At 49.6% G+C, this 143,668-nt stretch overlaps 1 protein-coding gene across 1 annotated transcript; it reads right to left on the bottom strand.

The window, feature by feature from the left end:
• Nucleotides 1–60,197: 60,197 nt before the first annotated feature.
• VWA5B1 (von Willebrand factor A domain containing 5B1) lies at nucleotides 60,198–131,989 on the bottom strand. Its single transcript, XM_030537853.1, has 22 exons — nucleotides 131,855–131,989; nucleotides 118,608–118,784; nucleotides 117,687–117,848; nucleotides 116,898–117,117; nucleotides 115,893–116,035; nucleotides 115,296–115,427; nucleotides 114,676–114,800; nucleotides 103,412–103,588; nucleotides 95,434–95,544; nucleotides 93,528–93,730; nucleotides 91,105–91,219; nucleotides 86,471–86,656; nucleotides 84,917–85,112; nucleotides 83,450–83,643; nucleotides 79,059–79,281; nucleotides 76,688–77,005; nucleotides 72,975–73,112; nucleotides 71,726–71,860; nucleotides 66,470–66,544; nucleotides 65,683–65,752; nucleotides 63,972–64,095; nucleotides 60,198–63,430 (listed from the first exon to the last, which is right to left on the bottom strand). Exons 2-22 carry the CDS (start codon nucleotides 118,744–118,746, stop codon nucleotides 62,663–62,665), a joined length of 3,954 nt encoding a protein of 1,317 aa, XP_030393713.1. The 5' UTR covers nucleotides 118,747–118,784; nucleotides 131,855–131,989; the 3' UTR covers nucleotides 60,198–62,662.
• Between the last annotated feature and the right edge of the window lie 11,679 nt (nucleotides 131,990–143,668).

Below are 143,668 nucleotides of genomic sequence, written 5' to 3'. Positions count from 1 at the left end.
TCAGTCATAGGATATGCTCCTGGTCACTAGGGCAAATAAGCCACCATGCACAATGTATATGGCCTGATTCTGCTTCCATTGAAGAGCATGGCAAAACTCTCATTGATTTCAAAGGGAGCAGGACAGAGCCCTAGTATAAATGCCATTTACATGGTATTTTCCCTAGTGGGGCTGCTTCATTATCTGAGAAGTAAAGTCCTTTCAGCTACTCCATGGATCTATTGGCCATCCCCTGAGCAGTACGTGAGTATGTGATTACATTGCAGGAAAGCTAGTTATAGGGACCCAGTTAATTTGGAAATAACATTGTCTGAAAATGTACCTACTCTTACAAATAACAACTAAGACCCTAGCTATTCTGGTTTCGGGGGGGATGTTTTTGCACCAGTGTAATCACACAGGTGTAAACACCCAATATAATAATATCAATTTGCAACGATTAACACAAGATAAGGTATGTGTGAAAGAAATGTGACACGTTCCATGTTCTGTACTATGCTCCTGTCCTCTTTGGACAGATCTGTGAGAATATAGAAAAGGCACTTTTCAAAGGGCTTCTTTTAAAAAACTGGAACTCTCTGTTTTTCTTTTCCCTTTGCTTGCTCTCTGCTGCACAAAAAGAGCCTGGTAGGTGAGTGGTTTTGTTTTCTCATGTTCAATATGATGACTATTTTTAACCCTCTTGAAATATCTGGAATATGAATTCTGGTTTTGTTGGAAGACTTGCGGCGGTGGTGGGTGTCCTTGGAGGACATATGTTGTTGTTTCTCACCTTAATTGAGGGGAGGGGAAGGTAGATGAATCTTTGACAGTGGCTTCTTTTCTCCAAAATGCTAATGATTTTAAGTTAAAAAAAATGTTAGCAGAAAGAAAAGCTTTAAGCAGGCTGACTAAATCCCCTCTAGGCTCACCTCACTTACTGAGCTTTCTCTTTACTGTTAAGACATTGTCATTTCTCTAGCCTTTCTACAGTCTTCCAGGCTAGACAGGACCTAAAGATCTTGTGTAAAAACCAGACCTAACTCCCCCTTTTCCTTACACATCGTAAAGGAAGGCACAGGACAGGCTAACCTTTAGAACCCCACAGATCACAGCATTTCTCATGTTCTCACTTAGCATTATTTTGCTAATTTTCCCACCCCCATTTCACAGATGGCGAAACCAAGGTTAAGTGATTTGGCTCAGGCCACAGTGAGGAGTAAGTGGCAGAGCTGAGATTAGAACTCAGGAGTCTACAGAGTCCAGTCCCTTGCTCAGTCTATTAGGGAACACTGCCTATTATAGGTGAACGCTCGTTATAAAAAGACATTGGTTATGGTCTCTTACCCTCATTACTGGCCACGGTCCCCCCCTTCCCCATTCCACCTCTTTGTGGCTACCTTTTCCAGACCAAAGTTCCCTCTCTTCCCTTTCTCCATAGGGTAGGGAGATGGGAGAGATGCAGGGTGGCTGACCTGCACCTGCACAACATATCATCCAGTCTCTCTTATTTGAGTCCAGTCTCATCACACTATGAGGAGGGGACATTGGGTCCAGGGGTGAATGGAGAAAGATCAGAAGTGACATGTGAAAGAGACAGTGAGGAATGGAAAAAGAACAACGGTGATGGGGAAAGGACACTGGAACCAAGAGACAGCGATCAGGAGCAAGAGGGGGGAAATCCTGGAAGCAGTGGAGATGAATTGAGACTGATACTGGGAGAAATATGGAGAGATTGGGAAGAAGGAACAATACTGAGTGAGCACTGAAGAGGAGAGAATACGTGTTGCACTGGAATAAGATTGGGAGTGACAAGGGTTGAAGGAAGGGTGTGGTTAAGGATCCTGGACAATTGAGAAGAAATCCTCTGGCTACCGTGAGCAGGACACAGCATGGTTCATAAAGGCAATTCTCTCCAGCGGGTTTTGATTATATCTGTTTCCTCTGAGTGGAATTTCCTTTGTGACGATCGGTAATTGTAGGCTGCTGAGCGTGCTAATAGGCTCGGATGTGTAATGCCCAGTGGGTTGAATGATGATGTCCTGATATTGATAAATACTGTGAAACAAGACAAAAGCTTTTAGTGAAATGGAATTCTCTCTCTCTGTTACAACAGGGCATGTTCACAACCAGGAATATTTAGGGGATCACTTGTGAAGGGCAGTGACAAATTTGTATGGCTGAAGGGAGTCTAGCAGCATCTCCGTGAAGCTCAGACTTAGGTTAAGACGTGCAAACAATAATGTTACCTCAAACAAAATACAGGTTACAACTAAAAGGCTGCAAATAACACCCATTACAGTGTCATCCATTCACATTGCTGAACACCCAAAATATACTCAACTCTGTATGTGCGCCACAAACTCCCTTGGATTTCTAGCATATGAACAGCCACAAGACACAACCAATCACTAAGGCCAGTAGCATGGCAATCAAAGTGGGGAGACTGTGGGAGAAGCTATGGGGAGGGCAGGAAACATTTACATGATGGGGGAGGGCCCAGGGGGTATAGGGTGTCCCTGCCCCAAAATTTTGAAATAGCAGATAGAATTTCCCATATTTTAGAGGATTTCAGGCCAAGATTTAGACAAAACAAAACAGGAAGCCTACACAACTAGAATATTACAAAGTGACCTATCGAGGCCAAATTCCATCCTATTAAACACCAACTATGCATCAAAACCCTAAGCCCCAAACTAACAGATGGGACTCAGATGGTGGGGATTGCCTTGCCCCCAGTTCTCCTCCTTACCGGTCTACCTGTCTGTTTCTGCCTCAGATGACCGAAGGAACATTATTACTAGCAGTCCAGTGAGCTCCTCAGCCAGAGCCGTAACAAGAAATTTGTGCACCCCAGGGCAAGGGCCGACTCCAGGGGTCTTTGGCGGCAGGTCCCTGAGTCCCTGTCGGAGGGAAGGACTTGCTGCCGAATTGCTGCTTCCGCTTCATTCATTCTTCAAAGGCAATTCGGATGGCAGGTCCTTCCCTCCGACAGGGACTCAGGGACCCCGCCGCCGAATTGCCGCAGAAGCAGCAGCAGCTTTAGAGCTGCTGCTTGAAGCACCACCGATCGCGGTAGAGGCTGCAACCCCTCAGCTTTGTGTGCCCAAGGCAAGTACCTCACTCACCTCGCCCTTGTTACGGCACTGTCCCTCAGCCAGCTCTTTGGAAACTCTTGGATGCAAGTTCTCTGGACCTGCTTGATTTAAAAATGTCTAACTTTAATAGCTGTTGTTTAACACCATTGCATAGATATTAGGGGAAAGGAGTGTTATCACCATATGATGAGACTGTATTTGAGGAAACACAGATGACAGAACAGAAATATTTATTAAATGCTTCTACCTTATTATTGTTAATTCTACTAATTCCATTTAGTGATGGACCAATATCATTGTCCAGATTGCTTTTGTTCCTAATATATCTATAGGTTTCTACTTGTGTCCTTTTGCTTCTCCTATCAGTTTTCTTCAATTCCTTACATGTGATTTATATTCATTACTATCAGCATTCCCATTCTTCCATTTGTTCTATATTATTTTTTACAGCTGCTTTCACTTCCCCTCTAAACCAGGCTAGTTTTTTAACCAGCGCAGTCTTCTTTCTTTATTGTGTGATTGTGGCTTTTTGAGCATCTAGTAAGTTCTTAAACAATTCCCAATTGTCATTCACATTTTTTTCTGATTAATTTTTTCCTCCCAGGTGATTTGGCTCATAATTGTTTTCAGCTTTGTGTAATTGGCCATTTTAAAGGACCAAGTATATATATATTACTGGTCTGGACTTATTCGGCTTGCACATTATAAATGTGACCAAGTCACAATCATTTGTACCTAAGTTAGCATTCCTTTTTAGTTCTGTGACCAGTTTCTCTTTATCTGTTAGGAACAAGGTCTATTATAGAATTCCCCCAGGTTGGGTACCGGCACTTCTTGTGTTAGGAAATTGTCATCTATAATGTTAAGACATTCCAAGGACGTTTTAGTACGGCAACATTTGACCTCCAGCATGTATCACTCAAATTTATATCACCCATGTTCATGCAGCTTTTTCCCCCTACACAGTTATAGACAGGTGCATAAGGAGACCGTTATCCTGTTCCTTCATGTGATTTGGTGGTCTGCAGCAGACTCCGAACTAACACCCCAGTCTTGTGCTTTAGTAATACATTGATCCAAAAGCATTCAAGATCATTTTGCTTCTGAGTTATCAGTGATTCGGAAAAAGAATGTGGCCATTTTTGACAGAGTTCCCCTCCCCCCACGCCCTTTTGCCCACTAGTCTTTCCGAAATAGATTATAACGTTTTTTAACGATTTTAACGTTCCATTGGGCGATCATCCCACCAGGCTCCAGTAATGCCAACTAGAGCGAATTTTATGCACAGAATGAGCCATTCCAGTTCCTCTTGTTTATAACCCAGGCTCCTAGCCTGGGTGTGTAGGGCACTAAAAAAGTATAGTCTCCGCATGTCCCTTTGGTGTCCTCAATCAATTGGTTTCTAGACATCTTGCTTTTGTGATTGACGTGAGTGCTCAGATCTTCCCTATTCTTATTCTCCCCTTTTTGCTATTAGTTTAACCCCATCTTGACGACTCTAGCGAGATTGGTGTCCTCCTCTACTTGAGGTGGGACAGATACATCCTGGTACTTATGTATCTAACTTTGTGTTCTAAATTGGATTCAACCAACCCTGGATCTTAAGAACTCTTGTGTTAGGGTAGGGGTTGGAAATATAAACCGAGAAATGCTTCCTTATACCCAGGGCATTTTTTGCAGGTGTGTCAGGCCCTGGCCAACCTCGTATTGTGGGTAATTAACAACCTGCCTTCCTCAATTCTGTGCACTACGTGCTCATGCTGATAGGTGTTTTCTAGAACTCCCACGATGGATAGAAAAAAAATTCTCTTTGTTTGCATGAGTTATATAGGTATTTGTATTTCCGATACAGAAGATCTCTTCCCACAAACCATCATCTGCATTTAGAACCAAATTCTCACTGAAGCCTGTAGCACCGATACATGCTGATAAATTTATTGGATTCTTTTTTGTCTTTTTCATTTTTGCTGTCTGCCTTTATGCTAGTGCGTTGTTGTCTGGGATGGGCATCCATGAAATGCCACAAGGAAAACTTTTCCTGTTAGGGATTCCGGTTCTGGTCCCATCCTGGAAATACAAGTAGAACAAGGATGGCAGAGTCTGGGCCAAGTTAGTTCAGTGTTTCTAGCTGAATTAACAGATAGGACTAGAATCAGACGTGCCAGTCCTCTCATGAGAGCCTCTTGAGACTTCTGCCCCGGTTTGGCAGAGACTAGAGCAGGGATGGCCAACCTGGGGCTCCGGAGCCAGATGCAACTCTTTAGAATTTAATATGCGACTCCTTGTCTAGGCACCGACTCTGGGGCTGGAGCTACAGGCACCAACTTTCCAATATGCCGGGGGGTGCTCACTGCTCAACCCCTGGCTCTGCCACAGGCCCTGCCCCCACTTCCCCCTTCCTGCCCCTCCCCTGAGCCTGCTGTGCCCTCGCTCCTCCCCCTCCCACCCAGAGCCTCCTGCATACCACGAAACAGCTGATCGGGAGGTGCGGGGGAAGGAGGGGGAGGCGCTGATCGGCAGGGCTGCCGGTGGGTGGGAGGCCGCTGACATATTACTGTGGCTCTTTGGCAATGTACATTGGTAAATTCTGGCTCCTTCTCAGCTCAGGTTGGCCACCCCTGGACTGGAGCCTTGGATAGTTCAGCGAAGCACCCGAATTATAGACTTCCCTGTAGAATCAAAGCTGAACCCTATAACTAGGCATAGCCTTGTTCTAATCTGGTCAAGGCAGCAGGTGCAAGAGGTGAAAATCTCCTGTCCTGAGCCACTTACAATTACAGGGCCCATCCACACTGCAGCAGGGAGGTGTAGTTCCCAGCTTGGGAAGATGGATGTACATGTGCTAGCTCTGCTCGAGCTTCCACCTAAAACTAGTGATGTGGCCATGGCGACATGAGCATTGCTCGGGCGATGTACCTAGGATGTCAGATAGCTACGGTTGTACTCAGCCTGCTAGCCTGTGCCGCTGCGGCCACATCACTAATACTAATGCACTAGTTCGATCTGAATTAACACGTGTGACCCCTCCTAGCTGCTGCATGGACATAACCATCAAATCTTCTGTCCAGACTCCAGCTCCAGCTTTACCAAGCTGCCATGAGTAAGGGGGCGTTTTGAGCTCACACTGAAATGCCATCTGCCTTTCCAGCACTGCAGTCATCAACATATAACATCTCTGAAACATGTGGGTGTGGTGGTGGGAGGATGCGCAGCACAGACTGGACACACTGCGCTCACCATTCAGTGGCAAACAAATGGAGGAAGGGCTTGGATTCAGCTGGCACGCAGAGCTACAGTGAACTGGTGCCTATTTCATGCTGTCAACTTATTCTCCAGAATCTAAGTTTTCATTTAAAAAACACCCTCGATGTCTCTAGCTGTCATGGTGCTGAAAAGGCCTTGAAAACTTCCTACCTATCTGCTGCTTCTGCAGACTGAAAGAACAGCTCCAAGTCTCGGTGTGAGCTGCCCCCTTCATCTTAGGAGGCGCTCACAGGGATACAGCAATGACAGTGCCGATGTTTAAACGATTCACTGTTTCTCTGCTCAGAGCAGGTAGAAAGAGGGATGAGGATGATACGAAATCGATAGTGAGATGGGTCATTTTGGAGCCACCAGTGAGTGGGCTGGGGAGACCCAACGTTCCACATTCCCAAACTGAGGAGCCTGGCAGAGCCCAACGGGGCATCTGAAGAGCCAAAAGGGGATCCAATCTTAAGAAGCCCAGTGGGACGTATCAGTCTCACCAAGGGGCAGCCAAACCCAAGGAGCTTAGATAGCATGTGCCTGGTCTACTGTGAGTGACATCTCGTGCAGGTGGAGCTTACTTTATGGGTGGAGCTTGTAAGAGGACCACGACCTTTCTTTTTCTGATCCCTTAAGAGAGGTGAACCCAGGCCAAATTTATCCTTTTAACTCCCCTGACGACAGAGGAGATATATCGGTAATGCATTTGGCTCTCCAACACTCACCAAGAAATGCTGCTGCCACCATTAAACAAGAAAACAAAATTGTCCATCTTCATTGCGCTGTGGACTTTCTCCTCATCCCATCCCAAGAGCAGGGGAGGTGTTCTACGGCAGGATCTGCTGCAACCAGCCAGACTTTCTGATTAAGGCGAAATGAATAAATCTGGAGGGTCTGAATGGAAATGCAGTGATGGTGACGCTTTCCCTGTGCCCCCATCCTTTCCCCCGACCCCTTGACTCCAAAGCTGAGCCACCTGTTTGAGGGCTTCTCTTTTCCAACATCTTTGCAGTGGGCCGGAGCCTTCACCCTCCTTTTCTTGGCTCTTTATTCTACAGCCACTAGAGGCCACTGAGGTTCTGTGATCCCAGCTTGATTTATTTTTACAGGACACTTATTTTCTGCACTCTAACCGGTACTGATTGTTACTACCTGGGACTGCTGTCTGCTGCTGGATCTCTGCCCATATTTGTTCCGGCTGCTTGGAGGAACAGGATTTAGTACTTGGTACACTTGAAATGTTTATAGCAAGGTGCTGCATGGACCTGAAATTCTGGGGTCTCCTGCTGTTCATCAGTTTTCTGCCTTTGTTTTAATGGGTTGAGAAAAACAGACCAGAAAGAGCTTCCACGCAGCCTGGACTTTCATATTTGTATGAAGTTTCCGAACACCCTTGCTCCCAACGGTGTTGTCCATAAGCAGAACCCAAATCACTGCCCTAGCACGAAGGAGGAGCTGGAGGACTGGTGATCAGGCTGGGTCAGCCATGCATATCTGCCAGGTGTTGCAGCATTTTGTGTAATGAACAAATTGCACTCATGTGTCTAGCCAAGTCTCAATTGCAGACTCACATCAATATTGGCCCCCAGCACTCTTGACCCACCAAAAAAGAAAAGCTGAAAATCACTCATTACAGCAATGTCAATGCACAGCCTGAGTCCCCAGTTGTACGCAGACTCCACCCATGCCTCATGAACAGCATAGACACTGCCCCAGCGCACACAGCCAGTCACTCAGGCCTGTAGCTGGGCAATCAAAATCTGTGGGGAAGTAGGAAATATTTGCATGAGGATGAGAGCCCTGGAGTTGGGGAGAGACTCTCCCACCCCACTCCCAATTTTGAAATTGTGTCCTCCAGTCAGTTCTACTTGTTTCCTCCCATTATTTTCTTGACACCCCCCCCACCGCACTTCCCAGCTCTGGCTAGGACTAACGGCATAGGTGCCAAACTGCTCTGAGAGAGCCTGTACTCGAGGTATTTCACGGGAAGCAGGCAGTACTAAACATAGTAAAAGAGAGGCGGTTTCCATAATTTGTCCAGCCCACTTACCCAACCAGTGTGACCGCTTACTAGTGGGCAGGGCCGGTGCAAGAATGTTTCACGCCCTAGGCGAAACTTCCACCTTGCGCCCTCCCCTGTCCCTGAGGCGCCCCCCCCCCCACGGCAGCTCCATACCCTCCACCCTGAGGTACCCCCTCCCTCCTCAGCTCACCCATGCTCTGCCTCGACCTTCGACACACCATCACTGTTTCACTTATCCTGCCTCCCAGGCTTGCGGCGCCAATCAGCTTAGGCGCCACAAGCCTGGGAGGTGGGAGAAGTGAAGCAGCCACGGCGTGCTCAGGGAGGAGGCAGGCCAGGGATGAGCTGGGGCAGGGAGTTCCCCTGGAGGCCAACCCCCCTTACTTGCTGCACCCCCCCTTACTTGCTGCAGGCGGCCCTCCCATGCTCCTCTGCCCCAGCTCCCTCTGCCTAAATGCCAGCGGCGACTGGGGCGGCAGAAGATCCGGCCACCGTGGTTGCTGCCGAAGGAAAATGCCGCCCCCCCAAATCCTAGTGCCCTAGGTGACCGCCTAGGTTGACCTACAATGGTTGCACCAGCCCTGCTAGTAGGTGAAGGGCTACTATGGTGCAGAGTGGTCCCAATGATTGCGATGGCATGCTGCACTTGGCTATAAACATTTGCGGGTGTTGGACTCCAGTTTTATAGACCCACCAAGTGGGACCTGTGGAAATAAATATTCAGAGTTTGGAGTGCTTATAGCAGACTCTACAGTGGCGAGACTTATCTGTCACCGATCATTTTATGTTGCTGCTTTGGAGAATGCATTTCCTTTGTTTCTTGGGTTTCATAACTTCCAGAATAGAACACATAAAAAACTTTGGGATTTAAGAGTCCTTTGATACAAGTCATACAAATGGTTGTGCAAGATGTTATACGTTGTAAACAGTTATTAAAATGACTGATAGGCCTTGGACAAAGTAAGGAGAAGGAAAAAGTGAGTAATAATAACAATTATAAAAACAAGACAGTCCATAAATTAAAAAGCTTCATAGGGAGGGAGTAGTATTCCATGAAGAAACTCCGTTTAAACGTATAAATTTCTCACTGCTTTATGGAAAGTCCAAGAGTCCCAGAGAAATGCAGCTGCAGTCACAGAATGTTGCATCCTTTCTACAACAAGTCACAACTGGGCCCCAGTCTATTTAAAGCTCCTCTTGCAGGCTTGCTGGAGTTCAGCCCTTGAGCCCGGTGAAAAGTCTCATTAAACTTTGCAACCTTTTGAAAAGAACCTCATTTTGTCAGAGTTTGAGGTCTGTGAGGAAACCTGAAGCCAGATGAGTTTCTTCGTGTTCCTTGCATGTGCTGAACGTTCTTATGACATTCCTGGCTGCAATCCAGAGCAGTGAGGGGCTGTATCACCGTTGCCCTGCAGTGCTTCACAATGCTTTGGTGCTTCTCCTGGATGCTGGAGGGGCTACTGGGGAATAGTGATTGGTGTATGGTGCTGCTGGAATTCTTGAATCTGAACAATTTTCTTACTGATCAGTGGCCCAGGACAACTGCTAGGAAAGTTTAACTGGTCCTGAAACCCTGTGTGCCTTGTCACAGCAACCTGTTCCGCCCTGACAAGTGATGAAACATCCTTTTAAAAAGGCTGCAATTAACTTGATTTTTTTTCTGTAAAGAGAAAAATCTTTAAACAAATCACACTTCTGACAAAGCCCCTGTTACAAAGTGTGGGTTACATTTTATTGTATTACTTACTTACTTTTAATATTTCATGTGTTCTGCTCCCTTGTTTTGTAAGGGCCTTCCAGCAAGGAAGCAAATGACTACCTGAATATACAGGGAATCAGTGAAACTGACTATACACAGAGTTCTTGTCACAGGCCAAAAGTACTTCAGCTGAGCTAGGAAACAAAAGTCTTTACCAAATTATTTTAGTGATAGAGATTTTGGGTGCTACATCTAACTATAGTAGATCCAAAATTTTCATAGAAGCATAGACGATTAGAGTTGGAAGAGACCTCAGGAGGTATCTAGTCCAACCTCCTGCTCAAAGCAGGACCAACCCCAACTAAATCATCCCAGCCAGGGCTTCATCAAGACAGGCCTTAAAAACCTCTAAGGATGGAGATTCCATCACCTCCCTAGGTAACCCACTCCAGTGCTTTACCACCCTCCTAGTGAAATGGTTTATCCTAATATCCAACCTAGACCTCCCCCACTTCATTGAGACCATTGCCTCCTTATTCGGTCATCAGCCACCAGTCAGAACAGCCGAGCTCCATCCTCTATGGACACCCCCTTCAAGTAGTTGAAGGCTGCTATCAAATCTCCCCTCACTCTTCTCTTCTGCAGACTAAATAAGCCCAGTTCCCTCAGCCTCTCCTCATAAGTCATGTGCTCCAGCCCCCTAATCATTTAGTTGCCCTTACGTTGGACTCTCCAATTTGTCCACATCCTTTCTCTAGTGGGGGGGCCCAAAACTGGATGTAATACTCCAGATGTGGCCTCACCAGTGCCAGATAGAGGGGAATAATCGCTTCCCTCAATCCCAGTAATGCAGCTCAATATGCCGTTGGCTTTCTTGGCAACAAGAGCACACTGCTGACTCATATCCAGCATCTCGTCCTCTGTAATCCCCAGGTCCTTCCTGCAGAACTGGCACTTAGCCAGTCAGTACCCAGCCTGTAGCAGTGCATGGGATTTTTCTTGCCTGCACTTGTTGAACCTCATCAGATTTATTTCAGCCCAATTTGTTTAGGTCATTCTGGACCCTATCCCTACCCTCCAGCATATCTACCTCTTCCCCCTAGCTTACTGTCATCTGCAAACTTGCTGAGGGTGCAATCCATCCCATCATCCAGATCATTAATGAAGATATTGACAAAACCGGCTCCAGGACTGACCCCTGGGGCACACCGCTTGATACCAGCTGCCAACTAGACATCGAGCCATTGATCGCTACCTGTTTGAGCCCGACAATCTAGCCAGATTTCTATCCACCTTATAGTCCATTCATCCAATCCATACTACTTTAACTTGCTAGCAAGAATACTCTGGGAGACCATACCAAAGCTTGTTAAAGTCAAGATATATAACATCCACTGCTTTCCCCATATCCACAGAGTCAGTTATCTCATCATAGAAGGCAATCAGGGTGGTCAGGCATGATTTGCCCTGGGTGAATCCATGTTGACTGTTCCTGATCACCTTCCTCTTCCTCCAAGTGCTTCAAAATGGATTCCTTTAGGACTGCTCATGATTTTTCCAGAGACTGAGATCAGGTTGACCGGTCTGTAGTTCCCTGGATTCTCCTCCTTCCTTTCTTAAAGCTGGGCACTATATTTGCCTTTTCCGTTGTCCAGGACCTCCCCCGTTTGCCATGAATTTTCAAAGATAGTGGTGAATAGCTCTGCAATCACATCAGCCAACTCCCCCAGATGCATTTGGATGCATTGCATCCGGCCCCATGGACTTGTCCAGCTTTTCTAAATAGTCCTTAACCTACTTCACCACTGAGGGCTGCTCACCTCCTCCCCATCCTGGGAGTCCCTCCCAGTCTGGGAGTTGACTTTGTGAAGACTGAGGCAAAAAAAGCATTGAGTACTTCAGCTTTTTCCACATCATCTGGCACTATGTTGCCTTCCCCACTCAGTAAGAGTCCTGTACTTTCACTGACCTTCTCCTTGTTGCTAACATACCTGCAGAAACCCTTCTTGTTACCCTTCACTCCCTTGCTAGCTGCAACTCCAATTGTGCTTTGGCCTTCCTGATGACACCTCTGCATGCTCAAGCAATATTTTTATACTCCTCCCTAGTCATCTCTCCAAGTTTTCACTTCTTGTCAGTTTCCTCTTTGTGTTTAAGCTCACTGAAGATGTCTCTGTTAAGCCAAGCTGGTCGCTGCCATATTTGTTATTCTTTTTGCACATCGGGATGGTTTGCTTCTGCACCCTCAATAAGCCTTCTTTAAAATACAGCCAGCTGTCCTGGACTCCTTTCCCCCTCATATTAGCCTCCCAGGGGATCCTGCCCATCACTTCCCTGAGGAAGTCAAAATCTACTTTTCTGAAGTCCAGGTCTATATTCTACTGCTCTCCTTTCTTTTGTCAGGATCCTGAACTTGACCATCTCATGGTCACTGGTGTCCAGGTTGCTACCCACTTCTACTTCCTCTATCATTCTTCCCTATTTGTGAGCAGCAGGTCAGAGGAGCATGGCCCCTAGTTGGTTCCCTCCAGCACTTGCACCAAGAATTTGTCCCCAACAGTCTCCAAAAACTTCCTGGATTGTCTGTGCTCTGCTGTATTGCTCTCCCTGCAGATGTCAGGTTGATTGACATCCCCCCTGAGAACAAGGGCCTGTGATCTGGAAACTTCTGTTCAAAGACAGCCTCATCTACCTCATTCTCTTTGTCTGGTGGTCTATAGCAGATGCCCACCACAGCATCACCCTTGTTGCTCTTGCCTCTAAACTTAACCCAAAGACTCTTAACAGGCTTTTCTCCAGTTTCATACTGGAGCTCTGAGCAATCATAGCACTCTCTAACATACAATGCAACTCCTCCACCTTTTCTTCCCTACCTGTTCTTCTTGAACAGTTTATATCCTTCCATGGCAGTGCTCCAGTCATGTGAGTTACCCCACCAAGTCTCTGTTATTCCAATCACATCATAGTTCCTTGACTGCCAGGACTTCCAAATCTTCCTGCTTGTTTCCCAAGCTTCTTGCGTTCATGTACAGGCACCTAAGATAACTAGCCGATAGCCCTACTTTCTCAGTATGAATCAAGAGATCTCCCTTGATGCACCCTCCTCCTTGTGTTTCCTCCCGGTATCCCACTTCCCCATGTACATCAGGAATTAGGTTTCTGTCCCCTGGTGCACCTAGTTTAAAGCCCTCCTCACTAGGTTAGCAAGCCTGCCTGTGAAGATGCTCTTCTCTCTCTTTGTTAGGTGGATCCCATCTCTTCCTAACAATCCTTCTTCCTGGAACCACATCCCATGGTCAAAGAATCCAAAGCCCTCTCTCCGACACCACCTGCGCAACCACGCATTTACCTCCACAATTCGATGGTCCCTACCTGGGCCTTTTCCTTCAACAGGGAGGATAGACAAGAACACAACGTGCACTTCAAACTCCCTTATCCTTCTTCCCAGAGCCATGTAGTCTGCAGTGACCCACTCAAGGTCATTCTTGGCAGTATCATCGGTGTCCATGTGGAGAAGTAGGAAGGGATAGTGGTCCGAAGGCTAGATCAGTCTCGGAAGACACTCTGTCACATCCTGAATTCTGACTACAAGCAAACAGCTTCTCGAGTTTCCTGGTTTGGATGGCAGATAGATGACTCCGTCCCTCTTAGGAGGGATTCCCTGACCACCACCATCTGTCTCCTCCTCTTGGGAGTGGTGGTGGTGGGGACTCCCTCCTAAGGTGGTTTTCAGACAGATGTAATTCTTTACAAGCTGCTGGTGTCCCTCTAAAGTCAGCATGTCACCTAAATTGTTAATGTTAGATGAAAAAAATATTGAAGAAAAATAAACATGGAAAGCTTCAATAAATAGTCATATTTTCTCCTCAGCTGTGATTCCATCTCCCAGCAAAGTCTGAATGGCCATTTGAATCCCATGTGTCTGCACTTGTATCTAAAATGGCTCCTACGCCCACATTCAAAATGCGTTACAAAAGCTCCATGAAGTTAATTGAATATTTTCTCCACTTAACTTCACTGAACAGCTGTAGCTCCTCTTATTACAGCTGACTTAAGCATTTGCACGTTATTGGAAATTGCCTGTTAGTGCTATTGCATATAGTCTTACAAGTTCAGTTTAGCTGATTGTATGGGCAGTTGCATCCTGGAGAAATGCTTATTAGGTGCAGTTCTTTGGGAAGATGAGTGTATCTGAGTAAGATTTGTTCACCGTATCATTCACGCTGACTGAAATAATTTCTCACCTGTAGACGTACTGCCTGTAGGCTATACCTATGCAAGAAAATATTACAACCGCAGTAGCGTGGACCTCAAACAGAACAAATTAGGTGGCAGCCTCTGTTAAATCAGGCTATTCTAATGATCATCTTGCTTTTTTCTCTTCTTGGTTCCTTTGTGATTTTTAGCAGCTTACACTCTTGCAGACTTCTGGAGCTGAAATGTAATCCTTCATAGGATTCGATTTTTAAAATCTTTTACCCTTTGAAAACCCTTTTTATCCAGGTCTGAATTGAGAGATGTAAGAGAAGAGAGATATAATCAGAATAGTGATTTCTCCCACACCTCACTTGCTCCTTCCTCTCAGGGATGGTACCTAACCACAGGGCTAGACAGGATTCCTAGTTTTCTATTAGTCCATAGCATTAGTTGCTACCCTCGGTACCCATCAGAGATCACGCCTTTTAAGATGATCAATGGTTCATTAGAAAAAGCAAAAAGACAGATCAATTTACCAGTCAGATCAATGTGGTCTCAGCATCCCAAGCACCCAGCATCATCCCAGCCCTGATCCTTACCATGGAATCAGTTTTGGCACCAGAAATATTAGGCTGGGCCATCATTGAGTAAGTCAGAAAAATACAAGCGGGCAGATTAGAGGAGACAGCTTCTATTTATATATAAATACCTTAGTAATCAGCAGTGACGGGAAGGGAAAATACAAAAGAAATATGTGCCTGTTTAGCAAGATTTTGGTAAAATATTATACAATACATTGCATTTGTATGTATTGTCTCGGAGTCACAGACCATGCAGAAAATAGAGGTTTCCAGGTGACAGCTGAAAAGAGAACTTACAAGATGGGGGACTCTATCCTGAGAAGCAGAGACTGAAAAAGAGTTGTGGCTGACCATGAACTCCCAGTGTGACCCTCTGACCAAAAGAGCTAATGCAATCCTAGGGTGCTTCAGCAGGGGAATCTTGGGTAGGAGTTGAGCGATTGTTTTACTTCTGTGTTTGGCTCTGGTGCGACTGCTGCTGGATACTGTCTCCAGTTCTGGTGCTCACAATTCAAGAAGGATGTTGATAAATGGGAGAGAGTTCAGAGAAGAGCCATGAGAATGATTAAAGAATTAGAAAACCTGCCTTGTAGTGCTAGACTCAAAGAGCTCAATCTATTTCACTTAGCAAAGAGAAGGCAAAGGGGTGACTTGATTACAGTCTGTAGGTAGCTACATGCAGAACAAATATTTATTAATGGACTCTTCAGTCTACCAGAGAATGGCGTATCACAATCCAGTGTCTGGAAGTTGAAGGTTGATGAATTGAGACCAGACTCAAGGTGTAAATTTTTGACAGTGAGGGTAATTTATTGGAATAATTTACCAAAGGTTGTGGTGGATTCTCAGTTGGGTGTTTTTCTAAAAGATCTGCTCTAGGAATTATTGTGGGGGAGGTCTCTGGCCTGGGTTATACAGGAGGTCAGACTAGATGATGACAGTAGTCCTTTCTGGTCTGTGACTCAACATGTTGGAAGGGGGGGAGAGATTTCCAGACAGAAGAAGCAGCACACATGAGAATTGCACCAGTCATGGTGTATCATAGGGAGGGAACAAAGAGCAAGCCTGGGCCATCCTGCTGATCTCGCTGCCCTGAGGAGCCCCCTTGACTCCAGTGGCATTAATGGCATGAGCAAGACTGCCCCTGTGATGGAGGGTTTGCAGGATTGAGACCCCAGACTGGAGCAGTGAAGTGATGCATGGAAAAACGTGACCAGTCATTGAAAGCCTTTAAAGGAATCCACTGTGAGTGCAGTAGAAACCGTAGGAAGGCTACCCGGAGGACAAATGGGCATGAGAGACTGCAGTGACCCACAGGGGCGGCTCCAGGCCCCAGCACACCAAGTGCGTGCTTGGGATGGCATGCCGCGGGGGGCACTCTGCCGGTCGCCGGGAGGGTGGCAGGCAGGGTGCCTTCGGCGGTTTGCCTGCGGCGGGTCTGCTGGTCCCGTGACTTCGCCTGCGGGAGGTCCACCGGAGCCGTGGGACCGGCGACCGGCAGAGCGGCCCTCACGGCATGATGCTGTGCTAGGGGCAGCGAAATGTCTAGAGCCGCTCCTGGTGACCCATATGCAGATCCTCCTAGTCCATGGTGTGAAAGTGGTTCCAGCATCCAGCTAGACCTGTGCAAGGAAGCATGGACACTGAGGGGACAGACCAGCACCTGCAAACAACATTCTCCTGAAACTTGGACCTCCCGGTGAAGTCAATGGGATTTTAGATATGCAGCACCTCCCTGGAAGAAAGCAGCCAAAAGCCTCAAAAGGCACCAGGCCCTGAGGGGAATGTCATTTGTGTGACCCATCCATCCTTACCCTTGTCTGGTGTCCTCATGTGATGTGCTGAACACATAGATACCAAGGAGGTGGTTGCTATAGCAACAGTAACTATGAACTGGATCTGCTCATGGAACTTACCCTGAGCTGTGTGACATTTTAGTAAGTTAAGAATCACAATTTGTACTGATCCAAAGAGACCCCTGCCAATGGACCCGGCTGTGTGGATAAACTTCTCCTGTTTTCCATCTCATCCCCACACCTCTGCCCTGCCCAATCCCTATAGTGACTTCAGCTTACGCCAATAGATCTTGGGGGACTATATTATGCAATTGATTTTTCAGCCAAGCTCCCCATTGACTTGAATGGAGATTTCTGCTTTAGGAAAAAATCAATGCACAGCTTGACCATAGGTCTCCCAGACTTCCTGTTCCATTAGGGCTGGATGATCAGCCTTTTCTTGATCACAAGCCCAGATGGACTGAACACATTTTATTGTTGTCACTCTTCTTTTCTTTGACATCACTTACCTGCCAAGTACATTTTCACTCATGTCACTGGGTGATGTTTTTATGACAGTTAGCACCTAAATGCACTGATGTCGGTCCCCAACCCCATGGCCCCACTCAGCTTCCAATCTCCTGCAGCCATCAGCCCTATGCTCTGACATTCTTGATGTCCCTGTGATGGGTTTGGGCCCTTTGGGGGGTCACCTGATGTTCTGGGGTGCCATTGAGTCAGCCTGTTCTGCCAGCCTGAGTCCCCTTTACCTGGCCTTGCTGGATTAGGTTCACAAGCCTCTTCCAGCCAAACACCCAGGCAGGACTGCACAGACAAACAGATCCACTCTGGAAAGATTCAGCCTTAGGGGATCATCCCAGCACTCTGGTGCCCACTCCCTTTAAGGGGAACAAACCCAAAGGTTTTATGAAATTCGCCCCCTCCCTCAATATGGAGGGAGATATATACAACTTCTTGCCCCCACCCCCCAGTTAGAAATTGCATAAACTGGGTTATATTATAAACAAGAAATAAGTTTATTAACTACCAAAGGGTGAATTTTAAGCGAATACAAGAGATAACAGACAGAACAGAGCAGATTACTGAGCAAATAAAACAAAGTATGCAAGCTAAGCTGAATATACTCGAGAAACAGGTTACAAAATGTAATTTCTTACCCTAAATGTCATTTTAGGCAGGTTGCAAAGTTTTCTGTGGCTCAGAGTTCCAGTTATATTTCTTTTCAGATTGGACCCCTGTCTCAGTCTGGACTCTTCCCCTCCCCCAGCCCCGGCCCCCGCCTTCCCTTCAGGTGGCTTTAGCAGTCTTTCTTCTTGGGCGGAAAGGCCATGGAGAGGAGTTCTGTTTGCCTTCCTCCACACGTTTAAATAGGATTTACATAAGGCGGGAATTCATTGTTTCCCAAACTTGACCCCGCCCCCCTTCCCTTCCAGTGGAAAGTTACAAGCCATCCCAGGTAATGTTTAGTATCAGGTGACAAGATCACCTGACCTAGTAGTGTCATAGTTATGTCCGTGGATGCCTCCCAGATTAGTATCCTCATGGTTTTGTTATTCCTTCCTGATGGCTCATCAAATTTGATGGCCTGTCCTCTGGTGGGTGTCTTCCCAATACACACCCAATTGTAATTGTTAGATAGTCCATATTTGTAACTTTAGATACAGAAATGATACATGCATACAAATTGGATAATCACATTCAATAAAACAGATCCTTTCCAATGGTCCCTTACAAGACCCATCCTGCATAGAATATATCTCAGTTATGTCGTATTCATATCATAAGCATATTTTCATAAAGAATATGGAGTGAAACATCACAGCCCCGTCCCTCTGCACCCATCTTCTAATCATAGCAGCCCCATCCATCAATCCCATGCTGCACCCAATCTCCCCACCATTCTTCAGTGGTTCCACGCTCCTCCCAGTTTGTCAACCCCTCTATTAGCCACGTTGCTGCTCCCAATCCGCATAGCTCTATGCATTGATCCCAAGCATTTCACAGTCTATATGTGTCCCAGGAAGCTGATGTCTAGAGGAGTGGGCCATTCCCCTAGGGCAGTGATGGCTCAAGATACCTGGGTGGATGAGGAGCCCTTTAGAAATTCCCCATTAACAATTGTCTTTCAGTTTTCTTGTCAAAATCTATAAAAGCACAGTCCACGCTGCTTTCAAATGAGAATGCTCTGGTTCTCTGTGGAGCCTGTCTTCCATTTGCTTTCAGGATTAATCGGTAGCGTGTTCAGTGAAGCCAGGGGGCTGTAGCACATTGATGTGTGTTGTGTTTTTTCAAAAGGCCTAATGCTTCTTACAAACATGTTTCATTTTGGTAAAATGGAAAAGGATTTAATGAGGTTTCACTCACCCAGTAGCTTTGCTCTGCAAGTCTTCATCTTAGTGCTGTTCCTCTCCCGCGATCTATTCATTTAGCACTCACCAGGGGATTGCGGACGGAGTTTTAGCCCTTTAAGCACCTTCTTTTTCTGCTAATTGATCTTTTCGGTTCTTGAGTCTAATTACTTAACAGCAGCTCCATGAGAGAGACTCCTTCGGCACCCATTATGGGCTTGTCTCTTGGGGTCTCAGCTCTCAACAACAGGGCAGAGAGCAAGCCTGGGCTGCTGTTACCATCTCTCTGTCCACGGAAACATAGGGTCGGAACCAGGTAGTCTCCAGAGCCTTTGTTCACACCTGGTGGCCTATACACTCATTTTGGGGATGGAGGTGTTGAATTTCACTCTTTTTAAGGTGATTGTGTGACTGGTGCTGCATTGGCTGCCCTGCATGCTGTTCCATCCACCTCTCTGAGGGGCTTGTTCTGCTGGTGTATCTGAGCACCTTCCATGTTTGAATGGCAATACCAAAGACCCTAGTGCACTTCAGGAGTCTCTGGCTCTTCTCTTGATTTGTGTTCTAGAAAATATTGGCATCTCGTCTTTAGCGATGGCACGGGCAGAGGCAATGCAAATGGAACAGACTGGGCAATGTCTGGTGTGAGTTCTCCCTCTTCTGAGCCTGACCTCCAGAGGCTGAGAGTCGGTAACAATCTCTGAGCAAAAACTCCACCCTACCCACCTAAACCACATCGAATGAGGGCTTAGCCCTTCCTTCATCCTGACGTGGGAAAGGTCAGTAGCTTCAAGTCTTCAGCCTCCAGAGAGGCCAACATCTCCAAACTGTTCCTATTCATATGCTTTTTGTGACTCCCAAAGAGACGTTCTAAGGACATGCAGGCACATCACCCCTTGTTCCTGTTGCCTATGGCACATACGGTGGAGCAAATAGTGGTGCCTTGAGAAGACTGCTGCTGGAAGAAGCAGTGCAGGGCTGTAGGGTATCTCCGTCCACATCCAACCTTATCCAGAGATGGTGCTTTGGGAGCTGGAGACCCAGGGACAAGTTCAACCCAGAGGTCAGTGAAGTTGCACCCACTTGTCCCAGGGTTGAGTTTCGCTCTGTTTCTTTCGGCCTCACTTCCATTATTTAACCTAGTTACTTTCATTCACCATTAAACTGCTGGCCGTGAGCTAGCACTGCATCCAGCCCCTTGGACTCTGAGCTGGAGTTTCATCCAGTGACCAAAAATTAGTTCCAGGAAGCTACTCGCCCTAAATGCTGGGAGTTGAGTGGGAAGCAGCTATGGGTCCCAAGCCAAGCAATTCCCTACTCAGGATCTCCTGAGCTTTACTCATCTCAGTTAGGTTTGCACATAGTAGCTACAACTGCCTCTATGATCTTCCTGCTACAGCATCTTCCCTTGGTCTGCACTGAGAGCCTGGTAGAGGAATGTGCAATTAATCTTCATTTAGTCTAACATGTCAAGTGACTGATTTTCTCAATCATGGCAACAGCTTCTTTTCTTTGCCTTGAAGTGATTTGGAAGGAAATTGTTGGCAGTTTACATCCAGAGGCTGCAGGTTGTCCCTTTTATTTTTAATACCAGTAAGGTGACTAGATGTCCTGATTTTATAGGGACAGTCCTGATATTTGGAACTTTGTCTTATACAGGTGCCTATTACCCCCCGACACCCATCCTGATTTTTCACACTTCCTGTCTGGTCACCCTAAATACCAGTCATCTTAGGGTGGAAGCTGCTGATTCCAAGTATGGTCAGATATTTTCCTTTTTAAGTAGAGCTCTGGGTGTCTTGTCCAAGCAGAGGGTTGAATCAGAAGGAATTGTATAAATCTCTTCCCTTATACTGTGCTCATCACCATGGCATCTGAGAGCAATATAAGAACCTGAACAGGAAGGAGCCAGGAGCTGTTCAGCTATATAAAGGGGCCTGCCAAACAGACTGAGTGTGTCATAGACGCAGGAGCTGTCGGTTGTGCATGCCAGCTGAGCCAGGCACACTCTGGGCATAGCTTATAGATGCCACCTCTGCCCATGGAAAAGTGTCTCCATTGTGCACACAAACATATTTTACCTCTCCCACCATCCATACGCTATACATGTAGAATGGGCCGTGGACACTAGAAACTTCAGAGACGTAAGCAACCGGGATTTGAGGCTTCCGGGCTGTCTGTCTAACACCTTTCCCCACTCCTAGGAGCCTGGTGTCCTCCCTCTTGGGAGTAGACCTCAAAACTAAAATGTGCCAGGTAACCTTCTGTTCCAGTTCCCAGGAACTGCAGCAGAGCTGTTTCAGTTGCCGGCATGTGAATCGCAAGGATTAGGATAGGAAAATAAAGGGAATGTTACAATTAATGAATGCTCTCATGGCGCACATCAGCTGCCCCTGCCCCTCCATCCCTAGGCAGAGCTGGCATCTTTCTTCCTTTCTGATGACAGAAAGCCACATTCTACCCTCAGTTCCGTGTGCGCCAGCACATCCCGCCACAGTCCAGGGGTTCAATGGCCAGATGCGAGGACACAGCTGAACCCACTGTTTTCAATGTGAACAGAGACCGCCTGGTGGGAAAACTGATTTCTCCAATGATTGGCAAGGCCACCTTCCCCAGAAAAAAACATATACAACAACAGCTACATCTGAGCACGGTGTCAACCCTCCCCCTGCCCACACACAGTGGAGAGCTACCCATTCAAGCATACGTGAAACTTGTGCTCAACTTCTAACTCTGCACACCTTGACACATGCTGCCAGGAAAGGCTGGTGAAGTGCAAAAGTGTGTTGGCCCCGAGGGAGATTCTTTAAGAGGCAGCAATGTCAGCGCTGTGCGGTCCCTGCTCCGAGGAGCTTTAGCAGCCCCTAAGACAAGGTGCACTGGGACAGCTGGAGGAAATGAGCTGTGTCACAACCTCACACCGTACCCAGCTGGTTGCAAGTGATCCTGATCGCCAAGTCCCTCATACATCAAAACCAACTGGCTATCTAGCTCTGGGACTCTAGGACATATGCCCAGGCTCAGACCTCTTGTCTGTCGTCCTTTTTAGGGATGTAGGGCACTGCTGCCCTAGACTCTAAACCAGTGTCTGAGCTCTCCTGAGCTCCGCAGTCACTTCCACATGCTGCTGCGGAGCTGCAGGGAGAACATGGCAGGACAGTAAGGGACACAGGCATAGCAAAGGGCTTTCTTAACCATAGTGACTTGACTCTTAAAAGTATCTGATAGTTACTGATATCTGACAAGAAAATTCCTGAGATGCCCCTTCCCCTCCCCTGGGCTGAGATCATCCCTTCTGCAAGTTTGAGGTAGGTCAGCAGCCCCAGTGGGGCAGAGTCCTTCCTGTGCTCGCTCTTCTACAAGACCTTGCGCGTGGCGCTGCTCAGCCCTCCTGCACTGAACAGATTCCTGATCTTAAGCAGAGTCGGTCTCTCTGCCATGTGCTCTTGTGGGATGCTCCAGTCCCCTCCCCTGCATCATACGTGCCCCACCTGCAGGCCCTATGTAGAAAAAACCACTCTTCCATGGGGGTGGGCCCATAGTTGGGTCATTCAAAGTCAAGGGTTGAGCTTGGATTCAAGAGGTTTTCTCAGTGCTAGTCCTCTGGTGAGGTCTCAGGCCCTTTTCCTGGGCAGGGCACTGTCTGGAATACAATACAGCACGCTGCCCTCAGGCCTGTTTACACGCAGGTTCAACACACGCAAAGTGGAGTTCCTAGACAGATTCCCCCTCTGTCATGGGATGCAGAGAGTCGTTGGCTGGTGTGAGCAGGGTGGCTGTGGGCTTTGTGGAAGAAGCAGGCCAATAGGCAGGGTAGAAGAGGGCATGGGCCTGGCAGACTGGGATCAGGAGGTCATTTAGTGCAGAGGGTGTGGCCTGGGAGAAGCCACGAGTGGGAGCAGCCAGGCTAGCATCATTGCTACAGGGAAGAGGGGAAAGGGAGCGAGGAGCAAGCCGAGACCCAGAGCAGAACAGCATTGTTTGTTCAGGGCCCTTTGACAGCAGCAGGACCAATCCGTAGAGTAGGTGATTCCAAGCAGGTTCAGAGCTGAACACGGCCACATCCTGTACATGAGGGCGCACAGCATGCACATGCTAACAGATGCTTGCTAATGCATAGTGCAGATTGCCTCTGGATGTCCCTAGGGCTGGAAGTACTAATTAAAAGGGGGGGGGTATTCCTCCCCAGCTGGAGGGTGGCAGTAGGGGTGCATAGCCAAAGGAACATCCCCATTCCTTAGATTAAATCCCAACCCGGGTATCGCCCTTATTACCCAGAGCTGTAGCTCCCAGCCTTGTGAATGCTAAAGTAATGCAAAATGCATGAGAGAGAATTTCCACATCCCACACTCTTCTGTACTTAATTAAAAGTCATTAACAACGATCTGTACTTGGGACGATCCCCCCTAGGGCTCCATTACTGAAGGGAAACAGGCAATTGAATCCCAGACACTTAGCACTGGTAAGTTACAGGCTGTTCACCAACCTCGCTCACCCCCTCCCAGTGCACCGAGCTGGTTTTGGTTTCAATCCTGTCTTTTCCTAAAGGTCCCTGTACACACAGCCCCTGGGGCTCCAAGCATGCTCTGGAGTGAGCTCTGTGGGCTGGGCTTCTGCTTGACTAGGGCGATTCACTTCCTTTCCCTCCGAGGGGAGCGTGACTTACGCAGGAACCTGCTTACAAGCATGGTCCATCTATTAGAGCCTAGATTTCCAAAGGGCATTGACTTCTCTGGGACTAGAGCTGCCAAGGAAACTCCTCACCCCTCCTGTGCCCTTGCCACCAGCTCCCTACCCTCCACTTCCTTCCCAGGCCCTGAAGGCGCTTCTCTTACAGCCCCTGCGGGAGCTAAACTGCCCTCCTCTCTGGCTGGCTGGAAAACATCTAGCTCCATTCCAGCCTGTTCTTCTGCCCAGAATCATGTATGAACTCTAGGGCAAGGAGTCCCCACTGCCGGCCCCCTCCGTCTCTCTCAGCCTCTTGCCCCACTTAGATCACTGGACTTCCACTGGTGTCATTGTGGACAGAATTTGGCCCTTGATTCCCTTGGGATTCTCTCAATGCTGTTTTGATTGACACCCTATGTAATCCTATTGAAGTTCCTGGGTATAAATCCATGCAGATTTTGGCCTAGATTGATTGATCTAGAATCAAACCCACTTAATAGTTAACGCACCTCCCTCGCCCCCCCCCCCCAACACACATCTCTTCTGGGCCTGCCACCAGTTTTCTGAAACATGGATTCCTGCTGGGATGATCGCCAGATTGGAAACACAGACCTGGATACCTTTTACATTAAAACCAGTTGGCTCAGCACGGTCACTGAGAGCAGCGTGACTTTGGGAGGGAGGGGATTGGAGGAGAGATCAGCTATAATGCATTAGGCATATATTATCTTTGTCATTCTAACTCAGCAGATGGTGAGCTGGCTGGGCAAGGGATGCAGCCACACATTAGACCTGTGCCTGGACATTTGCAGTCACAGTGGTGGATCCTTGTCTGGTCTGAAGCCTGCCCCCGCACATGGAGGTCTCTCTCTGTTTTACTTGCAATCCCAGGGCACATAGATGCATGGATAGTAGCCATTGCCCTAAAGTGGGCCTGCAGTCTCAGCAATGCTTTCAGCTTAATTGGAAACCACTGCATGGTGAAGAGGAATTCTCTGGGTTCCCTCGCTCGTTGTTCTGTTTATTTCTATCTACTTGTTTGACAGGAATCCACTCGCAGGGAGGGGTGGGACTGCAGGTCAGGGTCCTGGAAAACGTGGTGTATGGAACCTCAATGGGCTTCCTGCTTTGTTGACATTCCCTCCTAGCATGTACCTAGAATCTACCCCACCTGCGGGGGACTGGGATCCCTTCTGGACATGGTGGACATGGATAGCCCGGGTCCACCTAGACAGTGGGTCACTGGCAACCCAATGTTGACACACACAGGGGCTGGTGTAGCAAGGCTGTGCTGGGGCAGAGACATGGAGAGCCCCCACCTGCTGATGTTCAGGTCTCCAGTAGGACAGCTAGACACTGCCCATCCACTGGCCTGCATAAAGCTCATCAGCAAGGGACTAGGGGGAGAGAGGCCAAGGATGCTCTCCCTTCAGAACCAGTTGGGAGACTCTAGCTAGCCAGAAGACTGGTCCTTTCCTCTTGCGCCAGGGACAGGAAAAAGTCACTGCCCCCAGTTCCACTCATGCTAACACACTCCAATACTCTATGGTATTCCACTCATAACACACACCAGTACTCTATGGTTCTCCACTCATTATAATACACTTCAGTATGCTATGGTACTCCACTCAGTACTCCACACACTCCAGTACTCTATAATACTTATCCAAGTCACTGCAGTTCCCGATGCAGTGATTGCTGCAGGATTTGTTCACTGCAGAATACTGGAGTATGTTTGTTTTTTCATCAATAGCTGGCACTAAATTCTCCCTCTGTCTCTCTAAGGATGCCAGATGGTTTCTACCTCCATTAACTCATAACCAGAACCTTACCAAACGTGTGCTGTTCCCAGAGGGCAATTAGACCTCCAGGCTGGCTTGCCAAGAACCTGAGCAATGGTAATGACTTGATTTCCATGTGTTTTCAATTAGCGGGATATATTCTCTCCATGCTGCCTGCATCCTGCGTCCCCTCACCACCCCTAGCAGGTTATGTAATCTGTAGGAGAGTTACATAACAATGCAGCAGCAGAGCCAGCAAATTGTTTCCAGGGTGTGGGAGGTGCACCAACTGCCACCCGCCTGGGATGCTAATACCACAGAAGAGAAGCAGGCGGGCACCCACTTCTGCCACAGTGCGGGTGCACTGTCGGTCCAGCCGCGATTCCTTCTTGGGAATGGTTCTGTCAGGGAGATGCTTGGGCTAGATTTGAAACCCCACAGGTTGCTCTATGCCCTGAGCCAGGCTGGCTCACGTTCTTAAATGACTGGGATTATTTCTCTTTATTTGTTGTTGTCGTTGTCTTTTTGTGATGCACTATGGTCTCGTGGTACAGCAAGGGACTAAAAATCAACACTCCTGGGTTCTCCTCTAGACCCTGCCACTGGCTTGTTGTGGGACCTTGGCCAAGTCCCTTCCCCTCTTTTTGCCCTCGGTTTCCCCATCTGTAAAATGAGTGATTATACTGACCCTTTTGTAAGGTGCTTGGTGATCTCTGGATGAAAGAGATGTTTGCTATCATTTCTAATTGTCATTATGGCTGCCCATTCCTGGGGCTTGTGAGGGTTAACCCACAATCCTTATGAAATGTAGCTGTCCAATCAGGATACCGTACTTTCCATCTGGATTAGCACTGGAATTTAAATTGGTCTGGTAACATTGTACTACTGAGAGCAGATTTTTGCCCTATAGTGACTTTAGAACAGGAGGAAAGGTGCAGGGAGTTTGGTAATTTTGTCCCATTCTAGTCCGTGTGAGGATGGGATACACCAGGGCCAACATGTTCCGTTGTAGGTACCTCTGTTTTTGGGTGCCTCCTTCGGGCCTCCTTTTTCAGAGGTGCTGAATATCTGCAGCTGCAATCGAAGCTGAGGGGCAGCTCCTCGCCTCGACGAAAGCAGGCCCAAAGTATATCAATGAAAATCAGAGGCCACTTTTGAGAATTTGGCTTTAGACTGTGAATGTTAGTTCCTGGGACCTTCTTTCCTTCAAGAAAAACATTTGGAACAAATAACACAATTAACTACATTTCTCACTGGACAGTTTGGGGTTTTTAATTTTGGGCTTGGCCATCCTGGAGATTTCTGCAGATTTAGTCCAGGCCATTAAATAAAGCAGGAAAAGAGAAGACTTCCCTCCAGCCCCTGGGTCCAAGTGAATGCTGTTTCCACTGAGTTAGTCTCTGGGGCTAGAAGGTAGGGTGACCAGATGTCCCAATTTTAAAGGGACAGTCCTGATTTTTGGGGCTTTTTTCTTATATAGGCACCTATTATCCCCCACCCCCATCCCAATTTTTTACCCTTGCTATCTGGTCACCCTAGTGGAAGGGGACAGGCTGCTAATCACTGCAGTCCTTTGAAGCCCAGTTCTGCCCTCAATCAATGGGTCAGATCCCCAGCACAGCACCTCTGAAGTCTGTGGAATTATGCTGATTTACACCAGCTGAGGAGCTGACCCAGTGAGTTTCCACAGATGTAACCAAGGGCCAAATTTGGCCCAGTTAGTTTCATCACAAGATCAATTCACGGCGCAAACAAAGTGAGCTGAAGGAGGTGCTAAAGCGTGTCATTACTAGCAGGCCCCGGTTCACTGCTTTGAACTCTGTCATCTCCAGGGCCCCTTTCTGGGGCTGGATGGCAAAAGAATTCTCATCCACTTCTGAAGTCAGGTTAGGGACCGTGTAACTAAAGTAAAGCGGAGGCCAATGTACTGCTGAAGGTGTTGTCTTTCCAAAAGGACACAGACCCCTAGGCACTCACATTAAACCCTCAGCCCTTTTCACAACCACTAGGGCGTTTAACTCTCATGCCCTAGCCACATGCTGACTTAGGTCATTACATTCTGCATCCCTCACTCTGCTTTGCAGCTCCAAGTAAGTAGAACAGATGTTACTCACTCCTTGGCCTGTTGGCTGTTCAGCAGCTGCTGCTTTCCACCGCAGAGGTGTCTGCATATCGCTAGTGTGTGAAATGATTCTTGTGTATGATTTGGAGCTCGTCCGGCTGCAAAGGAAATTTCAGCACACAGAACCAGGCCCATCCTCTGTAATGGGCTTGGGGATGGAGAGCATTGCGTAAATGTAAGGCTATGAGTTGATTATTAGCAATAACAAGAGGCATCTCACTTCTCTTCCATCTTAGCCGGATTAATCGCTGGCAGCGACGCTTGCTGCTTTCACTCCTCATTATTCGTTCACCGTGGAGCGTCGCTTGGGGTCAGGCTTCTGAGGACAGAAGAAGGAAAAAATGAAACAGAGCCCTCCGCTGGGAATTGAGATCAGGAGCAGTTTGGATCAATGCCCCGTGAGCGCTGAGTGGGAGGAGGAGAAGGCGATACTGCCATACCTTATTATACCAAAACAAGGCAAGATGCATGACAGAAGACATACAACAAGAAGAGTTTGCAGTCCCGAGCTAATGGCTCACAGAAAAGGACATAGGAGGTTTTAGATTCTGTTTAAAGATAGATGAAGAGGCAGAGGCCCTAGTCCAGAGAGGTATTTAGACTCCTAACAGCCATTGATTTCAGTGGGAGTCAGGTACCTACGTACGTTTGAGGATCTGAGCCAGAGTCCTCTCATGTTCAAGATGGTGGCTCAGTGGCCAAATCAGTGGCCACCTAGTGCAGTATATTTAGGTCCAAGTGATAAATATTGGGCAAATTGAAGAGAGTCCAGCGGAGGGCAACGAAAACGATCAGGAGGCTGGGGCACATGACTTACAAGGAGAGGCTGAGGGAATTGGGTTTATTTAGTCTACAGAACAGAAGGGTGAGGGGGGATTCGATAGCTCCTTCAACTACCTGAAGAGGGTTCCAAAGAGGATGGAGCTCGACTATTCTCAGTGGTGGCAGATGACAGACCAAGGAGCAATAGTCTCAAGTTGCAGTGGGAGCTGTCTAGGTTGGATATTAGGAAACTAATTTTGCTAAGGTGGTGGTGAAGCACTGGAATGGGTTCCTTAGGGAGGTGGTGGAATTTCCTTCCTTAGAGGTTTTTAAGGTCAGGCTTGACAAAGCCCTGGCTGGGATGATTTAGTTGGTGTTGGTCCTGCTTTGAGAAGGGGATTGGACTAGATGACCTCCTGAGGTCTCTTCCAGCTCTAATCTTCTATGATTCTATTCTATGATTTTAAAAGCTGACAAGTGTCAGATGATCTTCAAGTCTAAAGAGCGATCAGATGAGAAGGAGAGTTCCCGAAAGAATCACCATTCCTTTGAATGGGGCGTGAGGATAAGCTAAGCACATGTGGGGGAGGAGCATATTTATAGCCACGCCACACACTTGGATTAGCATCAGACACCTTAACTGGGAGGCAAAGTTGGATATGCGTTTATTTTGGAAAACAGGTAAAATGGATTGCTCGCCCCACCGCCTGCACTGACTCCAGCCCTGTACTCCTTTTACAAATATTCTTCCGAAGGAACCAAAGTCTACCCTGGCTGCATCAGAGATTCCAATAACATGGCCATATTGTCACTAGCACCTAACTAGAAATATAGGATTTTGAGTCAGCTCTCACCTTAAATTCCAGAGTCCCAATGCGGAGTCTGCGTGGTCAGCCCGTGTGACACTGTCCATTAGGGCAGTGCAGAGCTTTGCATTGCAACCTGTTGGCTGGATGCATTGTACAAATAGAAAATAACACTACTACCTGGGTCCCATGTCCCATAGTGGATTCTTAATATGCTTGCTCCCTGGTGCCTGGGTGACACAGCCCAGACTGGACTCAGAGTGTTCACTCCCTGCTGTATCAGAAATAGAAATACCTGAATTTCTCTGCTCTCTCTTGCATAATTCCTAACAGGGAGATTTAGTGCTTAGAGCAGAGCACAGGGTACATGAAGTCCTGGGTTCTCATTCCCATTTTGCCAATGACTCACAATGTCTCCTTAGGCAAGAGACTTTGGCCAAAGTTTTCAAAATTGGCCTCTGATTTCGGGTGTCCAGTCTGAGGCACCCTGGGCCTAATTTTTTTCAGAGGTTCCGAAGTCAATGGGAGCAATCCAGTGTGTGAAGTCAGGCACTCAAAATCAGAAGCCACTTTAATCACTGTGTGCCTCAGTTTCCCCTCTGTAACAGGGGGCCAAGGACACCTGCCTTTGCACGGCACCTTGGCTCCCTTGATGAAAGGCGCTCTGGGAGTGCAAAGTATTATTCTGACTAAAGATCATCATTTTGCTGCATGACCAGGTGCAGACACAGCCCAAAGATTCCATCTATTTATGCCTCCTTGATGTTTCATTTCTAGTCCTATATTCAGTTCTCCCTCTCCCCCTTCCCCCCCCTCACCACACTGCCTTTCATCCTCATCCCTCAGGCGGCCTGCAGCCAGTTTGGCACTGAACCCGTCTCTATGGAAACCAGCGAAGATTATGAAGCTGCCACAGATCTAATCACACTCCCCCCAAGACTTTAAGAAGCAATTCACTTTCTGGATTTTGTTAACCTGCATTATGGTGACGATGCTTTAAATGGTGCGACAAAAATGGGGAATTAAGTTAACCAACAGAATCACAGAAGGCTAAGCCCTGGGCTCCATTCTGCCCCCGCGGCCTCATTCGCCTCAGTGGAGCTGAATGTGTATAAATAAGTGCAGGCTTTGGTGAACAGGAATGTGAAATGGCAACATCTTGCCAATCCCCTGGGGGGCACTGCAGAGTTGTTCCCAATGGTGTATAGTGAACAGCTTGTCTAGTTCACTTTTCACTAACTCAAGTGATGAGGCTTTCACCACTTCCCCTGGGAGCCCACTCCACTTTCTAACAGGTCTCATGGGGAGGAAATTCATCCTGCTCTTCAGTTTCCCTTCTCTGTTACATCCCAGCTATTCCCAGCTAGCTTCCTCTCTATATTCTCTCCTGACCTCACCTAATGAGCCCTGCCACTTTTGAATGTGAAAGGTTGGCTGCTTTAGAGCAGTTCCCATTTCATACCAGCCATGCATTATTCCCGGAGATCTGTCAGTGCTTTGTGAATCCCAGACCTTCCTCTCTGCACCTCCAGTTCATCCATCGGTCGGTCTCCAGCATGTTCTTCTCATTTCCGCTTGGTGAAGGAAGGGTCCGGGGGAAGATCTTCCGCATTGACCTCTGTCTTCAGTTCTCTTTCCCACGTTTGATGATGTTCTTGATTCCTCCAACTGTACCATCACTCAAAGTCTTTGTTCCCATCTGAACAGCTATGGTGACCAGATGTCCTGATTTTATAGGGACAGTCCTGATTTTGGAGTCTTTTTTTTACATAGGTTCCTATTATCCTCCACCCCCATCCCGATTTTTCACATTTGCTGTCTGGTAACCCTATGAGCAGCAATAAACAGAAATTCTTCAGAACTGAATAATAATAAGAAACAATCCTTTGCAGTCGCCTAGGGCTTTTCATTCCGGGATCTCAGAGGTGGGCAATCATTACTAGTCCATTTCACAGATGAAGAAACAGACATACAGACAAGGTATGACCAACCCTTTCAAAAGTGTCCACTAATTTGTGGGTGGCTTTGCCTTCTACTCCTTCCACACAAGTCAAAGGCATCTGGGGATGCTCAGCACTTCTATAAAATCAGACACTGGGTGTTCCAAGCAGGGCCCCCAAAAACTGAGAAGCACAAAAAGTTCCATCTTGGAGATTTTCTCAACGATATAAACCCCCACCATAATTCCCAGCCTAGCTGACTCCCTATCTGCAACTTTTCGTTTAACTAGCACCTTCTTTCCAACACTCGACTAAAGCTTCCACAGATGTTAATAAAATAAAGTAATAATCATTAGGAAAAAATGTATTAACTCAACAAATAAAAAAGGAAAAAGGATGTGTTAATCTTTACCAACAGCTGATAGCAACTCAGCCAATATTAGCTGAGTCCCTTGCCTCAATGCATTATGAGTTCATCTGCTTGCCGATGTCAATGTCTGAGATGGACCTGAGAAGCTCTGGCAATGTCAAACAATTCATTCTCCCATCTCCATCCTGTCTATGTGATGAAGGAGAGGGTCATTTCTCCTTTAATTAGTAAATGTCCCATAAAATGATTGGGTTTAATTCCTAGCCATTGACTCATCCCACTACTGTCTGGCTCAGGGATTCCTATTCTAGAACACAAACATCTCTCTTCCCGGGAGTTTTGTTGTGAAACATACGAGTCATTTGAGGGGAAGTGCTGCTGGGTCTTGTCTTGCATCTCTCCATAGAGAGAGAGTGGTGTTCACCAAACAAAGGCAGGAGAAATAAAAGAAAGACCAGAGGAAAGGCAGAGATGCCTTCCTCTGCACTTGCCCAAAGTGTTATCATCCCCTTAAGAGATGGTATTATTCACGCTTTTATATTTACACTGAGATAATAGACTGCAAAACAGTCGAGGTCAGCACTGCAGCTTCTTCCCCTGCAGGCTTTTGTGGAAATAAAATTATGAAAAGATCATTACAAGCTCATTTCCAGTATTTGCTGGCAACAGAGGAGGGAAGCAAAGGAACGTTTTTGGATGAGATAACTTCAAATGCATTTAGCGCCCAGCTCTGAACTCCGAACTCAAGAGCACTCATTGAATCTGATTGTTCTGGGACAGGCTTGCTAGCTTCAGTTTCATTTTTTTTTGGAAGGGACGAGGGTGAGATTGTCATTGTCAAATCTTCCTTTCGTGTTGTTCTCAATACTGCTGGCTGCAGATACCTCCGCCAGATGAGAATGTTGTGCCTAAGATTAGGAAGGATGCTTGGGTGGATAGGGAGCTAGCCTGTGCTGTGGAAAACCTGTGTTTAATTCTTTGCTTGGCCACAGACATCCTGTGTGACTTTGATTAAGTCACTGAGACCCAGATCCACACAGGTATCTAGGCTCTTAATTTCCATTGATTTCAGTTGAATGGAATAAATAACTTTGTGGAGCTGGGCCCGAGACACTCCTCTGTAAAGTGGGAATAACACCTTTGCCTACCACAGCAGTGTTGTGAAAGTAGGGTTGCTAACTTTCTAATCACACAAACCAGAACACCCTCGCCTCCCCCCTGCCCCACCCCTTCCCTGAGGCCCTTCCCTCGCTCACTCCATCCCCCCTCCCTCCATCACTCCCTCTCCCCAACCCTCACTCACTTTCACTGGGCTGGGGCAGAAGATTGGGGTGCAGGAGGGGGTGCGGGCTCCAACTGGGAGTGTGGGCTCTGGGCTGGGGCTGGGGGATGAGGGGTTTCAGGTGCAAGAGGGGGCTCTGGGCTGGGGCAGGGGGTTGGGGTGCAGGAGGAGGTTTGAGATGTGGACTACAGGAGGGAGTTTGGGTGCCGGAGGGGGCTCAAGGCTGGGGCAGGGAGTTGGAGTGTAAGAAGGGGTAAGGGGTGTGGAAGGGAATTTGGGTGCCGGAGGAGGCTCAGGGCAGGGGCATGGGAGTGAAGAGGGCAGGCTCTGGGAGGTAGTTAGGGTGCAGAGGGAGCTCAAGGCTGGGGTAGGGGGTTGGGGTGAGAGAGGAGGTGAGAGATGCGGGCTCTGCCCAGGCGTTGCTTAAGTCAGGAGGCTCCCGGTAGCAACCCACATGTCACTCCGGCTCCTAAGCTCAGGGGTGGCCAGAATTGCGTTCAGTAGTTCCTGGGAGATCAATGCTGATTCTGGTAGACTCCCAGCCAGTCCAAGAGGGTTGGCAACTAGGTGAAAGTAAAATATTAAAGACTGCAAAGGACTCGGATACCAGGTAATGGGGCCACGTAGGCACCCAAGGTATCAAGATAAAGGTTTGTCATGTCGCCCAGCTACCTGCTGCCATCCTTGTCTGAAATATCAGGGCTGGGGTGCAAACCGTCCAAAGAATATGATTACATCATGCCAACAAGTGTCACTCCGCTCCAATTAGATCTCCAAGACAGCAAAAGCCTTTAGGGCTTATTGAGCCTGGCTCGATGCCTTTCAATAAGGCTTTAGTGGTGTGACAAGCTTTACCAAAGCCTATGAAAAAAGTCAGGCCTCTGAGTCAGGGCCATGCAGAAACGATCCATTTGTCATTACTCTCTGTTCATGATCAGGTGCTAAGAAGCTCTCTGATGCGATGCCATCTCCTGGGTATGGGCACACGCCAGGAGTCTGTCCCTTAAAGTTCAGTTGCTCTCCTGAGCCCAGGGACTGCTCTTTGTTAGCCGCCCCGAGGTACAAGCTTCCCTACTTTTGGAAGGACCTTGCCCCTTTCAGCTCCGAACAAGCCAGTACAGGGTCAGAGGGGAGCAGACACTGCACCTTCCGTAGGGGTTATGCTGTGGGCACTCTTCCCTGGTGCGGCAGGGGGAAAAGGCTCTGGGGGTCTCTGCACCATCCCCACAGCAGCCTGCCTCTGTCTGTCATCTTTGCCCCCAGCCGGCTCTCTTCGGCCTCCTCCTTTGAACTGAACAGACAATTTCATTACAGGGAGGTGAGGCTCAGACCATCTTATCCCAGCCCAAAATGTCACTTTTTGTAGCTGGGGAACTCCCTCTTCTGAGGAGAAAATGGGGGCTGGCTCTAGGATGTAGTTAGGTTGTTTTTTTTTTTGGTGGAGGGGGGGTTGACACAGAGGGAGGGGGGCAGTCTGTGGTCACACATTTAAAGTGACAGCACACTCGAAGGCGATTGACTAGGAACTTTAAAATCATTTAATGTGTGTGCAATGGGCTTTTTAAAAAATCATCGCTCCTTGGGCTGGGGTGGGAGCCTGAGGCCATGGGTCTCTGGAAGGGTCCCAGTGGGTGCTGGAACTCCCCTAGCAGGAAGCAGCTGTTAATGCTTTGGCTGCAGATCAAGGCACCTGGGACAAGAGAGGAGGAGGAACAAAGGAGACCATGGGGGTTATCCTGGAAGATTCCTCTACCCCCTCACATCCCATAACACAGTGGGATTTGCTGCAATGAAATCGAGCTGGCCACTAACTGTGAAATGAGAGCTGAGACCACAGAGCACAGGGTGTGTGGCTGGGGGGGTGCATGTGCACTCATGGGTGGGCGCAGGCGTGTGGCAGGTGGTTTGTGTGGTTCCTACACAAAGTCTTTAAGGTTTCTGAGCCACAGAATGCTGCACAACCCCATCTCCTTTTGTCTCGAGCTGCCCTCCTGGTGCCATGGCCAGGAGCCCCATGCTGATACGAGCATTCCCAGCTTGTTCGATTCAACTGCATCCTGCTGTGCATGTGGCTAGGGCGGAAGGGCAGGGAGACACCAGACAGGTATAATGAGGCTGGGGGCTGGGGGGGAGTGTCAGGAGATTAACTGAGCAGACCAGGCCAATTAGTGCCAATGTTAATTAGCAGTTTAGGTCAGAGCCTCCCGTGGTAACCGTTTATGTGGAAGTGCAGCTTATTAAGCTCATAGATCCATCCAGCTGCTTTGATATAATCTATGGGCTCCCCCAGACAGCAGCTGCTGGAAGCCAAGAATAAATGAGGAAATTCTCTGTCTAAATGATCAAAAGGAGAAAGAGGGGGAAAAAAGCCACCATTCAAACCTATCAAAATACAATTTATTTTAAATCAAACATATCCGTGTTACAAACAAATCAGCCCTCCAAGACAGACGTTCACTGAAAGGAAGGTCTGATTATACCCCCTTCCTTCTACTGCTTAGTCTTGTTCTGCAAACGTGAGCGGAATGGCAAGCTGTCTGGTAATTGAAATCTCAGAAATGTTCTGTTCTAGCAAAGGAAGAAAGGTTGGGATTGTATCCAAAACAAACTCTCTTCCTCGCTGGGTGAGTCACTCCAGAACGGATGCGTAGCTTTCCTCACTCTGGATTCACAGCCTGCTCCAGAGACCTCTCTACAGCAGGGATCCTCACCCAAGAGGCCTTTCTACAGCTAAGCTCTCAACCCAAGGCCACCTGTACAGCACTAATCCCCACCCAAGTTCCTCTCAAGGGCACATTTTGCTGGATTGGATAGGACCAAACTATGGGAGAACCCTGTTGTAAGCATGTCCATCCCCCTAAACTACACCAGATGCGCTGCACCATCATACCCAAACACGGTGGCACTGGTGCTCTCGGTGGGTGCTGGCTAAAGGAAGGCATGCAGCCTTGTAAAAGTTTTCACTGCGCTGTGTATTAGACCCTGAAGACCTATGGTGTGGTGCACCCAGACAGTTGGGAAGCTTGCAGAGCGAGAAACCAGAGTAGTCACAAGTAGCAACATACGAGGGACCCTCCTCTGACATAGATTCTGAAAGAAAGGACCTCAGGAAATATATTATTGTAGATTCCTTTGAGAGATCGTGAAGGATTTTGAACCTCAGCGAGAGCAGACTGGAGTGAACATGATGTTTGCAAGCTATCAATCTAAACAGTCTGCTAGTGCTCTGTATCTCCCTCCCACTCTTCGCCTGCCTTCTTTATTAGGGCAGGGACCATCTCTGTGCTGCATGTAGCACAACAGGGTCCTGATCTCAATTGGAGCCTTTTGCCACTCCTGTAATACAAATAATTATTAAGGAGGCTAGTGGCCTAAACAGAGCATCTTGGAGCCCCAGGAGCTATTAGGTTCTAATCCTGGTTCTGACACTACTAGCTCCATATGGCCACAGGCAAACCACGTAAGTGAGTTATGACTGGTTTCTATAGCTCTGTGGTTTGTGCATTGGCTTGTTAAACCCAGGGTTGTGAGTTCAATCTTTAAGGGAGCTATTTGGGGATTTAGTTGGAGAATGGTCCTGCTTTGAGCAGGGAATTGGACTAGATGATCTCCTGAGGGCCCTTCCAGCCCTGATATTCTATGATCCTAAGAACTGATGCTATATGTGATAGAGGCAGAGCCACCATAACAGATCACTTTCCCAAGCAGGTGCAGCAGATTGGATCTGCTTTCTGAGCAGCTCACACCTTCAAGGTCCTGAGTCACTTTGGGAGACTTGGTGTATTTGTTTTTATTTTTATGAGTTTAGCGCAGAAATGGGAAACCCAAAGCTGGGGGGGGGACAACACAGCCCTCTCCAGCTAACACAGATCACCAGGCTGAGTCAGAGGCAGCAGCAGATTCTAAATCCAGACCTGGATCAGAACTAGTTGTGCATATGGTGCCATGACTAATCTCACGTTGTTTTCAGGTGTTAAATCATGTGGTCCAGGTTTGTTTATTTATTTATTTTTCATCTGCCCAGATTTCTGTGGGCGGTAGCTATGGCAACAGGAATAAGGTGAAACTCGTAGTGAGCATTCACTGGGAATGCTACTTAGGGGGTTGGGACCGCCATGTGCATGTTCCTGAAAATAATGATGGAAGAACCTCAAAGAATTTGTGGCTCTGTTCGAAAAGCACTTTGAGTCTCAGCCAGAGCTTACTGGAAATATCCATATCTCTTCAGACTTCAAAATTGGGGCTGGAAGCCTTGTGGTAACAAGTTACTCACAAGATTCCTGGCCGTGTGGGCAAGAAATACCATGCTAAGAGTTTGTCTGGCAGTATTTTGACCTTTCTGCTTCAGGTCTTGGGTGGAAGCAGGAGATAGTCTTACAAAGGAAAAACAGCAGGGAATATTAAGGGAACTTTTTCAAACCTCAAAACCTTCTGGGAGTGACATATCGAACCCTCATTGCCGTCCTCAGCTGAAAACTCATAGCCCAGGTCATCCAATACACTGCACCTTCCACACTCCCCTGCTAAATGGTCTGTCACAGGCTGGCTGGCCGGCCCCTTTAAATGAAGCAGATCCAGCACCCATGTGGTGGAACAGATACTCCCAGTTTTGCCATTTAAGGGACAGGGCAGCAACTTGGCCTGTAAAGAAACCAACTGCCCCTAAGGGGAAACAGCAACAGCAAGGAGTATCTGGGGGAAAAGGCTGCTAAAATCCACCCCTCCTACCCTTGAGGTGAGGCGAGGCAGTGAGGGAACTAGAGGAGACGGGCTTTTAGGGAGAAACCTCTGAGAGCTGGTGCTCCGTTAAAAGAGGAAAAAAGAATCCTGCAATAGGTCCTGAAGCAGGAGGGACAGAGAGTCAAAGGGAAACATCCCCTCGGAGCTGTAGCGCAGGGTGTTCTGAGGGACTCTGTTGGTTTAAGCGAGTCTGGCTGTGACCAGGTGGCCTTCACAGGCTGAGGACAAGCCATTACCTGACCTGGCCCTTTCTCCCAGAACTGTTCAACAAACCTGACAAGTAAGCCCAGGGAGAGAGCAATGAAAAGCCACACAGGCTGCTGCACCATCAGCAGTTGTAGCCCAGCTGTTACTCCATTATTATGCATCAGGAGGTGAGTGACACACACAGCCACAGGCAGAAGGAGAAGGAAGGATGGATTGTTATGAACTGAGCTGCTCTCCGAGGCTCAGATTTAATTAAGACATGGGGGCGATTTCACTGGAGCAAGGGAAGAAAATGAAAAGTTTGTTATTAAAAAACTTTTCAAGTCACAGGAGAGGACAGAGGCCTTTAGAACAAGTAAGCCTAGCAGGTGGTTGCGTGCACACATGCTACCGGCTCTGTCTACAATCTGTCTGTCGGTATTACTGCAATATGTGAAAGGACAGAAGAGATTCTTATGGAAAAAATAAAGTCTCTCAAGCAGGTATTTTGTGAGCCAAGCTTTAGCCCAGTGAAACGTTTAGCTCCATCATTAAAATATTATTGCCATTCATCACCTGTAACATCAATTAGCAGGACACTGAACTTCCCCACGTAATTAATTCCCTTGTGTATCCAGTTTATGGGGTTCTAAAAGGAGCCACTTTTGGGGATGGGGATATTGACCCTCCACAACCTTAACTGTGGCCCAAATGCTACTGCTTCTGATGCCCCTTTGCTTTGGATCCTCTACCCATGAGATCACTGCTGGGAAGAATTGACAGATAGTACGAGCCAGTGAGAAGAATCAATCAGGGGCATTAGTAGCATATGCAAAGGAGGAGGGGGTGTAATATTCCCAGATAACTTAACTGCTATAAAAAATTTATTCAGCCGTCTCCCCAGCCCCTGAGGTCTCTTGATAGACATATTTCACCACTGTTAATAGCATCATTACTGGCACTGAGGCAACAGCAGGAGGTGGAGCAGACGCTGCTAACAGAATTACCAAGTGGGGTTTGAGGTGTTTTTTTCGCTTCAGGATCTGGAGGCAGTTGAATTATAATCCTGGCTCAATGCCCACACAAAAGCCTCAGTGAGTAATTCAGAGCCCCCAGCACAGGGCAGGTTGTGAGTGAGGCTGGGAGAAAGCACTGGTCAGCAAGATGCTCCTTCTCCCTCTCTCCACTTATTTCATTCCGGTTCCCTTCCCCTTTCCCCAGCCTCTCTCCTTCTCTCTGGGCAAACTCCCATTTCAGCTAAGATTTCATCGGGACCTTTTTCATCATCCTCCTCCCCTCTTTTTTCCCTCCCTCGCTCCATATCTGCTTTTTCTCCTTTTGTACTCCAGCTTCCTTCTCTGCGCAGGGGCCCAGACTGGCGCTGCGAACCTCTTTTAAGAACAATGTCTCACTTGCCCCGATAAGCATCATTTGAAACCAGCCTGGTAGCTTAGTTCACACCCAGGGTACATCTAAACTGCAACCAGAGGTATGACTTCAGCACTCATAGGCATACGGGGACTAGCTTGGATCTAGCTAGTTCCAATGACCATAGCAGTGGCAGCATGGGCTAGCCACTCAAGTATGTACCCAGGATCCTGAGTGGGCTGGTACAGCCCCTGCTGCCGTTGTGATTGGAGCTAGCTAGATCAAAAGTAGCTTGGATCTGTCTACACCTGCTGCAGTCACAGCTCTGATTGTAGTGTAGACACTCACTTTCCCCTCAAGTGTTTGCATCAGAAACAGAAAAATCTCTGCAAGCCAATAGCTTCCCAGCTGTCGTCTGTAGCTCTTTGGTGGTCCGTAGGGGCCTTGATGGAGGTCCGCAGACAGGTCACCTGGTACTGGTTCTTCCTCCTTATTCCCAGCTTCTAAAATGTATTGATAGGCAGCAAAAATACAGTAATGACTTTCCTACAGGTAGCAGCATTGCTTGCCACTGGGATGTGACAGGATCATTAATGGAAGTGGGGTGGTCCGCAGGAGGCCTGTTTATAGGCAATCTGCCTGAGAAAATGGGAGCTGCTGGAAAAGTTTGAGAAACCTTGAGACACAGTTAGAGGCAGGGGACAAGAGGTCCTTGCTCTATGTGCTAGATCTCATGCAATTCACAGTGTGTGAATAGTCAGTTCAGCTGCAGCCTCTCATGCATTTTCCACAGGTTATCCCTGACACTTACTCTTGTATTTTAGGGAATGGGCTCTAATGTGTAAGGTCTCGGGGCAGGGACTGTGTTTGTTCTGTTTGTACAGCCCCAATCACAACAGGGTCCTGGTCTGTGACCGGGTCTCCTAGGGCCTCCACTGGTACCAAGAACAATGTGGTGACCCCATTCCATTGGGCTACATGATCCACTCCAGAGGTTGTTTAGAAACCCTGGGTTAAACTCAAACCACCCTTGGTTTAACCGCAAGCCCCAGTGGTTTGGACAAACGGAGTCTTGAGATGGGCTCACCAGTTGGGATCTGATTAGACCAGGCTCAGTCTTGAGTCTGAAACTCGAAGGGTCTGAACCAAAGGCCGCAGGAGCCTTCCCAGTGACTTCAACGAGCTTTGTCTCAAGACCAAAGTGACCACAAAATGAGCCGTTTTCATGGTTTCAATAGGTTGGGTGAATGTTTCAAAATGCTGTAATTCTTTTCCTTTGCTGCCTCTGTGCTCCCTCTCTGCAGAGGGGACTGGGAGTGACAGCATCCAACCACCATGATCCTCCAGCCTAAATGCTCGCTCTGGGGAGATTTCCAGTCAAGGTGTACAGATCCGAGAGGTCCCGGTAGCTGGGACAGACCCCCAGGATCCATGGCACTCCTAATAGCAGAGCCATTCGCTATCTGATGGGAAGCTGTTTGGGCTGCTGAAAGTCTCTCTCATTTCCTCACATTTCAGCACACACAGTGATCGCCAGCCATCAAAAGCCAGAGAACAAAGCTGCATGGATGAAAAGCTGAGAGCGTGGGAGAGGGAGTGGGGCTTGTAAAACAAGCGTGCAAGGTATTTTGCTTGAGTGGCCCTGGGGTCTGGGCTTCTGAGGCACGGCCTCTTGAAGCAGCAGCGTGTGCTGCTCCCCGGGAAGGCGGTCGGATCTGGCCCTGTCACTGAAGTGATGGCAAGGAGATTGCAAAAGCCTTCCCAAAGGGACCAATTAGAAATGAAAAACCTCACTTCAGCCATCTCGGCATTGTTTTTATCACGTCCCCTTTCTCTGTGTTATTAGAGCATGCTGTTGTTTTGAATGAAACAGGCAGATCTGGGTTCAGCCTCATGCCAGTCGTGGGGGCCTGGGCCAGAGAGAGAGAGAGAGAGAGAGAGTGTGTGTGTGTGTGTGTGTGTGTGTGTGTGTGTGTGTGTGTGTGTGTGTGTGTGTGTGTGTGTGTGTGTACACTTACATACACACCTTAGCTAAAGGCCAGTTGCCTTTTTACTCATGCGGTAGAGACTCATACACTAGGCTTCAGGTTCAATCCTGACGACCACGATCTGTTGGCATTACACAAGCATCTTATTTTGCAAAAGCAAAATCCAGCTGAGGTGATTTTGCAAAGCAGAACCTCCCTTGATTTTGCTGGTCTCTAATCTCTGCCTCTGAAAGCCCATCTGGTGCATTTGGGGAATATGTTCTCAGCTGCTGCTTCTCCTACTACCTCTACAAAACATTCCAGAAGAACAGAGCTGGGTGATTGCTAAGAGAAACCTGGCTTGATGACTACTGTTGAGACTAATTTGCCAAAATCAGTGCCACGTGATCTGTGGGGTTGTATTATTAGTTATTCTGCTGCTTTCTAACGAGCCCTGGGCATTGCTGAAACATTCACAAATCACCAACGTCTCATGAATGTGAGTGAAAATTATTATTGGTCTGAAAATCCACAGTAGGCAGTGTCTCAATTGCCATTTGCCATTGGCTAGTCATCACTCTAATGTAAAAACTTTGTCATCCAATGCGAGGGCAAACTCAATACCATGTGACTTAGGTAACACACCCCAAATAACGCATCGATGAAGTAAACACTTTGCAAATGTCCGGTAGGCTGGAAATTGTTTGTCCAAACTGGCCAGTGAATGAGTTCTTTTGGTCATGGACTATCTATTACTCAGTTTGTGCAGTGCCTAGCACAAAGGGGGCCATATGCCTGTCGGCTCTACTGGAATACAACTACAACAATAACAGTAATAATCAATTCAAAGACAAATTGGCTTGAGTCACAAACAGAAAGAGGGGGGCTGACGTCACAAAGAACGTTATTCCCAGTGCATAATTCAACCCGATGTTAATTCCACCCATGACTTGTCCTCTGCATGAAGATGCTATGGGTCACATGATCATCTTCAACCCCCTTTCCTATCCTGAATCTTACATTCTAAGATCCATCTTTCGCTCTATGCTTAGAAGTCACATATCCCTGAAACTTGTCCCCATAGTTGCCTCTATTCTAATGTCCAGCACCTGTCTGCTGCAGGCATGGAGTTAGTTGCTGGCTTTTGGTTTTTGCGATCAGTCCCTGAATTATTTCTTGATCATAGTGTTGCGGTTTGGAAGGCCATTGTTCAGCCCTTTCTTTATTTCTTTCCATTATTCCTTGTTCAATCCTCTATGTCCTCTGTCAGCCCCTACTTCCAGGCTTTCCATGGGGTCTCTGGTCTATTGGGTTCTCGTTGCAGCTAGAACCAGACGTGCCAGAGGAGCTTGAAAGAATTGGTAGTCATGAGCTCAGTTTTGCAGCATCACTTTTGGTTAGCTCAAATGAATATGCAAACTTCTTGGTGTTTTTCTGACTGCAACTGAACTTCTCTAGAGTTCACCCATCGTTTGCCCACTCCAAAAATTCAGTCAATCCCAAGGGGGGGCTTAGTTCCGATGCTGACTAGTAGCCACCCACCGGACACTGATGGAACTGAAGATAGGATGGTAACTCGTTTCTGAGAGCTCCCTACATCAAAGCACTGAGACAAGATGGTGAAGGACACAATGATGAGCTCTACTGATTATGTTTGCACTGAATGGGTAATCAAACAGCACTAGCTAATCTCCCAAAGTCCTGGTCCAGCATCCACTAGGCTCAGAGTAAAAGCTGGGGTGGGATCTCTGGTTTTCCATAGTGCTGGCTCGGGAGCTGGAGAGGATGTCCCAAGGACGTTACAGAGGGCAACACGGCATTCTAGAGAGTACATGATGGAGCCTCCCTTCTCCTTCCACATTAAGTTCAAGTGGCTTATCCTCACATTTAGCTCTGCCCTTGTCTACACCACTGCTCTGGTCTCCTCCTACATCGCTAGCAGGGCCAGCTCCAGCTTTTTTGCCACCCCAAGTGGCGAAGTGGGGGGAAAAAAAAGATAAAGCCGATCGGCGGCACTTTGGCGGGAGGTAGATTGCACCACTTCATTCCTCGCAGCAATTCGGCGGTGAGTCCTTCGCTCAAAGAGGAAGAGAGGGACCGAGGGACTTGCTGCCAAAGACCCAGACGTGCCGCCCCTTTCCATTGGCCGCCCCAAGCACCTGCTTCCTTCGCTGGTGCCTGGAGCCGGCCCTGATTGCTAGCAGCTCCTGACAGTCTCCTGACTGCTGTTTAAGGGCACCTTCACCCATTTCAGACTTCATGCCTTCTCTCAGGCTACATCGTGAGCTCAGAACAGCTTCCCAATGAATAGCCACCAAAGGCCTGGTTGGCTTCCCCCTGCAGGCAATGGGAGTCTTTGCACTGACTTTGGTGAGAGCCGGATGGGATTTAAAAAGCTAGCAAAGCCCCATTCAGGCTGCTGCATAAAACAAGACTCCAGCCTGTCTTTGATCTCCTCTGGATTGTGCCAGCTCATGCATCTGGGCTGTGAGCTCTTCAGGGCAGGGGCACTTACCTTTCAGCAGACCTGCCTTCTGCACGGCACCTTGACACACCTTGGACATGCTGAATACTGCTGTTGCTAAAGAGGACGTTTTCAGCAGGATGCTGCATCAGGACTGAGAATGCCGGTGCTTAATCTGGAGCATATAGTGGCCTCCCCTTATGCCAGGCTGTATTTTCTTTGACATCACTGTGCAGAGAGCTGAGCGCAAGTCATTGCTTTCAAGACTTCTCTGCTCTGTGTAGGTTTTTATACTCCCCCCACCAACCCCTGGCCTGCATTATCTGCCCACCATTCTGGCTGGCTTGCTTCAGCTTTTCATAACTGCAGCTGGTTGGGTTTTACAGCCTGGCAGTCCTTGCTGTTACAGGAGGGCTCTCTATCTGTAGAGGGTTTATTAACAGAGCCACAGCAGAGGGTGCTCATGAATATGCAGCACAGCTGCTGGTTTTTTAGGCTCAAAAGCTCTGGTTGCGGCAGACTGCAACTGGCTTCTTTTGTGCAGCTCTAACCACTGGACACTGTTCAGCTCCTGGGTTCACTAACACATGGGAGCTGGAGACAGAATTCCCAGCTCGAGGAGACACCTGATGGCTCTCGCACACCAAATATAGATGTGTAGCCATGGCGGGGGCCTGGGCTAGCCGCCCCGCACAAGGCCTAAGGTCTTGGATGGGATTGTACTGGGGGCAGCTAACCACGCACACATACTTCTGTCTGAGATCGTGTGTGTCGCATTGTTTTATATTTGAGTAATCCATTGGTCATAATAACTATTCATTGTTAGTAACTTCACAACAGTCTTTATTAGATACATAGTTAACATCTAGACAGAGCATCTTAACTCTGGTCCATCTCTGTCTACCCTAAACCCACCCACCTCCTCACACGGTCAGTCCTCACACGGTCAGCTCCCACATGCTGGAGAGGCCGATCAGCCTCTTAAAGCCACAGTAAGACCACACCGCTGTGCCGCTTCGAGCTGGAAATGGCCCCTCCTGCTGCAACGTGTACCTCCCTGGAGTTACACAGGGCTGAATTCAACCCACTGTATTTTGCAGCACCGCCAGTGGCTATGAGCAGCCGGAACCCGGGTGTAATGCATGTAAAGGGGATTCTTCACTGTTGCTCCTGCTGGCTCCTTAGCTCCCAGACTCATTAGTGTTGCCAGAAAGGGTCTCTCTAAGTCATGGATGGGACTGCTTGTGAAATCCCCTTGCGCGGCCCATCCTGGAAAGGAACCTGTGCTGCCCCATGCTGCCTTTCCCCCAGGGGATGCCTGAACTGGAGAAACCATTCTGTGCTTTTAAAACACATAGCAGCACCTGGTGCCACCCTCCAGACCCTCCCTAGCACAAGCTGGCTGTCCTTTTGGGGCATCCAATTTAGCTCCCTGACAGCAAGCGGAGTCCCTTTGATTCAGGCAGACAGTGCGGGTTTAATTATTCTAATTTCCTTTGTCTCTTCCACACTGCATCGTTTGCAGGGCAGGGATGAAAAGCCTGCAGTGTGGTAATTGCTATTGCAGACACATCCCACTAAAACGCAGGGGAGAAACCTTTGCAGAAAATCTCTAGCATTAAATATTCTGCCAAGACTAATGAGCCTAGTAACTAGGACAGAGAGAGACCAGCCAGGGCTGGCGGGGCCCAGTGTGCTGCTCTTAAAGCACAGAGAATGCAGCAACAATATTTTTCTGGCCACTGAGGGTGTTAAAACTCATCTTCTGGCTCTGCATTCCACTCCTTAGGATTCATTCCCTTCCCTGTGTAAATCTGCAGCCGCCCACCCACCAGCTCTGCATGGATTTAATTCCTTCCCTTTCTCCTCCTAACCCTGCATGAGCCAGGGGGAGCTTCTCCCAGTCAGCCCTCTTCCTACCTGCATTGAGTTCATTTCCATCTAGCCCGTTCCCACCATAATCCCTGCATGAAACAGAGTGAATGTTTCCCCTTAGCCCAATGGACTGGGATGGACCCCCACCCACAGCCCAGCTTTCTCCATGTCTTTAAATGAAGCTGGGAGCAGTCTGGGCCCTGGAGTTACAGATCTGAGCTGTGGGAGGAGCAATGACCATGCCCTGACTCCATCTCTGGACATAAAGATATGACACATGCTTTTTCTCTTCTCAATTGCACCGATCCAACCCAATTTCGCTGCAGAATCTGGCCCATTCCACTGAAAATAAACCGGTCACCTTGTGGAAACCTCACAGCTCTCGTAGACCAGCTCGTCCCCTCCCTCGGGGTTGGATAATCCAGGAGCTATGCCGAGACCTTGGGTTACGGGCGCCCCAGTGCAGCGAGCATTTGGCTCAGGTCCATTCACAGTCACAGAGAAGGGATGGGCTTGAAACAAAGTCTCCATAGCAGAGCTGGTTGAAACTTGGAATTCCCCTTTTGGGGGAAATTCTGATATTTCAGAATTTTTTTTTCTGTTCCAATTCCAGGCTCACCAACTCCCCTGGCTTCCAGGGACCCAAGGAACCTGGAAACCCCAGGACCCCTGGCTGTGTGGCAGCCCCAGAGCCAGTGGGCTGAGAAGCCTGGGGGAGCCCCACCAGGAGGGCTGCTGGGGACCTCGAACTTTTGTTTAGATTTTCTCCTTGGAAAAATCAAAATTTTCCGGCACAACCTTGCCAAAAGTACATTTTCTGTCAGAAAGGCCTCCTGATGGAAAATTCCCAACCAGCTCCTCTCCACTGCCTTGGCCCAAGGAGAGCAGGAACCCAGAGAGCACAGGAGGGGGACGAAGGTTGGCCGGTTTGTTTTTCTCTCTTCAGAGATCACAGACTCTGTTTTGCGGTCTCCCACTCCCGCAGCAGAGGTCTTTGGGTTTGGGAAGCCACTGAATTCCATCTCAGCTGGCAGATTCAACTCCCTGACCAGGCTCCTTTAAGGTGTCTCCGATTGGTAATAAAATCACTAGAGACTTGGCCAGATTTGATCAGATCTTAGTAGCAAATGTTGCAGTACTGTTTGCAGGAGGTTAGGCACCAAATAAGGGACTTGCTTTAAAACACCAGACAGGTAGTCACCCCAAAGCCTATAGCAGTACTCAGTCCCCCATCCCCGCCTACGATTGTTATGCAGAGCAAAGGACGGTCTGCATGGTAATTACTCCTAGGTTTGTTAAATGGCATTACCAAGTAAGCTAAAGGAACCTGTGTCGGTTTTTGTTAGTTGCAAGGTACTCACTATACCCTTTCAAACATGACAGAGCCAGATCTTCAGCTAGCGTAAATCAGTGCCGCTTCCTTGGCTATGGTAGTGCTACACAGATTTACTCCAGCCAAGAATCTGGCTCCCAGTGGTCCTGTTCCCTCCGACATTCAGCTTTACAGAGAAACATCTGAAACATTTCTTCATATGAAACCATGCTGAGAGACTGGCTGAGACAAATCTTCTAAAGAAAAGCTGACTTTTTGGAGCAAGCATTAAAATAGATCAGGTTGAAGGCAAATCCACTCACCCCAAGAAGTTGTTCTTATCTCAGGATGTACTACTGTGTGTGTGTGCATGTCCATCTGTCTGTCCCACTGCCCCCCTGCTGGATGGAATTAGACCTGCTCAACTGTGTGTCATCAGCCCTGTACTGATACCAGCTGATGGAGCTACTCCTTAAGCTGACATGGTAACGGTTGGTACTTTTGAAGCAGAGGATCTGGATTCTATCACAGCAGTTGCTGTGTAATTCTAAGTGGCCATAATGTGCAGCATAGTAATGAGGGCTCAGCAAATAGGACAAGTCTTTCCCAACTGATATTTCTTCACATTTTGGCACAAATCTGCCTTTGTATTCATGCCCCTGTTGTGTTCTCTTCCTAAGATCCCCCGATTGAGTTTACATGCACGAATGCTCATAGAGATGGATTTTAAGCTCTGATACTCCTGGAAAGCAAATTTTTAAATTAGCTTTCCACAAGCATTTGCACCAGGAATGTGATCATAAGAGTTACACAAACCCATTTGGGGCCCAGACACTCTGAGTGCTCTGTGTTCTCTGCGGCCATGCACTAGGGATGAGTTAGATTGGGCCCAGTGGGCCACACAAGCAGTACTCCGTGACAGTGTCTCTGGCCACTCCCCACTGAACAGCAGCGCTCAAATTCTAAATATTAAAACAAAGAATTCCAGTAAACTGGATTGATTTGAAAACAAATGTGTTTTGGGGAAACCCATCAAACCAGTTATTTGTTACCTATTATTTGTTTAGCTCCAGTGACAAGCTAGACGTCCTAAATTCATTACACTCTGTTTGCTAATTACCAAAGCTCCATTGGCTTCCTCCCTCCCAGCCCAGTCTCCCCTCCCCCCACATGCTCCAGTCTTTATTTATTTATTAAGCACACAGCTGGTGCTTAATAAATACATTAATAAATAAGGGCATAAATCGTGAAATGATGGAGTGTGCCCCTGGAGTGAGGTCATTAACCAGCTGATTCCATTTCGTCCCAGCCCCTTCCCAAGCGGGACAGGCTGTGGGGTTCTTAACTGAAGATTACAACTTCTCCGCAGGAAGGAGCAGTCCGGGGAGTTGAGCTGGGGATGGGGAAACCGTCATTAAAACGACTCTGCCATCAGTGCAAAGAAGGTACTGAGAAAAATATCGACCTGCTGCATTTCAAGGGGGCGAGGGAAGAAGAAACAAGCCTTCGGCTTGAGCGTGCTGCAGTCAGCATGAAAATCCCTCTCTAAGGAAGATAACGGGTAACATTTTCAAAAGCACCTAAATGACTATGCGACAGTGGACTAGCCTAAAGGGGGTTTCCAGGCAATGCAGTGAAGCCTTCTTTCTGAGAGGCAGAAGCTAGAGCAACAGAAGAATCCCTCCACTGACCTAGCTGCATCTACAAGGGTTAGATCAAGCGGACTACAGCACTCAGAGTGCCAAATTTTTCTCATCCCTGAGCAAGGTAGCTAGGTTGATCTCATTCTGAAGTGTGGACCAGGCCTAAGTCCCATTTACAAAGTGACTTAGGGCCAGATCCTTCAAGGTATTTAGGCATCTCTAGATGGGATTTTAAAAAGAACCTAAGCATCTTTGGCAAATCCCAATCAGTGCCTATCTGCCTCTTTAGGCACCTAAATACCTTTGAAAATCTCCCTCTCAGGAGCCTAAGGCCTGGTCCACACTTAAAATTTAGCTTGACATAGCTCAGGGGTGTGAAAAATCCACACCCATAGCACTGTAGTTAAGCCAACCTAACCCCCAGCTTAGATGCAGCTGAGTTGCCAGAAGGAATTCTTCCATTGACCTAGCTACTGTGTTTTAACTATGTTGATGGGAGAACCCCTTCCATCACTGTAGCAAGGGTCAACTCTGCAGTGCTATTGCTGCAGGGCTGTAGCTGTGAGCTGTAGCATCTGTAGTGTAGATGTGGCCTTAGTCTCATTGAGAGGCCCCCTAAGAGCCTAAATCACTGTCGAAAATGGGATTTGGGCAGGGCCAGGTTTGTACATGTAGGCACCTGGTGAGATTTTTCAAGTCTAAATGCCTCTGAGAATCTGGCTCTGAAGTCACTTAAGGGTATGTCTACACAGTATTTTGGAGCCTGCAGCAGAGAACCTCCCAGCCCGGGTCGACAGCAGGGCCTGCGCTAGCTCCCTAAAAGTAGCCGTGTGGCCAGTGCTTTGAAGCTGTGGCTCTGGCTGGAGCTCGGGGTCTACAGCCTAAGGGATGGATGGGCATCGGAGTCTGCAGGCCAAACAACCATTGCATGGGAGCATTTGGTGATGACTGTGGCCCTGAAGCAGATTGCAAGCTAGAGGTGCAAGACTCCATTGCCATCCAATCCCCTATTACAGCAGTCACAGCCTGCCCCCAGGATTCCCTCCTTCCCTCTGTCCTAAATCTGCAGTTCCTTGCTCAGAGAAATCAGGGTTGGTTTGTTTTGCTTCAGTCTCAGTTGTCTGTTGGCCTCCAAATAAATTACACAGCATAAGAATCCGGAAAACAAGTCTGAACCTTCTCGTCTGTGATGGGCTGATCCTGCGTGGTGCTCAGAGCCCTCCTTTCTCACTGACTTCAATGGGATTCCCCCCACCTTGTGCAAAGAACGTCTCTCTCTTTCTATGCAGACAATAGACGGTAATATTTATTTACACCACTTGAAGGGGATTATTTATTAAGATACGCCTGACAACTGGATCCAAACTAATTTCTCTTAATAAAGGCACTTGTGGTCTCCATGGCAACTGAATTGTAGTTTCCCTGTTAATGTGATTTCTCATGTGAAAACAAATTAACCACCCCAAAACCCCTCTGGCAAGGGGAGAATAGAGATGGAGCAAGACCCTCGCACACAGCTCTCTGTACCGGACTGACAGCATCACGGCCTCAAAAAAGGCCACAAAGCAGGAGGGGCTGGGCCCACAGCCTCCAGGATGCTCGCTGGGCTGACATGGAGACCCTGCAGCTCTCTGCCCAACCAGGGAATGCTCCTCCCTTGATTTCACCATGCCTTCCAGTCTTCTTTGCAGCCCCAAGCCATCTGGAGCTGCCTGGATCCCTCCTAGAACCAAAACAGGGGGCTAGACTGGGCTGGGCTGGAGTCTGATGAGTTACTTGGTTATTAGGCATAAAGGTCAGGTATTAAATCAGCTGGTGGAGCAAAGTGCTGCCTAGTGGTTAGAGCAGCATATCCAACTCCCCTCTCCCGCAGCGCCCCACCCTTTCAACACAGGCTCTATTAAACGCACAGCAGGAACATGCCCTCGGGCTGACACCATCTCTGCTGAGTTCCTGAAAGATTCATGGGATCCCAGGAGCCCTGCTGGGTGGCCTCATGTAACAGGGCAGCCTGCCCCTTTAAAGGCCAGGAGGTTTGGGCCAGCCAGCCCTGTTCAGTTAGCCCCATCACTGCTAGAATTTGCTGCCTCAGCCTGAAGAGGCGGGAGGAGTAGGGGCAGATGCCAGTATGGTGAACAACACCGGGGACTCAGATAAAGGCTTGAGGGAGTACAGTCAGGAGAGGAAGCTGTGGTCGAGGCTGAGGAAAGCAGGATCTAGGCCTGGTCTAGCTGCAGTGGGAGGCCCTGAGGTGAGGGCTGCAGTTGGTAGGAGCTTGGAAGAAGTCACCTATGGAGGCAGCAGCGAGGGGTCTGGCAGAGCAGACCAGACTATAGCTGCTTGTTATGGGGTCCCTGGACTGGAACCCCGTGTAGTGGAAACACCTGGGTTCCCTGACCAGCCACTGGGAAGCTGGTACAAAGCCCCCAAGGAGGGGCTAAGGACACTTGAAAGCCCTGAGAGGAAGCATGTGAGGACCAGGGTCAGAAGACAGGATATCAGGATTGGCCTTTTGTTACCTCAGCAGGGGATAGAGCTTGACCAGCAACCTGGCTAGACAGCTGGGCCACGGACCATGCAGGCCACGGCAGAAACAGGTCGTCAGAGGTGCTAGAGTGAGAGATCCCCAGTTGGGCTGTATCCTGGAGTGAGGGGCTGCTCTGGTGGTAAGTACTCTCCCCCTCCATTACACAGCCCCTTGGCAAGACCAGGACCTCCACCTTGTTCAGAACATGGCCTCCCTCCACCGGTCCTGCACTGCCCAGGACCTCTGCCCACATCAAAACCCACCCCCACCATCGCAGCCAAAGGTGCTGTGATGCACCAATATTACAGTGCCCTCCATGTGTTTTTTCTGGGGGGAACCTGCAAGGACGTCCTCCCTCTTAGTTCACTGGTTGCTGCTCTTTGTAAGTGAGAAGGCACAAAGCAGCCACCAGGAGCTACCCTACTCAAGTGCTATAAAAGCCTCTCAGGTCACCTGATAGAGGAGATCTGGATCAGCTGCACTTCAGAGGTTCCTGGATAAAGGCAGGAAGAGTGGAGTGGGATTTGTCTATGGAGAGCTAGGCAATGGGATGGGGGGACTGGTCTGGCTGGTGCTAGAAAGGCGGTGTTCTTGTTCCAATGGCAAAGGCCCCAGTTTATCATTTCCCTGTGATCCTTGGGTGCCAGCTGGGTGTATGTCGGCTGGATGGATCCTATGGCCAGGTGCACAGCCCACTCTACCAGCTCTATGCTGCCTCTGCAGTACTTCTCCCCCACGCACACACACTGAGCAACTTGGGGGGCTGGATGGAGCGCAGGTGAGTGGCTGAAGGGGGATGGGAGCAGATTGGGGCAGGTCTGCCCCCTAATGATCCTGCACCCCTGTAGAGCCACAGAGGGCTCAATGAAGCAGATAAGCTAGGACAGCCCTCTAAGCAGCTGTATGCTGCACCAGCCCTGGCAAGCCCTGAAGAGCAGAGGGACACACTGCGTCCCCTGTGTCCCTGCCTGCACTGGGGGCTGTGCCAGCGCAGGGGTGAACCTGTCCCAGGTGTCTCTCTGTTGTACCAGTGCAGCCCCCATTGACATCAGTGGGGTTGCTGAGAGCAGAGTGTGGTCCCCACACAGCGAGGTCTCCTGCCCTCACACAGGGCTAAAAGCCAGCAGTGAGTGGCAGCCTCCAGGGGAAGTTTGCAGTCAGCCCACTTCACCCGCCCTCTGTCTGCGTGTACAGATTCTCTGGTTCCTGACACAGAGCTGGCCAGGCCCTCCAGGTCTGAAATCATTCCCAGTCCAGGGAGGAAGAACAATCACCAAAAGGAACAGAAGGAAAGTCCCTTGTTGGGCTGGGCACGTGGGTGTGGCTCAATGCATGGCTAAGCCCCAGGAATCTGGCTGCTTCTCCAGCTCCATCTGCAGACTGTAGTCTGAAAGCGTGCCCACCCTCCAACCTGGGCTGGCTTGTCCTGAGGACACTCAGGGTTTGGTATGTTCTTAACAGACAGGGCCGGTTCTAATGTTATCCAAATTGATTGTCCCATCCCTGCCCCAAAGCGCCTCTATTCCCCATAGTGGTGTATACGCAGATCACTCCAACAGCAACCACCAGAGAGCAAAGCAAGGTAACGCCTCTCTCATGAGAGAGGCGTGTCTGTGTCTGTACTGATACACACACTCCTACATAAACACGCAGCTGCCTCTTGGCAACCAATTATTGGGAACTGCTTTTTACACCTGCTGCTAGGTCGCACTCTTGACCCTGACCCAATTAACTGCAGCTGGCCTGTGTGCCCCTTCCCCTCAGACAGCCAATGCCCCCTGCTGCCAGCACACATCTGGGCTGTACCTGCTCACCTCTCCCCTCTACCTCCAGGGCTTCGTGTACCTTCCCTGCTGCCCCGAGCCAGCTCCCCTCCCCAGCCCAAGGCATCTGCCCCTGCAGCCAGTCTCACACCCTACCTGCTGCCTCCCCATGGACTTTCTCCCTCTGCTCCTCTGTCCCAGGGCTTTCCAGGCTTTCCTCGAACCCGCCCTCTTCCCAGTGAACAGGTTCTCATCTGCTCCAGCCTCAGCTCTTTCAGTGCTCTCTGAGCTCACCGCTAGCTGCCCGTTAGCGGGTTCCCGTCACTCATCTCCAGGCCTAGTTCTTATGGTTCCTTCTCTGCAGCCTCAGAGCACCCTCTCCATCCCACTCAGCACCCTGTCTACCCCTGCCGCCTTCCCTGCCCCTTCTTGCGCTCCTGTCTCTGCCCCGCAAGCCCCTGGCAGCAAGTGTTCACTCTGGTCTGTTTCATAGGGATGGTGGCGGTGGCTTGTCCCCGTTTAGCTGCGGTGAAGGGAAACTCACACAGAGCTGAGCTTTGCTGGGAGCAAAGGCCAATGTGGGGTGTGTAAAATGGAAGAGAAGATCATAGCTTCATTCTGGTCCCGGCTGAGGACCTAGTCCCACTTACTTTCAGCGTCCTGTTGCAGAGCTGATTTTTGCAGCCTCTCAGAGCCAGGGTTTGGTTGAGACGACGTGCACCACTGGTTGCATTGCTGTTGCTTGTTGCATCCTACTTTTTGGTTCATGGCCCTGGGCATGACAAGAATGGTGGGAGAAGCCAGGTCCCTCACCTGTCCAATTGTTTTCAGAAAGGCAGAAAGATGTGGAGCTCCCTGGGCCATGTGGAAAACTGCCTCAGGGCAGGAGCACTCATGAGAATTTGGGTAGAAATCTGGTGTCAGCTGAACTCAGGGATTTTACATTGGAGGCTTAGATGTGGTCAGCACTGAACTTTCTCCCAGGAAAGGGGCAGCTCAGAAAACATCAGGTTTAGCTCTTGTCCCAGCCAGCCCCAGATTGGCACACACCGAGGGTCCGGGGGGGAGGAGAGCAGCCCCTCCTTGCTGAGAAGACACTCATTATATCAGTGGCTTTCGAGGGCCACTTGTAAAAAAAAAATGCTGCTCTTTCCCGGTGGCTCTTGTCACCCTAGAGACAAACAATTTATGATTAGCCCTGGCTGATGACTGCTGCGGTTTAGACTAGCAGCAGAGCACCCCCTGGTGACTCTTTTAGGGGTGAGCTCCTCTCACACAGCCTCAGCCGCAGCTGTTTTCCTAGCAGCTCTGTGCTGATCATAGCTATGATCAGGCTAGAGCCTGGCCTGCGGCATGGACCCATCGCTGGCTGTTATCCCCTTGGTGCACCTGTGGCATGGGCCAGTTGTTGGCTCACAGCTCCTCGAGGGGCGGGAGGAAATCAGCAGTAAAATTCAGACAGGGGCACTAAACAAAATCGTTCTTTAAAACGGGTCATCCCTCCCTGCTCCAGCCCCTCCCAACTGGTGCTGCTGCCAGGGGTAGTGCTGGGACCATGCCCCTCTCATTTCCATGAGACAGGCTCAAGGAGAAGGTGTCTCCCAAGCTCCCAGTGGAAGTTCTCCCATCACAAGGGGCTGTTAAGAGTGGAGTGGCACAAGAGGTGCACTGCAGGGGGCTGACGCCTCCTGAGATGAAGGAGGCCATGTTATCTCGGTGGGACAGGGCATTACTGAGAATGTATCTGAGTTGTGTTGCAACTGGGGGTGTCAAAAATCAGATGAGGTTCATGATGCCTGACAGGTGCTGCTGATGTGCAAATCCCAGGGCCACATGGCAACACTCAGCCCGATTCTCCTCTCAGCAGCACTGGTATAAACCAGCAGTGATGGCACTGAAGTTCGTGGCGTTAAACCAGGATAACCTGGTGTGAGTGAGAGTGGGAATCAGGCCCCCTAACTGGCTTGGTGAAAGCCCCTGGAAAATAAGTCAGAATACGCCATTCCTACCTAGTGATTGGAGTTTTCAAAGCATTTTGCAAACATTAACAGGCACTATGGAGATGGGTGGTTTATAAATACCTATAATAATTGGCAGGCTAAGAAAAGAAGGAAGGTGTAGGCTGAAGGCAGATCTCCAGCGTGCTTCAAAAGCTGACAGCTAAAACTGCAGCAAACTTCGTTGGGTAATTCTAGGAGTTGTGGCACTGGAGCTGGCAATGGGTGAATCTCTAAAGGCTTGAATCTGCTCCCCAATGTTCAGGGGCTGACCTCTGCTGCAGTTAGAACTCCAGTCCTTTGGGGCTTGCAAACTAGACCAGGGACTCTTCAGTGGGTGCTCAGCACCTCTGCAAATGAGCTCATCGTTTTTCATTGGGTAACTGTGGATTTAGGACCTTAACGATAGGTCCTTGGGTCAGAAAAGGTTGGCCTCCATTGCTAATGCTTGGGATGAAAGGTCCTAAGCTCTGGTATTAGTTCATAGAGTCAGGAAATGAGGAGCACGGGGGGTGGGGGAAGCTACAGCTTCCCCTCCCTGACCTGCTATAAACCCACTTAGTGGAGTCTCTGAAATGGTGCTTCCAGCCATTAGCAGGGAGCAGCGGGAAATGCTAGAGGAGGCGGGAGATCCATTTATGCCTGGCGCAAGAAGGCCGAGGTGAACCTGAACTTTTAAAGGAGACTGGAGCATTGCAAACTACAAGTGAAACCATCAAAACTGTTGGGCTTCAAGCTCAGAGAGGTGAAAAGGCAGCCTCAGAACAGGCAGCTCTGAAGCAAACTGCAAGTTTTGGCAAATGACACCTGGACTAAGTGAAAAGCTAAGCAGGCCGGGTGTTAAGCAGAATCCAGAATTACCCAGCTCCACATTCCAGTCTCTTCTGAAACGCTTCAATCGCAGGCCTCCTCTGATCCAACCTTGAAGGTGATCCATATTTATTGGGTCCCACTGGCTCTGATTTCAGCAGGCTCCGGATCCCCTAGCAAAGCACCTGGACCTCAGTTCAGCAACACATTTAGGCAAGTGTTTAATTTTAAGCGTGTGCTCAAATCCCATTGACATTAAGTTAAGCCACGTGCTTGAAGGCTTTGGTGAGCGGCAGCCAGGGAGCTCTTGCACCACGATCACATCCCTTTTCAGAGCGGGAGAGAGAGGGGCTGGGGGTTGCAGCCGCTCCTCTAAGCGTGAATCCCTTACAGGGGGCTGACCGTGCGTGCACTGAGCCCCTCTCTGCTGCTACAAATCACTTTTATCTATTCTGTTCATTCCCTCTGGGGCACCTGGCACTGGCCACTGTCGGAAGACAGGACACTGGGCTAGATGGACCTTTGGTCTGACCCAGGAGGGCCATTCTTAGGCTTTTACAAAGTGAGCCTGGCTGACAGTGGGGAAGTGCTGACCCGATGCAGGCAAAGTCTGATTTCACTTTTCAGTGTGGCTTGTGTTGAAAGAAGTGACAAGGTTCATTTCCTTGGAAAATCCATTTTTCATTCAACCCTCCCCCCTTTTCATTGATAACCATACAAGCAGCTCTACAGGAGAGGCTCTGGGGACAGGATGGCATTCCGTAGAACTGGGGGGGCAAGCACTGCAAAAGAAAGCACTCAAAAGGGCACTGGGCTATTCAAGCAAACCTTGATTTACTGGGATAACCATGCTTCTGTAACAGAGAATGCAACCGCCACGAGGAACCAGCTGACAGACCTTTGCTGTCTCACCCAGAGACATTTCGAACACTGCAGAATGACAGACCCCAATCAATGAGATTACACCAGTGACAAACAAACTGCAACGTGAACAACAGGCTGGAAGCAGAAAGGCTGCATCCCCTCTCCTGCCCTCCCTCTCCCTCCCACCCCCGACGTGAAAATCAAAGCTCACTGAACGAGGTGATGTTGCTATATATTAGGAAAGTGAGCGCAAGGCAACAGGTCTTCAATGAGCAGGACAATGTCACTGGCACCACAGTCACTTTGTATGCTACAGCATGAGGTCACGTCCATAGGCACTTGAGGATCCCGAGGACAATCGCCAGCCATGTCACTCGAACCACAGCAGACTGCATAAAGCCACCCGGTTAATTTGACAGCTAAATTACATCATACACTTCACCAGCAGCAATACACCTATAGAGAACTCAGATTTGAGCACGGGTGTGGGGTCAATGCATCCCTGGCAACAGGGGCTGAGTCCAAGATCAGATGACAAGAGGATGGTTGGAGAACTGCCACTTTGTCTTACGGTATGTGAGGCAGTATTTGCTAGTGTTTAGAGCAAGGGGGCTGGGAGTCAGGACTCCCAGGTTCTATTCCTGGCTCTGCCACAGGCTTTTCAGGTGACCGTAGGCAAGTCACTTAACCTCCGTGCCTCATTTTCTCCACCTGTAAAATGGAGATCATCCTCCTTACCCCTCTTACAAGGGACTGTGAGGCTGAGATAGTGTTTGTAAAAGGTTCTGGTGCCCTTGGCATTGCCTAAATGTGAAGTATTTCAGCATAGTCATGGGTTTTTACACTGGATAAAAGGATTTGCAACATGGGAAGTACAAATCAGCCAGCCAGCTGTACGCCAGGGGTCAGGTAAAAGATTCAGGAAAAGCACTAATCATCCTGCTAACCCCGTCATCCAGAGACAGTCCATCCAGGAGGATGTTCCACTGCTGAACAGATGTCAGGGTAGAGGGAGCTGGCTTTTCTACAGAGCTGGGCCTTGGCGCTGCAGGGGAGACATGACGTATGCTGCTCTAAGGTTCTGAGCCACAAAGCAGCCCAGACTCTAAGGATGAGCATTATGCCTTTAATACTTTACCTTGTTATTAAGGGCCAAATAGAGAGCAGTATCTTGGCGATTGTGAAATGAGGTCACCCTCTGGTGGCCAGCCCAGGCAACCTACATCAAAACCTGGAGGCTACGCTATGGGACTTCATAGCAGCAGTTGGTGAGGGATGAAGTGGTGCAGGGTTTAAATATTCACCTGAGTGTCCAGGAGACGTGCTATCCTGAACATACCCAACATGTAGAATCAACAGCTATGGCCTTGGCATAGCCTGTCCATGCTAAAGCTGCTCTGTTGGTACCTTGGTATGAAGGTTTGATACCAAAATTAGACCTCAGATGGCCGAATTGTGAGCCTTTTGCTTTAAAGAGCCTGTAAAGGGGGAACATTAAAATGTTTGCAGGTCGTTTCAAGTCACCAGAACTGAGCTTTAAAGCTGTAGGAAATTGCACAAGGGCAGTGGTTCAAATTTCCACTGATTCAGTATCTTTTTTCGGAGAACAGATTGGAACCAGCTTGGTTAACTGTCGATCAGTGAAGCTGAGGTCTGGGTCAAGTCCAGTGGTAAAGCTGATTCAAGGCGTTGCTAACATCTTTGCAGTGACATCCCAGAAGTGTGTGTGGTGGGGGGCGGGTGGGTGAGTGGGGGGTTGGAGAAAAGGCAAAAGAGAGAGGTAGGAGTTGCGGGTAGGTTTTTTAAAACAAACCCAAGGAATTAACCCCAAATAATATCTTATCTGAGCACTGAATTCAAGGTCCCTTTCCCTTGGGGTTAATGACATCTGAATGACGGCATAGGCATTGAAAACTGCTGAGCTGGCAGTTCAAGATGGCCGGCATCTCTGAGAACGGAGCACAGCAGTGGGGGTGCCTACTGTTAGATTCTCAGGGCTGCCGATAAACAGCAAGTTATGTGAGGCCAAAAGTCGCAGGCATGATGCATTGCTTCCCCGAACTGCTGCGGGGCAAAGCCGAGACACACTAAGCACGCTTGTCAAGGCTGTTCCTATGTTACCATATGCTGTTGCTGTTACATAACATGCTACAGAAGGTGCATGTTTCACTGTTTTGTTCTGAACAGGCCACAACTCTTCCTATGCTGTAGCAAATACACCCTATGTAATAGGATACATCAGCCATGTTACTAGTTGCCTTTTGGCAAGGCTTACATTCTCTTTGGAGATTCTGAATGCTGCGTCCCAGGCCATATTTTTGCATCAAGAGGATTCTGGTGATTGGCGAGGTTATGCCTCCAAGGTCTGTATGCTCTGTGGAGTTCTTGAGCTGTGTAAAACGAGCAATTAGCATGTGACTTGTGTATTAAGTATCTGCTAAGTCTCTAACTGCAAAACTGTTTTAAATGATCTTGAGAAGCCCATAACCTGGAAGTATCTAAAGTGACCTGAGTGCATAGAAATAAGCTTGTATCAGCTACTGCAGCATTGTGGACAGAGTGGTCATGACACCACTCCATGACCTGTGCATCAGGTCTATATGTCTCCTAAGTGCACACCTCACGCCTTTGCATTTCACATGTGCACAACCTGTGTGGCTGTACCCCTCTGGGTCTCACTTACCCATTAGCTTCACTAGCTCTGCTGAGAGAGCCAGGTTCTCCCCTGTGGACAAAGGAGACAATGCAGGATGTTTTGCATTGATTTATGCTACTGGTATTTACAAAACGGAGCCTTGGGGCTGGCCAAGGGGAATAGGGGCATGAGGTGAGAAGACAGGACAGTGCAAAACCACTTCACAAACAGGTCAGGTCAAGCCAGCTACCAAAAGACACTCAGACTCACATCACATGGCCTGGAGCCGGGCCCTTGCCAGATGGTTAAGGAACAGGCTAACAGCTACACATACAGCTAAACTTCAGTTCCCTGTCTTCCATGATATGGTACTTGAGACAAGAGGAGCAGCTGACCTGCCAGGAAGGGAATGTGACACTGCCACTTGATGAAGAGGTAACATCACCCAATGACACAGGGGTGGCTGCTGCAACGCTTGGGCTGGTGGTGCCCCTCAGATCATGCAGGGGATTCCAGCAGGTTCAGAGACTCATCTGAAACCTAACCAGGAAAGACCCTGGAGAGGTTTGGAACACACTCCCACCGCCTGAGTGGACAAGACATCATTGTCCTGGATTGATAGCAACAGGGATGGGGAGTTTCCTGTAACTTGCTCTAGTGACAGAAGCAATGCTGACCCCCTGCAAGCTGTTCTCACAAGAGCTGGTCAGAAACTGGCAGTTTTCTTGCAGGGGCGGCTCTAGGCATTTTGCCGCCCCAAGCACAGCAGGCAGGCTGCCTTCAGCGGCTTGCCTGCAGAGGTTCTGCTGGTCCCGTGGCTTCGGCGGACTGCGACGCCAAAGGCAGCCTGCCTGCTGCCCTCGCGGTGACCAGCAGAGCACCCCCAGTGGCTTGCCCCCCCAAGCACACGCTTGGCATGCTGGTGCCTGGAGCCGCCCCTGCTTTCTTGCAGCCAATGCCCACTGAGTATGTCTGGGTTGAAAAATGTCCATTTTCCATGGGAAATTTCCAAATGAAAGGTTTGGTTTCAAAAGGAAGTGTCGGGGGGGAAGCCCTACTTTGCGCTTTCTAATTATTTCCAGCTGCAAAACAAACCCAAACAAATTGTGAAAAGTGGGTTCTCCCTCGTTTTCTCACATTCTTTTCACCTCTCCTGCCTTCTTCCAAAGGGAAAAAAAGGGGGAGAGGTAAATATGGGAAAGAAAGGGGGGAAGGGCAGAAAAACCAAAAACTGAAAAGGGAAATTGGTCAGTTTCCTGGGACCAAAAAAGAAACAACAAAAATTTGAAACTGAAATGAAATAAATTATTTTTAGAATTTTCCTGTCAGGAAAAAAAAACAAATCACCCAAATTCATTGAAATCAACATTTTTCCCTCCAAAATGTCAACGTCAACTAAACCAGGTTTTCCGATGGAAAATGTTTGGGTTGACAAACTTTCTCCAGCTCCATTCCTCACCCATCAACCTCAAATCTTTAGCTTTCTTTCATCCAAGACCTCCAAGTCTCTGTAGCCAGGGAGCAGTTAATGACTATGGGCCAGATATAGAGAAGCAGGTGCTTTATATTCTATTGATTTCAGTGGGACCTAAACACATGCTTAAGTGTTGTCTTGAATAGGGATGTTTTCCTGAATGTCAGCCTAAAATTTGAATGCAGGAGACGCCCTGATGTTAGGGCATCACCCACTTCCCTGCATGGCAATTAGGATGCGCTCACCATCTGTCCCCACCGATGAGACAGCCACACTTGTTTGCACATTGATTAGGACAAGCAAGTTGCGCTGATTGGTTTGTCATGGAAGGGTCACATTCTGTCCTTGGATACGTGTGTCCAAACGCCCATTGATTTCAATGAGTCCTATCGCTGAGCCCACGGGCAGAATCTGGTCTTTAATTTTCAATCTATTCTGAACTAAGGAGGTTGTAATGTATTTCATTTAATTAATATGCTTCTGACAATTGTCAGCCAAGGTGGGTTACTGGCATTAGCAGGAGTTAATGGGACCGGTTCTGGTGACGCTGTTGAGAGCTGGAGTCTCTGGCTTAAAGTTGCCTTCCACTATGAATAACTGATTCAGAACGGTTCCTGCTGAGTAATTAGAGTCAAAAAAGGGTCTGTCAATTCAATTTGCTATCAGCTGTCACTTTGTATTAAGAAGCATGGAGCCAGGTATCCACAGATGCTGCCTGTCGTATGCTGTGCTGGGGTATGGCAGTCAAGTCAAAACACAACACTGCGAGAATGGAAACAAATTCAGCAGCGAGGCTAGAGGAAGGATGATAGAATCCAAGCTGTTCAAAAGATGCAGTCAAGAGACGGATGCTGGGCAGCGCTTAGCTTTGCCCACACACTCAAGAGGGGAGATAGGATGAAAGGTCATGCAACACGTCTGCAGTAGACACAAGAAAGTGGCACTCAGTCTGCATGGGAAGGGTCGGGGAGGAAAGGTGGCCAGTCCAATGGCAAAAGAGCTCCACCAGACCCCTGACCCACAAGCATGGCTAGCAGAAGCTCTCAACGGAGCAGCAGACTGTTTTGCATGAGGGTCAGAAAATCTAAGTGTAAGAACACAAGCTTCAAAGCCACTGGACAAAGTGGCACAGGCTTAAAGACATGGATACAATGCAAGCCTAGACCTTCTTGGTCAGATTAAATGTAATATCAGTCTAATCACTGATACAGCCTCTCCCAGGAGGCTGCCCTTCTAGCAGGAATGTACTCAATGCACCGATGGGGACTGAAAAGCTTTCACTGCTCTTATCCAAGGTGCACTCTACTAGTTCTGCTCCGCTGGGCCTGAAAGTGCCTGGGCAACAGATTTGCTTTAATCCACCTCCTGCATTCCTCCGGCTGCTTGCTCGCTGTGCAATCTGGCCCCAGCCTACCCCAACTCTGCATGCAAAAGATTCTAGGGCACATTGTCAGCTGTGAACCAACCTGTAAGACTGTCCTGGAACCAAGACCAGGCTATCCAAAGAAGCCTAAGGGAGTTATGCACCCAGGTGGGATTATAGTAGGATTTGGGTATTTATATCCTGTAGGCCCCTTTGAAAATCCCAGTCCAGCTCCACAGCTGTAGAGGATGAGTGATCTGGGAGGACCTGGCAATTCACTCCATTGTTTTCCCCATCCCCAGAGTTGCTGTTCCATCTTAAGCTGCTTGGCCGCAGTCTGGATCTCCTGTAACCTTGACCCATGAGGCAGAGCAGCTGCTCGAACACAAAATCCCTGAGACAAGAGACACATGTTAATCTTCATGATAACGCAGTCTAGATGGAGACTGGGGAACGATGAATCACGGCTGGAAATGCTCTGGGTGAAAAGATGAACATAGGATTGATGGTGACTGGGTGAAAAGGGAAGGGCTTGGCTGGATGGTGAACTGTGAAGGATGAGATGGTTGAATGAAGGTTTTGGATTCTCTTTCTGGGACTGGTGCTGGTGATCAGATGAAGCCCAGCCTGAAGGGAAGGTGCCTAGTACCTCGTGTAACTGGAGATGCTATTCCTATTCACAGAAATGAATAATCCTTTCATTTAGATATTGACCTTAATAACATCCTGCAGCAGAGAGTGCTACAGGTGAATCATACCCTGCTTAAACAACAAGAAGAATAATTGTTTAGTGCTGGGATTTGAATGACCTTGGTTGTTTTCTGGCCTGCAGAAAGGCTTGTCCTAATAAAGGTGCCTGGCATGGCACGGTAGTGGTGGAGCTCGCCATTAGACTGTGTTTCTTTAAGGATCAGTCCCTGTACCCAGAGGCTCTCTCAGCTGGCTGCCTGACTCCCCCCTTTCGCACTCCCCCTTCCTACACGTTGTTGGGGTTGTAGCACAACAAGTTGAACTCGAGGTTCTCGTCCCAGTGCCTGAGCAGAACAAACAGCTGGCGGGCTGCAGCCTTGACGGTCCCCAGGCTCCGGCCCTCTGGGAACTCCTGCTGGCTCAGCCACATGCTGGCCTTGGCAGCCACCAGCTCCCACTCGATGAAGTAGGAGGCTGAGCTGTGCTCCAGCCAGGCCAGGGCGACTGCTGTGGCCCAGAGCATCCCCTCTGGCTCAGCCCACTGGTGCAGCTCGATGTCAAAGAGCAGAGACTGCAGCTCGGAGCTGTTGGACTCCGAGCCTCTGCCGCTGTCGCTCTGCGGCTCCCAAGGGGACTGGGTGCTCTCAGGGGAGGAGAAGCGGCGGATAGTGATGGCAGGGGGTGAGAGTTCGTTCTCAGCTTTCAGGGCCTTTGACAGGCTTTCCACTGCGCTGCCAGAGAAGTGGCGAGGCCGGCCTGCATCTCCCGTAGCCTCGCCATAGCCGTTCAGCGCTGCACCGGGAGTGAAGTCGCTGTCTGAGGAGCTCTCTCTAGGAATGTCGTTCGGTGCCAGCAGCTGCCGGCTGCATCCAGGGCTCTTGGGTTCCCAAGGTGGGCCTGACTTCTTAGCGTTGTAGGAGCTGGCGGAGGGGCTAAGAGCCATCCGGTGGCAGGTGAATGGAGATGTCCACTTCAGCTTCTCCATGGGAATGCTGATTGCGTGGCAGAACGCCGGGTTCAGCAGGAAGGCACCGCAGGCCAACTGCAGAGAAACCTGTGGAGAGGGAGATAGCAACACTTCCTTAAGGAGGCACTGAGGTAAGGCCCTGGGGAAGAATGCGTTCTGTGTGCACAGCCAGGGCTTTGGAGCAACTTACCCACCAAGAATCCACCCCATGGCCGCCCAGGGCTCCAGATTGACAGGAGAGGCACCACCTGGGCCCTCGTGCCCCAAAGTAGGGGGGTTCCCTCCACAGTTCTGGGTCCAAAAGGTTTCTGGGGGAAGAGGTGGCCCCTGCTAGGCCATATTTTACCCCTTTTTCCCCATGCAGTGGTCTCTGCTTTGGCCTCTTCTCCCTCTACCAGTTTGGGAAGTTTTCCAGCCCAACGGGGGGATTTGGGGATGGGAGATGGGTGTCAGCTTGAGTTCTGATCAGCAAACGTGTCTCTGTGTGTGTGTGTGTGTGTGTGTGTGTGTGTGTGTGTGTGTGTGTGTGTGTGTGTGTGTGTGTGTGTGTGTGTGATATGCCAGAAGAGGCCCTGCCACCTCCCATCATCCCACTGACATGAGCCTGAGGTCTGGTTTGGTTGCTTACCAGGGGTAGGTAGTCAATGTTTTCATTGCTGCTCTCAGAGCTGGGTTCATTCACCCGACTTGGGGATTTACTCATGAAACCTTTGGCTGCTCGAGTCAGCAGTCTCGTTTTATGAAGGGTCAATCTGCGTCAAGACAGACATAACAAAGGAGGCATTTACCAGACCCATTGCCTCCCTCTAACCAATCACCTCTCAGCATTCCCAGTAACTAACACTCCGCTTCCTACACTAAGTCATACGGTAACGCAGCTGTCAGAGAAACATACGCTCGGTCTGGCTGTGAGACATCAGTTCAGCTGGCTTCCCATACAACAGACACAACCCCCTCTCCACTTTCTCTTCTGCACTAGACTGTCCCACGGCCTTGCCTCTGGTATGGGAAATTCTCCTCACTCTGCACAGATAAGTCTCCTCAAGCTAGCATATGCCCACAGGAAGGCAAATTCTATCCGAGAACATCTCCTGTTAGACTTTCCAAAAGATCAGACTGGGAGAGGACATTCTGAGGAACATCATTTCTGAGAGGCCCAGAAGCTAATGCTTCAGCTTGTCAGAAACATGGGATTCTGAGCCCTAATCCTTTTCTTGTCACTTTCTGGATGAGCCATGTGACTCAGGGACTCTGACAGGAGTTTCCAAGGACCGGAGTCAGGGAGGTAGCCAGAAGAGAGTCTGAGGAGTCTGTAGGTAGGTGGGGAAGAGAGGGGGCATTTTGCCTTGATCCCTCATCTCTTGAAGTCATTAGAAAAGGGGAAAAATTGGATTTTTTTGTCAAAAATGCCTAAGTGACTTAGGAGCCTCTGTCCCCTTGGCTTTCAATAGGCCTAGACTTGCACAATTTCTCCATACCAGATGACATGGAGATATCCCCACCCTTCCCTCCCTGGATGGCTAAGGGGCATGGTAGTAGGCTAGAGAACCTTTCACCATTAAGTCCCTGGTTTAAATCCAGCCTAGCTAGACAGTGACTGCAAAATGTTCCCATTTTTTGGCTGGTCACTGGTCAACTTCACATGAATTTGGGGATCTGTGGGCAGGTAGCCACATCACACTTGGCACTACTCATTCCTCTCAGCAGAGAGACCCAAGCCACTGACCAAGCCTGAACTCCCCTCACTGGTGGCCCTTCCAAGTCAGAGTTAGAGAGCGTTGGTGTGGCAATCTGAAAAAGCTTGTCTTGCTGCTGCCATGTGATGCCTGTGTCTAGACTAGCGCCTACACAAACCAAATCCTCCTCGCAATGACATCACTGATTTCAACAGGCTGCATCACTGGCCCAGTAGCCCAGTACTTCCCTTCCTTTTACAAGAACCACATTTGCACGATACATTTAAAAATAAAGAATAAAAAAAAAGAGGCAGTTTGGTTGTCTGTCTACTAATTGTTGGGCTCAACTTGTTGGCTGATTGTCACTAAGCCTGGTTCACAAGTTGTCTGCCTGGCCCAGTAAACCAGCCAATGAGCTTCACGGTATCAAAGCAAGAATGAGCTGCAGAGCATTTTGGTCAGTGAAATTCCCTTTACCAAACCCCCTTTCTACAGTGTAACCAGCTGCCCATCTGCCTGATGTGGACACACCTCCAAACAGCCTACAGGTTTTCCCTCGTGTGGGTTCTTTTTGTCAAACCCACAGCCAGAAGAAAACACTGAGCAGTGGACTACTCCATCCTGGGGTCTCATTGAGTCAGAGAATGCTCTGCTGCCCCTTACCTGGCAGAAAAAAGGGTATCAATGGACTTCTGGGAGTGAGCAGAGGAAGCAGACGGACTCTGCAGCGGAGCTGGGGAGAAATACAGAGCCAACGTTGAAGTGAGGAAACATCTAGCATCAAGGAAGCATTAATCAGAGAGTTCAGGGAGTGCTGGCTGGAGGCTGGGCTCCTGGGTTCTATTCCTGGCTTTGATACTAAATTGCTTTGTGACCTTGGACAAGTTACTTCATCTCGCTCTGCCTCTGTTTCCTCATGTGTCTAATGGAGATAATGATACTTCACCACCACTCAAAAAAATGTTAAGCTGTTCATATGAAAGGCTATCTGGGAGATGCTGAGTCCTTAGCACTGCTAGAAATCAGAGCACTGATTTAGCTGCCTAAATATGGCTTTAGGTCTCTAATTTTAGGCACTAGTGTTTAAAAAATGTTGGCCAAAGTAGTTCTAAATAATTCAGTTAAGAGCCCAAATCACCAGCCAAAGTCAAGGGCAGGCACCAGATTTACCAGCTAATACATGTTAAAATGCAATAGCTGGAAAATCATTTTCTCAGGTACGGAGCTGCCGACACCTGACTTCAGGAGTCTGAGCTTTCTCACCAACCCTGGCTCGGCGCAGAAAGATGTTGCCCTGCCATTGGCTGTGACCAGCAGTGGCAGGAGAAGCACAGAACCCTGAACTTAGATCCTGGCAGGTTTAAAAAATTTTCAGGTCAACCTGAAACCTCAGTCGGATGAAGTGGTGCCACGGCAACCTTGCGAAATCCTGTGCATGTCTTGCTCTTACCTTCTGGGACACTGTAGCACTCCCAGCCGGAAGAGACGGGTGTACTGCTTGGCAATTGGCTGTTTTCATCTGCATCTGCAACATCAGAAGCACAATGGCCACATCACCCTTCTCCACATCATTACCATGTGTCAGCATCACCCTGGCCTCAGAGTGAGGGTCACAACCAGCCCCCTTGCCCTCAGCATGACCATCCTCCTCCATAACAGCCAGCACTGCCTGTCTGTCTGCTAGCTTGTTTGCCACCCTTGGCACCACAACAGACTACCATCTCCCTCCTCCTCCTGGTTACCATGGCTTGACCAGACCTTCCGCTAGTGGACACTGGGTAGCTGCAGTGGTTTCAATGGAGTTCTGCTGATTTACACTAGCTGAGGATGTAGCTACCTTCGACACCAGTCTCCAAATCAAAACCATCGCCATGGCTACACTGAGGCCTTGGCTACAATGGCGCTTTACAGCGCTGCAACTTTCTGGCTCAGGGGTGTGAAAAAAAACACCCTCTGAGTGCTGCAAAAATCCCCATGAGGAGGTGGAGTACGTACAGCACTGGGAGAGCTCTCTCCCAGCGCTGGCGCTGCGACCACACTCACACTTCAAAGCGCTCCCGCGGCAGCACTTTGAAGTTTCGAGTGTAGCCAAGCCCTGGGAGGGAAAGCGCCATGTCAGGATTACACGGTGTGACAGTTCTATTAACCAGTGTAATGGTTCCACCTCACTGCCGTGGCGCCTCCTCCTGGTCGTTCTGGGAATTAGTACAGTCTTTTCGCAGGGCGTTCTCCTCTGGAGGTGTCTCACCTGCCATCACTTCTGCTCTGGACCCAGGTTACCTCAAGAATTGTGGCATCCTCTTCAGAACGGAGCCCACCGGCCATGCCCCATTCTGTTCTCCCCATCCCTTCTGGGGGAGCAGCAGTCCTCTGTCCAAACACTCGCCTCTCTGGCAAACTGCAGTCCTTCACTGGCCACTCCCCTCAGTGGCAAGTCAGGGGGAAACCCGGGCCCACCCACTACTCCGGGTCCCAACCCAGGGACCCTGTAGATGGCAGCCACGCTCTGTCCGTTTCCACTGTCTGCACCTTCCATTTCCCTGGGCCACTTTCCCATAGCCCTAGCACCTTCTCTACCCCGTATCCCGGCTTCAGTCTTTCAGCCAGTCAGGCTGGAGCTCCCTCTTGCTCCCCTGACCCAGCCCAGCACTGCTCTGTCCTGGGTGCTGGCAGTTCCCTCAGCCCATCAGGGACCCAGTCCCTTCTCCTAGGGCTCCCAAGGGGGAACTGGCTCCTCTGCCCTGCAGCTCTCTTTACATATGGGCCTGCTCTGCCCTGATTGGCTGCTCCTTGCAGCCTCTCACTGATTGGCTGTCTGCTGCGCAGCCTCCCCAGGGCTGCTTTTAACTCTTCCTCCACCAGTGTGGGGCAGACGCCCCATCATAACCACATTCAGCATCCTTGGGTCCCTCTTTCGCATTTATCAAACCTTAATCCTGAACAGAGATCACTACTTCCCAATCCCTCAACCCCCGCCAAATCCAGCTCACCCATCACCACTGCATCATCATCACTATTTTTTTCATGTGCACATCTGCCATATCTACTTTCTCTTCATGGCGCCTGATGGGCTCCTTCAATGGACCTCAGCTCTGCTTAGAACAACCAGAGCTCAAAAGGTGCAGAGGAGGAAATTCCAACCCCAGAAGTTGCATTCTAACATGTCTTGGTGGAGCTGGCTGTACCATCCTACTGAACTGAAAGGCGTGAGCATCTGAGACTATTTAGCCTTTTAAAAGGAGGCTCCCAAAGGGTCAGACATTGCTGTGTCTCTCCACAGATCTGAATCCACCAATCAGGCTCTTGTGATCTTCATTCTAGTCTACTCTAATTAGGGTGACCAGACAGCAAGTGTGAAAAATCGGGACTGGGGGTGGGGGTAATAGAAGCCTATATAAGAAAAAGCCCTATAAAATCGGGACATCTGGTCACCCGAACTCTAATCCAGGAAGAGAGTGTGGCCTAGAACCCTAATCCAGGAAGAGAGTGCGGCCTAGAACCCTAATCCAGGAAGAGAGTGTGGCCTAGAACCCTAATCCAGGAAGAGAGTGTGGCCTAGAACCTGGAGCAGAGCAGGTGTCGTTCCTACTCCCATCTCTACCAATGAATCACTATTTGACCTTGGGCAAGTCATAAAAATTAGTTTCCTCTTCTGTAAGAAGGGGACAATCCCATTTTCCGGAGTGCCGTGTGGTTTAAGGTTTGGAAACTGCTCAGGAATGCTGGAATGGAAGGTGCTACAGGAATGTGCATGCCAAAGACAGTCTATATTTTATTCATTCCAGGAAAAAATCTAGAATTTATAAGCCTCAAACTCTGAAATAAACCCAGTGAGTTTTGAGAAATGTGATTTATCTGAGCACGTAAAGAAAATGGGAAGCAAGTTACAACCTCATCAGATGTTATTGGCTGCACCTGGTTGGCTTTTTTAATTTCCTTGAATGGTGTTTTTCTCTCTTTTAGCCAGAGATTTACTCCTTTTTCTCTTGCTCTCGGTGATGGGAAAACTTTCAGTGTCTCAGAAATGTTTAGTATCCAAGCCGTTGTGCTCATCCTCCCAATGCAACCCGTATCTCCCCTGTGCTGCCAAGGAACCTGGAGTACACACTGGGACCATGCTAATGAGCAAGTGCTGATAACTGAGCTTTTCAGGTCAGATTACCCCTGAGAAGCTGGGTAGCTTGGAAAGAAGTCAATGGAGAAAACAGTTCAAGTTATTCGCATCAATTACACTTCACTGATTGACACGTGTATACACAGGTATGTCGGCTCTGCCAAGCTGGAACAGACCAATGGTCCATCTAATCCTGTATCCTCTCCGTGGCCCTGGGCAAATGCCCACTGGATTATTTAGCAAGTCTAACAGTATGAATGGTGCCGAGGTCTAATCTTTAGTGAGCTGAACCTAGAGCAAACAAGGGCTGGTGGGGCAGTTTTCTGAAGGCTTTATGAAGAGGCCAAAACCTGGTCAAAGTACAACTCTGAACAGTGGTCATATTGGGATACTGAGGCATCCAATATCAAGGCACTGGGCAGGGGGGTGGGCTGGACTCAGCTACCATCATTATTGTTAGATCTTTCATTGCTAAGGTGTGGGGATGCGAGCTAGAAGTGACAACTCAATTTTAAAGACCATCAACCTCAGACTGTGGACGTAAATCCTGCAGTAACATTCAGCAAGGATTAGGTGTTTAATTGTACAATTCCAAATAACATCTGTGGGTCCCTCTAGCTAGGGTAGAAATGACTAGAGATGACAATCCTCACAGTCCAAAGAATAAACAGATTATTAGTAGGGGTCAGGGAGAATCCTTCTCCTTCACAGTGGTAGAGGATTGCACAATTTAATGCATTGTGAGGAGGTTATACCCTCCTCTGGACCATCTGGTTTTGCCCAGGGCCACAGAGAGGATACAGGATTAGATGGACCATTGGTCTGTTCCAGCTTGGCAGAGCCGACATACCTGTGTATACACGTGTCAATCAGTGAAGTGTAATTGATGCGAATAACTTGAACTGTTTTCTCCATTAACTTCAATAAAGCTAAGCCTATTTCCGCAGCTATGGATCCAGCCAGCCTGTTGTTTGTATTTATTGTTGTTTCAATACATATAAGAGGAGCTGGCAAATAGCCACTCTTCCTTTCCAGGGACTGATCATAGAAACGCCTGCATTACAATATAACAACATCTGGATGCATAGCGAGTTCAAATCATTATTGTGCGACCCCCTAGACAAGCCCTGCGCAGAGACCTAGCTCAGCTGATTCTAGATATATTCTGAGAGAGAAAACATATTTTGCAGCACAGCTACTTTCAAAACAATCATGAATTCCAGCTCCTTCCTTATCCCTGAAGGAGAAGATCATTTTAATTCAGCAGCAGTCATGACTGCGTGAGACAAAGTCCAACCTAACTTATCTTCATTAGTAGGAGATTTACAGAGACAGTCAAGTGTCTGAAGTCCCCTAGTCTCTAATTACAGCAGGCTCAGCTCCTCATGTCCCCTGTGTTGTGCTGCCAGTTAACCTCAGAGCATCAGCAAGAGTTACTTCTCGTGATCTGAGCATTTCAGAGTAAGTTCTTTTATAGATGCCCTGTTTCAAGAGATGGATTCCAGGCAGAAACATGGTTAGCTGTCTAGACCACATGCTTTGCTCCTCATCAGACCTTTCATATGGCAGTAGCTGGGTATATTCCTTTCCAAAGAGTGGTCATCTTGGCCATAGGAAAGACAGAGACAATTCTATAGCGGGTGGGTGTGATACAGGAGGGCCAGGGAGCAGCGGGAGAGTGGTGGAGAGGAAGTATATAAGCCCTAGGCTAATTAAGGCATGGTTCCCTGTAGACTAGGGAGGGTTGCTACAGGTTAATTGGAGCACCTGTAGTCAATTAAGGCCCTGTTAGCAACCTAATAAAACCCCCTGCTTCAGGCAGTCAGGGGAGAAGGAGGAAGGAAAGAGGATTGGAGCTTGGAAGTGTGCTGTGAGACTTGGAGGATCAGAAAACCAGAGTAAGGGAGACCCTGCCCCAGCCGGCGAGGGAGACTCCCTCCTGCAGTGTTTAAGGACCAAAGGTACCCCACCCAAGGGGGAAGAGGGTAAGAACCCGCAGGGGTTGAGAGGGACTGGGGCTCAGAGTAAAGTGCAAACCCAGACCCTTCCCCTGCTTCCCTCCTTTACCACCTTCCCGGACCACTAGTGGGGCCCTTGGTGCCCCAAGTGCAGGGGAAAGAGGTGGCATCTTAGCCCCACACCAAAAAAAGTGCAGGACCCACCATACTACATTGGCCATTTTGTCACATGGGGCATAGCCTAGATGGACTGCTTTCATTTACCCTGGAGCTAGCCAGGGCATTGTAACTCAGGGTTTGTGGCGGTTGGCCTAGTGCGGCTCAGATTACAGATTTCTGAGGTGAAATCCTGGCCCGATTGCAGCAAATAGCAAAAATCCTACTGGCTTCACTAGGGTCAGGATTTCATCCTGAAAATGCTGTTATTGCTTACAGGAGTTAAACTCTGTGCTGTTACTGCCCTTCAAGAAACAGGCATCAGAGCTAAAGAAAAGGCCAGAAGAAGAAAACTGACCAGAGGCAAAAAAACGGAGGGGGCTGACAGCATGTGTCAGTGCACGTCCTATGAAAGGTCATACCCATGGGTTCTAATCAATTATTACAATACTGAGCCCCAGAAGGGCTGCCATCTTACTCATGCTGTAAAATCCATCGTCTGCGCCATCCTGGCCGCAAGTTGACTGGGTGCGTCCGAGTCCGACGGAGAAGACTCGGTGCCTTCTGCTTCCTGAGCCTGAGCTCCGTTGGCCACCTTGTTTGAATGCTAGCCCTTGGTATGAACAAAGGGAATTCACAGCATTACCGTTCCCAATGGACCGACAAACACGATGCCAATCATATTCGGTGAAATCAGTCACTTCACAGCATCCAATCCTAGCAATGGCACCCTCCTTCGCCCTGGGACAGGCTACTGTACTCCTGTCTGGCCTAGGGACTCCTTCCTCAGCAGTAGGCCACTTCTGTGGTGCTCACTCTATGCTAAGGGCCTGGAGCCCTCTGAGAGCCCACCACTTCCCTAACTGGCCACAGGCTCTCAAAAGGGGGTGTTCGTCAAACTCCTGCTCTCCAACCAAGCACACCCCCTTTCCTGCCGCCAGGGCTGCCCAGAGGGGGGGCAAGTGGGGCAATGGCCCGGCAGCGCTCCAGGTCTTCAGCAGCATTTCGGCTGCGGGGAGGCCCTTCAGTCACTCTGGGTCTTTGGCGGCATTTCGGAGGCGGGGGGCCCTTCAGTGCTACCGAAGACGTGGAGTGACTGAAGGGCCCCACCACCACCGAAATGCCACCAAAGACCCAGACCGCCGCCGGGTGAGTACAAGCACTGCAGCTCCCCCGCTTTTCCCCAGGCCCCCTGAATCCTCTGGGCGGCCCTGCCTGCTGCAATGACCTCTTTGTCGTAGGCTGTGGGCCTTCAGAACAGCCCGGGCTAAGAGACCCCTTCATCTCCAGGCCCCAAGCTGGCTGTGATCGGTCAGGACTGCATGGTGGAGTGGAAAGCCCCTGGCCTCCAAGTTTTACAGACACACCCTTGGGCTCCAGTGCTGGAGAGCTCAATCATAGCCCAAGACTAAGAACCTCTGGGACAAGGATATATGGACACATGAACACCATGGAGACCTGCACTGAAGGAGTAGCTGGAGATCCAGGGTCCAGCTGCCCTGAACCTCACAGAAGAGAATGGATTTGTTATTATTACCTACATTGGCAGGCCTGGTTTTTTTTCCCTGCCCAAGCTCTGAGGTGCTGTCTGAACCAGGTTTCCCGTATGACACCCCCAGGCTGGCCCCTCGCACTGCTGTGCAATGGGGCTCAGGAGATTAGCAGGGAGTGTGGGAGGCATGCCAGCCCCAGCCCAATAACAATGCTATGCTGGAGTGTCCTGTTACCTGCATTGGCATATTCGACCACGGTTGGCAGGTAGCCACTGGTGCTCAGGTCCACCGGGACAAAGGCCGTGTACTTGCTGATGACATTGCAGGCTCTGCTGGTCTGCACAGCGTTTACCTGGTACCGCCTCCCAGACCCTGTGGGGTGAGAGATGTCAGGTTACGATTCGTGAGTTCTGTGGGTTCAGTCCCCCTCCTGGGGCCTAGATCCCAAAAGCCACCCACACGCCTCAACCTCCTCACTGGCACTCTCAGCAAAGAGGCCCAGGACTGAACTGACCATGGGGACTGGCATATCCTTTTGCCCAGAGCTGTGGTCTCTCTGGGGCAGAATCAAGGCACAATGGCATGGGGCAGCACGGGGAAAATTTCTGTGGCTGCTGCAAGCAGCTGACTAGATAGTGCCATTCTTCAGGGCCAGACACTGTATCCTCCAGCCCAATATTGCTGCCCAGGGAGAAGCATCCCAGGCACTCGACCCGTTTGGAGTTTCCTCCCAGGTGGGACAGAGCTGAGAACAGGGGAACGGCCTAGGGAAAGAAGGAGAGAGATGGCTTTGGTGCGAGGGCCCATCCATTAGATTCCCCACGGTGGTCATTCTCCCTCTCTCCCCTGGTTTAGTGTCCTAGGAGGGCACACAGTGAGAAAGGCTTTCAAGACCCCATCCCAGCTTTTATCCAAGAAGCAGGGCAGGTTGTCTGGGAGTGCTGAGTCAGCTTTAGGAAGCCAGCCAGCTCTGATCGAGGGGTTCAATCAAGCTGCCAGCTCTTCTGTACATTAATATTGAGCCGTAGAGTCTTAACTCAAGAATCTCAGTGATCTGAGGCACTGGGCCTCTTTGAATGGCCCAGTGTTTCTTTGCCACCATAGCACAGCTGGGATCACAATCAGCACTTGCTGGGGCTGGCACCAGTTGGTATCAGTGCCTTTCGAAAGCCCTTGAATGCGTCTGAATCCATCCGTACTACACCACTGGAAAGTGATGCGCCACAATGCATTGCTGTAAAACACCTCTGAGCCCACCAACAAACCAAGCCACAGTGAAACAAACCATCCCCGCTTGGGTCAACAGGCCAAGCCTAGAGGTGTCACACATCACATGCTTTCAATTAGCAGCCCAGTCCAGCTTCAGCTGTGCTCCTCTGATGAGGCGTGTACCCCACACAGACAATGAAAAGGTTAACGTGGACCTGAGAGCTAATATGCTACCTGGATACAATGCAGAGGGAAGGGATGGCCCAGGCTTAATTAAAGATGAAGCCCAGCAGGGTTGGTGACTATAAAGAAGGGAAATTAAGCTTAGAAGTGGGCTGCAGAGAGGAACTCTGCAATCACTTTCTGGAACTAGAGCAGTGGCCATGGCAGTGCAGGAGTCACATTAGCGATAAGCCCCCAAAAGCCCCAGTCGTGTGAATTCATTGTTTCATTTACTATACGTTCTAGTCAGATTTAAACAGTATGACGGGAAATATTTTGCTTTTTATATACATATATAATAGTCTCACGGCAAATAAGTTAAGACCTTAGTGCAAGTTGATTACTTAAATTGGTTAATAACATAGTAAAAGCGCCCGGTGTTTTAATAGCATGTGCTGCAAAGAGCCGCAGGAGACACATTAAAGAGCGGCCTGCAAACAGGACTAACAGTGGAGAAGCTGGGAGGGTCAAGGAGGAAACTCAGGGGAAGAGTTGATACTGGGATCCTCTTGTGAGTAGACAAGACTGGCAGGAGGCCAGCAGAGAGTAGGGAGCAAGCTCTGGTGATGAGTCCTGATACCAGGGCAGGATCTCGATGTCTAGGAAGAGAGCCCTGGGAGGCATTTAACTGAGGAGCTGTGGAAGGTTAAGCCCAATGAGAGCAGAAGTTGGGTTGAGTTGTACTTTTGTTTTGGGATTTCTGGGGGGAGTCCAGGGGACAGCCATGCGAGTCCTGGCCCTGAAAGCAGGGTGAACTTTGGAGGGCCTGGGTTCCCCTACCCATCACTGGGAAGGTGGTGTGCAGCCCTGGACAACACAGGATAAGGAGTTTTGAGAGCCTTGAGACAAAAATGGGTTTCAGGACCACAAGGCCTCCAGTGAAGGCAGAAAACCTTCTGTAAGCATATTGAAGTTTTAGTTGTTGGACTTTCTGATACCCAGAAAGGATGGGACTAAAGCGTGACCAGGTTGGGGGACAGAGTCATGAGAAAAGGCAGAGCATCATGGGACCAGAGTGACCAACAAAAAGGGGCACTAGAGAGAGAAGAGCTCCTATGCCACGCCCAGCAGCAAACCCAGCACACCCGCAGAAAGTCAACTCTTCAGTCGCTGCCCATGCATACCCAGCTTCCATCTAAATAATCGCATCTTCTCCTCCTTTCCAGGCTGGCTAGTGATTCTCTCCTTGTTTCTTAATGCATGCATTTGATTTTACTTCTCCGTGACAATTTCATCCTTGGGTTACTTCAAGAAAGGGATGAAGAACAGAGAGATGCTACCAGCCTGCAGTAGAGGACGTTGCTAGCTGACAGAGCTCAGTATTGTATGCTGGCTCCTGGGCCTGTGTCCCCGCAGCCCTCCCTCCCATCTCACTGGCTCTTGTTCTGCAGTGCCAAAGGCCTCCTCCTTATTAACTCCCAGGGGCCAAATTCGTCCCTGCTGTAAGTTCACTGAAATCAGTGAATGCCTTTTTGGTTCATGTGTCTTTGGGAGAGTGTGTTTTCAGACCAATTCTGTGCTGAGTTACACATGAGTACAGCACATGCACGTCCCCGGAGTTCAATGGGTTTGAATCGGAGCAGAATTTGGCTCTCTGACTCCCACCTGGATGGGCAAATTAAAAATAACCCTCCCCAGCCACTGAAGCAACACCCCAAACTCAAACCACAGCCAAACAGGCTCAGATCTGTCAGTTTCCTTTCCCAGCCCACTCATTTTCATGTCAGAGGCCTCTGCACTTCTGGGCCAGGACTGGAGGCAGAAACAATGACATTCCGGGAGGGGGGAAACAGTTCTCTGCACTTCTGTCTGTGCCAGAACTGGGAAATAGCAGAAATATCACAAGGGGACTTGCAATCAAGAGATCCCCAGCCCAAGAGGTTTGGCTAATTCACAGACTTGTTCAGAGACGTGTCCAAACAGCTCCGCTAGGAGTGATAATCGGGGCTAGATTTCCTGGTAGAGTCTAAACGTCTGGATACTTCTTTGAACGGAACCGTTTGATGTTCCATTCAAAGCCAGGCCCTGAGAATTGCAACTCCATGGCGGAGGGGGCTGAACAGCAGGTGTTGTGTTATGGTTCTCAAAAGGCCTAAACGCGTTTGATTTGGGCTCACGACTCAACGTGACTAACCCACTAAAAATATAGCTAGCAGCCCTATGTGGGAAGCAGGGGAGTGTGGGAGAAGGCGAGAGGGACAGGAGAAGGAGTGTGCTAACGTGAAGCAGGGATATTTAATGAGCAATTAGGTGAGCTGGAGAAAAGCAGAGAGGGCATGAGGCCAGCCTTGGGGGACTCTCCTCAGATCATCACATGGAGCATCAACACATGGCCACGGTGCATCTCCATCATGTGACCTTGTGTTAACATGTGAGAACACTGAGGGCCAGATCCCCAGCTGCTGTAAATTGACGTGGTATAATTGAGGCTACTGCAGCTGCAATGGTTTACACCAGCTCTGGGAATCTGGCCCTCCATTCTCACTGAGGCTGGCTGGCAAGGACGCCGGCATTACCGTGTTCGATTTCACATTCCTTCTCGGCCAGCAGCTCGAAATCCCGGATGATGGACTTGGCCGCCAAGTGGTGGAAGGTCTCGTTCCACACATCTCCTTCGCTGTTCTCACAGCTCTCTCTGTCTTGGAACAGAGGCCGGATGTCAAAGGTGATTTCCCACTGGACAGGCTCATTACTCCTTAACCCCTTCACCACCGCCTTGCAGGTGGCCCTGGGGGAGCGCGGGCACCCCCTGGAGGAGCTGAGATCAAGATCTTGGGGATCCCAGTCTAACGAAGTCTCTGTTTCAAAGGCAAAGGAAGGGTGCTGGGCAGATTCTGCAGGCAAGCAACAGGCACATAATGAATTAACATCACAGTGAAGGGCAAGGCTGTCTCCCATCCTCTGCTGTCACTGGTGGCCCAAATGAGGGCCACTTTGACAACATGCCAGAGTAGCAGTTAGAACCCAGGATTGATTTTAAGGACACTTGGGGTCAAAGTCTGCTCCCTGTTACACCCAGTGATGTCAGTGAGTTTCTGTATTCTGTATCTGACAGCAAATGACTCACAGTGTGACCTTGGGCAGGTGACTTAACTGCTTGGTACCTCAGTTTCTCCCTGTGTTAAATGTGGATTGTACCAATTTCCAGGGTCCTTGAGTCTTCATTCGTGTTTATAACGCACTTTGTGACCCTTGGATGAAAGATACGATAGCAGTGACAACAAATATCGTTGCCAGGTGGCTGGTTTTCAACTGCCATGCTCAATCGAAAACTGACTCTGGTGGCTACGGTCAGCAATGCCGACCAGACCATTAAAAGTCCAGTCGGTGGTGCTACAGGGCTAAGGCAGACTAGTTCCTACCTGTCCTGGCACTGCGCTACGCCCCGGAAGCAGCCAACAGATCCAGCTCCTAGGCAGGAGGGGAAGAGGGGATCCGTGCGCTGCCCCTGCCCCAAGCACCGACTCTACACTTCCATTGGCCAGGAAACAAGGCCAATGGGAGCTGGGAGGGTGGTGCCTGTGGGCAAAAGCAGGGCGCAGAACCTCCTGCCCACCCCCAGGAGCTGGACTTGCTGCTGGCCGCTTCCACGGTGCAGCATGATGCCAGGACACGCAGGGAGCCTGCTTTAGCCCTGCTGCACCTGAGGTAAGCCTGCACCCTGACCCCCAGCCCTGAGCCCCCCAAACCCAGAGCCCTCTCCCGCACCCCAAACCATGCCTCCCCAGCCCCATCCCAGAGCCTGCACCCCCATCCCAGAGCCCATTCCCCCTCCTGCACCCCAACCCCCGCCTCAACCCACAGCCCCCTCCTGCACTCCAAATCTCTCTGCCTGACCCCCCAGGTCTGGAGCCCCCTCTTGCACCCCAAACCCCTCATCTCCAGTCCCATCCCAGAGCCTGCACCCCCAGCTGAAGCCCTCACCCCCTCTGCACCCCCACTTCCTGCACCAGCCCGGAGCCCCCTCCCGCACCCCAAACCCCACATTTCTGGTCCCAACCCAGAGCCTGCACCCCCAATCACAGCTGATTTATTACAGCTGCGGAGCTGGTCCAGCGAGTCAAACAAAGTTTGGTTTACCCCACATATGCTGTGAAAGGGTTAATATGGGCTTGAGAAGCCAATTAACCAGGCTGGGGGCACCAGGAGGCAGTGCCAGGCCTGATTAGGGATAAAGCCCAGCTGGAGGGTTTTGTTTTTCCTCATCAAGCGCCGGGGCCTGGGAGTGCCCAGCTAGAGAGAGGTGACCCAGAGGAAAGGAGAGGGGGTGTTCCCTTTCTCTGAAGCAGCCTGAGGAAACAGAGCAGAGCAGCTACTCCAGGCAGGAGCTGGAAGCCTGATTGGAGACCAGGGTCTTAAGGAACTGGAACCTGCCTGGAGCCTTGAGTGAGGAGAGAAGTTTGCCAGCCCAGACAGTGAGGTTGTTGAATGCCCAGGAGCCTGGACTAGTCAAAGGGGCAAACGGGAGAGGATGAGACATATTTATGAGGAGGAGGAGGAGGAGGCCAGCCGACCCCAGCCGGGCTGAAGGTTTGTTTTGTTTACATTTCTGCAGGACTTTAGTAAAGGATAATAAGGGGCTAAACTCTGTAAAGTGGTCTGGCTGAAGATTAGGACCCTCTTCTGGCTGGAGTAGGCCAAAAGAAAGAGGGGGTGGGGAAACTGAGGCAAGAAGTGGTGCAATTCCATATTCATCCAGGAGGGGGCGTGTTGGGGCAGCAGTTTTGCCACTGGTCTCTTTACGATTTGACCAAATGTTTCCCAGTTTACCTAAACAGGCACCAAGGTGCTATGGTGGGAGGTGTACAGACAGGCTGGTTAGAGTGCTAGGCCAGCTGTGCTCCAGAGGTGGACCCTCTTGATAGCAACCTGCTGGATGTCACTTACCCTGATCCCCAGGACTCCGGCTTCCCGAGGAGGATCTCAGGAGAGAGCTGGTCTCTGGCTGACCTAGGCACCTGCCTGGAACCATGTGCTGGAGACCATCCTGTGGGTGGGGAGCATCCACGTCCTGACAAAACGACATGCAGCTCTGGTGCAGCAGAGAAGGCCTCCTGGCGCCGGCGCCTCGTATCCGTGTGGTGGCGACATAGGGGCTGGTGGTGAAAGGCTGTAAACAGAGAAAGTTCAGAGTGGGATAGATGGGCATGGACAATGGGTGGGGGTCTTGTTAGGAAAGACACAGGCACAGCAACTGTTGGGTGGGGGATGTATGACGATAGACCACGGGAAAGAAGAGGTTTGTGTAGGGAATGGATGGATTGATAGGAAGGCGAGATCCTACCACCTACCCACCTGTGTTTGACCCATTCCCTTCCTGACCCAGCTCTCCTATTAGCTTGTCAGACATGTAAAACGGTGACATGTGAAATGGCATCTGTTTACTGAACACAAGTGTTTCAGCACCACCCTGCAAAGGTCCCCTGACAACCGACTGGGATTTATTTCTCAGTGCATGCCCCAGATGCATTCCCTTTGGGGCTGGAATGAGTCATCGAGGCAGCGCCTTCCCCTGACCAGTGGAAGGATAAATGTGAATTTCCTCAATCCGGCTCTTTTAATTACTTCACATGACAACTAAGAGAAGGACAGAAATAGACAGGCTGGGCCCAGCTACTTAGTTACAAAGGGAAAACTGAGCAGCGTTCTTCCTCCTTAAAATAGTCCCTTGGGGGTGGGCAGAACTGGAGAGAAACAGATCCCTGTATCAGCGACTCTGCTAAGCCTGAAGACTCATCTGCATGAAGCGTAGACTCTACCTATGCAGACGGGAGGGGTTCTCCTCCCAGGGTGGGTGCTCCACCTCCCTGAGAAGCAGTAGCTAGGTCCACCTAGTGTTGCCTATGCTGGGGGCTAGTTTGGCTTAACTGTGCCCCTTTGGGGGAGGGGGGATTTTTCATACCTCTGAGCAACATAGGTAAGCTGGCTTAATTTTCTAGTGCAGAGCAGGCCTTAGGTGGCAGCATTCATACCTTTGTCCAGCATTTTTAAGGCTGGTCTCTATACAGACACTCCATTCCTGGGAGCAAGAGAGACAGAAATTCTAGTGTTGCAGAAAGATGCCCTGAAGGCCGATATCCTCTGATTCTTCACAGACCAAGCTCAGCATGGCAGTGGCAAGCTTTGCCCTGGCCTCCAGTACAAATACCCCTGCCCTGACCAGCTGGGGTCCTCTCTAGGGTTTGGGTGGGGCGTTGAGTTTCCATAACCCATTCAACCCTTGGCCTCTCTTCTACAACTGCCCACAAGAATGGAGGGGAGTGAGGGCAGAGTGGATTTTGGATGATGGGCCCGTCTCCTGTCCTGTGGATTGGCTGCGGATCACCAAACTCGTTTCCAGCTCCCCACGGCTCCTCAGTTGTCCAGAGCCCGCTCTGTCTGAGTCGGAGGGAATTCCCTGCGATGAAGGGACACTCCCTCCCCCTTGTTCTCAGCTGAGTTTGGCTTCTCCTGATCCCTGAAAATGCCCCTTAAGTGGCAGATCCTAAGCAAGGAGGCATCTGATGTGAGCTCAGTGGAAAGCCTCTCTCTGGAAGCTACTGCCAGCATGTTTCCACTTGCTCTTTCCCCTCCTGAGCCCTTTCTCCTTGGAGATCAGGGAAGTGTCTGGGAGTTTAAACCATCCATCCTGACACTCTGACCTTTCCTTTCCAGTTGTGGTGTGGGCATTGAGGGGGGAAGGGAGAAGAACTCTGAGTTCACATCTCTGAAAATGTCAAGCTGCCCCCCACACACACACACACCCACAGTGTGAGAGATGGCGCAGAACAAGGCAGCAATTAAAACCAAGCAGAACACACGTCTAACTCCTGGCTGCATTCTGACAAGGGCTGATTTCTCCTTATCGTCTTCTAAACACCATCATCCCCCACAATGCACAGAGACTGGGGCCTGGCCGACCCTAATGGTGCAGACACAAATACCTCGCCAGCGCTACAGCACAGAAGAAATGAAGCATCCACCCAGGCACATCTGTAATTAACCACCCCTTAGAAATACCTGGACTTAGTGATGTTCCATGACTAGCACCCAGTCTCCCTCTACCCCTGAGGTTGAGAGAATAATTCCTCTCCCATGTTTTACTCATTCGTTCCCTTCACTCTTACTGTCTCTCTTTCACAGCCCTCCATCACCCCGTTTGTCCTTCCCTCGGCCCCCCTCCCCTCCCTGCCAATCTCTGTAACCTGTGGCAGCGAAGAAACATAGCAAAGACCTCAGATACCCTGTTCAGGGTTGTCATGGGAACAAGGATGCAGCAGCAGCTGTTCTTGCTCTGGTCTGCCCAGGCTTGTTGCGGACACTGATTTCGAAGGAGACCACCTCAGGCATGTCAAACACTGGAGCAAGCCATTCCAGCCCTTTGCCTGAAAATCGTCAGGTTCAAAGGGGACTGAATGCCTCTGACTCACCGCAGACCACGGAAATCACCCTTTCAGCTAACCTCGGCTTTTCATTTCAGTTTATAATGACCTCAGAAGGGACTCGAGCAGCCTTCTTGTGGCCTGAACCTTGGACCCTTCCCACTCAGCATTCCCAGCATATCCCCGACCTTTTCTTGTAAAAAGCACAGGTGGAGCACAGGTGGCCCTAGGGGCCCACAAGCACTAGGAAGCTGTTCCAGCTGGCACAAGTTAGAGCAGCTTGGAGGCTGCTCTAGCTTGAACCAGGGGCTGAATTAGCTCCCAGCAGTCTCTGGGATGGTGGGGGAGCAAAAACGTGACAAAGCCACCTCTGTCCCCTGCCTCAGGTGCAATGGGTGGGGTTCAGGCACATCTGAATCTCTCTGGCCCAGTGGAGTACCACCAGGGAATGAATTGGACCCACAGTTGTTAAGGTGTGGGAGTGATCAGAATGGCTGGGACATTGATGCAAACTCATTCTGGGGATAATGTAGCCTATTGTGTCTAGGTGAAAAGAAAGTGCTGTGAATTAAAGCAAAATCTCTCTGGAAGCTTGCTTGGGGCAGACTTTTCCTCTCCAGCTCCTTTTGTACCCTATCTTTCATCGCCTTGGACCCGGCGGTATATTAACAGGGGATTTGCATCAAGATTAACTTTGTGTTCTGCTGTGAGGCACACAGGTGCTGCTACAGCTCCAAAGGGTTTATATTATTTGGCCAAACTCTGGTGAAATATGAACCCAAGAAGAATTAAAAGGTATAACTAGGATCCGACAAACAACAGAGCAGAGCTCAGGCCCTGCTGATGAAGGAGACAGTAGAGATGGCGACAAAACTCATGAGCCCAGGCTATGAAAAGAAGTGGTGGACCTGTCGTGTGCCCGCCGCTGGAAATCTGGACAGGATTTTTCTACCTGCGGGGCTTTATTTCTGGCAGCAAAGTTTTCCTCTTGGCACCACGTTGCAGCACAAAACGCGCATGCGCGCACAAGCACACCCCAGATCTGAGCCCGACTAACCTGGGAGCTTTGCCTGCCGCTGCAAGGCTGCCCCTGCACCTGATTATATGGGCGGAGTCACCTGAGTGTGCTTTTAAGGTGGGCAGGAGAGCATTGTGTGACTATAGCAGTTGGTTTGGAGACAGGGCCTTGGGAGAGGAGGCATTGGATGACACACACTGCAGAGCATCCTATACCCTAGAGGATGCCCTAGGGCCGCGGAGCAATACTGGAAGCTCCAGCTCTGGGGTGGTGTCATGCAGGAGATGAGAGGGAGGAGGAGATGGCGAAGCAGGCAGGTGAGCACCCTGCAAAGCAGCCACTGGGGTCTGGAAGCTGGAATCCTCCACCGTGGGCCAGATTTTCAGAAGAGCCCAGGGCCAAATGTTTAGTTGCTCAGCACTCACACCTGGGGCCAGGTTTTCACGAAAGCTCTGCTCCTTCCACTCACCCTGCACCTTGCACACTGAGACCATTCAAAAATCAGGCTACTGGTTCCCACCCGAGCTGAGTACATCTGAAAGCCTGGCCCTATGTGGCCACAGTACAGGGAGGCCAAAGTATCCAGGGGAACTGAGGGGACAGGGCGGTGAGGAGGGTGGGAAAGGCTCTAACCCTGCAGCTTCTGTGCTGGAGACTGGGGCTGGGGAGTCACAGTGTAAGTCTTGGATCTCCAGGCTCCAGTGCAAGAAAATGGCGCATCGGGCAGGAGCTAGGCTGTGTAACAGGACCTCAGGACAGTGACACTGCCATGTGCTCTGAAAAGAGCCCCTCTGAGCTAGAAAGCAGGGCCCAGGCTGCGCCGGCACAAGAGAGGCAGCAGCGTGCAGATACCCTGGGAGGCCCCTGCTGGTGTATCGAGGCCCAACACCGGCCCTTACCTGGAAATCCGCTGGCCACAGCTGTGGCTCCAGGCTGAGTTGGCACAGATCCTGTATGTGAGCTTTGCGAAGAGGATTCTTCCCCAGGGCTGCGCTCGGATCGCTGGCTGTGGGGACCCTCTTGAAAGGCTCGGGGTCGGCAATCTGATTGGTGCTGTACACCCTTCGCCTGGAGGAGGATTTAGGGTCCAGCCCTGTTCGAAGGAAGAGCTGATCAGCAGCTGGACCAGCCAATGCCAGCCAGGTTTTTAACATCCCCAGAGAGTGGGAGACCCCTTCCCACCCAATCACTCCCACCAACTCCACAGAGAATCGCCCTGACTCTGCTGGGAAGATGGACCTTGGATGGGAGAGAGAGAAACCAGGTAGAGAGAAGGACAACAGAGAGATTTGCGCTTGAGAGACCCAAGGAAAAGAACCCTCCACACTGCTCATACACAGGGGTGGCCCAGGCATGAAGGGGCCAAGCTTTGGAATATAGTACATGGATTTATCTTCATAGAGCGGCTTTCGTCCTGAAGGATCCCTATTCGAATCAGGAATCCCTGCACCCAGGACTGACATGCAGCCCTTCCTGGGAGGGAACAGAGCCGTGACACTGTTGGAATTTGACTAGGCCAACAGGATCAATACCCTTAGCCTTGAGAATAGTGCCAGGGACTTGTTAATGCCCATAAGGTCAGGACCTTGGTTTTACGTCTGCCCCAGACTCCTCTCTCCTCTCTCTGAGTGCGACTTTGATCCTTGTTAAGGGACTGTTTTGCAAGTCTGAGGAATGTCTAGGCAAAGAGTTGCACACCTCTGTCCTCTCCCATGCTGGCAGGTAGGTAAACATCATTCACCCCGTTCTGCTGATGGGGAACGTGAGGCAGGGAAAGGCAAAGTGACTTGCACAGTGTCGCAGGCCAAGTCAGTGGCAGATCCAGGAATGGAGAACCAAAGAGTCCTGATTCCCAGTCCCCTAATCTAACCCCTCTCCCTCCCTTTGTGGAAGCAACAGGGCCTGGCATATCCCCAGAGGGATACACTCATCAGGCTGCCTAGTGGTGGGATGGGGTTCAGGAAGAGCCTACATCTGGAATTGGAATTTGGCCTGATCCAAACCTTGCAGAGAGTCACCAAGAGGCCAGGAAACCTTTTAGTGCAGATGGTTTTGGCTATGAGAGAGAGCATAAACATTGCAATAATACTCCCAGGGCCAGAGCCCAGCATGTGCTGCAAATCTAGGGGATGGCTATTCTCAATGGGTTCCCAGTTCGATTCCCAGACATGGTTGGATAAAGCAGCCAAGCCAAATGGAGTCTCTGAGCTTTGTGTGATTTGTTGCCACTTCTCCCGAGACCCCTGTCACTTCGCAGAGATACAGCTGAAGGGATGTTATCTGAAAGGGACAAACCAGTGGCTAAAGGCAATGATCAGGAAGAGGAGTAGGTGATACTATTGGGTTTACAACAAGGAGAAACTGACCAGTATCTGGGTCAGATTCTCTCCTTGGTTCTCCACCAACCACCAAGAGATCAGGGGTCTGCTCTGAAGGGAGTCCCCCCTCAGAGTCCTTGGGATAGCTCCAGCTGTCTGAGCCAGCTCCCTCTTCCTGGGAGTGAAAGAAAACAGAACTGCCTGACTCCTGGGAATGCATCATGCTGTAGCGCCGCCTCTTGTCCTGGGGAAGAAAGGGAAAGAGAATTGGGCTGGAATGCTGCATCCGCTCTGGCTTGCTGGGTCTGGAAAGGGCTTGGGATGTTCATGGAATTGGCAGTCTTAGCAATTTGGACATTATCCCCACACCTCTTGATGAAGTGCCTGGTTACCCAATGTCTAGTGCCCCTTCTCCCTTTATCCAATTGTCCCATACCCCTTCTCCCCTCCCCCGTTGTCCCTGATTGTACAACCAGAGAACTGGAAGGGACCTCAAGAGGTCATCCAGTCCAAGCACTCGTGGCAGGACTAATTATCTAGAACATCCCTGACAGGTATTTGTCCAACTTGCTCTTAAAAATCGCCAATGATGGAGATTCCACAACCTCCCCAGGCAATTTATTCCAGTGCTTAACCATCCTGACAGTTGCAATTTAAGCCCATTGCTTCTTGTCCTATCCTCTGAGGTTACGAAGAACAATTCTTCTCCCTCCTCCTTGTAGGAATGTCTTATGTACTTGAAAACTGTTATCATGCCCCCTCTCAGTCTTCTCTTTTCCAGACTAAACAAACCCATTTTTTTTCAATCTTCCCTCAGAGATCATGTTCTCTGGGCCTTTAATCATTTTTGTTGCTCTTTTCTGGACTTGCTCCAATTTGTACACATCTTTCCTGAAATGTGGTGCCCAGAACTGGACACAATACTCCAGCTGAGGCCTAATCAGCACGGAGTAGAGCAGAAGAATTACTTCTCGTGCCTTGTTTACAACATTCCTGCCTCATCCCTTCACATCCTTATGCCTCAGGTGATTACAGCTGGTGCTTTTCAACACTGTTGGGTCTTCTGTTGGCTTGTGTTATGTTTGGGAAGGAGAGGAAGAGAACAAAGCACAGTGGGATCAAACAACAACCCCCTTCCTCCTGCACCTCAGTGGTGCACAGCTGACCCGTGAATGGAAGTGGGGCAAGCCACTCAGCAAGACACCCTGTCTGGTGGCAGAGCTTTCTGTGCATGTGATGAGCATAATATCCCAAGAAGGATTCAAGTCAGGGCCACCATGGCCTTGGAAGAGCAGCCCTGCAACAGTATGTGGCTACCAAGCTGGGTACTCCTGCTGATCGAGCTCTCAGCCATGGTGCCCCGTACAGCCACATTCACTTCATAACTCATATCTGAGAGAGAAGTCTCCACACCAGGGAAGAGTGAGAGTGTGTGTGACTGGCTTTCCCACCACACCCGCATATACACACCCACACCCCAGGCACACTCACACATATACATGTATTCACACACACCACGTGCATGCACACCCAAACACATTTGAATGCACAAACAAACATACATTCCTGTGGGGGCTGGGGAATGTGGCAGAGGTTACTTACAGCTCTGGGGTTGGAGATGTACAGGGACGTGTCACAGACAATGCCATACCCAACCAGCCGGTCGCCAGGGAAGAGACAGCTGGCACTAACTGGGGAGATCAAGACCTCAGTGGTTTCAGGAAAGACCCACTCCACAGTTACATCGCTCAGGACGGGTGCCATAGCCTTCTTCAGAGACTTGATCATCTGGCAAGACAGAGCACAAACCCATGTGGACTGTCAAATGGCAGAGGGGAAGGTATTGCGAACAAGTGTGCGGGGACATGTTGTGAGCACGTGCATGCATGGATGCCTGAGCGTGTCGGCATGCACCTGTGGGTGAGTATGTCAGTGTGTGAACATGCCGGGGGGGTCTCAATGTGTTGCACAGTGAAGATAAACAGACCTGCCCAGCTTTATTTCAGAGGCACCGATTGTCCTCTCCAGAGCCCATCACAATGTGATGTCTTGAGTCTAGCTGACAGAACAGGCTGAGTGCACAGGGAGAGGCTGATGGCCCAGCTGCTCTTGTCTCCTGCCTGCATCTTACACATAATGCTTCAGGGGAAACTGGAAAAAATCCACCCTTTACACATCTGGCCGACTGGGCAAACTGATTTTGGCAGAAATCCCCGCCTGCCCCATGAGGGGAGTGATAGGGCCCTGTGATCCCTGGGAACTCACCTGCTACATGCTGCTTGTCTCAGTATTCCAAACCCCTCAGCAGAATGAGCAGGTGGTTTATGCCACCTGATCCTTCAGCTGCCAGACACCAGTCTGGGCCAAGAAAGCAACTTAGAGCATCCCTGAGGCTGCTCCAAATCGTGCCTTCTACCACCAGCCCTCTGCACTCCAGCCAATTTCCTTTTTGCCCTGCCAAGCCCCCTACACTAGGGGCAATGAAACCAACCATGGGTGCATTTCCGAAAGTCCTCAGTGTGAATTTCAGCAGACGCCTTTGCTGCAGGATAACACTCTGGTACCTTGGATGGCAGGAAGGGCCCTTCTCTGCATAGGCATTAATCACTCACACACCATGTGGAGTGCTCTCAAATTCTGTGCCATCCCTTCCCAATCTCCCCAGCCACGGGACACGCTTGCCTTTCTCTAGAGAGCTCCCTGGGGCTTTCCAAACAAGCCTCCAGTGCAGGTGCCGAGAGATCTCTGTACTCGGAATCAACATGTCTTCGCATCTTTCCAAAGACAGAGAGCCATTCTCGCAAGCACACAAAGAGGCTACTGGTAGCTCAGGACTGGGTCAGCTGGGGTCAGTTACACTCTGTGTAAATCAACATAGCCTCACTGACCTCTATGCAGTTATGCCAGGTTATGCTAGCTGAAGATCTAGGCCAATATCCATGTTATATTACAGGCAAATCTATTGGAAAGCTCTCCATCCGTCACTGCTTTCCCACTAGGAACTGTTTTCCAGAGTGCAGAGAGAAGTTAAAAAGAGATTTATACATAGGGCATTTTAAACTTTCTATATAGTTCAATGTCCACAATACAGGATCTGTAAGACACTCCAGGATGTGCTTGATGGGGCCATTAATTGATGCCTCAGATGGCTGAAGACCATCTGTATAACAAGTGAGGCCTGTATTAACAGCCCTATAAAAACACCCTTTCCTGTCTTGGGGCTTAATTTATAACAGAGATGCTTGTGCTTCTCTGCCTCTGAAAATGCTTCATGGGCTAGTGGGGGAACAGGATCGGGCCCTTTCCGTGACACGTCATTACAGCTGCCATTTCTGACCCTGGTACTAGGCTGGACTGAACCAATGGGACCCTGTCAAGTTAATGCACAAAGAAGGGTGAATCTCAGTCTCCCACTGATGTCAGTAAATCATATGAACCCAATGACTGTTGCTGGGGAGAGCTGAGCGTTCTATCCCAGAGGGGCCAGGTGCGGAAATGCAAAAGGTTTAGGGTATGTCTACACTGCAATCATGGCACGTGACTGCAGCTCGTCTAGACAGACCTGAGCTAGTTTAATCTACTTAGCTCCAGATTAAAGCTGCAGCATGCCCTAGCCTTCCAGGTAACTGTACAACCCTCCTAGGCTTCACTGCATAATCCAAGCTAGTTCCGGTGTGTTTAGACTAGCAGCAATCACCCCTCCCCACCACATGATTTCAATGTAGACAAACCCCAAGAGAACAGGAATGGAAGTGGAGGGGAGGCAGATGATAAAGGAACTGTAACTCCCAGTTTGGAGTGTAAATGCTGTAGGAGAGAGATGGGTGTCGGGTCTCAAACGCTGCCAGTGAGACAGGCTGTAACCAGGCGAGGTGGGGATAGTGAGGCTGTGAGTAATGAACCTTGCAATGCAACTTCGTGGAGTGAAAGTGACAGGTGCAGCGAGCCCCCTTATTTATGGCATTGGCAGCATGGGAGCCAGACATCAAAACCTCAAAACTGCTTCCCAGCCTGCGTTAAAGTCAGTTTAACCAGCATAACTACTGCATGGTTATTTCCCTTCCATGTACCCTGTGAACCTCCAGGCGGCTGGGCTGAGCAAAACGGGGGATTTTGACTTCAGTTCACAGCTAATTAGCTGCCTGGATGCCAAGTCCTCTGTTTCGGTCTGTGCCTATTACTGCAGCTATGTTTGCTACCAGGAGCGTGTCGCGCCTACCGCTTCCATTCCTCCCTGCACACAAGCTCTGACTCCCCAGTGAGTCTGACACGCAGGCTCTGTTCCATCCATCTGTCCTCGCCCACACGCTGTGTAGGAGTTGGCTAGCCAGTCCCAGAGCAAGGAATTGTGCCAAGAGCAGCTTGTGACCACCTCCTCGCCCCAATGAGATGAGAAGTTCACTAAAATGCAACATGTCTGTTCCCCTGGGAAATGGACCATGTTGTTGTTGTTTGAGTCCAGAGAGGCCTACAGGAATTTCAGCTCAGGAGAGGGAGAGGTTGGGAGGGGGGATTCGGTCCAACGGCTCCATGCTGGTGTGTTCAGGATCATCCTGATCCTGCTTCCCACGAACCATGTTTGTGGGACATTAACTGGTCCCGCCATCAAAGTCAGGGCCTGAGAAACATACCTGCAAGGCAGTTCTTGGGCACAGTGATCCCTGGGTTTGAGAAGTGGTGTCTGGGCCTGTAAAATCCACACTGGGGTTGCTGCTCTTGCAATGGGATTCAGAGGGGTGAAAATCGGGCTTTGCACTGGCAGTTCATTCTGTGAGTGCAAAGATGGTGGTACAAAATAGCAGGCGGGGCCTCAGTTTTTAGGAACTGGTCTCATACTGGGACATATATCAGCAGGCTGGAGATGCCCTCAGCAACACGGGGCAGCTCTCCTCTGGCATATCCTAACAACCCACTGTGGCATAAAATCCAGCTAAAATCCTGCTAAAAATGATCCATCCCTCAGCACGAATAAAAACCCACCACACCTCCACCCCTTCCCTCCCGGTGCACTGCCCTGACCCATTATACAGAAAGAGGGCAGGGTGCCTGGGGCTGGATTGGAAGGTCCCTGGCTAGCTGGGGAACAAATCTCTGGTTCCACCAGCAGGCGCTTTGCCACTGGCTTTCCTCTGGAGACATGAGTCACCAAGAAAGAGACAACCCTCATGTCCTGCTACAAATCACCTCCTCACACGGCTGTCAGTGGATTGGGCTGTTGCTCCCTTGGCTTCTAAGGCTTCCTATTATTATTATTAATAGGACAAACACATAAGAACATCAGAACAGCCATACTGGGTCAGACCAAAGGTCCATCTAGCCCAGTATCCTGTCTTCCAACAGTGGCCAATGCCAGGTTCCCCAGAGGGAATGAACAGAACAGGAATCATCAAGTGATCCATCCCCTGTTGCCCATTCCCAGCTTCTAGCAAACAGGCTAGAGACATCATCCCTGCCCATCCTGGCTAACAGCCATTGATGGCCCTAGCCTCCATGAACTTATCTAGTTCTTTTTTGAAACCTGTTATAGTCTTGGCCTTCACAACATCCTCTGGCAAGGAGTTCCACAGGTTGACTATGCACTGTGTGAAGAAGTACTTCCTTTTGTTTATTAATTAACACAGGACAGAAAGACCTGCCCCAAAGAGCTGATAATTGACTAACAATCCCCGGCTCAGACCCTTCCCAAAGAAGGTCGGTATTATTAACCCCGACACTAAAGACAACAGGTGGATCTACACAAAGTGAGGAACACAGGAAACAATGAAACAATATGAGTCAGGGTCATGCTGGGTACTGGCGTTAGCACGCCTGCTCCCTAGCGTGTACCCTTGGCCCATCAGCCCCGCTCATCGGGGCATCGTTAGGGGACGTGCCCAGTGTGCATTCTGCTCTCACTGAGGTGAAAAGCACCGACCCCATTGCCTGCTCTCCAGCTGACACAAAACCCCTCAGTGACCCATGCCATCACCCACCTGCTCAGCTGCAGGTCTGTCAAATAAGCAAATAATCCATCTGCCTTCTTCCCTCGTCTGTATGCAGTCCCAGCCCAGCCCCTTTGCAGGACGGACTCTGATGGGGCAACTGCTCCCTTGCCCCAGCCCAGCTTTGTTTGGGTGCAGAGAAACCTCCAGTCTTTGGGGCACCTATCCAGACAGACCCAAGCTCTGAGCCCTGCATGGTTTGCCCCCTCCCCACAAGGAAAAGCCGGTGATGGGAGGGATTTGGAGTAGCAGTACCTTTGGCTGCAGTCTCTCGCCCTCCGCCAGGAATTCTGCACTCCCCTTGGACACGGCAGCCAGCCCGCGCACCAGCCTCCTGCAGGCTTTCTGCCCAATGCCAAAGCTGTAGCACCTGGGGAAAGATGGACATTCAGGATACAGGTCGGGGCGAGAAGCGAGGGGCTGTTAGAGCAGGAGGCCGGGTGTAGGATCAGACCCCTACCTCCTGCTAAGGCTGGGCAATGTAATAGCTGCAGGCACTCAGCCCTTCTGAAATCAGCCCCCAGTGAGGTGCCTAAACGAGCAGCGAGGCAGCCAGATATTTAGCCTTGACTGCTCAGCCCCAGTCAAAAGGAGATGAAATGAGAGGGGGATGCTGCCCCGCTGGCACCCGAAGGGACGCAGGCTTGCTGGGCATTGGCCCTGGGCCACCCCTGCCGTCTATCTCTTCTTGCCAGCTTTTGCAGCAGCTCACTCCCTCCCTCTCTGAATACAAACAGGCTGCTTTTGTGCAGGGCCAGCTGGTTTCCCCGGTTGAGCCCTGCAGTTGATACCGTTAAAGACCTGGCGATTAGCGCTGCTCAGGATTCAAATAAACTTTCTCAAGGAAAGAGCAACCAAGTGCTTTCCCGGCCTTCCCGGTCCTGCTAAAGTGACCTCTTCCTTGTTGTCATTGTTGTTGCTCCTGGCTGAAGCCTATGATCAAGAGGTGGCATCAGGCAAGAAAAACCCTGGGTGTGAGCAAGCCCCTCTGCAGCCAGGGGTTGGGGCCTGGCTGGCTAGTGACGGGCAGGGAAGCACTGGTCTCATTTCATCGGCTAAGGGCTCAGCTCTGCTCCTCCTGATGACCATGGGAACTGAGCACAGGGAAATGGCCAGCTGTTCTAAGAGAGGCCGGGAGGGATGGACAGAAGTCAATGGAAGTTGCAGGCGCTCAGCACCTTTCAGGATTCATCCCCATCTGTTTAAGACACACTCCTGCCTTGGAGCAGGGGTTTCCACCGCCCCTAGGAAAGGACTGTCTAAGGACTGGCACAGAGGAGACACGAAAAGCCCCCCAGCACCTTGTTCCTCTCTGCTCTTCTCCAGCCATGCCCGTCTGGAACACCCTGAGCAATTACCTCTCAGGGCTGCTGCTAGTCTGAGCAGAACCTTCCTCCCTCTGATTGAGGGGTCTGGAGGTCCCACTGGCCCCACAGAAGGGGAGAGAAGGGCGGGGGGGATGGACACAAGAAGGGAAGGAGAATCTTCGAGGATGAGAGGGAAAGTGATCATTTGTTTTTTCTGTTCTGTTTCTCTGGTTTCTGAAACTGCGCAGCAGCCTGTCCGGTGGGAAAGGTATGCAGCCTGGTGCTCCAGCTAATCCAGGATCCTGACTCTGATAGTGACCAGCAACAGCTGTTTCAGGGGAAAGCACAAACCCCTCCAGAACCCACCTGACTTTGCAATACAGTACCCTGCAGGGCGGGGAATTCCTTCCTCGCTCCCCGCTGATGCCCCTCATCTCATGGAAAGGCCTGGAGGTTTCATTGTATGGACAGAACAGCAGATCCAGTTATTCGTGCCCCTTCCGTATGGATTTAGGGCTCGTCCACACTTGGAAGTTAATTGAGATTAAGGTAGGGGGTGAATTTAAAATGCAGTTGCTATTCCCCTGATAACTACATGTGACCAAGACCTTAGTAAACGTACAGGGAAAGTTGCTTGATTGCATTTCCTATCAGTGCAAGGAAATCACCAGGAAAGGCAACATTACCATCCAGTGCACACTCAGTTCACATCTTACCGCCACACACCACACCCCTCAAACGCTCGCTGGCCCAGAGCAAGTGTGGGAAGTTGGGTACTGATACTTATGTTTTTTCATGCATACCAGAGGGACTCAATCCCCACCATAGCTGCAAATCTCAGCACAGCTCCCCCTTAATAAATGTCAGATCCCTTTTTTAAAACCATCCCAGGACATGTGACTCAAAGATATATTGTGGCAATGAGCTCCACAAGTTCTCTTTATGTCACATAAATACCATGCATTTCCTTTAAGCTGCTTTTCGCGTTTGCTTTTCAGAATATTTGGGGGTTTTTATGCTGCCCCGCACTAGATCCAGCTGGGACTCAGAACTAGATGTATTAAAAGACTGCAAGGAAGATTGTTCTCGGGTCAGTCCTGCAAGCAGAAGACATCAGCGAAGAGGCTGCTCTAGTGAAACTGCCAGCCCAGTTTCCCTGGCTCAGATTGTCTGGATGACCTTCCAGAAAAGCACCTGAACTTCTGGGATCCATTCCAAACCCTGCTACTACAAGCTACCCTCCTGCCTTTCATTCTGAGTGTGGGATGACTGTGAAATATAAGATGGAGGCCTGCTGCTCGCATTGCACTCCAAGTCCCTTACGTGCTGTTTTTTGTCCCATATGCCAGAGGATCCCAGAGTTATCCATACCTGGTGGAGAAAGAGTGGTTCCGCAGCAGCTCAATGACCTTCCCGGTGTTGCTAACCGCTCCGTCAGTCAGCAGGAAGAGCAAGCGTGGGTGGCCCCTGTGGATGGGCTGCCGGATGATCCACTTCAAAGGGGATAAGATGTTGGTGCCACCCATATCCGCCCGGATCTTCTTGATGCTCTCACACGCAATAGCCAGACTCTCCTGCAAAGGGAGAAGAAGTGCCCACGAGCTAGAGTCATCGTGGTAAATACTGATTGATACTGAGCGCTAATACAACACATTTCATCTGGGGATCCCGAAGCACGGTACGAGATGACGACACCCCCATTTTAGCGGATGGGGGAAATGGGGGCCTGGTGAGGACAAGAGACTTGCTGCGGGTCAGACAGCAAGTCAGTGGGAGAGGTGGAAATACAACTCACATCTTCTCAACGTTCGCTCACCTGCTCTAACCACCAAGCCACGCTGCCTCTGTAAAAGGCATGCACCCAATGCATCTGCAGCTATTTTCTGTAGGTGAAATTCACCTCACGCAGAGGGCAGTGCAAGGCATGTGCAACACATAAATCCCAGCTAAGTTTGATTTTTAGGACTTAAAGAGGGCTGGTGCCTGGGCCGGGTGCCACTGCTGTCCCTCTACAAGGGAGTAGTTTCACTCTGTGTGCAAGGGCATCTGTGATTGTGTAGACCTGTGTGTTTGTCCTTAGACAGTGAGCTGCCTAGAGCAGGGTCTCTGCTTCTTCAGCGCTAGGAAAGAACCTCGCATATAGCAGGTGCTTCTGTAAATAAACAATAATAGCAATCAAGACAATTGCAGGGTGCGTATGTGACAGTGGTACATGTGAGTGCATGGGCCCTGCAGTGAAGGTCCTGCACTGTATGTATGAATGAGGAAGAGTGAAGTCAGCGCATAGGATCTTTTGTGAGAGCAGCATGGATGTTCAGGGCTGTACAAGGTATACACAGAACTTTGTGTGCATTTTTCTGTGGCTGGCTATCCAGTGCCTGTTAATCCACACCCCAAGGAACTCTTAGTGCTGTTCAGCCCAAAGCTCGGGATTTGTCTTAGCTGAGGGTGATCGGTGCCATCGACCCAGACATCAGGAAGTAATAGCCTCATGCCTGTAACATTATAGGCGTGAGTGACTGGCACATACCGTAGCCTTTTTATGGAAAGGCTAGATCCCATTTGTCAATGTCTGATGCTATATGGTGTACAAACCCCCACCCTGCAGTATACTGGGCTGCAAGAGGACATATGGTTCTGTTCTAGTGAGCATGGCGATGGCTCAAAGGCATAAAGGCCTGGCACCTGCTGGAGAAGGGGGCTGGGTTGATGAAGTCTGCAGGATCAGCTCTTTTCTGTTTCAGGAGGTTTCTGATCATTCTGGCCCTCCCACATGCTATTGCTCATTCAGGAACAGCCCAGCATGGCCAGTGCAGAGAGAGTCCAGGAAAGGTGAGTTCCTAAAAGCCATGTGTTGGAAAGTCAGAACCTCCAAACCTAGGTCACTACCTTGGCCACAGAAAGAGAGGTTCTGGTGTCTCTGTCCTCTCAGAATAAGTTGCTGGGATTCATATGCCCAGTGTGGAAGGATCTGGGATAGTAGCACCCCCGTTAATACCTGTCAAGGTGAGCATAGCAGCCCAAGTGAAGGAACTTGGACTCCAGACCAAGCCCAAAGGATTGTGGCTAGTGGTGTGTGTAGCTGCTTCCCACAGAGGGGCAGGGCAGTGACTGAGCTACACAACCAGCTCCCTGGAACAGACGATCCCAGGGCAGGGCATGGTCGGCATTAGCTGCAGCATATTCCCTGATACCATCCTGCAAAGGCAGCATCTGAGCTGCAAGGCCCCTGCCCTCTTCTGTGAGTGCCAACGAGTTCGGAAATGTCTTCACCCACCTCACAGTAAGTTTGACTGGAAGGAAAGAGGGTCTTAAAGGTCGACCCAAATCCAATGACGTTGAAGAGGCAGGCCGGTGCCAGGCTCTTGAGTATGACCAGCAGGGCGTCCTGTGAGGGTGAAGGAAATAAAAGTGAACACATGTCAGGAAGCCTGATATCTGATTGGCAGCCTGAGCTTTACCAGCAGCACTACCCTCCTGGCTTTCCTTCTCCACGTTAACTTCACCACTACCCTGCATTTGGCTGCATGCAGTTCAATAACACAAGAGAATAACAATGTTGTTTCACAGAATCATAGAAATGCAGGGCTGGAAGGGACCTCAAAAGGTCACCAAGTCCAGCCCCCGGCACTGAGGCAGGGCCAAGTAAATCTAGACCCTCCCTGACAGCTGTTTGTCTAGCTTGTTCTTAAAAACCTCCAGTGATAGGGATTCCACACCCTCCCTTGGAAGCCTGTTCCAGAGCTTAACTACCCTTAGAGTTAGCAACTTTTTCCTAATCACTAACCTAAATCTCCCTTACTGCATATTAAGTGCATAACTTCTTGTCCTATCTTCAGTGGACATGGGGAACAATTCATCATCGTCCTCTTTGTAACAGCCTTTAACATATCTGAAGAGTGTTAACAGGTCCCACCTCAGTCTTCTTTTCTCAAGCTTGGATTTTTTTAACCTTTCCTCATTGGTCAGGTTCTTTAACCTGCTTATCATTTTTGTTCTCCTCTGGATTCTTCTAATTTGTCGATATCTTTCCTAGAGTGTGGCACCCAGAACTGGACACACAACTCCAGCTGAGGCCTTACTAGTGATGAGTAGAGTGGGACAATGAGTTCATGTGTCTTACATACAACATTCCTGTTAATACACGCCAGAATGATGTCAGCCTTGTTCACAGCTGCATCACACTGATTTGTGATCCACTCTCACCCCCAGATCCTTTTCAGCAGTACGACCACCTCGCAAGTTATTCCCCATTCTGTAGTCATGTTTTTGAGTTTTCCTTCCCAAGTGAAGTACTTTGCACTTTCCTTTGTTAAATTTCATTGTGTTGATTTCAGCTCATTTCTCTAATCGGTCAAGCTTATTTTAAATTCTAATCTAATCCTATTCTTCAAAGTGCTAGCCTCCCCTCCCAAATTGCTGTCATTCTTAACTTTTATATGCATACTCTCCATTCCATTATCCAAGTCTTAAGGAAAATATTGAATAGTACCAGACCAAGGACTGACCCCTGCGGGACCTCACTAGATACGCCCTCCCAGTTGGACAGCAAACCACTGATAATTACTCTTTGAGTAGGGTCTTTCACCCAGATGCACACCCACTTTATAGTAATTTCATCTAGACCACAATTACCTAGTTTCTTTTACATGATTCACACATTAAGAAAACACTGCATGCATCTGATTGCTATTCTCCCCCAAAAAAGCTCCTCGAGACAAAAGTGGGTAGTATGCACCCAAAAATGTAAGATTTGGGGGTGGGTTTTAATAAGAGGCTTTACAGAACTTTAATAGAATTGTTTTCATGAACTTAAAAAAAATCAATGTAAACCATTTTTTGATAGAAATCTTCCTTGTGAATGCAGCCATGTGTATTGTGTGAGAAACTATCTGGTGTGATTTTTTTCTTGTGCAATGTGCACAAAATACACAAAACGGCATAAATACTGAAAATATCAATTTTTTAAAAAAATTTTAAAAGCTGCTTTCTCTCAGTGTGAATGATGCAAGGTGTGAATATCAACACAGGTAAGGATGCTTCATTTTCCAATTAAGGATTTTTCACCTGAAAAATTCTCTTTAACTTTCCCTTCTGAACTGGTTCTTTTTATTAGAGAAAAGAAATGTAATCAATCTCATATCATGAATGGTGGGAATGGAATGCTCCAGGATAAAGGGTGCTGCTTGTTTTGACAACAAACAGGAGACAGTGGATATGGAGTTTGCTTGTGAAGAAGAGGACAGTTAAAGGCCAAGTTCAGGTCAGTGATTTGTGGTGTTCCAGAGTGGTTTAGTGTAGTGTGTTTACATGAGGATGAGATCATACATTTGTCAGTTTGCCATGGGCAGCAGAAACCCAAGAGCCAGGTCCTGAAAGAATAGCTCCTAAGGTCAACGGAAGTGGGAGAGCCTCCTCACTTTTCATTGACGGAGGCATGGATTAGATGACCCAAAAGGCCAGCAAGTTAAAAATATACCACTTCCAACTGAAGGGGAATTTTAGATTATCAGATGGTAACTGCCCGTTTGTAACTTGGCCAGAGCACCAGAGTTAAACACTTCAGCTCTTAGGGCTTGTTTCAAAGCCTAGTAAAGTTCATGGAAAAATGCCATGGAGCTTTGGATCAGATCCTTAAAGTCTCAGGGGAACTTTATTGATCACAAGTTGATAGCACCTCTCTAGCTTCATGACCACCCCAAATTCATTCCTACAAACAGTGTATCACATCTGCAAGGCATCCAGGTCTGGAACTCCCAGTGACTTCAGTGTGGGGGTTATGCCTGAGCCTTGTACTGTTACACACACACACACACATATACACGTGCATGCACGCACACACACACACACACTGGCTCATGACTGGAGACTCTCTGAGAGGTAAACAATACAGAGATATAGAGCAATGTTAATCTATGAACATGGATGCATTTTGACTGGCTGCAGATGAGTTAGGGAAAACTATTATTCACCTCTGAGTTAGTGAGAGAACATATTCAAATTTCTTCTTCCTGAAAGGTTCAGCAGAGGTGATTTTTTTTCCCCCAGGATCTTGAAGTTGATATTTTTAGAAGTAGTTTTCAAAAACAGATTTCCAGTTATTTCTAATGAAGCAATTCAAGTGTATGTTACAAATATGGACTTCACCTTTCAGCGAGCAGGAAGATGTATCACTCCTTGACATAACTATTGATCACAGATCCATAAACCTAGATGTTCACTTCAAGAGAAGTCAATATCTGCTTCTTATTCCATGTTTGCCAAAATATATGCTTGACACAGTCACACTTACCGCCCTATATATAGTGTTTTTGAAATGGTGAGTGGCATTAGAGCAGAATCACCAGAACGAAATCAGCGGCAGGAAATTAAAAGCATTGAGCTTTCCCCCTTAACATTTTAGAATGGGCTTCCCTTCTTTCCCAAACTGAATTCTCTCCCCCTCCACCCCCAATTACACACACACACACACACACACACACACACACACACACACACACACACACACACACACACAGCACAAGCACCAAATTACTCCCTATCTATTAATTTTAGATTCATTTTAATCTACGGATAGCTCTGTTGTCACATGGCACTGTTTTCATACCGTGCAGCTCCATTTCCTCCTTCTAACACATCCAAGTTCATCCCATGCAATTTATAGTCCAAGCTGATGACTATGCAAATGTTATTCAATCAAGTTCAATCCATCCAAAATACATATTAAAGCAGCAACTGCATTCATTTACAAATGACAGAACCCAGGAGAAAACAGAAGAGTGGGGGGGTTTTTGTTGTTGTTTTTTCCTCAAGATATGTTGCCTTGAAAGGTGGATTCTCCTTTTCTTTAGAAGTGGAAGGGAAAGGGTGGGCTGGCAAGCATCCTTCCTCCATTCAAGATGGCCACATGACTGGAAATCTTCAAGGGCATTTCATACCATGCTAGTTAAACTGCCAGGCAGAACCCAAAGCCTTCCTGAGCAGTTCCATTTCAGTACCAGAGACAGTTCCCTCTGTGCTACCAGGGTGAATTTCACCCCTAGAAAGCAGCTATTGTAGGCAAGGATTTTCAAAGGAGTTTAAGGGAGTTAGGTACATAAATCCAGGGTGCCTAATTCCCTTGGGTTCCTTTAAAAATCCCAGCCATCAAAAATAATGGCTTACATTCAGCACTGATGTAACTGCTAGGGTAGGGATACACAGGGTGGACTGTATGTCAGAAAATAGGTGGAAAGTGACAGTCACTGGGTTTGTATAGGAGTGTAATTTACACAGCTTCCTGCATCAGCCTGAAATTATTTTTGAGGTCTCCCATGCAAATAATGACCAGGCTTGACCTGCTTAGCTTGTAAGAATTAATGAACCCATAGTTCAAGGTGATACGTTAAATAACATTACACAACACCAATCCCTGATATTGTACGTCTCCTCCCTAGATTGCACCCTGCTACACAAAGATGGGCACAGATGCGTTTAGTTACTAAATAACAATAATCTTTCACAGTTATATAGGGCAGTGGTTCTCATGGCTAAGGACCAGGACTAGGCCTCAGGAGATATGGGTGTGTCCTTAGGTGAGTCACTGAATCTCTCTGTGTTTCAGTTCCCCAACTGTAAAATGGGGGTAATAGCCCTTCCTTTCTCACACCCTTTGCCGGTCCCGTCTATTTCGATTGTAAGCAAGTTGTGTATGTACAGCACCTGGCACAACAGGGCCCTGAATTCAGTTGGAAATTCTAGGTGCTGCTCTCAAAAATATTAAGTAAATTATAACAACTAACCTTGCCTAAAACACCCTCGGGAAGAAGATATTATCCCCCTTGGCAGGTGGATAAACTGAGGCCTGGGATATAAGTGACTTGCCCAAGTCCACATAGTGAATCAGTAGCTGAGCTGGGACTAGAATCTAGATTTTCTGACCACTAGATACCGCTCCTCTGAGTGGGAAGGAATGCACACAGAGTAGAACAGAAGCTCCTAATAACTATCAGGTTGTAAAATGTGGGGGCGGAGGAGCAGTGTTTCCTTGCACATCAGTGAAGTAATCTTTCATCTCCAGCTGCTCTGACATCTCAGTGTAGCCCTTTGGCGATACCATGGCAGGGAAGAGTCAGTTCTGCAGTCAGCTTTGTTTCCTAAGTGGCCCGTGGGTCTCACACTTGCAAAGATGAGAGCAGGGCCGGCTCTAGGGTTTTTGCCGCCCCAAGCGATGAAAAAAAAAATGCCATGATTGCGATCGGTGGCAGCTCCACTGTGCCGCTTTCTTCTTTGGCGGCAATTTGGCGACAGGTCCTTCTCTCTGAGAGGGACTAAGGGGCCCGCTGACGAAGAGCCCGATGTATCGCCTCTTCCCCTTGGCCACCCCAAGCACCTGCTTGCTGAGCTGATGCCTGGAGCCAGCCCTGGGTGAGAGAAGTGCTAGTGCCTGGCAGAACGGGACTGCTTGCTTTTCAAAGAATGACAAAGGGAATTTTGAATGGGGTGATGCTTAAATCTATTTCTTTTAAATTCATGTGTGCACCACAAACACACATGTATGCACCCACGCACGCACACGAACACATGTGCGTACATAAGATTGAGGGTACGAGGCTTTCGCGGCCCCCAGGCAGGCTCCGGGCTCTCTGCAGGCGGCCTGTACAAATGAACCCTTCCAGAACTCTGCCAACAGCCAGCGCACAGCAGGCAGACCTCTCATTCTCTGCGGGTGGGGGGCCTTCCTAATCCTGTCCCCATGGAAACAAGAGCCAGCCTGGCAATGGTAAGACTTTGAACAGGGCTCCCGCTGGCAGGCCTCAGGTGACTATGCCCGGAAAGGGGACGCACCAGGGCCCAGGACTGAGCTCCTGCAGCGGTAGGGGGTTCTCCATCCACCTAGCTCACTCCAGACACAGGTGGCACGGTGGGAAGAGAGGGTGTGGCAGCACACCTGGCACTGAGCTAATTCAATGGCTCTCCCAGGTATTCTCTGCCAGCACGGCATCCACCTGCAACTTGGAGCTGCCCTTTCCTGGCAGAAATTCCAGAGGAAGGGTGGCTTTGCAAACCCCACCTGCCCTCCGCAGGGCTAGGGGATGTAGCAGCCCCTGCTGGCTCAGGAAAATGTAACATGCAGGGGTGAACTGACCCCAGAGAGTCCAGAAAGAAATCTTTCCAGGGCTGCCCCTCTCAAAACTGCAGCTGCTCACTGAGACCTAGCAGGGCCAGCTGGCAAACACAGACCTGGCCTCTGACTGCAATAGGCATAGACAAGAATAATTAAATAGTGACCAGAGTGATTTCCCCGTCGATGGCTGTAGGAGTTTCTAGGAGGGAAATCTGGCTCAGTTCTGGCCTGTACAGTTATACCAGACAGTGGTGCACAGCCAGGCTCTGTCCTGATCTACACCCTTTTCAGGGGATGTCTGCATTGCAGCCAGGGTGGGTGAATGGCAGGTCTGTACTTGCTTGTACAGCTGGTGATGAAGCCTGCAGTGTGGCATCCTCACTTCTGTTGTTAGCAGCTGACTAGAGTACATCTAGCACGCGTTTGTCTACCCAAACTGCCATTCCCACAGAGTAGACATCTCTGAAGTCTCTGGGGGAAGCTGGCATTGAATCCATCCCAAAGGAAGAATATTTGCCAGCCATACCCAAGCCCCCTGTCTTACTGCCCATCTTCTAATATTTCACTCCTGAGGGGGTCATCTCTAAACCCCCCCATTCCTCAAAGCACTTAATGGGACCTCCAAGAACTAAACAGTCATCTTGGTTCACATAGGGCCCAATCCTGTGAGCTGTATTCATATAAATAGCCCCACTGAACTCATGGAGTCTCCTCATGTGAGTAAAGTTTGCAGGACTGATCCAAAATGTATTGAAAACAATAGAAAGGCTCCCATTGACTTCTACGGGCCTTGGCCAAAGCCAGTTTCCATAATGTCCTCAAAATAATATGACATGTTTATATAGTGTTATAACTCATAGATAGGGTCCTACCAAATTCCCGGCCATGAAAAACACGTCACAGACCGTGAAATCTGGTCTCCCCCTGTGAAATCTGGTCTTTTGTGTGCTTTTACCCTATACTATACAGGTTTCATGGGGGAGACCAGTGTTTCACAAACTGAGGGTCCTGACCCAAAAGGGAGTCACAAGGTTATTTTAGGGGGGGTTGCAGTATTGCCATCCTTACTTCCCCACTGCCTTCAGAGCTGGGCAGCCAGAGAGCAGCAGCTGCTGGCTGGGCCCCAAGATCTGGGCTCCCAGCCAGCAGCCACTGCTCTCCAGCTGCCCAGCTCTGAAAGCAGTGCCACTGCTGCCAACAGCAGCGCAGAAGTACAGGTAGCAGTACTGCAAACCCCCATACAATAACCCTGCAACCCCACCCCCACAACTCCTTTTTGGGTCAAGATTCCTACAATTTCAACACTGTGACATTTCAGGTTTAAATAGCTGAAATCATGAAATGTATGATTTTTAAAATCCTATGACTGTGAAATGGACTAAAATGGACCATGAATTTGGTAGGGCCCTATTCATATGTACCTCTGGATTACAGCGCATGCAGCACATCCTCTGGCATATGCACTTGTACCTAGCTACCTCGACAGCTCAATGTCACCCTCCGCTGATACAGTCATGGTGCAGTGCAGCAGCTCTTTAACACTGCATGGCAAAACTACAAGATAGTTTAGCACAGGCCACAAATAACTCATTTACCAGTTACAGCTGCAAAGGGAATGTAAACAGATACATTATTGATTATTATTTATAATGGCACCTTCTAGGCAAAGAGCTCAAAGTCCTTCACACATTCCACAGAGGTAGGTACATATTATTATTTTGCTTTTACAGGTAGGAAAACAGAGGCACTGACTGGTGAAATGACTTGCCCAGGGTCACAGAGCAGGTCTGTGGCAGAATGCCACCTACAGAGTGACTAGCACCAACCCCTTCCTGCAGTGTTTTGAGTTTCTTTGCGGGTCTTCCATCGAAGTATTGACCTGTCCCAACCCTCTGTGAAGTTTGACCAGACAGATAGAATGGCTGAAGAACACATTATATGCAAACCAGTGAGGTGCTGAAAACAAAACTGCTTTGGATTTGTTCCAGCCACAGAAAGGACACCCAGGGAGCCAAAAGAGATGGGCAGAGATGATTCATCGGCACTTAAAGAAACCCTTTTGCTAGCTAATATTTAACCAGAGTTTAATGCTCAGCCAATTCCCCTCAACTGCAGACCCTTAGGGGTCGCGTTTTACCCCCTGTGGTACCTTGACGCGGCTGATGTTTGTGCCGCTCATGCTCCCACTGCGGTCGATCAGAAATATAAACTCTCCCTGGGTTTTCCTGAGGTCTGGCTGGCTGCTTCTCAGGTCAGGGCAGAAGTTCAGCATGATCACGGGGTGGTGAGGGATGTCCTTGTTGAGACGTTTCCTGATGATTTCCGTCTGCAACAAGCAAGAAATGAACTGGAGAGGAGGGGCACCAGTATTGCTGTTTATCTGTAAAACCCCTCCATGTATTCTCCCTTCCCCCCAGCTCTAGGCATGAATCAAAGCCATGTTAGATGGCACAGTGTTAAAAGCTCTGTCTCTGCTACAGCTCCCCCCATTCCTGCCCCCCATGGAGCAGCTCCAGTGCTCAATGGCATGTCTGATTTCCATCAGGGAAGATGCACCCTGGAGGGCAAATGCTGCATGAGACCCCCAATCAGAGACTACCTGTGTATTGACTGCCTGCATGAATGCACACTGGGAACACAACCAATCTACATCTTGGGATAAGCACTTATGGCAGAGGAGCTCCGAACACTATTCAGTAAGCCTCTCTGGATGAAGTCGGTAAGTATTATTAGCATGTGCATTTTACATGTGGGGAAACTGAGGCACAGAGCCCTTAAGTGATTTGCTCAAGGTCATACAGTAATTAAATGGCAGAGCTAGGGACAGAACACACAGCAACCTCAAGCATCGTTCCATATCTAAACGGGGCACAATGGCTGGCTCTTTTATTTTCTGCTGATTCTGTTTTTTTTCTATCTGTTTTTTTTTAATCATATTTTATCACATACATTAAAATACCTGGCCTACCACTCCAGGTATAATTGCAATAGAAAACTGCATGCTACATAGTTTCTTTACTACACATTATACCTCAGACCTATTGGCTTTTTGCTTTTTTTTCATTTTACTATACGTATCAATCTTCATTTTAAAAAATCAATAACATTGAACTTTTTTTAAAAAAAAAGAGGCCCCATGATGCTTTTAGACTCCTCTTTGTTCTGTGTATTATGATTATTTATTTATATTATCATAATGCCCAGGAACCCCAGTCATGGACTTGTACCCCATTGCATTAGGTGCTGTACAACAACAGAACAAAAAGCCGACAGCGCCTCAGCTGATGTGAATCAGTGGAGCTCCACTAACTTATGGAGCGACGCTGATTTATACCAGCTGTGAGTCTGTCCCCTTGTCCCAGCTCTGTGGTATTGAAACACACTCTTAAGCAAACAGTTTTTCTGGAAAAAAAAAAGTAAGAAAGAAAAAACCAAGGCTGCTGATTCTCTCTGATTTCATGGGAAGTTCACAAACCTTCTGCCTGAATGATTGGTCTTATTTTATATAGCCAGTGATGCTTCCAGCCCCAGAGCCCTCTATAACGTCATTACTAACCCTTCTTTTTCTGTACTGGTCTGCACGTTCTGCTGATCTCTCCCCAGCTAAGCCCCACTTTGGGTTGATTTGCACACAGAGGCTTCATTTGTTAGTGACACAGGCAGACTTTCTCTCCCCCTGCCGCCTGTGGAAATGCATATCACATTTACAGGAAAAAGTACAGAACCCTGTAGTTACATTAGCCTGGCTAAAATTACAAGGGCTAGTGACTCTCATGCTTCAGCATCTAAATTGCTCTGGCAGGGATTGGGAAGTCATTTCACTCCCAGCCCCCATTCTAATGTCACATTGTTTCACACCTTCTTCAGAAGCATGCAGCTTTGGCCTCTGTCAGAAAGCAGATTAAAGGGGCCATTGGCGTCTTCCAGCACAGTAATTGCTATTCAGTCATATACAGACTGGAATAACACCTTTGGATTTGAGCACCTCACAAGGGATGCCTGGTGTCAGCCGAGAGATGGAGACAGCTTGCTGCCTGGATGAGTCCCCTGTGCATGGGATGATCCGTCCTAGGAAAATTGAACAGAAGGACAGGCTGCATGAAGACAAGCCCTGGGCAGAAGGGTTCGTCCTGCTGAAGATGTTTTTAAGTTCATCCTGTGCATAGAAGCATCGGCTTAAACGGAACCGTAAGGGTCATCTAGTCTAACCCCCTGCCAAGATGCAGCATTTGTTGTGTCTGTGCCATCCATGACAGATTCCTTTGTCTTTGGACTTTAATACCCTGAAAGATAATACACAGAGAGCTAAAGCACCACTGCACTGTACCCACAACCAACCATCCCAGACTCCAGGACAGGGTGAGTAGTGCCCCGCTGGGCCACCGCAAAAGCAGACCCTGTCACACTTTTCTTCACAGCACCTCTGTGCCACAGGCGAGCATCACCCCCATTCTGCATATGGGAAATCATGCATGGTAAGTGACTTGCCCATGGTCACATCCAAGCCCAGGGCTGAGCTGCGGGCTGAACCAGGGTCCCCTGAATCTAAAGCCAGTGCCTGCTGTACTAGGGTGTTCTGCAGGTGAGGATGCTAAGAGGCACTCAGAACTTCACAAGGTTAAAGGATCCTCAGCTGAGCAGGGCCCAATCCTGGCAGCCCTACAACCCTCCCAATGACTTCAGAGGGAGTTTTGCAAGGCAAGCCTTGGTAAACAGGACACCGAGGGCAGATCTACACCGCAATGCAAGGCCAGGGTTAATGGCACTCGAGACAGGGCTTGAGCATCTATACTGATTGCCAACCCTAGGTAAAGAATATTTTAACCTGGGCCTGAACTCGGGGCTCCGGGGGTCTACACTGCAGTAGGCAGACCCGAGTCCAACCAATTGCATCCCAGACTCCCTAGTACCCTCTCGAAATATGGCCACTCTCACCCATCGTGGGTGGCGCAGTGTGGGAAAGCTTGCTGCCTGTTACAGGAAGTTTGAGCAACCCGCCAACACATCAGGCCGAGCCGGCCTTCTGGTCTGCGTCCTTCCAGCAGCCAGAGCCAGCGACATTAAGGAAGTGCCATTTCAAGCACTTCTCTTGCTTTGGCTTGAAGCCCATTTCAGGATGTAGGCAGAGCTTCCATGAGACGCTGGTGGGCATTTCGGCAGCGTTTTCTGACCCACGGAAGGCACTGGACAGATCCAATGATGGAGCAGGAGGGGGAGGATGCAGACATGGCAGACTTGAACTGGCTGATGCTGCTCTCTTGGTACAGCCGTTCATGTCCCCTGGGTCGACCGGCGCTTCTGGAGCAGGGCCATAAGCACAGGCTGGAGGGATCACATCATCCAGCAGACCTGCAATGACCAGCCATGGGTCCAGAAGTGTTGCATGAAGAAAGCTGTATTTCTGCAGCTCTGTGAACAGATCCAACCCTCCAGCTCAAAGACACTCACATGAGGGTGGCCTGGCCGGTCCAGAAGTGGGTTGCTATCACCTTCCGGACGTTGGCTATCCCACACTGCTACAGGTCCATTGCCAACCAGTTTGAGATTGAAAAGTCAACGGTGGGTAAAATGGTGGCAGAGATTTCTGAGGGAGTTAGGGGTGTGGTTGACCCTAAGATGGCGGGCATAAAAGATACGCCTGAAATAATTGCTGGCTTGTTTCCAGACTGCGCCAGGGCCATTGATGGGACCCGTGTGCCCATATTTTGCCCTCCTCCAGGAGCACAAGTCCCAAACCTGCAAAAGGTGCTACTCCACTGTTGTGGAGGCCCTCGTGAATGACAAAGGGCGATTTATGAACGTACGGGTTGGCTGCACTGGAAAAGTTCATGATGTCAGGGGTTTGGAGGTTTTTTTGCCAATTGGGAGTCTACATTCATGGACACACTGAGCTATTATTCCCGCTGTGTGACACTGTCATAAATGGCCTCGCTGTCCCCACTGCTATTCTGGCCTTTTGCATTGGCTTTTGAAACCAGCCCCTGATCTCGGAGGCCCTGGCAAAAGAAGGTTTCATTCCACTCTCAGTGGATGGAGAATGGTGGTTGAATGAGTTTGGCAGGCTGAAATCCCCTTGGAGATGTCTACGGAACCATTTGGATCCCAATGACATCAGTGCTGTCCACCTCCCTGTGGCTTGTTGTGCTCGTCGCAGTCTTTGTGAAGCCAGAGGTGAGCTGTTTCCCCCTGAATGGGGCTATGGCAGCAAGGGGCTGCTGGCCCATTACACTCAGCCAGAAAGTGCACCTGCCACAGCTGCAGCTGGATGCACCTGGGCAACAGAAGTCAGGGATGCTTTGTGCTCCCACCTTATGGACTTGCATGGGCCAATGGAAGAGGGAGACAGTACTGACAGAATGTGCTTGTGGTGGGGGGTAGGGGAGTGTTGATGGCTTGTGTAGGCTGGGAGGTGAGAAAAAGTGTGCCAGGCCTTCCTGACTCCCTGCTGGCGGCCCAAAGCTCCTACTACACCCCACCCCAGGAAGGAGCAGTGGAGGTGGGCCCTCCAGGTCTGCCTGAAAAGGCTGCATGGAAGCAGCCAATCAGAGCCCAGCCGGCTCAGCTAAAAGGAGCTGCAGGGCCTTTGTGGGTCAGTTCTTGGCTGGGACCAGAGGGAGGAAGGGGGTTCCCCTCTGGCCACAGGCACTGAACAGGCTATTATTGGACCTGGGAGAAAGAGGCCTAAGAACTCTAATCCAAAGGTAGCAGGTGGAGGTCAAGGGAGCAGGTGGGAAGAGGCCCAGGGAATGCAGCAGCAACTAACTGAAGGGACCCGTACGTGGCTGCTGTTTATAGGGTCCCAGGGTTGGGACCCAGAGTAGTGGGTGGGACAAGCCTTTGGAAACCAGAATGAAGGGCTGGATTTAAAGGACCTAGAGATGGGGCTGGATACCCTGCTGAGGGGAGGCAGTTTGTTGACTCATTGATACCCTGGAAGGGGACTGAGTCACCGAAGACCCGCCTAGCGAGTTCAGCCACCTACAAGGGGTGCCAGGAGTGAGGGAAAGGATTGCAGTACCGCTCCCAGCCACTAGGAGGCACTCAGGAGGTGAGTGTCACCTGTCACAGGGAGGTTGATTGTCATGCATTATATTCGTTAATGACGTGACCACTATGAAAGGCGATGGGGGGGACAGTCTGGATTGATGTAAATAACCAATGTAAGGATTGAGACGTGGGTTTTGCATGCCACTTCCCAGTTGTCCCTTATCACATTTGCCTTTATTATGTGAAATACACATTACCTGCTGTGTTGCAGTGATGGCAATAAGATTTCTTTATGAAATCAAAACTTTTATTTTGACACATTTTTTGGACAAGTGCAATATGAAACTGTTGCAGGGCAGGCCAGTTGCCCTTAACACCCCAAAACACCAGCAACACTCAAACCTTTAAAAGTTACCAAGAATAAAGAGCATAAACACATGCAAACAATGAAACTAGGTACGAGACAACCCCACCTGCTACTGCATCTCCCCTGAGACTCCTGTTCTCCTTTCCCTGTTTGCCAAGGAGCGGGGGCGGGTGAAAGCATCCATAGGGGAGGGGTTCACCAGTGAGGACTGCATAGGGCACATTTGCCCTGCTCAGCCACTCATAGGGCCCTACTGCATGGACCACCCAGCCATGGAGTTGTCCAAGCTGCTCCCGGAGTGCAGGACAGAGTACCACGGAGGGGATGCAGCCCATGGGGCAGGTGCAGCAGCAGCTGGCAACCTGGAAGCCATGAGAGACAGCAGCTGCTCGAAGAATTCTCTCTGTAGCCCTCTCCCTTCCTCCTTTAACTGCCATTCCTGTTCCAGGAACTGCGAAGCAAGTGCCTGCTCTTGTGTCGTCCCCCTGTCCTCAAGCCTTTCCGCTTGCTTCTCTTTGCATGTTTTTCCTCTTGCCCAAGTCCCTTCGCCTTTGGTACTTGACCTGCTTGTTGGCCCTGTCCAGAACTCCAACCATAAATTAATCCCAGAAAAGCTTCCACTTGGAACATGCCGTGAAGGTCCAGTGAGCCAGGCTTCTGCATGTGGGTGAGCTGCAGAGATATTGCCACCTGACGAGGTCGAGGGGCCTAGGATAGGACAAGACACACACCGTTATTGTCCTGAATAGCTCAGTGCAGGAGCCGAGAAAAAAAAATCAGTTGGAATTTCCAGAACAGAAAATGTTACTTTCTGAGGCTGAATGTTATTACCTTGGCAGAGAGCTGCTCAGACCACGAAAGCTTCCAGCACCCAGCCAGATTCATTGCAGTGAAAGCAGTGCTGAGAGAATGGGAAATTCAAAACCACAATTTAAAACAAAAAATGGAATTTAGGGGGAGGTTGCTGACAGTGCTTCTCTATCATTTCAGACATTGCACATTTTGGAGGACGGACCAGTCCTTGTGGTGCCCGATTGGCAAAGAGAGGTGTTCGTCGAAGCTGCTGGTGGGACACTGAGCATGGATTCCACTGACTTATTCCCACGTATGGTGACTGAACTGCACAGCTATGAGTGGAGTGGGCTGGTGAGCTACAATGACGACCCTAAAATGGGACTGCTTCTCTGGAGTTCCTGCTCTGGGAAAAGTTTGCAGCTGTCAGCACCCAGGACTGGGTCAGAATTCATGATGAGGGAATCAACAGGATGCTGCGTTTGTATCCGAATGTCTTAGTGCCTCCCCACAACTTCCAATGCAGCCTGTTAGGCCTGCATGCAAGCACACAGACCTCTTGTGCCATCCCCCTTTCGCTTGGCTGAATTCCACCCCTCAGGCAGATTTGGGACTAATGGTTTTGTCACCCAGGGACTGCATGGACTACATTTAACGGAACTGGACTACATTGGAACCTCTGTCTTTCCCCCTCGCCACCTGTACAGTTCCATCTCTTCGGGTGGCTCGTCACCTCGTGGGTTAGGGCCGAGTGGCGAATATACAGGGAAGATAATATAAGGCTCTTATTTTAACAAACCAGAATGAACTAACAAAAATGTGCACCGTCCCAGGAAAACATCACTTCTACGTACTTATTTTACTGTTTGTATTTCCCGGTCTCCAGTTTGAATTCCATGTAGCAGTGGGGGCAGGAGGGGAAGGATGCCAGGGCGCTGGCATGCAATCCACCATTCGTGGATGCACGTTGCTACCTGGGGCGTATACTGTCTTTGGCATTGGTTCACAGAAGGGAAATCCCTCCTATTCCTAAATTAGTAAACACAAAAATAGAGCCAGAAACTTACCAGGCTCACGGGCAGTTTCTTGCTCTTTCCCATTTGTGCAGCCGGTTCCTTGGTGGGCTGTTCCGCTGGGGGGGCATGAAAAAGCTCCACTGAGGATAGCCCCAGGATATACTGCAGCTGCTCCTGTGGCAAAGCTTCCTCTGGGATCCATTTCATCAGCAGAGTCACTTCATTTGCCTCATTCGGCACCTCCTGCTGGCTCCCATCGATTTCTGTGCTGGCTTCTGGGGCTTGCAGGGCACCGTCCTGACCAGGTGATCATGCCCCACCAGTGGCTTTGGTGCTCGACGCAGTCCCCAGCACTTGATCAAACTCATCACAAAATGGGCATAGTGTCAGCGAGCTGCCAGAGGTGCAGTTGTGGTCCCTGGTTTTCAGGTACTTCATCCTGAGCCACTTACTCCATTCCCTGCACTGGTCACTGGTCCGGTAAATTTCCAGCCTCACCAGCTTCTTCACTCTTTGGGGATATGAATGGTCATTCCCGGTACTTTGACTAAAATCAGTTGTTTTGCTGGCCTCACTCCAGAGACTAACCGAAATCTGGCGGTGTTCCTGTGCCCATGGGGCAGTGCGCTTTGTGAAAGACTTCTGGTTGGGATCCATTGCAAATGCCGAAGGTTCTCCTAGGGTGTGTTTGCAGCTCAGAGGTCAGAATAAAATGGAAGGGTTAAATGCCGAGCTGCTGTACTAGAGCAAGGCTGGGGTGCTTCCATTTCTCTGGAGTTGACTGGCAATTCGTGGAAGAGAGAAGAGAAAGGAAGTCGGCCCACTGAATTGTGGGATACTTTTGGTGGACTCCAGGGACCCGAGCCTGGAAGGGGGACTGTATCTACACTGCAAAACAATAGGGCTTGAAACCTGGATCCCACCTTGATGGGCTTCCACCCTTGAGGGGGTCATAGGACTCTGAGTCTGAGCCCAAGTCCGAGAAATGTGTGTGTAGACAGAAGGGGGATTAGGACTTGAGCCTGAGTCAGAGCCAGGTTTACGTTGCAGTATAGACACACCCTCAGTCAGAGCTGCTCTGGGGAAGATGTTTCATCCGTCCCATATCTTCCCCCCTCTCCCTTCATCCTTATCCAATTACAATAAACTCATCAGATCTCATCAGCTGCCAGTTGATTCCAGATCAGTTGTCTCATAATCCAATTCAAACTATTTGCATAACAAAATGAAGAAGGGAAATTAATGCTGAAGTTCATGTTCATTCATTTAAGCAAAGAGGTGCTCAATGTCATGCTCTCAGGAGCAGCAATTCTAGCCTGTAACCTACCAGAACACTCAACTCAATGGCTCCTCCATTAGAGACTAAATCATGTCTATAGGGGATGGAAAGCCCAGTGTAACCATATCTTTGCTATGGCACCAGCCATACTTAGCTGCTGTGTTCCAAGTGTGATTACGCCTCCAGTCACCCAGGCATGCAGGTGGGATTCATATTGGAAAATGGTTCTGGAGTCAGACACCCACTGGATAATTTGACAGGCTCAAGACAGAATAATCAGGCAGGTGTCTGAGCAGCAGCGTGGGAGGTTCGTATCCTTCCACCTGCCGCACTCAGAACGGAATTACAGGAGAAGCCTGCAACATACTACAGACGAGGCTCTAATCATTGCATCTAATTGCACAGGAAAGAAAAGAACTACAAGAAAATTGTCAACACGTCTTACATGTAATGAACAGTCACAACAACAACCCAGAAAATTGTCGTCGTGACAGCCTGAGGAGGCCGAGGACATGTGGGACTGGGCACTAGGATAAGTTACATCACCAGTACTGATAGTGTCGCCCTGTGTGACCTTGGACTACAATTTTTAAAAGTGGCCACTGATTTTGGATGCCTCCAAATTAGGTCTTTGACTTGAGGCACCTGGGACCTGATTTTCAGAAGCACTCAGTACCCCCAATTCCAATTGACACCCCCTGCACAGCTACATTGCATGTCAATGTGCCACGACTGTGTATGCAAATCAAGTAATTGCATTAAAAGGACATGACCACAGGTCGCCATTTGTGCATGCTGCTACCCATTCCGCACTGGAGCCGACCACCTATGCAGATACAGTGACTATTATTTAGCAATCTAAGGTGTTTGTCATTATAACTGAATTGTTATGATTATATGTAATGGAATTAGTGCTATAATAATATAACACTAAATATTTATAATATACTAGAATACTATACTAATGGTTATAAACACTAATTCTATGACTGAGTTTCACCCCATGCTCAGTTAATCAGGAGTGCTACCGAATTTTTCTGCCTTCATCAGCCTTAAGCCCCTGTTAGGGCATGTCTTCACAACAGAGTTAAACCAAGCACTTACATGGGTTTTATCCCGGGCCAAAGCTCTCTACAGTCCACACACAAAAACCTTCCACCCAGGTTAGGAGGTGCTTTAGACCCTGACTAGCTGATCTCGCTTGGGGGAGTTGAGGGGGAGAGGGCTGGAGCCTGGGCTCTGCTTTAACTCTGGCTGGAAGCCACACACTTTGCATTGACACAAGCTAAATTACTTGAGTACTGAGAGTCCTCCGGTGCCTTCCCACAGTTCTCCCCATGAAGGGTAGTTTCCTGCAATTGACACAACTGTCTGGGAAGAGATCCTAGAGCATCTCAGCACAAGGCTCCACGGGCTCTGACCCCAGACACTCATGGTGAGTGCAGAAACAGTGAGGACACAATCCTTGGGCAAGGCTTTACTGTGGGGATGCTCGCACCCGGGCTAGGCTAACCCAGGCACTCAGCCCTCCTGGGCTAACTCTGCACCCTCGCAGGCAGGTTACTGGACTGCAGGGATTACTGGTCCCATGTGATCTGTGTTGGGATGAACATGTAACCAGAGCCCTGTGGTCCATTCCCAGAGGATCCCCATGCTGCTGCTGCCTCTTCTAACCCCACATGTAAAAGCAGCAAAGAATCCTGTGGCACCTTATAGACTAACAGACGTTTTGGAGCATGAGCTTTCGTGGGTGAATACCCACTTCCTCAGATGCATGTAATGGAAATATCCAGGGGCAGGTATATATATGTGTGCTAGCAAGCAAGCTAGAGATAACGAGGTCAGTTCAATCAGGGAGGATGAGGCCCTGTTCTAGCAGTTGAGGTGTGAAAACCAAGAGAGGAGAAACTGGTTCTGTAATTGGCAAGCCATTCACAGTCTTTGTTCAATCCTGAGCTGATCGTGTCAAATTTGCAGATGAACTGAAGCTCAGCAGTTTCTCTTTGAAGTCTGGTCCTGAAGTTTTTTTGCTGCAGGATGGCCACCTTAAGGTCTGCTATAGTGTGGCCAGGGAGGTTGAAGTGCTCTCCTACAGGTTTTTGTATATTGCCATTCCTAATGTCTGATTTGTGTCCATTTATCCTTTTCCGTAGAGACTGTCCAGTTTGGCCGATGTACATAGCAGAGGGGCATTGCTGGCATATGATGGCGTATATTACATTGGTGGATGTGCAGGTGAATGAACCAGTGATGGTGTGGCTGATCTGGTTAGGTTAGCCACACCATCAGTGGTTCATTCACCTGCACATCCACCAATGTAATATACGCCATCATATGCCAGCAATGCCCCTCTGCTATGTACATCGGCCAAACTGGACAGTCTCTACGGAAAAGGATAAATGGACACAAATCAGACATTAGGAATGGCAATATACAAAAACCTGTAGGAGAGCACTTCAACCTCCCTGGCCACACTATAGCAGACCTTAAGGTGGCCATCCTGCAGCAAAAAAACTTCAGGACCAGACTTCAAAGAGAAACTGCTGAGCTTCAGTTCATCTGCAAATTTGACACCATCAGCTCAGGATTGAACAAAGACTGTGAATGGCTTGCCAATTACAGAACCAGTTTCTCCTCTCTTGGTTTTCACACCTCAACTGCTAGAACAGGGCCTCATCCTCCCTGATTGAACTGACCTCGTTATCTCTAGCTTGCTTGCTAGCACACATATATATACCTGCCCCTGGATATTTCCATTACATGCATCTGAGGAAGTGGGTATTCACCCACGAAAGCTCATGCTCCAAAATGTCTGTTAGTCTATAAGGTGCCACAGGATTCTTTGCTGCTTTTACAGATCCAGACTAACACAGCTACCCTCTGATACTTAACCCCACATGGCAAGTCCTGGATAAAATCTCTCCAGTCCTGGATAAAACCTCTGCTACTGGCAAACTCCTTTTCCTTCTTACTTTTTTCTCGGCACTGGGGTCCTTCTTGGTCCCTTTAATGAAATCGTTTCTCCCCTTCAGGTGTTGCTCATATGCTGTAGGGGTCATGTCACCTTCTTCCATCAAGACATGAGGCATATGGGGCTCTGGAAGGTCAGAGGGACAAGCAGAAAACAACCTTAGACTGTTTGCAAGAGACGCCGAGGGACAGAATTGGGAGGCTGCAGCATTTGAGCTGGTGTAACACCGACAGACCGCACGTGTCGGCGGGCAGGATCGAACCTGGGGCCTCTGGAGCTTAGCGCATGAGCCTCAAGTCATATGGCCCGTATCTAAGGCTGTAGAGCAAACTCATTAATACCTCTTGCTAAGTGGTCTCGGTGCCACTAGATGGGACAGAACACCACACCCAGGAGGTGTGTGGGTTACATTGGCACCTGGACACTATGGGGCAGGAATTGGCACATCCCAGTAGGTTCAGAGGTTTAGTTCACATAGATGGCTCAATGTTTACCACATGAAAGGGATATTTACCTCCAACATGCAAAGACAGAGCTAATGGCACCTGCTGCCCAGACAACAGAATGGGAGGGACCCCCAGAAAAGGGGTGAACGGTGGACAGAAAACACAGGCCACCTACCGCTCGGATGGATTAATATTTCCACCGGTCTGTCGAAAGTGTGTTTGTTGGCCAGCGTGATCACGATGCTCTTGGCAGAGCGGGCAGAGGGGTCAGCGTCAGCTCGGATCTCGTGTGTCGGGCTTTCGACTCCTGCGCAGGAAAGAGGGATGCGACGCAGGTATGAGGTGGGTGGAGAAGCTGTTCAGTGAAGCTGGCATTCAGGGGGAGCTGGGGCTCAGAGGGGGAAAGCAGAGAGAGTTTGCGTGGGGAGATGGGGGAGGGGGTACGGTGTAATGGAACCAGAGAGTTGAGTAAGGATCTGTGTGTGCTAATGTGCCTGGTCTCCTGCCTGCACTCAGGTGCCCAATGTACCATGTGACAGGGCAGGGTGCTGAAGCATCATTTGCAGAAGTGCAGCCCCAAGAAGAAATAGCAATCAGTGCCAGGAGGGAGATGGTCTCACCCACTCATCAGCGCTGCAGCTGGCAGACAAACAGCTGGTGCCATGGCAGGGTTATCGTGCTGAAACTGACTCTGTCTAGGGGGGCTGTTGTCAATGTTTAGAGGGGGTTGTCAAGTGGACTGGCCTTCAAGGGGCAGCTCTGGTGCTCTCACCTGCGAGGACACAGGGCCCCCGGATCTCCAGGTGGAAGCTGAACTCGTATTCAGTGGGGTTGGTGGCCTCACTCTCCAGCAGGTGGGCCAGACAGAACTTGTTAGCCGGATCCAGGCTCCCACCTCCGCAGGAATGTCCATCTCTGCTGAGGAGATGGCATCAAGTCAAAGCTGCAAACTCAGGGCCTGCCCCATGCCCTGCACTGCAAACATATCCCCACGGTTGGGGGTAAAGCAACTGGCAGCTTCCCTGCCTCCTACAGCAGCTCCTAATGCAGCCAGCAGCTTATTTCTGCAGGGATGTGGGCCTAGACAGCAACCCGCCAGCCCGAACTTCTTGTCTCTCCAGCTTAGCCCCAGGAGCATGTGCATCTCAGCTCCTTGGACTCATCCCCAGCAGCCTGTTGGGTGAGCAGGGGCACCGACAAGGCACAAAGCAAGAGAGCAAGGCAGATCAGAAGATGAAGATGGGAGCTGGGAAAGGAGAGATGGACGGGGAGATGGCTAAAGAGGGGCAGCTGGGGCACAAGAGGGGAGCTGAGTACAGAAGTGGGGAGCTGCGGATGTTGCCAATCAACCAGTCTGTTGCAAGGGAGGCTGCTGATAAGATACGGTGGGGGCCACTGAGCTCGGGGAAATGGGCTTTCACAGAAATGTTCCAACGGCACGTGGCCTTCAGCTCCTAACAATCTAGGAGGAATTCAAGCTCAACCCCACAGCCATTCAGCCCCCTGGAGGTATAGATAGGAGGGGCCGGGGCTACGCCAGAGAAGGCTGCTAGAGGAATGGGGGCATTTCTGCATCCCTCTGAGCGTGACCAGAAGTCCTGATTTTCTAGGGACAGTCCCAATTTTGGGGTCTTTTTCTTATACAGGCTTCTATACCCCCCTCCCCAGTCCCGATTTTTCACACTTGCTGTCTGGTCACCATAAATTCACTCAGCACCACAGCATCTGGGCCACTCCTCAAAATCAAACCCACTTGGAGACTCTGGCTCCCCCTTACGCTCGGAGCTGATGTCCAGAGAGGCTGGTGCTTTCCACGCCGCACTGGGGCACCTTGGGGACGCACACGGCTGGGAGAAGGACCCTCACGGCACCGCTCGGAAGAGTCTGCAGCTCCGAGGAGGTGCTGATGAAGACGGACACGCTTTTCAGCGGAGGGATCACGCCCAGGTTAGCCACAAAAGCGATTCGCTCCAAATCCTCATCCAGCATGATCCTTCCTGCATGGAGAGGTCACGGGGGAGAGACGCTCTGGGTAGACACCAGAGAGGATGCTCCTCTCTGAGGCCACGTCACTGTCCAGGTCTCCCCCTCCTGCACCAGCCCCTGCTGCCAGTGGTAAGTGCATGCAATGGCTTTTCCTGTCCCCAGAGTGACAACCCACAACAACATCCCAGGAGCATCAAGTGCATTAGAAGGGCTTCTGCAGCCATCCTGCTCTGGGCTGGGATCAGGGAAGAATTGCTTGTCTCTTTGTTGCGACTCAAAAAGGGCCTGATCCAAAGTCCCCTGAAGTTAATGAGTCTTTCTAGACTCATATGCTGGAGCTTCCAGAACTAATGGAGCCTTTAAAAACAACTGGAGCCACCTCTGATTTTCAGACCCTTTGGTGCCAGTGGTAAGTGCATGCAATGGCTTTTCCTGTCCCCAGAGTGACCACGCCACTTCTGTTCAATACGCGTGCTCCTGACAGCACATCACGAGCCTGCATAACTGACAGACCCTCTGCGATTCCTCTTCCCCTGCCCACTCCTTCCCTGGACCTTCCAAATCACAAGGGTCTCCTTACCGCTGCTATCCTGCGCTCTTCCACTGGGGAGGCTCCCGCAGTCCAAGTAACAGTCATCTATTTTGGCTTTGGCTTTGATCTGCACGGTCACAGCCCTCCTGGAAACAACAGCTTCGAACCCAACCACGGTGGTGTATTCATCCAGTGGGTAGACAAAGAGACCTGCCAAAGGGAAGGCTCTTAGAATAGCCACCCTAGGGGTGCAGTTTCCAACCACTCCCCACCAACAGTCCTGTGCTCTGGTGTGGTGGCCAGGAGGAGACACTCTCTGTTAAAGATTCCTTCCTCTGGCACCACCAGCGGCAGGAGCAAACACTGCGAGAGGCAAGAAGCCTGGAACTGTAAGAAAAAACACTAGGGACCCAATCCTCTCCCAGCTCCAGCAACTTTGCTGTTCAAAGAGGCCAGAATTTGGCCACAGGTCCTCTGCTGAGCTGTTTTCTGATAGCAGAGGCGAGCTCAGCTGGCTCCTACTCCAAGCATGCCTCACCCACTTTGGCACACGCCAGGGGAGGACAGGGATGTGGGCTGGAGAAGGGGCATGCTGGAATGCAGCTCTTCTTCACAAATTCTCAGCAGGCATATGGTCCCTTAGGGACAGTAGCCAGCAGTTGTAAGTTAGAAGAGCCTTTAGGCTGCTCTAACCTATGTGAGGGCTGGGGCCGGGGCTGGAGCTGCTATGTCTTGAGAATCAGGTGCCTGTAACTGACTCCCCAATACCCTCCATTATGACAAGCGGTTCTCAGTTCAGGAGAGAATCTGGCTTTACGATTGCACCAGTAGCAAGTATTGTACCCTGTCCGTAATGGGGAGGCTGCCGAGCCGGACTCAGGCTGATATTAACACCAGCAGTGACCAGTCTCCCATACTGACTCCTGAGCACCATCCATGCTGCCTGCACACCAGGGAACGGAACCTCACCTTCAAAAGGATGGGCCTCTGGGTTGCCGTAGGTCAGGGAGGCGGTCATCCCAAAGGCATAGCCACTGACGCAAGAGGTGACCTCGGAGGCTGTGAGTGGGAGGGGGGAGCTGCTTGTCCGGTTAAAGAGCCCTGGCATCCTGCTTATGGGCTCTGGGGTAGCTTGGGTGTCAGGACCTGCAGCAGACTGGAGAGAGGAGGGAGGACGTGAGACACCTGAAAGAGCCCTGATTGCTGAAGCCCAAAACACTCCCAGTGCCTCAGACAGGCAACAGAGCTGCAGCTCGGATACAGGCCCTTGGCGGCATTAACAATCATGCAGCATCTCCCAGCAACTCCCAGCAGCGTCTGCAGCCTCAAGGGCTCTACAGATACATGACTGTCCCAGGAGCCAGTGTGCAGGGCAGGCTGCACCTTCCCCAGCAGGATCTGCCTCCAAGGGCCTGTACAGAGTTCACAGCAAAAGGTGGAACTGAAGGGGCCTCGGGGCTGAAGACAGGAATCCAGACAACAAACACCGCTGGTTCCTAATCTCGTTCTGCTGAGCTTCTCTCTCTTCCTTTTGCAGGGTGAGGATGAGCCACAGCAGTGCAAAGTGGGACGGGTGTTAGTGACACGTTCCGCCCACCCCTCCCGGGACCCTTCTGCCCCAAGCTGCACCTGTAACGTTGTCTTTTCTAATGGGAGAGGAGGGCTTGTAGGGATAACTGATGGTCCTGGATTTGGCACGGCTGCCTCAGCCTCTTGCTGTGCCAACGGCGGCATGCATCTCGTGGATCTAGTGGAGGGTGAAAATGGCAATGGTTCTTCACCTGTACGCTTGGGTGCTAGAGAACAACTTTGTTCTCACTTGATAATGAGGAATTCACTTCCTCACCGGTGACGGTGAATGACCAAGTCAGCCCATGGCATGGAGATGAGTAAACTGTTCCCACCATGATGGGAAAGACACCATGAATCCCCATTCTCTCCAATACCTGGGAACATCTTGAAGTTAAATCTGCATGGACTGTACCAAGGGCATGCTGATATTTCAGGGACAGGATCAAACTTCCTTCCAGCTGCTGTGCTTCTGCCTATAGCTTTATATTGTGCAGAACTGGGTAACTTTCTCACACACACCCCTCTGGCTTTTGTTTTCTTTGAAAGTGTAAAGTTTCTCCGTGATAACAAACTACAACTATGAAAGTTCTCATGAAAGAAAGAAATGTATGGAGATAGACAGATATCTTTTTGGCCTATGATTTCTTTGCCCATTACCAGACAACAACACAATGCTGGCTATTTTAATTCACTTTTCCCCCCTGCATTTCAAGGCAAATGCAATGACTCCTCTTCCACACTCCCCGTCTCCATATCACTCCTGCAAAGTATGATTCAGTTCATTGCCTCCTTAGCAGAGCTGTTCTTACTTAATCATCAAGTGATCCATCCCTTGTCGCTCATTCCCAGCTTCTGGCAAACAGAGGCTTGGGACACCATCCCTGCCCATCCTGGCTAATAGCCATTGATGGACCTATCCTCCATGAGTTTATCTAGTTCTTTTTTTAAATGAGTATTATTAAGGGACAGCAAGACTCTGAAAATATAATAAGAAACTAATAGTAACAATAAGGACACCTCCCATTTGAGGATCTCAAACTCAGACCTTACTGTAGTAAGCCTCAGAACCTTCCTGTGATGCAGGTTCTATTATCCCTGGGCTACAGAGGTTCAGAGACTTACCCAAGTAGTCTGTGTCAGACCTGGAAATAAAACCCAGTTTCGATTGCCAGGGCCATGCTCCACCCACAATCTCCCACTTTCCATGGGAAATGTGTAGTGGGAAGCACAGGTGCTCCCCTGGGGCCTAACCCTCCAAAGAAGCTGCAGATCAGTGTCTCTGCTTGGAAAGAAAACTTTGCTTGTGCCTGCGTGTGTGAGAGAGTGAGCCAGAGACTATGGAAAGTTAGTAGCATTTGTGTAAAGGAGCCGCCAGTCACCAGGAGCTGGGTGCTCAATAGGACCATGATTCTTCCAGCCTGGCTGCTCCCTAAGGGGTGTGTCTACATGGGCTGCAATCACATACCAGGACTTCAAGAAGGACATACCCTAAGAAACCCAGGAGCCAGTTGTGTGCAAGGATCCTCCAAGCTAATCTGATAGATGCTATAAAGCCGGCAGGGGGGAACATCAGAATAGTTGTACTGGGAAACTGAGGATAATCTAGTTATCCAGACACCCCATCTCCAGATAGCAAAGGCCAGTCAGGATATTGGGGACGTGAGATCTGCCAGGTCGGGGAGGAAGGAGGCTGAATCACCTGCCGTAAGGGAGGAAAATGGAAGAAAGAACTGAGTGAAAAAGGAAAATAGAAGGAAGGAGACAGGTTAGAAAGGAGGACAGAGGAGTAAGCTAGGCCTGGCGGATGGGATTTCTCTGCTGTGCTACATTGGAGAGGTGAGTTCAGTCTCCAGTCCTGAGACCTGATTTTCCTCTCACTTATACAAGTGCAGCTTCATTGGCTTCAGCAGAGCTACTCTTGATTTACACTAGGCTAAGTGGGGTGAAGTCAGAATCAAGTGCCTGGCCTCCTCTTCTGGCCAGGTGGAAGCTGGGAAGGAGCTTCCCCCAAGGAAGGAGCAGCTGTAGCATAGCCAACAGTGTCTTCTGTGCCTGCTTAAACCCAGCCAGCACATAGGGGCCCTGTGCGGTGAGGTGCTAGGAGGCAGCACAGGCTGTGTTAGAGAGTCAAGAAGAGCTACAGGGGACATTTGCTCCGTAGCGGCCTTGTCTCTCATCTTCCCAAAGGGCCAGACAGAGGATGTAAGACAACGACAAGTGCAGGGGCTTAGAAAAGGATGAGATCATTTATATTAGCTGCATCCATCACAACTTCTAGCACTATGGTTTGCTGATTCACAGTCCCTGAGAGCAATAATCAAAGTGCTCTGGCCACCGTGGCAGTATATGAGGGTCTGCAATGAACACTCTCCCCAGCTACCTCAGAGAAGTGGGACAGCCGTGATTCTGCTGCTGGGGGAGAATGTAGGTGGGTTTTCAAGGGCACATGTAGAGTGTCAGCTCTCTGGGAACACTCTACATGTTCTGTTCTTTTGTTCTGTGTTTGCACAGCACCTAGTGCGGTGGGGCCCTGAGTCAGGACGTGGGTTCCTAGGCACCATGGCGCTGCAAACTATAACAATCCCATCTGGGGAGAAGGCTGGGGGCCATAGTTATTATTTTGTGACAGTACTTAGGAGCTGCATGCAGTCTCAGGGCCCCATTGGGCTAAATGCTTACACTCCATATAGACAAGCCTGGGAGAAAGGGAGGTGTGATGGGACCTATAAACCCCACACTGCAACCACTAATAAAGGGTTAAGAGACCTTCTCAGCTGTGGCTAATTAGCAGACTATCAACCGCTGGGGTAAGAGCTGCAGACCAAGCTCAAAGCGGTGGCCAGGGAGCCTGAAGAGGACTCTGTCTCAGCTGTAAAGTGGGCAGGAAGTGGCTGGCACCCCCACCCTGCTCCCGATAAAGCACTGGAAGGAGTTGCTCTGGGAAATGGGCCAGAGGCAGAGGAAGGTAGGAAGGGGCCCAGGAAAGCAGCAGTGTGTCTGGGGCAGCAGACCTTAGCTGCTTAGAACAGGGTCCCTGGGCTGGAGCCCATAGGAGAGGGAAGGTCTGTGTTCTCCTCCCTGCCAGCAGGAAAAGAGGTGTAAAAGCCCTCCTGCTGCAAGGGGTTATGGGCTGCTGGGCCCAGGGTGGGGCTGAAGGCCTGGCATAAGGTCATTAGACTGACTGTTATTGGACTCTGTAGGGGTGAGTACTGTGAGTGATCTGCCTGGAGGGTGAGTCCTGAGAAGGGGCAAATGGCCACAGGGTCTCTGACAGGAGGTGCTACTGTAGCAGAGGCTTCTGCATCACACTGGCCATGTGGGGATGGACTGGCTGGGGAGTGACCCCCTCCACCAGAGATCCTCCTCCTCCTCCTCCTCCTCCTGACTTTACAGCAGGGGAACTGAGGGGATGTCTACCCTGCAGTTAGACTCTGCAGTTAGGTGACTCGGGCTCGTGGGGCTGTTTAATGTGGGTGTAGACATTTGGGCTCAGGCTGCAGCGTGAGCTCTGGGACCCTCGAGCCCGTGTCAGCTGGCTTGGGCCAGCCGTGGGCGTCTAATCGCAGTTTAGATGCACCCTGGGAGAGCAAGTGATTCTCACACGTGGAGTCAGTGGCTAAGCTGAGCTCCTGCATTCCAGGCCACTGCCTTCGCCACAAGCCTTCCTCCTGAAGAGTGGGGAGAAGGAGATGAAAAGTGAGGTGGGAGATTGTCCCAGCTCCACCTACATCCCCCCCGCCCACTGCTCTTCCTGCACACCCATCGCTGAGAGTATCTTCTGTACCTAGGCATGAAAAGGCTTCCAGGCTGTCCCTCTGCTTTTCCCAACCTTTCCTGGTGGCCACTAGGACTGGTGAATCCTACTAGCATGGAGATATAACACACACACACCCGCCCCCCCGGAGCAGACTCCACACTGCCTGCCTGCGGTGGCTCGGCTCCCCGCAGCGGCTGTGGGAGGCTGAGTGCTAACTAAGTGCTCCTAGCGCTCGGAGCCATTGACAAGGACTCAATGGCTCTCAGAAGAGAAGGGTTTCTCATTCCCCCAGGACCCAGCAGAGCAAAGCACTCCTGGGCTCATTCACAGTCAAGTGGGCAGCAGCGACAGCATCCCCGTAGCCGGCTTCAAACCCGCACGCCCCATCAGTCATTCCCAAGCTGTGTCTTTTTCATTAGGCTCCTACTGGCTTCCCGTCCTTGTCCCGTCCCCATCCCTCCCAGGTCACACCAGTAGCTACAAGAAGCTTTGTTCTTCCAAGGGGATGAGCCTTCTTTGTGGCTGTTACCAGAACTGAAAGATGAACATGTTTTACTAGCCAGGCCCGAGAGGCTTGGAATAGACAATGCCTCAGGCCCACACTCACAACACGGGCCTCCTTTCTGCAGGCCCAGCCTGGGAGCTAGGGAACCAGAGAGAACCACAAGGTCTGTCTCTGTCCAACAGCCTCACTAAAGAAACCCCTTTCTAGGCAGGACACCCAAGTCCTGCCTCTTATGAGGGGGATGCTCAAGCTGCAGCCAGTTCTGAATTTGGGAGTGATAGGTGGAAGTATTCAGATTGACCTGGCACTGGGAGTCAAACTGTATTTCTTCCACCTCCTCCATGAGCCCACTGGTTCCCCTCCCCCAGCCAAAACCTTCCTATCTGACCTTGTATGTCCCTTTTCCCCTGCAGCAACTGTCCTGGTTTGTCACTTGGAGAATCTGGTCGCTGTAAGGAAGCTGGGAACCCACTGGAGAGGTGTGGGGAGAGCTGGGGGCATTGAGAAGGTTGAGAAGAGAGTCGGGGTCTATTGTAGGAACTGTGGAGATGGAGCTCCAGAGACACTAGGACTAGCTATGGGCAGTTATTCATACCAAGCCTCTTAGAACACTGAGATTCCTCCATCCCCTGCTGTATACATGGCTGTTTATATCCACTGCCTGCAGGAAGGCATTGGCATGCTTGGGCTGCAGATTACCAGGTTTTTAAAGCTCCCCTTGGAAAAAGGCACCAAATCCACCTGCAAACACATTCAACCCTTCTGTTATGTGTTTAAGGGAAGGGGCTATTAGCGCATTTTGAATAGGTTCAGTCTGTGGCCCCTCTCCTCCCAACCCGGATGAAGCATTTAAGATCTTGGAAAACAGAGGAGTCCCTCTGCACATGGTAGCAGATCCCTGGGTTACCTAACGGCCCCACCACTTCTCTGTTTGACCATTTCCCTGCCTGTCCATTGCAACCTTGTTATTGTTGTTAGAAATCCCCTGTGCGCTAGGTGCTGCATGTTTAAACTCATGGCAAGAGATAGTCCCTGCCCCAAAAAGTTCACCGTCTGAACAGACCATAGAGAGGGAAAGTGACTCAGCCAAGGGCACACAGCGGAACCAGTTTTAGAACACGGGTCTCTTGATTCAGGCCAAGTCTACATGGGTATAACAATGAGAAATTCACACCCCTGAGCTATGTAGTTATACCGACCTTCCGCCTCTTGGGGAGGTAGATTAACTACGCCGATGGGAAAAGCTCTCCTATTAGCGTAGTAGCATCTTCACTAAAGTGCTACAGCCACACCACTGCAGCGCTGTACGTGAAGACAAGCCCTCGCAGCCTAATACCCAATCCACTGGGCCACGCTGCTTCCGTAACCAGTCTACGAGGGGACTGGTTATTATCTGCCTCACGCTGCTCTTATCTGTGGGGGCACCTCCTCAGACCTGCATTAGGGCCCTAGAGGCACAAACGCTGCATCGTAACCAAGGAATCGTGCCCACGACTTTTCCGCTGCTTCACCTTCCGAGACCCTTAGTACAGCAAAGAGACGATGCCAAAAGCTGCTCTGCAAGGCACCATGCAGATGATCACAGCTGAATGGAACGACTGCATGCTGCAGATTGTGTCAAGCACGCCATCAAGTGTATGCGCTGGAAAGGAGAGACTAGGAAGACCAAAAGAGATAATTTTTATACATGAAAATGATGGGAAGGATGATTCTACCCTTCTCTGAGTCCTCAGTCAGACAGCACTGCAAGGATTTTGTAGTGACTTGGTAAGGAGCAGTGGAGAGAAACTGCCCTCCACACTCTGCTCTCTGCTAGCTAGGAACTCTGCCTACCATGCTTCCCACTGTGCTCTCTGCTTCTGTGCTCTGCACTTTGCTGTCTGAACCCTACGACTGGTACCTTCTGGCCTCGTCTGTACTCCAGACACTGAGCTGGAGTGATAGCTGACCTTCCCCAGGAGAGCAAAAGGCAGCCCCATTCCACCCCAAAACACTGAGCTGGTTGTGTCCTTGCACGCTCCCTTTTACCGTGCTCCCCTAATTACAAATCCGCCAGGAGATACAGATTCACTTGCACGCACAGCAAAGACTGAGTGTAGTGCTGGGGGGAAAGTTTCATTCAAATTTGGCTTTGGGAGGGGGTTCCAAAAAATGCAGATTTGGATCAACTACAAAATTCTGTGAATTTGATCCAAATTCACTGAATTGTTTCAGTCAAAACAAACAAAAAAAATCTTATTCTGACATTTTCTAAGCAAAAATTTTCAATTTGCCACATCTATTTGTCTTAAAATTTACTTCAATTTTTGTAAACAAAAAAGATCATAAAGATCAAAAACATCCAAAACATTGCATTTGACCCAAAACATTTTTTTTAAGTTGGCCAAAAATTTGCTTTAGTTTTTCTACTCCAGTTTTTCAGTTCAGCCAGTGAACTAACTGAAAGATCAGTTATTGGCACAGCTGTAACCAAAAGTAAAGTAGGGATATCTGATCAGCAATGACTGTCCATTGACTAACACAGGGATCGTCATATCTACCTGCTACATTTTGCATAACAGAAATTAAATGAAGATTACAGTGCTCCAGCAGCTGGACTGGCATTCCCTATACACGGCCAGCCAGCATGCTCCATACATCAGGCATGTTCATGAATCTGCTTTCAAACTGATGGTGAGGAACTGCCAGTGGGGCAGGGAAGTGCAGATTCACTTGTGGTTTGTCAGGCAAACTCCTGGATGCAGTGAGGTTGCTGAGGTGCCTTTTCCTGTATTGTTAATGGTCTGATCCTCTGCATACATAACGTCGAGGGAGTTCGATGGAGGTGTGAGTTATTGTGCTTTTCATGTGGCAGGTTGACACTCTGGATGGTTTTATGGTGGATGGATGTTCCTCAGGTGGGGGAGTTTTATGGGCGTGTGACTTGATGGATTGATAAGCGAGAAGGGCAGCAGTGACATGCAAAGTACAGAGCCTTGTTTTCAAGAATAAATTTTATTACACACTAACAAGCTTGGAAGTAGCGGTTTATGCCCACTTTGCACAGCAGCGAGGGCCTTTGCCAGTCGCTGACGTCTTTCTAGTGACTGCAGTGAGCTTTGGATCAGGTTCTAAGGGCCAGGTTTTTAAAGGTTAGTTGCTTACAGATGCAGATGGGTGCACTTTTGAAAATCCCATCTGCATCTTTAAGCCTTTAAAAACCTCTCCTAAATGTCTACTCTATTAAAAAGAGAGGGTAAATCGATCTCTTTAGGGTTTGTTTGCTTGCATTAAATGTCAAGAGAAAGACAGACTGGATTGTGATTGCAGGTAAGCAAGAGCACTTGGTCCTTGCACAAAAGAACTTGGTCTTTTTGTGTGTTTGTTTCTATGTTTGCGCAATGGGTCCTAGACACTACTGCAGTACAGTTCATAATAATGATGCCGCAGCCTAGCGAATGGGCCAGTAGATACAATGGAGTGTGACTTCTCAGGCCGCCAATATGGGATTGCTTGCAGGAACATTCCCTTCTGTTTTATGCTTTTGCCATAGTGGCTGCTGCTCTCTGAATGGCTGGTCCTGCTTGCAGGCTAAGCCAGCCACTGTGCACCCCAGTCTGGGTCCTGTCGGGGAGGACGCCAGAATTTAGGAATGGCAAGGAGTTGGTTGTAACTGCATCCCAGGCTGACCGCTCAGCTTTGGAACGGCAGCGTTAATAATCAATTGATAACTTTAATATTTGCAACTGAGCTCGCATTTAAAGTGAGCCCTATTCTGCTAGTCTGTGCTTGGGATGATGGGACAGGGCGGGACTTTTAGACCCTAAATCAACCTCCCTTCCAAAAATGCATCCTGCTGTCTTCAGCACTTCCCCACTGCTGTCCCCAGCCTTTAGCATCAGGGGAGGCAAAGATGGAGAAGACCCTGATCGGACAAGGGCCTTGTCTTCATGTATATTTATCCAGCACCTAGCACAATGCAGCTTGCTCCTGACTGACTCCTCCGTGCTACTGTAATACAAGTAATAAGAAGGTCAGAGAGTCTGAACACCAGGCTTTTGGCTTCTGGTAAAGAGCAGATTTGATATTAAACTGTCTCTGTGCATGAACTAAGCCAGGCAATGCCCGACAGGCCCCTGCCATAAGCCACTATCTTGCCACACCTTTTCTGGGCTCCACACAGGCTACAGCCGCATATCCCTGCTGAGCTCTGGGAACCAGAGTTCTACTCTCAGAAGTAACTCAATGAATTTCAACGAAACCCCCCCAGTTGGAATTAAATGGAGAAGGGCCGTGTGCCACATCACAGAAGTGCAGCCCTTCCTACAGTGGAACCCAGAAGCTCTTTAACAGCACATAAGAATGCTATGCAACAGTTTAGGGCTGTAGGTGAAAAATACTGCATCCAATTGAAACGACAGGGGAAATTTTAGCCAGGTGGAATGTAATTACCCAGCCAGAAACAGGCCAAGATACCAAGGCTTTTGCTCCTACTGTTGCAAAAAGTTCACTGGGATGTTTAATGACCACAAGCACGCAGGAACTCCGTTGTAAATCTTTTCAGAAAGATGAGCCCCATGACAGCACACCACCTCCCTAATGCCAGGTTTGGGTACTGAATCAATAATGACTAAGGGACTAGTGACTTCATTAACTGGAACATATGGTTTCATCGGAGGTCTCTTGTCCAGGAACAGACCAGGCATAGCCCTGAGATGTGAGGAGATCACACCTCCAGATCTCCTCCACATTCAAGCTGCCTTGATGAAGAGAGAGACAGGTTTTCTTCCGCTGGGTAAATATTCCTTCAGCTTCATTTGTATCAATCAACACTGACATCCAGTGGCTTGTCAGGATGATTACAATTGGGCATTTCTTGTGATCTATGAGCATCTCTCCCGGGTTCTGTTGTCTAGACTAAAAACAAAACGGACCTGATATATTATGGCCATTCATTATTACTATCATGTCAAAGTGAATTCAGTGGCAGTTCCCACGGGATGGAACTGGAAAATGAAGCCCTGTTCATCTGCAGAACCAGTAAAACATAAGCAGTAATTGGATAAGCTTCCCACCACTGCCAAGCCAATTCACCTCAACCTTCTTTTGGAAAGCTCACCCCCTAGGGATGAGAGAGGTTTGGTCTCCAAAGACACTCAGACCCTCACGGCCACCAGCACAGATGCCAAATGGTGCCTTTGCTATATAGCACAGTATGTTCCCTTCAGCCATTTGTCCTTGTCAGAAGTCTGAGGTAAGCAAGGTCAAGCCTTGCCAGACGCCCAGTGAAACGTGGAGCTGGAAGTCTCATTTCCAGTTCAGGTAGATATGCCCATGCTAGCTTGGATCCAGCTAGCGTGCTAAATATAGCAGTTCAGCCCTGGCCACGGGGTGGCAGGGTGAGCCAGTGCCCCAGTACATACCTGGGGATTGCCCCTGGGGCAGCTCGCTTGTCCTGCCACCTGCGCAGCTGCCATTTTTAGCATACTAGCCCAATCAGTGCTAGCTAATACCTACCTCAGCTGGAAACTACATCTCCAGTTCCCGTGTAGACCTACCTTTAGGCAGGACTGCAAACACGCATGGAGATGTGACTGTAGTATGGGTAGGGATACCCAAGCTAGCATGGGTAATGGTAGTGTGCAGGCAGCAGCAGGGGCTCCACTCTAGTGCAGGCTAGACACCAGAGCACGTCTGGGTGAGCTTGTTAACCCCTGCTACCCTGCCTACACTACTCTTATTACCCAGGGTAGAGCAAGCACGGGTGTGCCTACTTGTGCCTTCTCTTGCAGTGTAGGCACAGCCTTAGCCTCGCCTTGTAGTTTTGCTTGGATCTGGTATCTCTGTGTTGCTGCATGCTGTTAAAAACAGCTGCTGCATTTCACCTCCCAGGCAGGGGCTGTATTCTAGTGGTGGGTCTTGGAATGTGGTGATGTGCTGACAAAACAGTAACAACACAGGGCTCCCTTAAAACTTTTCTGGGTCAGCTGGTGATGCATGTTGTCCCCTATGGCGCTGGGTGGGTTGGCCAGCCTGGTGGTGGGTCTCCTGCCTGATCTGGGGAGTGGATTGCCACTGACTGAGGTCAGAAGCTGCACATGCTGCACAAGCTTTCCCAATAGTGATTCTTCGGATTCCAAGGTGGGGTGGGCAGGCAGGCGCTGATGGGCAGAGCAGCAGGCTGCAGCATCTGCAGGCCTCCCCTTCAGTGCTATGGCAGCTTGGCCTCCTCTCCTCAAGTTGCTGGAGGTGGTGGAAGGGGCAGGGCCAGGTGCTTTGTTTCCCATGTGCTGCAAGCCAGCAGTGAGGATGGTTGGTGAAAGAGGCACTTGAAACATTAAATTGTTTAACCCTAGGCACCTTCTTCCCTAGATCTATCCCAGGCCCTGCTTCATAGGGAAAAGCAGTGTGCTCCCTGGGAAGGGTCATTGCCAGGCTGTATCCCACAGAAACAGCCCTAGTAAAAGCCCTGCAGACATGGTTCCTGGCTGACTTCAGGATCTCTCTTCCCGCGCAGAAGCCCCACTCCAGATGTGTGCCCTGCTGGAAGGCTGCCCTGGGCTGAGTCAAGAGCCAGGTCTGTTACATCACTTACAAGCTGGCAGGAGGGAGGAGGGGTGGTCTTACGTGCACCTGTATGCCCATAAGGCACTAGAGCCCATGAGGATGGGAGCGGGGGGTCCGGCCCTTCATTTCCAGCCCTGTCCCAGGTGGCCTGAGACTGTAGGTGGGAAAGTGAGTCTTTGCCAGCAGATTTTCAGGAGCAATCTGCAGCCTCCCCAGGAGCCCCTGCTCTCTGATCCCAACCATCCAGCAGCTCTGCCTGGACCTAGCGGGGGGGTTCTAGGCTGCTGCTGCCTGCCGCAACCGGGCTGCGACATGCTCTTGCAAGCACAGTGGGTGTCATTCATCTCTGTCCTGGGAGGCCAACCTGGTGCTCTGAGCTTCTGGTTCCCAGAGCCAGGCACCTGCACATAATCCCACGGGAACAAAGGCAGGTGCATCCCTGTGCCCTGTGCAGCCAGCTCCTCTGAGATGCAAGCAGAAAGCCCCGGGCCTCAGATGCGTGGGAAACTGTCCTTCAACCATCACTTAGCACCAAGGATAGAGCCACTCGTTCCCCTGGATCAGCGGCCACCAACATTGATGCTAATTGGCCCCCTGGAAGGCTAGTCTAAGCAAAGCGCTCAGGGCCTGAGGGGGCCCAGGAGACGTGCCTGTGCTCTCACCCTTGTCTGTGGGGGGGGTGTCTTTTCAGGACAGAGGGGGAGAAGCTCCATCAGCTGCTGCCTGTGGGCTGTGCCTGTCCTGCCCAGGCCCTGGCTTCAGCTTTCAGGGCTGCCAAGCAAGCTTGCCACGGTGGGGATTTAAAAACCTGCTGGGCAGCATTCCCATGCCACGCTGGATGGCAGCAGGGTGCCGGCACACTCGTGCAGAAGCCGGGCCCTAGTCACTGCAGGGGGAAGCCAGCTCTTGGCCCCAGCGGCCCGCAGCAGTTGGCAGGGGCAGACAGTTCCTGAGGGAGGATGGAGCAAATCAAACCCACTGCAAGTAAAGCCCTTGGCCCTGGGGGGCTGCTGGCCAGGGGGAGCCACTGGCCAAGTGCTGCAGGAGCCAAGCCTAGCAGCACTGCATGGTGGGGCTGGGCTGCCTTCCCTCCCTTAGCCCTGCCCCACCGCCCTGGGCTGGCTCCCAGGGCTTGCCCCCAGAGCTGTGTAATGCAACCCCCCCGCCTGCACTGCCTGCTGTGCCCTGGCAAGGTCATTGCATGCCACAGGGAGCACAAGCGGTGCCCTGTGCAGCGCCCGGCAGCTCCCCATCTACCTCCAATACAGACACCCCAGCAGGGGGTAGTGAATCTAATCTCTCCCCCCACACACACACCCCAGCAGGGGCTAGTGAATCTAACCTCTCCCCGCACACGCACCTCCCAGCAGGAGCTAGTGAATCTAACCTCCCCACACACACACAAACACACACACACGCACCCCCCAGCAGGGGCTAGTGAAATTCATTCTCCGCACAGAGAGCGGGGCAGAAGGGAAGAGATCGTTGGGCTTTTCTCCCCACCCCCCAATATTCCTTTCCCCCACCCCCGCCGGTTGTCACCCGCCCCTGCCTGTTCTGCCCCCCGGCCCGGGGGCCGGGAGCACGTCCGTGCCCTGCAGCGGGGAGAGGCAGGGCAGGAGAGCGGCACTTTGCGCATTTCGTGCGCGCAGAAATATTGTGACCGGGATTTTGAACAGCACGGCGCTGCGCGCTGCGACGAGACACCGCGCAGCGCCTGGAAAATGCGCCCACGCTGCCCCAGCTCTCCCGCGCCCCGGGCCCTGCGCAGCGGCCAGCGCGCCTTGGGAGCGGGCGCGGAAGGAGCCTCGGAGAGTAGCCGGCTGCTTCTCCTACCTTGGCTGGAGGGAGGAGAGGTGGCGGAGCCGGGATCAACTTCATACGCGCCTGCCGGCTCCGGCCATGGTCCAAGCCCGGCTGCTGGGGCGAGCGGCTGCCCAGAGAGCCCGGACAAGCGGGGAGGCGGCAGCAGGCACCGCTTCAGCCTCTTTTTGTCTCTGGCAGCCAGCGAGACAGCCCGATCAGGAGGCAGACAGGCATGGGGCGCGGGGGGGGAGGCGAGCTCTGCACACGAAGAAACCTCAGCAACATGTGGCATTTAACTATCCCAGCAAGCTCCCCCCCGCCCCCAGTGCGCATCCTGCCCATGCTCCCAGGGGGGTCCGGGCTCCATTGCTACCCCCACACCCCACAGCTAAGTCCTCTGGGGCTTCCTACCCTGCAAGCTACAGCAACATGTGTCCCTCTGCGAAAGCTCCAGCGTTCCCCTCCAGCTCCTGGGGGCTGGCTGTGATCCTGCGAAGGCTTCTGCTTCACATCGCAGGGACCTAGCTCCGCTGGCAGCCAGCTGATTAACACACACTTTTCCAGGGCTCTTTGGGTGACCATCATTAAGTCGTGCCATTTGTTTTGTCAGAGAGGTAACCATGACAATCACCCTGTACACACACCACTGTCATTCTCAGCACCTTCCCCCCCCCGCCGACCCTGCCCCATGTCTGAAGGACATGGAGCAAATCTCCAGTTTGCATCTTTTCTCTCTGCCTTGTTTGGGAGCATTTAGCTCAGCAGCTGCAAGGGACAAGTAGCTGACACTCATTTGTGTGTCAAAATGGCCAGTCTCTCTCTGCAGCATTCACACATCTGTGTAGCCAGAGGAGATGAGGCTGATAAGAGCTAATGCACCTATGGTTCTCTAAGGTACCTCTTCTGACCATGGCATCTGGAAAGATAAGATAAGCAAGAAGGCAGGCTGGTTGAGAAAGTTATAGCAGACAAATATTGCCCTTGAATTTGAAAAGTTACCAAGAGACTGTATCACAGCGCAGTGCCCAAAGTAGAATCTTGGATCGAGGCACTTCTCTCCCAAGGGTGAGTTTTTTTCATAGCAATCTATCAGAAAAAAAACACCCAAACATTCCTTTATTACATTTCTCCGCCCCTCCCACTGCCAACACTCACCCTTAGCCTTTTAAAATAAAAGTGCTATAAATCCTCCCAAGCAGGCTGTGTCGGCCATTACTGGCCTCCTCTGGGACTGTCTTGAGACCATGAAGTTTGGCAAAATATAAGATCTTCCCTCCTTCCCTCGCCACACCGTTCCCTGCTTTCTTCTGAAAACCTACGCCGTCCTGTCCGTATTCTGTGTCTCCTGGCTTCTGCTCAGTCAGCTGCAGCAGCCACTCTTTACTTCCTAGACCTGTCCCAGAATCCTTTGTGTGGGATGCAGTGGCCACTCTAAGAAGGCACCTCAGCAGGCAAAGCAGAGGATTGTGGGGCACACATGAGATCCAAGGCATCCTCTCCATCAGCAGAAATTATTTCTATTCCACCTAGAGGCCGCAGCCAAGATTGGATCCCTTCTGTGCTGGGTACTGTATAAACAAGCTGTCCCTGCCCTGAAGCGCTTACAGGGCAAACCAGACAAAGGATAGGAGGGTAAACAGACACAGGGAGGGGAAGCGACTTGCCCACGATCACACAGCAGATCAGTGGTACAGCTGCGAGCAGGGCCGGCGCTACCATTGAGGCAGCCTAGGCAATCGCCTAGGGCGCCAGAATAATTCGTGGGCGCCGTTTTGCCGGAGGGGGCAGCAGGCCGCTCCGGTGGAGCTGCCGCAGTGGTGCCTGTGGAGGGTCCGCTGGTCCGCGGCTCTGGTGGAGCTGCCGCAGTTCTGCCTGCGGACGGTCGGCTGCTCGCGCTGCTCCGGTGGACCTCCCGCAGGCACGACTGCAGCAGCTCCACCGGAGCCGCGGAGCACCGGACCCTCCGCAGGCACCACTGCAGCAGCTCCACTGGACCAGCGCGCGGGGCTGCGGAATTGCCATGCGCCTAGGGTGCTCAAACCCCTAGCGCCAGTCCTGGCTGCGAGTCGAACCCATTTCTCCTGACACTCAAAATGGTGACCCACTTAATAGGCCGCCTGCCTGGGAGTTAGGGGACCTGGATGTAGTCCTGGCTCTGCCATGGCCTTGCTGTTTGATCTTAGGCCAGTCGCTTCACCTGTCTGTGCTTTTGTTCATAGGTGCTGGAACTTGGAGTGCTGGGGGTGTGGCCACACCCTTGGCTTGAAGTGGTTTCCATTCTATACAGGGTTTACAGTTGGGTTCAATGGCTCTCAGCATCCCCACTAGACAAATTGTTCTGGCACCCCTGCCTCTATTTCCCTTCCCACCTTTTGCGTGTCTTGACTATTTCAACTGGAAGCTCATTAGGGCAGGGACGGCTTCTTATGATGTGTCTCTAGAGCACCTAGGTGGAACTGTAATATAAATATAATAGCATGGAAGTTGAAAGGAAGTTTAGCATCACTGACAATGTTACTCCAACATCCCTGTGTTTCCTTTTGGACTAAAGAGTCTCAGACGCAACAAAGATATATGGAAGGGCTGGTTTTTCTCTCTTAATACCTGGGTAAATCAGAAGTATTTCTGCTAAAATCAGGGGAGAGAAAACAGTGTAAGGGCCTGATCCAAAGCCTGCGGACATCAATGGAAGTTATTCCACTAACTCTAATGGGCTTCGGATCAGGCCCTAAGTGAGCCCTGGGGCAAGCCTAGATTCTTCAACCAACCTATGGTTTCATGGGGCAATTGCTGGAGCTACCCTGGATGGAGTAGGAGCAAATGGTCAATGAGATGCTGTTCTTCAGAACTTTGAAATTTAAACACATGCTGCTCACATTGTAATGAAAACATGGATTTTCCTGAGAAAATTGACCAGTTTATATCTCCTGGTCTGTGACAATCCTTGCAAATAAAAACAGTTTGCCACTTACTGACCATTTAACTGATTGGGCCCCTCTAGGATAGATTCTTCATGCACCATGGTGTTCTCTGCGCAAGACCATCTCTCTGGGGCGATGTTCCCGTGTCTCTGTTTCTCAGCACTCCTCACCTCTCCCTGATTCTAGGTCTCTCTTGCTTTCTCCCCCTCCATTTCCAGGTGTATTTCTGTGCCTGTATCACAGGAAAACCGGAACTGTCATAAAGGATCACACCAGTGGTCTGTCTAATCCAATATCTGGTCACTGACCGTGGCCAGAACAATATGATTCAGAGGAAAATGCAACAAATGTAGTGGGTGATTATGGAATCAACTGCCCTTAGAAGAAGTTTTCTTCCAAGCTCCCATCTGTTAGAGGCTGGCTTATGCCCTGAAGCATGAGAGTTGATATCCTTTATTAGATAAATAAGTAATCTCCTAGAGCTAGCCCAAGTCACATGTTCCAAATGCTTGCTAAATATTTGCTTAGTAAGTCTTTTGGCTCAAACAGAGGAACTAACATATGTCAGAAGAAAATCACTGGGATCCATACCAACAAAGCTGGCACCCGTGCCATCTTTATTTATAAAACAGACTGGAATTTGATGTGGGGGCCCCCCCCTCCTTCTTTTGCTGGGATGTTGTTCTTTGCTCTCCTCCTTCTTCTGTTACTAGTAGAACATTGCGCGTTAGCGTGTGCTGGTGTCGGGGAGACGATGGAGAGGGTGCAATTCCGATGCTTGCTGCTGATCCTCCTTATGCATGAAATCCAGCTGGAAAAAGCATTTGATTCATATACCTGGAATGGGTTAAACGAATTATTTTAGGGTGTAGCAAACATTTCATAATGAGGGATAATAATCAGTCATGACTCTTAGTGCTTTGTACTTCCAAAGCTCTGGACAAACATTCATGTCGTTATTTTCAGAAGCACTGAGCATCCAGCGCTCACCTGGACCTATTTGGTGCTTATTACCACTATTGTTTATTTCTATTGCCACAGAACCCCAATCAAGGATAAAGAGCCCTTGCGCTAGGCACTGTACAAACAACAAAGAAGACAGTCCTGTCCCAGGGAATGTAAACTCTTGGTATCAGAAAGGTCACAATAGGTGGCCAATGGGGTAAAGATGAATTGGTAGGATGAGATAACAATATAATGGACAGAGTTTAGCACAAAAACAAAAGTTGTAGGGGAGACAGTGTGGCCTGGTGGATAGATAACTGGACTGGGACTCAAAAGAACTGACAGAGTGGATTGGTCATTGGCCTGTTAGCTGACCTTGGACAAGTCACGTTACTGCTCCATGCCTCAGTTTCCCCACCTCTGAAATGGAGATGATGATATTGACATCCTTTGTAAAGCTCTTTGAGATCTACTGATGTAAAGCTCTATATTAGAGCTAGGGATGATGATTATTATTAGTTCACCATTTGCCTGCCCCATGCAGTTGTGACTGTGAAGCATCTCTGAAAATCAAGCCCTGACTCTCCCCCTTGTAGAAAAGCATTTCCAGCCCCCTTTCACAGACTAAGGGGTGGAGTTGCTATATGATTATCTCAAGGACACACAATGAGTCAGTGTCACAGCCAGAATTAGAATGCAGACTTTCCTGGCTTCCTGCCCAGTGCTCATTTAATTAAATCATGGTTCACTGTTACATGTATAAGCCGTATAGGTCCCTAATGTTTGTATATTCCAAACACAATCTGTGTCAGATCGCTGGGTGGTTTGGGGTATTAAAAAAAATGCCTGGCTCTTGCTGGATAGACAATCACCTGGTTTGTATGTAATGCAGTTTTTCTAGTCTCAGCATGCTCTGATAAATCACCGTCTACAAGAGGCAGTGGTGGTGGTAAGGGGCAACAAATTAGTAACCTTCGCTTCCCTTCTCCCCCAGATTTTACACATCTGCGAATGAGGATTCCCCCATTCCATTTTACAGGATCACCAGTGATTAAAATGAAATCAGTGCCTATAAATTTAGCCAACAAATGGGCCTGGGTAGCTCGCAGAAATAGGAGTGATCTATAGAGTCTTTCCCCTCTAGCTTACTGGTTCAAATATAGCCTGTAGTTAGCAAGGGATGGGAGTTATTTATTAGTTATATGACAGTAAAGTCTAGAAACCCTCCCAGAGATCAGACCCCCATTGTGGTAGGCGCTGCAGAAATAGCAAGACACAATCTTTGCTCCAATTGTCCTTGTGGAATAAGTCTCAGTTCATTTTCTAACAGACATAACAGCATAAATCACAAAAATAACTACTAACTGTCACTCTTGTTGACAGTCTCTGTGGAGAGGGTAACTACTGAGTGTACCGGGGAGACCTATCTTCTTCCCCCTAGAGGTAGCCCATTGGTGAAGCGGTGTTCTGCTGTTGCCAATGGTGTGCTTGTTCCATGCATAAAGGATTCAGGATTCAGCAAGCTACTTAAGTATTGAAGTCAATGGTTTGGTATTTGTTGTGGATGTTTAGAGTGGCATATACTTTAAGCACTTTGCTGAGTCAGGTCCAAAGATAGGTGTCCAGGGCTGCCAGTCTGGTACCTTTCACAAACATAAATTCACTGGAAAAGAAAATACATACCAAAAAAGGAAGAGACCATTTTTACAAAACAATTTGCAAGCCCAGCTGAACCCACCGCCAGTCACCTCCGGGACTCCTCTTTCTTGACCTTCCCCCATTAGGGGGGAATCTCTCCCTTTCTCTCTCACTTTAGACTCAAATTGATATTAATCTCTTTTACAAATGTGGTGATGCTGCACTTTTATTGCTGTAAATATCGACATCAGAAATTTGCAGAATCACGACTGGACCTTATGGACAATGTTACTTATGGCAAAGGAACTAACAGTCCTGCTGCAGGTTAAGCTCTCTGCAGCAGTGATTCTTTTCAGCCCCTTGTTGTGGGCCTGAGTTGTGCATTGAGGATGAAATTCACCCCTCTGCAAAGAGACGGCCCCTCTTAATCTCCATGTTGAGGGCTTATGTGGCACTGAATTGGTGTTTAAACCTCTGGGTGAAATGTGTTCTGTATTTGGGGATCATCTAATTGTCCCGTATTTAGGGACCCCCGAATGCAATGAGTCACATTACCAATTTTTTCACTTCCATGATACCCAGACCTCCACCACCAGCTGCAAACCTGACTTTGCCCAGAGGAAAGCATGGGATGGCAGCAGCAGTCTGTATCAGAGAGTGTGTCTACACTGCAAGTGAAGATGTGATTGTACCATAGCTAGGCATACCCATGCTAGCTTTACTCGAGCTAGCATGGGTAACAATATATGGGCTTCAACACAGGCTAGCCATCCAAGTACATATCCAGATTCCCTAGACAGCTTTGAACTCATGCCACCGCATCTACCCTGCTATTGTTACCCTGCTAGCTAGATTAAAGCTAGCACAGATTTGCTACAATCTCACCTTCACTTGCAGTGTTGACATACCCAGCAGAGAGCCTTTGGCCATTCAGAAAAGTTTCAGCTAACTTTTTTTTCCCTCTATATGGATAAATTATTTTTATTGCACATTTCCATGTACTTGTAAGTTTCGGGTAGGAGCCGAAGTGGCAGAAGCTCTAGGGGAAAAGTTATTGTCAAGGGACTGTCAGCATAATCAGAGTACAATGTGCCCGCAGTCTCGAGGGCACTGGCTGTGCTGTGAGATGCAGCAGATCAAAGATATGACAGGTCATCCGATAGCTGCTGCCATGCCAATGGGCTCCAGAGGCTGTAACAGTGAATTTTCCCTCCCTTTTGTGCTATTGTTTTGTGAAGAGATGTTGTTTGGGCCATTCATTCAAAAGCAATGAGCTGATCAGTGTGCCCAACAATTACATAACATTTTGAGATGGCAGGAGAGAACACAGACCAACAAAAGTTGTCTGCAGCATTTAGATATACAGTTCCCATTGAAATGAATCGGAATCATGCATCTAAAGCCCCTGCAGAACTTTGAAAATCTCAGCCAGTCACTATAGCTAGTGCAGAGTATTGGGGATCAGGGCTCTTGGGTTCCAGTCCCAACTCTGCCATGAACACCACATGACCTCAGGTAAGTCACTTCACTTCTCATGCCTCAATTTTTCCCCACTTGTCAAATGAGAATAACATCCTTTACCTACCTCATGGAGAGATGTGAGTCTTAGTTATTGAATATTTAAATGGAAGGTGCTATTAATATATTCCAACCAGCTTTTATATTTTTCTTTTAAGACTTCTGCCCTTCACCTTTAAAGCAACTTGGAAAGGAGATGGAGCAGGATTAATATGCAAATGGCAGAGGAGAAAATACAATGCAAGATGAAATTTAGCATGTGAAAGGCAGAGGAGGTCGCAAAGGGTCCATGCAACACCAGAAGCCTTCTGATTACAAAGGTTAGATCTCGTCTGTGATTTCCTGCCTTTCTGATGTTTCCTTTCTTCTTTTTTCATTTTTAATTTATTACTATTATTATTTTTGGCCTCTCCTTTGGTTGTTTGCTCATTTACCCTGTAAATGGTTTGGTTCCAATCGAAAATCTCCTTGTGCGCCGCTCTTCAGCACCCTCTCAGGCATTGCAATGTGTTGCCATGGAAAGGGCCATGATGTCACATTGACAGATACATTCGAAAGCCCCCCAAGTTCACTTGTGCAACTGGGCAGAGATTCAGAAGCCCGGGAGACACAGGGATGGGGAGTGTTTGCTTAAAAAAGGAAACTTAATTAGGCGAGGGAGAATGGGTTAGAATACAATGCACTCAGTGGTCACAGAGCTCTCCTCATTCCAGGTGGCAAATATTGCCTTGCAGAGAAAGACTGGGAGGATAATTGACAGAGCTGGGGAGAGCGATTCTCAAACAGGCAGAGAAGGGGGAAATGACAAATGGAGGCAGTGAAAGGAAAGCTGAAATTTAAAAGAGTAGGGACCTGATTTGATCTTTATAAGTGCTGAATGCCATTGAATGCTTATTGACATCGATAGGCACTGCCCAAGCTCGGCACCTCTCAGGATTAGGCACTACTGATGCAAATAGGTGTTCTTACTACCTAGTTACAACGAAGGAAGAAATTAATACTAAAATGGGTGAACTAGAGTGCCTGGCGTGAAATGAGGCTATTGATATAATAGGCATCATGGAAATTTGGTGGAATGAGGATAATCAGTGGGACATGGTAATACCAGGAGACAAAATATAAAGGAAAAACAGTGACTGGTAGGAGAGTGGCACTATATGTGAAAGAAAGCATAGAGTCAAATCAAGTAAAAATCATAAATGGATCAAACTGTAATATTGAATCTCTATCGATAGAAATTCCATGTCTGAATAATAAATGTATAGCAGTCGGAGTATACTACCAACCACCTGACCAGGATGGTGGTGGGTTGTGAAATGCTCAGGGAGATTACAGAAGCTACAGTGGTAGAAAACATAATAATAATAATTAATACATTAATAATAACCGGGGGGTTCAACTATCCTCCTATTGACTGGGTCTATGTCACCTCAGGAAGAAAAGCAGAGAGAAAATTTCTAGACACATTAATGACTGCTTCTTAGAGCTGCTTGTCCTGGAATCCACAAGGGGAGAGGCAATTCTTGATCTCGTTCTAAGTGCAACACAGGATCTGACCCAAGAGGTGAATATAGCTGAACCGCTTGGTAATAGTGAGCATAATATAATTAAATGTAACATCCTTTTTTGCAGGGGTGGAGGGGGGGTAATACAAAAGTACCCACCACAGTAGCATTTATCTTCAAAAAGGGGAGCTACACAAAAATGAGGAAGCTAGTTAAACAGAAATTAAAAGGAACAATCACAAGGTTGAAATGCCTGCAAACGGCATGGAGATTACTTAAAAACACATAACAGAGGTTCAAACTAAATGTATACCCAAAGGAAAAAAAAACAAGAAGAGGACCAAAAAAATGCCACCATGCATAAATGATCCAGAAAATGGGGTGAACAGTGAGGTGGCAAAATTTGTAGCTGATACAAAATTACTCAAGATAGGTAGGTCCAAAGCTGACTCTGAAGAGTAAGAAAAGGATCTCACAAAACTGCGTGGTAAAACAGCAGATGAAATTCAGTGTTGATATGTGCGAAGTAATACATTTTGACAAAAATAACCCCAACTATACATACAAAATGATGTGGTCTAAATTAGCTGTTACCACTCCAGAACGAGATCTGGGAATCATCAGGGATAGTTCCCTAAAAACATGTGCTCGGTATGCAGCAGCAGTCCAAAAACCTAACAGAATATTAGGAACTATTGGGACAGGGATAGATAAACCAGCCCTGTAAAGAGCACCAGGAAAGGGCTGGGGGGTTGCAGAGAGATGATGCAGGAAGGAACAGTCTCCTGCAATAGTTTTTGGAAAAGGGACATTCCAGGTGGAAAGCCTTGGGAGTCATGGGTAGAAAGCCCCAACTGAAAGTTTTCCTTTCCTTTAATGAGTTTGTTGATTGGATGGATGGATAGACAATAAATGGAGCTTGGAAGCAAGAGCAAAAGAGTGATTTGGGTATGGTTGACAATTCCCCAGACTTGTAAGGAAGGCTGTCAATTTACAACCTATTATGATCACGTGCATTTAGTACCCAGCACCAAAATGTATTTTACATGGGTTGGATTAGGAGCAGCTAATGTTTATCCTAAGACTGGGAGCAAATACATTGCAATCTTCCACTGCATTGCAACATTAAGGGACAGAGATGGAAATAGCCTACTCAAGGAGTTAGATGCAAGGGGATTTCAGAGTATGCAAAGCAGTTTTTCTTACAATGCATTTTAAATGTGGCCACACCAGGACCAGCTCTAGGCACCAGCAAACCAAGCACATGCTTGGGGCGGCACAATTATAGGGGAAGTTTTTTGTTTGTTTGTTTGTTTGCTTGGGGCAGCAAACAACCTAGAGCCGTCCCTGGGCCACAGTGTTAGACGTATTTCTTGCAGGGATGAATTCCAGAAATGACTATCTGTTACCAAAAATTACCTGCCTCTAGTGTTGCCAGGAGTCCAGTGGAAAATCCAGTTGAAAAGGGACCCTGGAGGCCCCGGTCAGCTGACCAGGCCGCTAAAAGTTCAGTTGGCCACAGTGCCAGCGGGGCAGGCAGGCTCCATGCCTAGCTCCGTGCAGCTCCCGAGCAGGGCCGGCGCTTCCATTTAGGTGACCTAGGCGGTCGCCTAGGATGCCCGGATTTGGGGGGGCGGCTTTTTGCCGCCCTCAGCGGCAATTCAGCGGCAGGGGTCCTTCTGCGCTCTGGGTCGGTGGCTGCAATTCTGCGGCGGGTCCTTCATTCACTCCAGGACCCGCTGCTGAAGTGCCCCAAAGACCGGGAGCACGGAAGGACCCCCGCCCCCCCGCTGCAGAATTGCCACCGACCAGGAGCACAGAAGGACCCCCGCCTAGGGCACCAAAAACCCTGGTGCCGCTCCTACTCTTGAGAAACGGTGGCATGTCTCTCCAGCTCGTAGGTGAAGGGGCAGCCAGGGGGCTCCGCAAGCTGCCCCCACCTGCAGGCGCCACCCCAAGTGTCAGCTCCGCAGCTCCCACTGGCCGGGAACCGTGACCAATGGGAACTGCGGGGGCAGCGCCTGCAGGCAGAGGCAGTGCACGAAGGCCCCTGGCCACCCCTCCACCTATGAGCCTGACGGACATGCCACCGCTTCCCGGAACCACTCAAGATCAGTGCCATCCAGAGCCCACACCCCAAACCTTCTGCACCCTAATCCCCTGCCCCAGGCCTGAACTGTCTCCCACACTCTGAACCCCTTGGCACCAGCCCGGAGCCCTCTCCTGCATCCCAAACCCCTCATCCCCGGCCCCACCCCAGAGCCTGTACCACCAGCCAGAGCCTCTCACCCCTTCCCACACCCCAACCCTTGCCCCAGCCCGGTGAAAATGAGCAAGTGAGCAAGGGTGAGGAAGAGCGAAAGACCGAGGGAGGGCAGATGGAGTGAGAAGAGGCGGGCCTTGGACAAAGGGTGGGGCAAGGTGTTTGGTTTTCTGCAGTTGGAAAGTTGTCAACACTATCTGCCTCTGGCTTGCTTGAATTTTCCCCTTGGTACGGAAAAGTGAAGCACTATAGATGAATGCAAAGTTGGCTAGTAAGACCAGAGAGGGGGAGGTACCTAGGGAAAAAGGCAAATGAAGGTAACAGAGGATGGGTGCCTCAGTCTGCAGTGAGGAAATTCCTCAATATGCTTGACTCAGAAGCAAAACCCAGGATATTGACATGGCTCATTTTCAAACAGGTCAGCCTGGAAAGGAACATTTCAAGAAAACTGGAGAAGCTGGACCCAGCAGAGAAAGACTCCAGATAAGTCACCTGATGAGGCTAACCCACCAGCAGAACAGACAGGTAGTGCAGGCTGCAAAAGAGTCATAGAATCTCAGGGTTGGAAGGGACCTCAGGAGGTATCTAGTCCAACCCCCTGCTCAAAGCAGGACCAATCCCCTGCTAAATCATCCCAGCCATGGCTTTGTCAAGCTTGACCTTAAAAAACCTCCAAGGAAGGAGATTCCACCACTTCTCTAGGGAACCCATTCCAGTGCTTCACCACCCTCCTAGAGAAAAAGTGTTTCCTAACATCCAATCTAAATCTCCCCCACTGCAACTTGAGCCCATTACTCCATGTTCTGTCATCTGCTACCACTGAGAACAGTCTAGATCCATCCTCTTTGGAACCCCCTTGACTTTAAAAAGCAGAAGGAGCCACATTGCCCCCAAACAGCAAGAGCCTCTGGGGGTCACTTACTTTCCCTGAGGCATTTCCCTCATGCTTCTGTTATTTCCCCTTTTCCACTCCACATTGGGAATACAGTTCAGCCCAGCACAGAGAATGAACATAAGTCTTTATTCCCTGCCTTCATCCTCCCCTTTCAGATTT

Source organism: Gopherus evgoodei, chromosome 18 (genome assembly GCF_007399415.2).
Source record: "Gopherus evgoodei ecotype Sinaloan lineage chromosome 18, rGopEvg1_v1.p, whole genome shotgun sequence".
Classification (NCBI taxonomy): domain Eukaryota; kingdom Metazoa; phylum Chordata; order Testudines; family Testudinidae; genus Gopherus; species Gopherus evgoodei.
Note: the sequence above shows the minus strand (reverse complement) of the source record. Positions and strands in the feature narration are given on the sequence as shown.

Bases quoted from the DNA above. Each gene is read 5' to 3' on its own strand.
- VWA5B1 (XM_030537853.1), bottom strand. From the start codon at position 118,746: ATGCCAGGGCTCTTTAACCGGACAAGCAGCTCCCCCCTCCCACTCACA. The intron at 95,545-103,411 runs GTACCACAGGGG...TCACCCTCACAG, and splicing joins CAAACATCAGCCGCGTCAAG to GACGCCCTGCTGGTCATACT. The intron at 86,657-91,104 runs GTACTGCTACTC...CTGTCTTGCCAG, and splicing joins GCGAGAGACTGCAGCCAAAG to ATGATCAAGTCTCTGAAGAA.